Genomic DNA, 133,604 nt, shown 5'->3' on the forward strand with positions numbered 1-133,604 from the left:
AGAGGAAGGATTTCCTAGACACTCTCATAAGCACTTACCAGGCCCAGAGAAGTTAAACCACTTGCCCGAGGGCACACAACAAGTAGGTGATGGGGCAAAGACTTGAATCTCAGCTGCCTGGCTGCAGAGTCCGGGCTTTTAATCACCATGCTACACGGCTGTAGCAGTGTCTAGGGGATAGATCTGCCAATGGACCCCTCCAACCCTCTTGAAACCTCTCCCTCCCCGGGAAAAGCCTCCTGGAGCCGGCCCAGGCCTTCCTGGCTCCATCATCCTGGCTTGGTTGTCACACCTGGTTGGCTGTGGCCTGAACTGCCCACAATCGACCTGGCTTGAACAGGGCTGGGAGACGGCCTTCCACCCCTCATCCTTCTAATGCGCAGGCCCAGTAGCTCCATCTCCAAAATATTTCCAGAATTTCATCCCTCATCCCCGACCCCAGGCCCTCATCCTGGTCCATCCTTCAACTTCTCCCACCTGGACTATGGCAACAGCCTACTCCCTGTTCCTCCCCCCCCCCCCCCTCCAGTCTGCTCCCTGTACGCAGCCACAGGGACCCAGTAATCCTATCCTGTCAGGACCGTCCTCAACTTAGAGGTAGCTGCTTGCTGTACCTCACTCCAGGTAAAAGCCAATGTTCTCAACCACAGCCCACAAGACCCTATGTGAACTTTCCCATCAGCTCTTCAATCTCACCTCCTCTCACTCTCCCCCAACCATACTGGCCTCCTTGCTCTTCCTCACCCCAGGACCTTTGCACTAGCTGTTCCTTCTGCCTGGAATGCTCCTCCCCCAGATGCCTGCTTCTCTCTCTCCTCTCTTTTGGGCTTTTACTTATTGATGCCTTTTCAATGAGACCTTCTCTGCTCTTTTTATCTAAAATTGCATCCTCCTCACCCCCGACACACACACTCACTCCTTCCCTGCTTTAGTTTTCTCCATAGCAACACTGCCCTCCTCCAGCTGACACCTAGATGTTGGGCATTTGCAGGGGCTGTTCTTCTCCCTGGAACATCCAGCCCACGTGCCTTCCAGGGCAGCTCCTTCTCATCATCCAGGTCTCTCCTCCAACATCGTCTCCTTAGAGCATCATCCTCCCAGCACCCCCCCACCCCGCCCCACCCCGTTACATCTTCATTCAGTCTTTAGGGCACTTATCACAATCTCAGATTATCTTGTTTATTAGTTTACTAGTTCATCTTCCACTCAGGCAGAATGCGAGCACCATGAGGGCAAGATTTTGCCAGCTGTGTCCACCGCTGTGTCCCCAGCTTGGCACCAGACCTGGCAAGGGGTAGGAGGGGCTCTTTAGAAGCAGGTCCAACTCTCCCCAACCAACCAACCCTTGTCCTGCTCTGAGGCTGTTTTACTGACGGCAAAGATGCAAGCTGGAGGTGGGAGGGACTTGGTGTCCAAGGGAATTGGGACTGACGGGGGTCTTGGGCCCAGATTGGCCCTAAGGTTCAGGGGGTCCCTAGGTGGGAGTGGTGGGAGTCAGGCCCTGAGGGAGGCGCTGCTGTGCCCCAGGCATGGTGGGGCTGGGCCAAGCCCATGTGTGATATGTCTCTCTTCCTCTGTCTTCTGTCATCTGTCCCGCGACATTATCTGTCTTGGCCCTTATGCACTAGGGGTCTGAGTGTCCCGAAGCTCAGGCATGGCGTCCACTGTGGGAGGTGCAGGGCCTTGGGCGAGGACCACAGCTATGTCAGACCCTCCGCAGATGACGGTGAAGGCTTGGGATTCCTCTGGTCCAGGGAGCTGGGCCGTCCCAGGCAAAGAAGTGGCAGAGATGGAGGACACAGTGGGGAGTGAGAGGAGGGAAGGAAAAAGGGAGCGGGGAGAAATGGTGAGGAACAGGGAGGCCGAGGTGGGAGGGGGTATCAGGAAAGAGAGAGAGATGTGGGCAGAGAAAGATATGGGGAGACAGGGAAGCAGATGTGAGAGCAAGAGAGACATTCACAGGGCAATAAAGAGGTATGGGGAAAGAGGGAGAGAGGTGTGGGGGGAGAGAGACATGGAGAGACAGAGAAGGGGGATAGGAGAAATGCAGGGGCAGAGAGACAAGGCCACAGATAGGGGAGACACAGGAAGATGCAGATGAAGAGAGACATGGGCAAATGGGGAGACAGATGGGAGGACGGAGATGAGGGTCAGAAAGACAAAGACGAATGTGGGGGAGAGAGGAGGAGATTGAGAGACAGGGACCGAATGGGGGTAGGGGAGGCAGAAAGAGACACTGTCAGCCCAGGGGCCCTGGGAGACTCCATAAGAGCCCCAGGCCTGAGACTGAGCTCTGTCCTTGCCCAACTGGATGCCCCTCTTGTGCCCCAGTGTGGTTCAGGCCACGGTCTCACACATAAAGCCTCCAGGGGCAGCTACACTGCAGCTCCAGCTGACTGCTACTCTCTGGGAATATGAACCCATTGCTGCCGGCTCTGCTGATCTGCCTTCAGGAAAGACAGAAATTATTTTAAGACGTTGTTGAGGCCGAAAAAATCTTATCCGTGGGCCATGTCCAACCCACTGGCTGTCAGATTGAGACACTTAGCTACAGAGGGACTCTCGGGGGCTCTTTTCTGTGAAACCCCCTCCCACCTGTCTTGTCCAGGCAAGACGGAGAGCCCCCAGGGACCTCTAGCTTGGCCCTAGGGTTTTAAGCTGGGAAAAGGCCTGGTCAAACTTTGATTTTTAAAGACATGATACCTCTCTCTCTCCAAGAAAATATTCAGCAGTAAAATACAACGGGGCAAAAAGGCCTTGGAAAGGCCCCAGGAGACTCTAGCACAGGGGATTCAAACTCAAGCCCGACAGGGCCAGGCAGGGAGCTCTCCAAAGGACAGCACGGGCCTCCTCTGCTGCCAACCGCCTGCCTGGCTCTGAAGCCCGGCCCTGCAGTACCGGCTGCCTGACTCTGGGCAAGTTACTGGGCCATCCTGTGCCTCAGTGTTTTAATCTGGAAAATGGGGACAACACAGTATCAAGGCCTAGTGAGTTTTCAATAGTTATTAACTGTGTCTAGCAGGAAGTAACCGCTCCTTAAATATTACTATTAATAAATGGAGCGGTCACTAATCAGCTCCGACCAGTAGCTGCTTGGCATCGCCAGATTGACTTTTTCCCAGAAAAGCCGGAAATCTGGAAACATGGGGGACGTGTTCTGCTTTCTCGACACCGGCCCTTAGTTTCAAGGGAGCCCCGCACCGCCGCACTCACCCCGCGCGCCAGACCCCGGCGCGCGCGCGCCACCAGCCTCTCCCCGCGCAGCTGCTGCGCCAGCTGCTCCAGGGCCTGCAGCTGCGCCCGGTGCCGCGCGTGCCGCCGCTGCAACCTCCGCACCCGCCGCTGCAGCGCGCCCAGCGCCGCCCCCAGCCCGGCCCGGGGGTGCTGGGCGGCCACTCCGGTGCGCGGCCCTGCGGGGGCCGGGGCAAGGGCCACAGGGGTCAGGAACATGGTGGCTGCTGCCTCGGGGCCTCCAGATGCCGGTCCTAGCACCACGAGGTGTACAGGGCCAGGGGCCGGGACATCTGGACCAGGGGAGAGGGGCGTGGTCTCCTGCGGAGGCGGAGGCACGCCCCCCTTCTCGGTGCTTCGGGAACTCCGCTGCCTCTGGAAGACAAGGCATGGGGCAGGGGGATGTCAGGGCTGGAGTGATGTCCGTGACTCAGAGGGGAGTTTCCTCAGGAGGGGAGGGCTGAGGGTCAGACTCCAGGAGGGACTTCCCTCAGGAGACGAGGGCTGGGGATCAGACTCCACAGATCATTTCCCAGGTGGGGAAGGCTTGGGGTCAGGCTCCAGCAGTGGGACCTCCCGGCGCTCACCTTGGTGGGCGGCGCCCGGGAGAAGATGGAGGGCACCGCATCCGGCCGCAGGTAACGCACGCCCCAGCGCCACTGGAAGCATGAGGGCGTGAAGTGCTCGCTGCACAAGTGCTGGTGGCAGCTGGGCACCCAGTGCTCACGGCCCATGTGCCGCAGCCAGGCCTGCAGCCGGGGGCCATCCTTCAGTGGGAACCTGTGGGGGTGGTGGGGTTAGCAATATCAGGTCGAACCCCACCTCTCCCTGAGAACACTCACACCTGGAGGTCCCCAGGCTGCAAACTTCTGCCTCCCCTAGGCCAGAAACTGGCCCTGCCTCCCACCCAGGCTCTCTCTACCTCCAACCCACAGCCCATCCTTGGCTCCACCTTTTAAACACCCAGCGTCAGCCACCTTTCCCACGCCCCGCCCCCCCGCCCCGCGCCTCCTCTCCAGGCTGCAGCCTCTCCTGGCTGGGTTTTAGCAGCAGCCCCCTTCCTAGTCTCCTTGCCCAAGGCCACTCTCCCTTTCTCCCCGGTCTGTTCCTCCGTGTGAACTGAGGGAGTAGCTGACAAAATCAGACAAATCTAGGATGTGAGAGATTCCACATTCGTGGGGTGGAGTTATAGGTTAAAGGAGATTTAAGAAACATCACCCCCAAATGCAAACGTGGACCTCACGTGCAACAAACCATTCTGTAAAAAGACATTTTAACAGTTGCGGAAAACTGAACGTGCACTGGCTATTAGATAATTGCAAGAAATTAATTTTGCTAGGTGTGATAACTGTATTGGTTTATGCTTCTAAAATAGTCTTAGAAAAACATTCTGAAATATTTATGGGTAAAAGACTTAATGCCTGGAATTTACCTTAAAATGCTGCATTAAAGGTATATGTGGGAGGAAGTGGAACAAAGATTGGCAAAATGTTGACAACTGGTGAAACTGAGTGATGGGCACATGAAGATTCATCTATACAACTCTATTTTTTTGTGCATGCTTGAAAACACCTGTTAAAAAGTTTTTTAACAACTCAACAGCAACAAAAAAACAGGTAAACTGATTAAAAAATGGGGAAAGGACTTGAATACACATTTCTCCAAAGAAGATACACAAATGGCCAACCAACATATGAAAAGATGCTCAACATCACTAATGATTAGGAAAATGCCAATCAAAACCACATGATATCACCTCATAACCATTAGAATGGGTATTATTAAAAAAAAACAGCAAATAAGTGTTGGTGAGGATGTGCAGAAATTGGAAGCCTGTGCACTGTTGATGGGGGTGTAAAATGGAGCAATGTCTATGGAAAATAGTATGGCGGGTCCTCAAAAAACTAAAATTAAAAATAGAATTACCATGTGATCCAGCAATTCCACTTCTGGATACAGACCCAAAAGAAGTGAAAGCAGAGTCTCAAAGAGATATTTGCACACTCATCTTCATTACAGCATTATTCACAGTAGCCAAAAGGTAGAAGAAACCCAAGTGTCCATCAACAGATGAATGGATAAGCAAAACGTGGTATATACATACGATGGAGTATTTTGTGGTTGTTAGTGCCATCAAGTTGATTCCGACTCCTAGTAACCCTGTGTACGGCACAGTGGAACCTGCCTGGTCTTTTGTACCATCTTCTCACCTTCTGGTGCTACATCAGACAATGCTCCACTGCTATGCACATAGTTTCATGGCCAATTTTTTCGGAAGTGTTATTCAGCCTTAAAAAGGAAGGAAATTATGACAAACGCTCTAATATGGATGAACCTTGGGGACATTATGTAAGTTAAATAAGCCAGTCACAAAAAAACACAAATATTGTGTGCTTCTACTTACATGAGGTATCTAGAGTACAGGAGTCAAATTCATAGAAACAGAAAGTTTCCTGGCTGCCAGGGGCTGGAGGGAGGGGGAAATTGGGAGTGGTTCAATGGGTATATAGTTTCAGGTTTTCAAGATGAAATAGTTCTGGAGATTGGGTGCACAATAGTGTGAATAAACTTACTAGTGAACTGTACACTTAAAAAGCATTAAGATGGTAGATTTTATGTGTATTTTATGACAATTAAAAATAAAAATAAGTTTTTTTTTAAATGAACTATTTGGCTTTCCCAATGGGGATGGGTGGGGATTATCTGATCAGGCACCCTCTCATGGCGCCCCACTACTCACTTGTCCCCAACAGCCGTTTTTGCCCTCTTATATAGCAATACACTCTCTATTTAGACCTGGGCTCAAGACTGTCCACAATAAAGACCTCATTTCCCAAGTTCATTTGCAGCCAAGGGTGGCCGCATGATTAAGTTCTGGCCAGTCTGTCCTGCGGCAGCTGCCAGAAACTGTGAAACATTAAACGTTTATTTGAAGCTGCTAAATTTAGGGATAGTTTGCTATGCAGCATTAGATGAACTAATCCAGTCAGTCATGCACATCCCACCTTCACCATGTCTTCCGTATCTGTGACATTTTTTACTTAATACTTTTCTTAAAATTGAGTAACTTTAAGTAATTCCCAAAGATACCTAAAAGAGAAACTTTACACCACAACTGAAAACAGAAAACCAGTATCGATTCCATAAATAGAAGTTAACCAGAAAAACATCTGGGTACTTTTACCCACTGAGGGTTATGAGGCGTGCTCTCACTTTGCTAAAAAGGAAGAGTAAAGGGTGTTAGAGAGTGGGGGACATTCCCATCTACAGGGGACAGGGTGATCTACTCAGGCACACGCACACAAAAGAACACTACACAGCTCTAAAACAGACTCCGGAGGCCTTCGATAAACTAATGTAGTCAGGCACACGTTAGGTAAATAAAGCAAGGTTCCAAACAGAGTCTATCAGCTTTTAGTTACTGTGGTAGGCTGGATAGCGGCCTCCCAAAGATATCTATGTCCTAATGCCTGGAAGCTTTGAATGTTATATTTCATGACAAAAAGTGTGATTAAGTTAAGGATCTTGAGATGGGGAAATTACCCTAGATCATCCAGGCTGACTCTAAATGCAATCACAAGCGTCCTTATAAGAGGGAGGCAGAGGAAGATACTACCATGGACAGAAGAGGGGAAAGCAATGTGATCATGGAGGCAGAGACTGGAAAGACGTGGCCACAAGCCAAGGGATGCCGGCAGCCACCAGAAACCAGAAAAAGCAAGGAACAGCTTCTCCCCTAGAGTCTCCTAGGGAACGCAGCCCTGTCGAGACCTTGATTTTGGCCCAGTGAAACTGATTTGCACTGTGAGAGAATGATCCCTGTTGTTTTAAGTCACCAAGTTTGTTACAGCAGCCACAAGAAACTAACACAGTAATAAAAGGGGAAATAAGAACATATATTCAGATTTGCATATATTTGCATAAAAGAACACTGGAAAGGACACGTAAGAAACTGAAGAGGCCACCAGTGGGGAGGAGGTGGATGGGATGGACAGAGATGAGGGAGCAAGACCTCTCAGGCAAAAGGCGGACAGAGAGGGAAGAGGGGGCAGCTGGTGAAAGAGCACAGACGGGCTGACTCAGACAAGAGCTGTGGCCCCCTAAGAACAGACCCCAGGGCACTCAGCCAGGACCTCTGGCTGCTGCAGTCCCTTCAGCCTCTGCCTGGCATCCAAATGCTCTCGCCAGCCCCATTCTGCCTGGACACGCAGGAAATCCCTGGCAGCAAGCCCCCCTCCCGGCCCTCCCCAGCAGAGACTGCCAACTGACTACTCCATAGCCACACTCTTCTTCTTCCTCACTAACAAAACTCCCCCTTTATTTCAGGCCTGATGCGCTGTGCTGAAGGACTGTCTCCCAAGTTCCTCTGCAGTAGGTGGGGCCACGTAGCTAAGTTCTGGCCAATGAATACTTTCGTGTTGTGTGACACGTCTGGGATGGTACCTTAAAGGCAAAGGAGTTCTCAAATGGAATCAGGGTAGCTCGAGGGGAAAAGGAGGAAAGTGAGTATCATAAACCACCTCTTCCTCATTTGGTTTTGTTCTTATTTCCTTTTGTTCCTCTGGATGGCAACCTTTATAATGGGCAATATCCCTCTCTAAAAATCTACCTTAAGTGGACAGCCAGTCTTCTTTTTAGAGAATATTTTAGCCTTGCTGGTCATCTTATCTAGCGCATGGAGTGGTATACACTGCTGGAAGTTCTTCTTTTTTCCTTACTAACACAACTCAAACCGTTTTCAGGGCAGTTAAATGACCAGCTATAAGACTACATTTCCCAGCCTCCTCTGGGGTTGGGGGGAGACCACTGATGAAGAACCCACCATTGGGTGGGGTTTCTGGGAAGGCTTTGTAAAGGGAGCCGACTCGGTTTGGAGTTGAGTCCCTTTTGCTCTTCCTCCCTTCCCCTTTCTTCCCACCAGAAATGGTAGGACATAATGGCTCGGGCTCTGGCAGCCATCTTGGATGGAGGCCACATGCTAAAGATGACAGAGCAGAAAGATAGGACCCTCATCCCTGGTGATTGTGAAACTGCCACATGAGTAGGGGTCCACCAACCTCTTACATCCGAGAGAAAAATAAACCCTGTGGTAGACTGTATTACGGTTCAAAACATTTGCTGCCCTTCTTCACATGAAGGTTACACATCTCCGCTCCACTCACCTGCAGCTTGCCATAGACTTGCTTTGGCCAAAGGAGTGAAAGTGACATGGGCCACTCCTAAGTACAAAATTTACCAGGAGCCATTGGGTGATCCTTCCCACTTTCTGTTTCCCCCCCTCACAAGACCAGCAATACTCCACGGAGGGGCAGGTCCCTCGGCCTGAGTCTCCAGTTAAGAGACTGTGGAGTAGGGGCACGAATGGCCTGCGAAGGACATAGTGCGAGCGAGAAATAAACCTTGTAGTAGTAAGCCACTGAGATTTTGTGTTTGTTACTGCAGCATAACTTAACCATGCTGATCCCTATAGACCCCCTACTTTGTTTAAGCCATTGTTATATTGGGATTTTGTTACTGCCAGCCAGATGCAATTCCTGACTGGTAGGCCCTCTGTTAGAGATGACTGTCGTTTGTCCCTGAAAGGGCCTATGACAGAACTAATGAATGTTTCCTCTGGCTGCTGGGTAGACTTTCAAGGGATTTCCCAGCAGCCACTTCCCCAGAACGTCTCACCTCGTTCCTACCTGGCATCCATGCCCTCCCCTGCATCTCCTCTGGAAACTGCTCCTCACTCTACTCTTAGCTAAGTGGCTTCTGCGAGACTGCCTCGGGTGGGCCTTGAGGTGGGAATGGGCTAGCCTATGTGAGGAACAGCCTGGCAGCCACCGGTGGAATTTAACCAACCAGACATGAACTGATTTTTATAAAGTCTGGCTGCTATGCACAGCTGTCACTGTTCTCCTCCTCATTCTTATATGTGAAGCACTCAGAACACTGCCTGGCATACAGTAAGTGCTCTTAAGTAAGTCATTATTGTTGTGAGGGAGGCAAGAGTGGAAGCGGGGAGACAGCAAGCAGCTATCACAGTGTCTCATTAAGAGATGATGGTGGCGTGGACTACACTGTGAAAGCAGAGGTGACGAGAAGCGGTCAGACTGAATTTTTTTCTTTTTCTTATTTCCTAATAGTTTCGCTAGGATTTTTTCCATTTGCATTTATAATTGTATTGCCAAACTATTATGGGTTTTGTTGTGATTGCTGCAGGATGGGGATGTGTTTGGAAGGTAGAGTCAAAGGAAGGGTGAATGGGCCAGACGGGGGTGCAGTGGTGCTAAAGAAAAGAAAGGATCATGGATGGCTCCCAGGCTGTGTATGTAGTTCTTCACTGTGTGACCCCTCACCTATCCACGAGCTCCGTCAGGGCAGGAACAAGAGCTGTCAGGGTCCTTTGTGTCCAGCAGGAGCTTGCTTACTCCAGGAGACACTCAGAGTTGCTGAATTAAAAAATGGTGCTAGAGTGATATAATTTAAAAAGCAAGTCTGGGGGCCTGCCCAGTGGTGTAGTGGTTAAGTTTGCATGCTCCACTTTAGCGGCCTGAGGTTCATGGGTTTGGACCCCGGGCATGGACCTAGCACTGCTCACCAAGCCATGCTTTGGCGGCATCTCACATAAAATAGAGATGGGCACAGATGTTAGCTCAGCAACAATCTTCCTCAAGCAAAAGGAGGAAGATTGGCAACAGATGTTAGCTCAGGGCCAATCTTCCTCACAAAAACAGAAGGCAAGTCTGCACACACTGATTTCGGCTTAAAGACACCTCTGCACTCCTCCTACCCTGCACCAGGGTCCCTCCAGGATAGCTGGGACATGGACTGCCGGGTTTCCTGAGGAGCCCACCTGAAATGCATTCATTGAATTCATCCAACAAATATTTACTGAGTGCCCACTACGTGCCAGACACTGTTCTAGGTGCTGGGGACAAAACACAGAACAGGACAGACAAAAATCCCTGCCTTCATGGAGCTGACATTCTAATTTATTCTAGACAATAAACAAATACATCAAATATGTGACATGGCAGAGAGTGGTAAGTTTAGAGGGAATAATAAAGCAGGAGGCAAATAGGCAGACTCTGTATATATCTGGGAGAGGGTTATCATTTTACACAGAATCGTGGTCATAAAAGGACGAACTTTCCAGGCAGAGGGAACAGCACAGGCAAAGGCCCTGGGGCAACAATGTGCCTGGCATGGCAGAGGAACACTGAGTAGGCCAGTGTCATTGGAGCAGAGTAAGGGGCAGGAGGGAGGAAATGGGGTCATACAGATATCAGGAATCCAGCTCCTGTAGGGCTTTACAGGTCTGCTTTCTGCCTGCTCGAGCCTCACCTTCTTGTCTTTTATAGAGCGAGGTGGGAGTCAGGGGAGGGATCTGAGCAGAGGAGGGCCCTGATCTGACTCAGGGGTTCACAGGTCCCCTGTGACTGCCTGTGGGGAACAGACTGTTGGGAGCATGTTGAGCAATGAAGAAGCTATAAAATATGCAGTTGGGAGGTGATAATGGCCAAGACCAGAGCAGAGGCAGAGAAGGGGGTTAGAAGTGGTCAATTCTGGAAAAAATGTAAAAGGGGAGCCAACAGGATTTGCTGATGGACTGGATGAGCAACGTATCCTGGTCAGTCCAATTAACAAACCTGCAGTCCAACAAAGTCAGGTTTATTTACCATGGCAACAAGGGAGACTGCACAGCAGAGGGACTGGGGCGAGTCTCATAAAACAAAGAAAAAGAGAATAATTATCTGGGTTTCAGGGAAGGCTGAAGTGTAGGTGAAACGTAAACGAAACAGGGTTGGGAGAGGCTCAAAGCAAAGCAGAACTGTGTGTAAAGGGATCAATATCAGGTCTGGATGGTGAAGTGGTCCCAGGATCCTGTCCCCTTGGAAGCTATAAAGTTTTGATAGATGTGGCCTGCTGTCCAGAAACCCCTTACCAGCAGCTCTGCACCTGGATTATAAATCGAGGCTGATTCTCTGTGCCAACGTGACCTAACTCCTCCAGGCGTTGAGATGTTTCATGCTTACTGATACAATTTCAAACAGCAAAGTTTGTGGTAGTATGACTTTAGAGAACAAAGCTTCCTACTGAGTAAGAAAGCAGTAGTCACTCAAAGAGGAGGAGTTGTGTCACTTTACATCTGCAGCATGTCCCTGAGAAAAATATACATTTTTTTTTCTTATTAACGCTTCAGCTGGCTTTTTCCGTGTCGGTTAATCCAGCCAAATCGATGAGAAGGCAGATTTTTTTTTTTCTTACACTTCAAGCTAAGATTTTTACTTTCTCAAGTGTGAGGAAAGAGGAGAGGTAAAGATGACGCTAAGGGTTTCTGGCCTGAACAACAGGAAGGATTGAAAGCTATTAACTAAGTAGGAAAGGTTGTGGGAGAGACAAGATGCAGGAGCTCAGTTTCGGACGTTGAGTTTGAGATGCCTCAAATTCGTGGAGGCGGCGAGTGGGCAGTTGTAGACTCCTACAGAGCCTGGATCAATCTCACTTCCCCCTGCACAGCCCTCCTCTCGTTCCGTTCGTCCTGTTCACTATCTGCAGTTAAATAAGTACCCCTGCTGTCACACAACTGCCCCTTTGCATGGGCGGCATCTGCCGGTGAACGGCTGGGAACACCGTCTCCCCACCTCGCGAACTCTGCTTCTAGACGCCTGCGAGCTGGAGCAGGCGCCCCGCGCAGCTGCGTTTATCTCTGGCCCCGCCCCCACAGGGCCCCGCCTCCCCGCCAGCCCCGCCCCGCGCGGGCGCTCACTTGTAGAAGCTCACGGGGCGGTTGTCCGCGCCCAGTCGGCCCGCAGTGTTGGAGCAGTTCGGAGCCCGGCAGTACTTGGGCATGGCTGTCCACCCCCGCCGAGTGTGGACCGCTCTGCTGCGCACTTTGGTCCTCCCCGGGCGCCGCCGAACCCCGCCCCGCCCACGCACTCGCCGCCCGCCTCACGTGACGGCCCTGGGTGCCTGGTCACGTGCTGGGGAGGGAAGAGAGCGCCTGCGTCCTACGTGCCCGGCCGCGTTACCACAGCTACGCCCTCCTCAGGTGGCCAACGGGGAAGAGCGAATGCGTCTGCGCAAAGCCGGATCTTAGCGACCCGGACCTAATCACGTGTTGGCGGAGATGGGGCGTCACCGCGCTTCTGAGTCTGCGCCAACTTGGCAGTCTCTTTCGCTCCACCCGACGCTTACATCCGGGCGCCTGCCATTGCGAGGATAGTCGCCCTGGGTGGGGGCGGGGGGGGGGGGCAGCAAAAAGCGAGGTGAGGAGGCTTTGGCCTTAGCGTCGTAGAAGTTAAAACCTGTACGTTTCAGTGAATGATGAAAACACAGATTGGATAAAAAAGCCGCCAACTTGTGATCGAGCATCAGGTCGACTAGCTGTGGCTCCACCCTGCCACAGACCCTCCGCTCCGCCTCCTAGCCCTCATTGGTCAAAAGCACCGCCCGGCAACCATGCGATTGGCCAGACCGGCGGCCTGCCGTGTCCAATGAGCGGCGGCGCCGGCTTTCCCGCGGCGGTTCGCTATTCAAGTGGGTTGTGGCGGCGGCGGCGGTTGCGGAGTGTAACGGTCGCCCGGCTCCGGCGCGACGATGGCGGCCATAGGGCCCGGAGGCTTCGCGCGGAACGATGCAGTCGAGAAGCTGCCATCCGTCATGGCGGGAGTTTCGGCGCGGAGGAGCCAGTCCTCTCCGCCCCCTGCTCCACCGGTCTGCCTCCGGCGGCGGACGCGACCCTTGGCGGCACCCGAGGACACGATGCAGAACCGGGTGAGGTGCTGCTTGCCCTGCCCACCCCATTTCCTGGCTCCCTGGGCCTCCCCTAGTCCCGCCCTTAGATCTTTGGCCCCGCCTATCAGCCCCCCGCCTTCCCCTCAGGCTACTCTGTGGCCCCGCCCCATCTCCCAAGCCCCGCCCCTTTAGCCAAGGCTCCTCCCACCTTCCCGTGTTCTCAGCTCTCGGGTACTGCCTGTCATTCCTAGCCCCACCCTTGGCGCATTCCTGGGTTCCTCCCTGGTCCCATCCCTGGGAGTGTATTTTAGGTCTGGTCACCTCCTAGTCCCGCTTTGCTGTGCATCCTTTCAGTCACATTTAGACGTCTCTCTGGGCTCTTCGACTGCTGTTGACCTGGCCCCACGCTGCGTCTCCAGGGTCCCTACCAGGGTTCAGTCCCGAGTCCTACCTGCTTCAACTCTCCCCCAGCTCTACTCCGCCTTCCGTCACCCCCTGCCTTCTCTTTCCTTCTCCATTACCAAGGTGGGATTCTTATTCCATATTGCCACCCTAAATTGTGGAGAGTATGTGAATGATATTTGTAAAATCTCAGCATCGCTGCCTGAAGGGAGGGCGTACAGAACAGTTCCCTAAGTCCTGAGACACAAACAAAGGGGAAGATTTGAGAGTAGGCAGAAGGAATTCGATTAGCACAGCAGCAATTTTTAAAAAATTGTTCTCCAATTCCCTGAGCCACAAAGTCTGCTTTTACAAATTGGAGATAACAATAACTATACCGTGGAGCTGCAGAGAGCTGAAATGAAATTGTGAATAGGGCCCAGAGTCCAGGTAAAGGGTGGATACATGGTAGCTGCTGCTGGATCTTGTTCCTGCCCCTTGGCTTCCTCTCACTCTGATATCATCCACTCCTGGCTGCAAGGCCCTGGGCAAGTGGCCTCTGCCCACCTCTCTGGCTGTACCTTCTTGTCCTCCTGCTCAGCGGGGTTCAGTCACACTGGCCTGTTTTCTGTTTCCCTGAGGCTCCAGGCTCTTGCTGCCTCCTCACCTTTGTGTTTCGTGAGTCCTCTGTCTGGGCTTTTTGCTGCAGTCTACCTGGCTGGCTCCCCGTCTCTCAGGTCTCAGCCTGAATATCCCAACCCAAGAAGCCTTCTCGAACCCCAGCCTAAAGCAGACACCCACTTTAATCTCTCACCCAGCGCCCTGCACTTCATAGCCCTCATCTTGTGTGTTTCTGAAAGTGAATGTACAGAAGAGAGGAATAACGGTAGCAGTTTCAGAGAGGCAGTACAACAAGGTAGTTTAGAGCACCACCTCTGGACCCAGCCTGCCTGGGCTTAAATTCTGTTCTTCCTGCTAGGAACTTTCCTGTGCCTCAATTTCCTCATCCATAACATGACGATAATAGTATGAATATTCCCTTATAGGGTATTTTTGAGGATTAAGTGAGCTCACATATCTTAAGCACTCAGAACAATACCTGGCACATTGCAAGTACTTTGTTAGTGTTAGCTACGACTGTTATTATTGTGTATTTTGGTTAATTGATATCATTTATTTATTTTTCTTGTTTGGCTGCGCAGAGTCCATCTGGCTTGCAAAAGACCTAGTCTAAACATGACCAGTTGTACTAATCCTCAGTAATGCTGATTGACGGATAAAACCCATGTGAATGCCACTGCTTGGGTGCCTGGGTTAGAGTCCTGGCACTGATCCTTCCTGGATGGGTAACCCCTCTGGGCCTCTGTTTCCGCATCTCTGAGATGGAGAGGATGATGCCAGTAGTGACCAAATCACAGGGTTAGTGTGAGCATTAATTAGTCAACACAGTTAGAGGTATTGGAACAGTGCCTGGCTCCTGGTAAATGCGCACTAAACGTTAGCTATTGGTATCTTGTTTGCCTTTCATTTCTGAGGCCAAGGACTTAATGAGAATGTTTTACTTTGTAATAATTGGAAACTCATCTATTCAAAATGTGAAAATGTCACAGTTCTACAAGTCCGTACTCTAAATTGTTTAATCAGCCATGGTGGGGACTGGCCCATTTAGCTTACTTTGCTTAGAGAGTTTTTTTCATTTTAAATGTGATTGTTCACTTGTTTCTTTACTTATCGAACCTCTAGACTGTGAATTTGGTGAGGGACTGGACAGTGTCCACTTTGGCTCACTGCTGTGTCCCCTGCAGGGCCCAAAGTGCTTTTCACAGCCAGACTACCAGGGTTTATAGCCCAAACTTGCCACTCCACAGGGCTGGGACCTTGGGCCTTAGTGTCCTCATCTGTAAAACAGGGCCGATATTGGTGCCTTCTTCCTTGGGTTGATGTGGGGTTCCAGGTCTTTCATCTGTGTAAAATACTTAGAGATTTCCTCAGATGTCACCTCACGGAAGCGTTCTCCCTTCCCCCACGCTCCCAGTTTCCTTCCCTGCATTGTTTTTTTCTGTTGTTCCTGTCATTGCCTGGCGTTTATTTTACATATTTGTTCTGTTCATTTTCCATGTCCTCCATCTCATCACCACCAGAATGTGAGCTCCAACAGGGCATGGAGTTTTGTCTCTCTTCCTCACCATTCTGTGCCCTTCACTGAGCACTGTGTATTTGTCAAAGGAACACTGAGGAGAACGAGTGTGAGCTGCTGGTGCATGACTAGAAGCTCAGTGAGTGTAGTGTATATAACAGGATCTGAATGGGTGGCTGAGGCAGCTGTGCCACTGGGCCCTGCTGGGGCAGGTGCTTCTGACTGGGGCCTTTTCCCTGCAGGTGTCACTCGAGAAGGTGCTCGGCATCACAGCTCAGAACAGCAATGGCCTAACCTGTGACCCCGGCACAGGCCACGTGGCCTACCTGGCAGGGTGAGTGAATGGGTGGGCTTTGGCTTGTCCACCTGCAGAATGCAGATAATGCTGCTGACCTCTCAGGGCTGTGGAGAGGATTCCACGGGCCCATCTGTGTCTAGATTGGTACCTGGTATGAAGTGAGGGCCATGAAGGCCTCATCATGACTGCAGGTGGGGGGTGGCAGCGATCCTGGGGAAGACGGGTGGTTGAGACCCAAGCTGCGATAGCAGGCAACCTGGATTTGTGTCTCAACTCCACCCTATATGCCCCTTTCCGACCATCCCTACCCTGTCCCTGACCAGCTAGGTGGCCCTGGGCAAAGGACTTCTCTCTGGGCTTCAGTTTCCTCGTCTATAAAATGAGACTGACTTCTGACCTCACTTGGCAGTTGTGAGGATTTAAAGAGATTGTGGAAGTAAGGTCTGATTAGCCCAGGGCCTGACAGAATGATTTCCACAGAAGAGGTCTTGGTTTCTGTTTAGTGACAGAATAATAATAATAATAATAATGTGAAGTGCCCTAGAATTCTCAGCATAGACACCTGGAGGAAGAGACCAGAGAATCTTCTGTTCAGAGGGAGCCTTGTTTATATGTGGGCACCTGTGTTGGGAATAGAATTGTCCCTAGGCCCCAGTACTCCCCTGAGTTTGGGCACATGTTCCTCTTTCTTCCCAGCTGTGTGGTGGTGATTTTGAACCCCAAGGAGAACAAGCAGCAGCACATTTTTAATACTGCCAGGTAGGCTGGGGCCTGGGCATGGGGTAGGGGTGGGCCCAGCATCCTGGCACATCCCCCCCACACGTTGCCTGGCAGTGCTTGCGGATGGGAGACTCACGCGTTCACTCACCCATTGGTCTGCTCCGTGCTTGGTACTGTTCCAGGTGCTGGGGACACGGCAGTGAACCAAAGAGATGAGAGCCTCTGCTCTCGTAGAGCTGACAGCTCAGTGGAGGAGACAGACTCAACCAGTCGGCAGATTACTAGCCGACTGTGACCACTGCTGTGGCGGAGATGATGGGATGTGTTAGGGCAGGTTTGCGGGCAGAGAGTAGTGCGGGCAGCCACATCAGAGGGCTCAGAGAAGGCCTCCCTGGGGCTGAGACCTGCAGGAAGTGTGGGGGTGAGCCCTGTGAAGGTGGGAGGAGAGCGTTCCAGGCAGAGGGAACAGCAAGAGCAAAGGCCCTGCAGTAACTGAGAATCTCGGGTTTGAGGAACAGCCAAGGATCCATGTGCCTGAATGGAGGTGTGGATGAGGGGGAGATGAGGCTGGAACAGGCTGAAGCCACGTCACACGTGCCTTGGCAAGGGGGTTGGATACTGTTGCAAAGAGTGCACTGTTGGGCATTCACAGGCTGGGGATCGGCTTTCCTCACTGCAGCCCTCCAGTATGTGCTATCTCCCTTCTCTGTTTTACTTTTCTCCACAAAATGTTCTGCTTTCTGATGTTCTGTCCAATTTCCTCACTGATGACCTCCATAGTCTGCTTTCCACAGTGTGAGCTCTCTGAGGGCAAGGACTTTGTCTTAGTTCAACCTGTGTCCCTCTCCCTTAGAGCAGTGTCTAGCACATGGATGGCACTTATTGTTTCCTGAAGGAATGAATGTGATCTGGGTTGTAGAAGGATCCTCCAGCCGCCAGTTTATTGGAGAAGGCCCTTGTTCTGAGCAGGCCCCAGTTGGTGCCCTGGGGTCTGCTTTGGGACTGATTGATCACTGTGTCGTCCTGGGGCTTTGGTCCCAATTGGGTTGTGACCTTTGGGAGGCACCCCACTGCCATTATTTATTTCATAAATGCTGCAAAAATATCACTCCGTGGTGTAGCTCAAGCTTAGCTCCTTTGGCCTGGTTCTCCAGGTGGACGAAGATGTGAGTTTTCTTCTTCCCTTATGGTCCATAAGGTACAGTCCTTAAGATATGGCAGGTCCCCGTGGCATGACAGATACAGATTCCCTCTTGGAAGGGGCTTCTTGGACCTTGGCTCCTGGCTGTGGGTTCTGTCCCTGGTGGTGAGGGCAGAGGTGGATTCCAGTCCTGGCTCAAGTGTTTGTTCACTACGTCTTCTCAGCTGAGACACTTCTTGGCAACAGTCGCAAACTAGAGGCCCATGGACTTGTCTGACACAGTATGTCTGAAAGATTGGACTAGTTGACAACGTTTAAAGTTTTTTACACAGGAATCCAGATGCCCTCTCATTTTGGAAAAGTGAGGGATTCTGGCCCCTGGGGCCCACATTCCTCCTGTGGCAACGATGGGCTGGAGTCTGGTGGCATTTGTCAGAGCCCCCTGGGCCAGTTCCTCTCATCCTCCCTGTTGCCTCCCTGGTTGCTGTAGACAGTGGAGTAAATAACCTTGATCTGAAGCAGGCGGCATGGAGGTGTCACTCTCAACCACTGGTGGGTCTGTCTTAGGAGGCGGTGTGGCCTGTGTGGAGGTTTTCACCCTGGCTGCGTTTCAGCCCCCTGATCCCTGGGCCTCAGCCCCACAGAAGGCTGAATCAGTTAGTCTAGAGCCAGGCCTGGGCATTGGCAATTTTTGAGCTTTTTATATTTGAAATAATTTCAGACTTAATAGTACAAAGAGCTCTTGTACGCCTTTCATCCATGTTTCCGAAATGTGATCGTTTTACCGCATTTACTTTATCATTCTCTATACACATTACTTTTTTTCTGAACCGTTTGAGAGGAGGTGGCAGACTTGATGTCCCTGTACTTCTAAGTACTCCAGTGTGTATTTGCTGCAAAGAAAAAAGGCAGGATCCTTAAAAACCATAGTACATTCAGCAAAATCAGGACGTTAAAATTGGTACATCACTACCATCTACTCCTCATTCACATTTCACCCTTTGTCCCAAGAACATATAGCAGAAGGATTCTGTTGAGAATCACATATTGCATTTTGTTGTCTCTTCAGTCTTCTCCAGTCTGAAGCCATTCCTCCATCTTTTCTTGACTTTCATGACCTTGACGCTTTTGAGGAGTACAGGCCAGGTATCTTTAGAATGGCCCAACGTTGGGTTTGTCTGATGTTTCCTCATAGATAGATTCAGGTTCTCAGAAGGAGTGCTGCGTTCTTCTCAGGAAGTGCACAGCATTGATCTCTCCCCTGACTGGTGGTGTTTCCTTTGAGCTCTTGGTTAAGATGGTGTCTGCCAGGCTTCTCCCCCGTGAAGCTGCTCTTTTCCCCCTTGTAATCAGTGAGTAGCTTGGGGGAAGCTCCTCTGAAACTGCAAATATTTCCCTGTTCCTCACCAAACTTTCACTCACTCGTCTCAGCACAGCTTTGACGTTTTTCAGAAGCTCCCCAGGGAATTCTAATACGGGCTTAGAGGCCAGGGCTCTGCCCTGTCTGGTGAGGTCAACTTGGCCAGGGCACCTCCCTGTGTTGAGGTCTCCGCACCTCAGAACTGGCTAACGAGAGTCCTGGCTTCACGGAGCATGTGTGAGGAGTCAGTGCAGTGATGCCCTCACGGCATTTGGCAGAGGGCTGGGCACAGGGTCGGGGCGTGCGACAGGTTAGGAGTAGCTGCAGGCTACAGAAACCCCACAAGTGTGGCTTAGAACACAAGGATGTGCTCTTCCTGCACCTAAGGTGGAGGCAGGCACCCAGGGGGCTGGTGTCTCTGCGAGTAACAGGGACCCCACTCCTTTTGTCATTCTGTGCCACGCTTACTGTGAGGCTTCTGTTCTTGAGGTCGCCTCATGGTCCAAGATGGAGTCTGGCTGTCCTGTCTTCATTTCAGAAGGGGAACGAGTGGGGAGCAAGGCAGAACGTTCCCTTTGAGAAACTTTTCTGAGAGTCTCACAGAGCACTTCAGCTTACCTCTCCTTAGCTAGACTCAGCCGCGTAGCTGTGCCTGTGCAGCTGCGAGAGAGGTGAGGAAGTACACTCTAGCTGGGGATGGTGCTATCCCGGTGAAAACTGGGAGTCCGTCAGTGAGGGAGGGGGGGCGAGTGGTGTTGCCTAGGCGGCCCCCTTGTCTGCTACGGTAAGGAGCCTTAGGAAGCCACCAGAGGCCTGAGTTGATGTGATCAGTGTTCTGTGAGATTGTCAGAGATTCACTCAGAAGCATTCACTTAGTTTTCTGCATGCCAGTTTACTCGTGTGAGGGAGGCAATTACTACACTGTTAAAGAACAGAGGTACAAACAGGATTAAAAGAGAAGAAGGAGAGAAAAAAACAACAGTTTTGGAATGGTGAAACTTGCTGCCCAAAAAGCGTGCAAACTAGTCCGGTCATTGAGGCCTTGTGCGGGCTCCCTGGGAGTATCAGAGACATGCTGGTTGTTTACGTGTTTTCCAGAACACCTGAGTGTTTGGCAGTGGCGCACACGCTGCAGGCTGTCTCAGCACGATGTCTGTGGGGTCCTCCCTTCAGCACCACCCCACAGGCCAGATCTGTATATTTCCTACATCTGAATTTCTCAGGGTTAGAGGGTGGATGGGGTCTTAGAGCCCACCCCTGCTGAGGGAGAGGAAGGAGGGCCCCCTACAGTGTCCACCCCATCTGGATTTGGGGCTTCCGGGAGGAAGGGGCCTTGCTTTTACAAAGCACCCATCCCCTGGACTGCACCCACTCCTCCTGGCCACAGGGAATGCAGGGAAGTGCTGTGTGCGGGCAGGCACAGAGGCTGCACGGGCTCTGTGGGAGCAGCTGGCGCTCACCTCTCTGGCCTCTTTGGGAGTGAGAGTGGGCAGAGTGCTGTGAGCGCAGCCAGGCTGGGGTCTGGCTGCCCCCTCAGTGGGACCAGTGGTCAACCCCTTTCCTTGTCCCCAGGAAGTCTCTGAGTGCTCTGGCCTTCTCCCCTGATGGGAAGTACATAGTGACGGGGGAGGTGAGTTGTGACCATGATTGAGTGGGTAGGGAGGGGTCTTGGGGCCATTCCTTCTGTGCCCAGCAGGCCTGCGGAGTCCCTGGAAGAGCTCCTTCCTGGGACAGAAAAGCCCTGTGGCAGATTCGGGGGGAGCTTTTTGGGCCCACCCTGGCGCAATGCCACCGTCAGCCCTGACAGCCCCTCTAGACCTGCCTGGAGCAGAGCCAGCAGCAGTCATGGCCCCACCTTCCCCAGAACGGGCACAGGCCTGCCGTGCGCATCTGGGACGTGGATGAGAAGAGTCAGGTGGCAGAGATGCTGGGCCACAAATACGGCGTGGCCTGTGTGGCCTTCTCCCCCAACATGAAGCACATCGTGTCCATGGGCTACCAGCACGATATGGTGCTCAACGTCTGGGACTGGAAGGTGAGAGCCAGCTCGTGGGCGTCGGGGCGGGCAGCCTGAGTCTCAGGCCTTGGAGAACTAGATGAGATAATCTGGCAAAGTACTCGCTTACCCAGCACATCTTTATTGAGCACCCACCACGTGCTGCTCCCTGTTCTAGGCACTTCTGTAGGGCAAATGACAAACTCCCAACTAGTGGGATTATATAATTATTTTTATGTTGACCAGCCGTGGCCTTGAGCAAGTGACCCACCCTCCCTGAGTCTGTTTCCTCTTCTGTACAATGAATATAGATGTCTCTGCCTCCCTGAATTGTGAGAATTCAATGAGTCAATATGAAGGCTGGACTTTGGAACAGCTCGGGGAAGCCTTGGAATCAGCAGAAGTGGCTGCCAAGTTCTGGCTCTGCTCATAGTCTGCTGTGTGACCTTGAGCACATGACATCCCCACTCTGAGCCTAGCCGAGCTGAGGGAGAAGCACCTCCCTTATAGGGCTGTTGAGGGGATTCCCTGAGTTATCCTGTGAAGGGCTCAGCAGGGCCCAGAGTGAGCCCTGTGTGTGGTAGCCATGGGTTGTGTCATCCTTTCCTCCCAGCTGTGACTGTCCTCGACACCGTGTGTGGGTTGCAGAGCTTGGACTCTTGAGGAGAGCTCTGGAACTTAGTCTCATATGGAAACCTTCCTAGGCTTAGTCTCCTCTGTATTGGGAATGAGGAGAGTGCCACACACAGGTTGCCCCGTAAAGTGGCTCCCAGGAGGGCCCAGGGAAGACGGACTTGGAGCAGGGAGAGTCGGAGAGGCAGGGCTGAGGGCAGAGCCGTGGACAGTCTGGTCAGGTGGCTACTGGCATGAACTTCTCTGTATTGCTTCTTTCAGAAAGGCATTTTGGTGGCTTCCAACAAGGTCTCATGCAGAGTTATCGCCCTCTCCTTCTCCGAGGACAGCAGCTATTTTGTCACCGTTGGGAACCGGCATGTGAGGTTCTGGTTCTTGGAAGTCTCCACTGAGGCAAAGGTGAGTTTCTGTCCCTGCCACCCCAGCCAGGCCCGGGGAGAAACCATCAGGGACAGCATGGACTCCTGTTTCTACCTGAGATTTGGGGGCAGTGGTCTCAGAGGTGTCCGGCCTCTCAGGGGTCCGCTTCTGCCTCCGAGCCTGCTCTCCAGGTGCTGACTGGCAGGCCCTGCTGGGACACTTCCCCCGACGCCCTCCGTGCTCCGACTCCGGGGCCAGACCTTGTTCCTGGACTGCCGCCTTCCAGCCAGTCTGCCTGGAAGTGTGTGTTCTGTTTTTCCCTCCCTTCTCCTCCACTTGGAGGAGTTTCTTGGAGTCCTCTGTTTGGCTGTGTTGTATCTTCTGCTCATGAGAGGCCCAGTGGGACCTTGCTGGGGGCTGGGCCCTGTGGACGGTTTCTCACTGTGCTCTGCTGTGCCTCCAGGTGACGGGCACGGTGCCCCTCGTGGGGCGCTCAGGCATCCTGGGTGAGCTGCACAACAACGTCTTCTGTGGTGTGGCTTGTGGCCGGGGCCGGATGGCAGGCAATGCCTTCTGTGTGTCCTACTCGGGCCTCCTCTGCCAGTTCAACGAGAAGAGGGTACTAGAGAAGTGGATCAACCTAAAGGTACCCCCCTCCCCCTCTGCCTTCAGTGGGGGAAACTTCCCATGACGTGTCTCCAGGGACACTCAGCAGTGTTCCTGCCTGGTAGTTGATCGCACCAGCTCTGGGTTTGTCTTCAGATTCTACTTGTGCAACTCCAGTGAGTGACTTTCCCTTTCTGAGCCTCAGTTTCCTCATCTGTAAGATGGCAATACTGCTGCCTTATCTCACAATTGATAAGGGAGTCACATGAGATAACACATATAAGGGACTTAGCACAGTGCCGGGTACCCTGTAACGGGGATCAAGGTTACGATTACTTCCCCATCACTCTTTGATCCAGTTTACACGTCTTTTCATTGACCACTCTTGGCATGGGAGGTCTACTTTTTTTTTTTTTTTTTTGAGAAAGATTAGCCCTGAGCTAACATCTGCTGCCAATCCTCCTCCTTTTTTTTTTTTTTTTTTTGCTGAGGAAGACTGGCCCTGAGCTAAGATCCATGCCCATCTTCCTCCACTTTATATGTGGGACGCCTGCCACAGCATGGCTTGCCGAGCCGTGCCATGTCCGCACCTGGGATCCGAACCGGCGAACCCCAGGCCGCCAGAGCAGAACATGCGCACTTAACCACTGCACCACCAGGCCAGCCCCATTTTTTTTTTAATCTAAAGGATCATTGATTTAATTTTTCAGTCAGAAAAGGCTATACAAAGTACATAACATTTTAAACTAAAGGATGGTATATCAATAAATTGCAGAACCACTTTTCTTGGAGATCTGAGGGTTTGAGTCCAAGCTGTCTCCCCATTCCAAGATTGGATGCCTGTCTGGCCATCAGCAGGAGCATGGCGGGTCCCTCCTTTTTCTGTTCCTGCTCTTGTGACTCCCCTCCAGAGCTCACCTTTAGGGTTAATGGCGTGGTATCAGGCATGGGGAAGAATTCTGAGTTTTATCTGTCTTTCCTAGGTGGTTAAATATCATTTTTTTTTATTTGAATCCTCTTGCTAGAACTTATGCAACTTTTAAGCAAGGCAGAAGCTTTTGACAGATGGCTGTTTAGTCCCTGAGCATCTAAACAACTCAGAAATTTAGTCCCTCTGGCTTTGGGAAAACTCCCGTAATCTATCTCAGGACGTCTTGCACTTCCTGCCCCTTCTGTCTGCGTGTCTTCCTGTGTACAGAAACGTTTTTCTATGCTGCTATTAAGCGTGATCTATGAAGTTGTTTTTGAGCAGTAGGAAATAAAATTTAAGCTCGATTTCAGCCCTGTTACTGCAAGTGACCTACCTGAAGTCACAACCTGCCAAACAGGTATTTTCCACCCCCAGCTGACTTCCTCTGTAGATAGCAGCGACAGCTCTCTCCCAGGTCGTGCATCTGTCTGCCTGCCGGCATGTTTCCTTCCACACTGTCTGTGTGCTGTATCCTGACTTCACATATCTTAGAATTTGCTAAAATGGGCTTTTCAGACCCAAGAAACTATAAGGTTTCTCAGGAGGCCCAAGGCTGTTCTGTCAGTCCCCATGTCCCTGAACCAGGCCACGCAAAGCACCAAGTCCACTTAGGTCCCCTCTTCCCCCACAGGTCTCCTTGTCTTCCTGCCTCTGTGTCAGCCAGGAGCTCATCTTCTGCGGCTGCACAGATGGGATAGTCCGCATCTTCCAGGCCCACAGCCTGCACTACCTCGCCAACCTGCCCAAGCCACACTACCTCGGGGTGGACGTGGCGCAGGGCCTGGAGCCCAGGTACTACCCCACAAGGGGAGGGAGAGGGGCCCACCCAGAGTCTGTCTGCTGGTGTCCATCCATGCTTCCAGATCAGTCTACCTATCTGGCCAGCCCTGGGCTGGAAGCAGGATACAGCTATAATGAGGCAGCAAAAGCTCTGCCACCATGAAGTCTGCAGTCTAGTGAGGGAGCTCGATGAGAAACAAATACATAAGATCATTTTAGATAGTCATAAACACTTTGGTGAAATAAAGGAGGGACTCAGAAAGGAGAGTGCCTGGGGGTGGGGCTGTGATGATTGGGTGGCCAGGGGAAGCCTCTCTGGTGACAAGGAGCCAGCTGTGTGGAGAGCTGGGTCCTGACAGCATGTGGAAAGGCTTAAGGGGACAGCACGCTGGGCTTGGCATGTTGTGGGAACAGCTAGGGGCCATGTGGCAGAGTCCAGTATGCCAGGGGAGGGTGGTAGGAGACAGGTGTGAGCAGTGACGGAGGCTGCCGGGAGGAGCGTGTAGTCTATTCTGAGGTCCTGGGAGGCCAGTGGGGGTTTCAGGCGTTGGCATTACATGGTCAGGCCTTGAGCATTAGATCCTCTGGCTGCCACGTTGAGAGCGGGTGGAAGCGCTGAGCTGTGGCCTGTCTTCCCCTTTGTTGTGAGTCTGTTTTGTGGGGTAGGGGGCTTCCTAACCAGGAGGTGCTGGATACCTGGGGCCGCCTCTTAGTAGATTGCTGGACATTAGCTCCTGGGTACATTTTCTAAGAGAGAGCCTAGAGGGGGCAACTGGCTGTCCCAAAGGAAAGAGAGAGTGGGTCAGCAACCCACAGACAGTGGTGTGCTATAGTAGCCAGGCTGCCCAGTCTGCCACCTTCTGCCATGTGCCCTCGGGCAGGTCAGTGTATCAACCTGTGCCTCAGTTTCCTCATCTGTAAAATATAGCCCCTGCCTCTCATGGAGGTCGTGGGGATTCATTGCAGCTAAAGCTCTTACTCGGCACACAGGAGGTGCTCAGTACACTGTAGCCATTGTGAGGAGGCCCCACGGAGTTTTGATCGTGTCTTGGTGGGGCTGACAAGAGAGACAGCCTGAGTATATGCCCATTACCCTTCCTTGCTCAGGGAGGACAAAGCTTGGGTTGGGTGAAATGAGGGGAAAGAAGTGTTAACTGGAGTCGAAAATTCAAATGCTCTCAGGGCCAAGCAGAAGCTTCCAGTTTACAATCTCTATTAGAAGCAAAACAAAGGAAGAGGAAAGGGAGAAGTGGAGTTGGAGTGGGAGAGATGGACTACCATGGCATTGCCAGGCATAAAACAGCTGGAGTGTCACAGAGGCAGCTGTTACTACTCACAGTGACATTGATGGTGATTGATGACTCGTGTGGCCTTGTTAGCTTCCTCTTCCACAGGAAGGCAGAAGCAGTCTACCCAGATACAGTGGCGCTGACCTTCGACCCCATCCACCAGTGGCTGTCCTGCGTGTATAAAGACCACAGCATCTACATCTGGGATGTCAAAGACATCAACAAAGTAGGCAAGATGTGGTCGGAGCTCTTCCACAGCTCCTACGTCTGGAATGTGGAGGTGAGCCCCGCTTATCCTCCCCCCGCCCTTGCTCAGCCCCAATTGGGGTTTCCGCAGAGTTTGGGAAACCCATTCAGCTATTCCTTCAAAAGATACTCGTGGACCCCTACTATGTGCCAGGTGCTGGGGACACAACTGGGAAAGAAACTGACAAAAGTCTTGCTCTCGTGGAGTTCGCATTTGGGTGGGAGAGTCAACCCGTAAACATCATCAGTACATAATATGCCAAGTAGCAGTACCTCTCTGAGAAAGCTAAAGCAGCAGAGGGGAAAGGGGAGTGGTGTGTGCTGTTCTGGAGAGGAGCATGATTTAGGAGGCCTCTCTGAGGATGTGACATTCAAGCAGAGACCTCCAGGGAGTTAGGGACTGAGGCTAGTGACCACCAGGGAGAACAGGAAGAGCGAAGGTCCAGGAGCAGGGGCATGTGTGCCTCAGAGAGCTGCACAGGAGGCCATTTGGGGAGTGTAGTGCTTTTTCTTTTTTAAGTGTTGAAGAAGTTTTTATTTTCTGAGAATGACTCCGTGGGCATTCTTTATTCTCTGAAGCTGCTCTAAGTACTCCTTACAGATAAGACAACTGGTAGAGAAAGAATCATATCTACTTTTTTTTTTTTTTTTTTGCTGGAAATTTCTTACTGCTAGGAATGTTTGTCAGTGGCCCAATTCAGGATTGTGAGAAATGACTTCTCTTGAATAAGCTTATTCAGCCCTTTGACTGCTTGAATCCATCTGCCTTTGTGGATCTGATGTTTCTGTTGATAGCACTTTTCTCACTTAACAAGAATGTTTTTAAAATAATTTTTAAAATTTGTATATAAATATATTCTTTAAAAAAGCTGAAATATTACAGATAAAGCTAACATCTATTTTGATCACCTCCCCACCCCTCCCCAATCCTGCTCTCTCTCACTGTCACTCTTGTTTTCAGTTTAGTATTTCAGTTCATTTCTTTGCATCTCCCTATTATATATGTATATCCTCAACAAAAATATCTGTGGATGGATCTTTTTGTCAGTTCTGGAAAATTCTCAGCCAGTACCTATTTAAGAGTTGCCTCTATCCCTTTCTCTCTCTTCTTCTATAACTCTGATGTCCTATCTCTCTCTCTCTTTCATATTTTTTTAAATAAAACAGAACTAGAAAACCGAACACACAAAAATGTACAGTTTATCGATTATTGTTGGCAACTGTTGATGCTTAATGCCTAGATCCATTTATTCATTGGGGCCTGCAATATGGTGCTATTCTAATTCTATCATTTCTTTTTGTTAGTTGGACTACTAATATGAAGAGACACTTCCCCTCATCTACCATTTGGTCACCCAGTGGTATACTTCATATAGGAAAGGCAGGATAGATGCTTGATTCTTTCCCTTTATTTACCAGTTTGCAAGATAATGAATTGGTTCCCTGCCTCTAAAGGTAACTAGTTGTTTTTATTTAATATCATTATAAACTCATATATTTAAATATATTGGATATATTTTAATCCATTGCAATTATTAACATTATTGGAGCTCAAATTGTCCCATCTTTGACCAGTGGGAGCCTCTTCAAGTTGGCTCTTGAGTCCTTTGAACATGACCTGCATAGTCTGATAACTACCTTACTATCTGAGATGAGATGTTCCAGCCTCATCTCGTACATTTCCTGTCCCAGACCCGGAATCAGCCATTTTTTGAGGAAGTCCTAGTTTGTTTTTTTCCAGTTCATATTGGTATTTCACAGTACAGTCTGGGTGCTGGAGATGCTCATAGCCATTGGATTGATCCTTCCAGGATCCTAGTTCTCAAAGACGTAGGGGATGGAGGAATTAGAATATCCACAGTTAGTCATTTACTTGTTCCAGCATTATACAAACAACAGTCTAAGAAGGACAAGTACTCAATTTGGAAAACAATTAAAACAATTTTTTTTGCATATGTTCTCTCCATTCTCCCCCAATCTTAAAAATAATTGAACTGTGTCTATATGATCCGATTGTGTAGTCACTAATACTATATTCTCTCCCTTTTGACTCCATTTGTTTTGGGGGGTATAAGTGTACATATATATTATGGTAAAATATACGTAACATAAAATTTACCAATTAAGTCATTTTAAAATGTACAATTCAGTGGCATTTAGTACATTCACAGTGTTTGCAACCATCACTACTATCTGTTTCTGGAACATTTTCATCACTCCAGGAGGAAACTCTACCCATTAAGCAATCACTCCCCATTCCCATTCCCCCAGCCCCTAGCAACAACTAATGTGCTTTCTGTCGCTATGGATTTGCCTGTTCTGAATATTTCATATAAATTGAATCGTAAAATATGTGAACTGTATGTCTGGCTCCTTTCTCTTAGCGTAATGTTTCCAAGGTTCATCCATGTTGTAGCATCTATCAGTATTTCCTTCTTTTCTAAGGTTGAAGAATATTCCATTGTATGGATAACACCACATTTGGTTATCTCTGCATCAGCTGATGGACACTTGGGTTCTTTCCACCTTTTGGCTATTGTGAATGGTGCTGTGAACATTCCTGTACAAGCTTTTTTAAACATCTGTTTTTAATTCTTTTGAGTGTATACCCAAGTGTGGAATTGCTGGGTCCTATGGTAATTCTGTGTTTAGCTTTTTGAAAAACCGCCTAACGTTTCCACAGCAGCTGCCCCGTTTTACATTCCCACCAGCAATGTATAAGGGTTCCAGTTTCTCCACATCTTTGCCAACGCTGGTTATTTTCCTTTTTTTTTTTAAATTATAGCCATTTTAGTGTTTGTGATTTCTCTTTTGATTTCTGCTTTGACTCATAGGTTGTGTGAGAGTGTGTTGTTTAATATCCATGTACAGTCATGCGTCAGTCAGTCACAAGGATACGTTCTGAGAAATGCGTCGTTATACAATTTCGTCATTGTATGAACACATCACAGAGTGTACTGACACAAACCTAGTCAGTATAGCCTACTACACACCTAGGCTCTATGCTCCTAATCTTATGGGATCTCTGTCGTCTATGTGGTCTGTCACTGACCGAAACATTATTATGCAGTGCGTGGCTGTATTTGTTAATTCTCCAAATTTCCTTCTGTTATTCATTTGTAGTTTCATTCCGTTGTGGTCAGAGAATAGTGTGTGATTAGTTTTTTAAAATTTATTGAGACTTATTTTGTGATGTAATATATGGTCTTTTCTGGGGAATGTTCCATGTCCACTTGAAAAGAATGTGTATTCTGCAGTTATTAGGTGGAATATTCTTTTTTTTCTCAGGCTTGGCACTGAGCTAACATCTGTTGCCAATCTTTTTCCTTCTTCTTCTCCCCAAAGCCCCCCAGTACATAGTTGTATATTCTAGTTGTAGGTCCTTCTGGTTGTGCTGTGTGGAACGCCGCCTCAGCATGGCTTGGTGAGCGGTGCCAAGTCCACGCCCAGGATCCAAACTGGAGAAACCCTGGGCCGCTGAAGTGGAGCACATGAACTTAACCACTTGGCCGCTCTGGCCCCTTTGGTGGAATATTCTTTATATGTCTGTTTACGGAAAGAATATTGAAGTCTCCAACTATTATCGTAGAACTGTATATTTCCCCCTTCAGTTCTGTCAGCTTTTGCTTCATGTATTTGGGTCTTTGTTGTTAGATGAGTCTGTATTTATACTTGTTATATCTTCGTGATGATTGACCCTTTTATCAATGTATAATGTCTTTCTTTGTCACTTGTAACATTTTTGACTTAAGGTCTATTTTGTTTGACACTACTATAGATACCCGAAGCTCCCTTTTAGTTGCCATTTGTGTGGATTATCTTTTTCCATACCTTCGCTTTCAACCTCTATGTGTCTGTGGATATAAAGTGAGTCTCTTATGAACAACGTATAATTGGATCTTTGTTGTAATGCATTCTGCCACTTATTTCCTTTTGGTTGGAGAGTTTAATCTACTTACATTTAAAGTAATTATTCATAAGGCAGGATTCACTCTTGCCATTTTGCTATTTGCTTTCTATCTTATATCTTTTATGTTCCTTAATTCTCCCATCACTACTTTCTTTTGTGTTTAATTTTTTGTAGTGTTCCATTTTTTTTTTTCATTTCCTCTCCTGTATATTTTAAAGTTATTTTTTTACTGGAGGATTATAATTGACATCTTAAATTTTTGACAAACTAGTTTGAAGTAATACTAACCTTTCTTTGGTAGTATGCACATGCTCTGCTCTTATATGGCTCTGTCCCTCCCTTTATGTTGTTATTGTCACAAATTAAATCTTTATACATTGTATACCCATTCACAATGATTTATAATTATTGTCTTATGTCTTTGTCTCTTAAATCATACAGCAAAAGAAGAGTTACAAACAAAAAACACAATAATAGTGGCTTTTATATTTACCTATATAATTACTCTCACCAGTGTTCATTATTTCTTAATATGGCTTCAAGTTCCTGTCTCATGTCCTTTCACTTAACCCTGGAGGACTCCCTTTAGCATTTCTTGTAGGGCAGGTCTCCTAGCGACAAATTCCCACAACTTTTGTCATCTGTGAAGTCTTAATTTCGCCTTCCATTTGAAGGATAGTTTCGTCAGATAGAGAATTCCTGGTTGACAGTTTTTTCTTTTAACTTTAAATGTTGTCCCCCTACCTTCTGGTTTCCATGATTTCTGATGAGAAATCAACTGTTAATTCTATTGAGGATCCTTTGTATAGGATGAGTTGCTTGTCTCTTGTTGCCTTCAAGATTTTCCCTTTGGCTTTGGCTTTCACTAATTTGTGGTGTGTCTTGATGTGGATCTCTTTTAGTTTGTCTTGGAGCTTTTTGAGCTTCTTGAATGTGTTGATTCATGTCTTTTATCAAATTTGAGAAGTTTTGGCCATTCCTCAAATGTTTTTTCTGCCCCTTTCCTTCTCTGCTTTCCTTCTGGGACTCCCGTAGTGTGTATGTTCATATTCTCCATGGTGTTGCGTAGGTAACTTAGGCTCTGTTCGTTTTTGTTTATACATTTTTCTCTCTGATCCTTGGACTACGTAATTTCAATTGATCTTCGGCTTCATTGATTCTTCCTTCTGCTTGTCAAATCCAAATCCACTGTTGAGCCCTAGTGAATTTTTTATTTTAGTCGTTACACTTTTCAGCTCCAGATTTCTATTTGCTTCCCTTTTATTATTTCTATCTCTTTATTACACTTGATCTTAGCCAAAAGGCCGAGAAGCGATCTATCTCTTTGTTGATATTCCCTACTTGATGAGATATTATTCTCCTTATTTCTTGGACACAATTTCCTTGATCTCTTTCAGAATATGCAAGACAATTGATTAAAGGTTTTGTCTAATGAGTCCAATCTCGGCTTCTTCGGTTTCTGTTAGTTAGCAATTTCTGTTAATTTGTTTTTTCCTGTGAATGGACTATTCATTTTTTGCATGCCTGTCTCATATTTTTCGTTAAAAACTGGTATTTTTAATATTATAATGTGATAACTCTGGAAATCATATTCTCCTCCTCCCCAGAGCTTGTTATGGGTTGTAATTGTTTGCTTACTGACTTTTCTAAACTATTTTTGTAAAGATTGTGTTATTGTCATGTGTCACATGTGGGCACTGAAGTCTCTATTCCGTTATCTTAGTGGTCAGCCATGATTTGTCAGCGATTTTCTTAAATGCCAAAATTCAGCAGCTTCTTTCCTCATTAAGCATTCCCCTGGTTATTATAAGTTAGATTCCAGAGTTCTGAAAAAGTTGATTCTGGCAGTTTTGCCAGCTTAAGGTTGTTTTGGTGGAGAGACAGCGTTTTGGAGTTCCCACTTTGCCATTTTTGGTGATGTCCCTTGATCCTCCTTTATTCTTAATTCCACAAGCGACTATATATTTAATCCTCATCTCCTTGTGTCGATGTCTCTCTAGTCATTTTTGTTATCTGAAGCTCATTCTTAGTAGATTTGTCAGGAACAGTTCATGGGGACACTATTTCCTGAGTTTTTGCATTATGATAATCTTTTTTCTGTGCCCTTTATCCTTTTTTTTTTTTAAAGATTGGCACCTGAGCTAACAACTGTTGCCAATCTTTTTTTCTTTTCTCCTGCTTTTTCTCCCCAAATCTCCCCAGTACATAGTTGTACACTTTAGTTGTGGGTCCTTCTAGTTGTGATGTGAGGAATGCTACCTCAGCATGGCTTGATGAGCGGTGCCATGTCCACACCCAGGATCAGAACTGGCTAAACCCTGGGCCACTGAAGCAGAGCATGCAAACTTAACCACTCAGTCACGGGGCTGGCCCTGCCCTTTATACTTGAAAATCACTTTTGCTGGATAAAAAATTGCTTGGCTCACTATTTTTTCGGGGTGGGGGGGAGGTGAGGAAGATTGGTCCTGAGCTAACATCTGTTGCTAATCTTCCTCTTTTTTTTTGATTGAGGAAGATGGTCCCTGAGCTAACATCTGTGCCAGTTTTCCTCTATTTTGTATGTGGGATGCCACCACAACCTGGCTTGATGAGTAGTGTGTAGGTCTGCACCCAGGATCCAAACCCACAAATCCCAGGCTGCTGAAGCTGAGCACATGAACTTAACCACTATGCCACTGGGCCAGCCTATTGGCTCACGTTTTCCTTCCTATCTATCTTAAATATGTTGCTCCATTTTCTTACAGTTATTGAAATGTCTGATGTCTTTCTTCGCCTTGTAAGTCACTGCCTGTTTTTTGCCTGGAAGTCCGAAGGATTTCTTTCATTTTCTTTCAAGCCTAGTAATTTTACTCTAGAGTACATCTTGGTGTTGGTTTTTATAGGTAGACATATTCTTGAATTATAGATTTTTGTGTTTTTTTCTGTGACTTTGATTTGGTTTTCTTCAGGAATTTCTGTTATCTGTAAATTGGATCTTCTTTGCCTAGCTTCAATATGTGTCACTTTCTCTTGAATTCTTTTATCTCTTTCACCGTTTCTTTTTGATTTTTAATAATTTCCTCCTTTTCACCTTTCTTAATACCTTATCTTTTGTGCTTATTCCCTCTTGGCTTCCTTCTAATTTGGCCTTTATTTCTGAAATGATTTCTGCGTTTATTTCTAACTTTCAATTCTATCGCTTTGTCTCTGAGTTTTTGTAGTTATCATTTAGGTTCTTTTTCATATCTTAGATCATTTTCTTAGTATCTTTTAGCTCTTTTTGAAATAGTAAGTTAGAGTTCTGATCTGTTTATAAAAGTGTCTTTATGATGTGCTTACTTTCTTTCCTTTTGTTTTAAAGAGTAACTTTGGGACTTGACCTTGGTTCTTTTTTTGTTGTTGATTTTTATGTGCTAGTTTTTCTGAAGTTTTAGAAGTTGGTGTGGTTCAGGACAGGTTTTCTAACTTCACAAGAAAGAACTCATCGTCTCTTAGTTTGTATTGTTCAAAAATAGGGCAGGTTGCTTTCTGATATTTCCTTATTATGTTCTGATTTATGTTACGTTTCTACTTATATCTGAACCTCCCCTTTCCTTTGTCTCTCCTGTCTCGTCCTGATCAATTCTGTTTCCACTCTCAGCAGTTTCCCCAGGGTGGAGCCTTGTCCTGGAAGGGAGCCCCGGCAGATCGGTTTCCAGAGTTCACAGGGCCTTGGCTGCTCCAGCCCCTTCACACCTTGCTGCCCAGCCCTTGCTCCCAACCTCTGTTGGAGTGGACAAAACCCTCCCAGTTTCAGCTCTATTCTCTCTGGCCCATTGTGCTTTCCACTGAGTATTTGCTGCCTACTTTGCGGTCATCCTGTTCCTGGGTCTGTCAGATGCCTCATTGCTTCTCTCTGCTTTCTCCCCTATACGTGTTGATAACATGTAGGTCTTATGACTGGTGGTACCTTGTCCCTACCTGTTTGTATTTGGGAGTTATGGGACTATCTTGTCACCTAGTTAGTCTGTAAATGTTGTCCATGGATTTTGGTTTTGCTGTCTAGTTACTCTTTTTTTAAAAAAAAAAAAAAAAAAAAAAAGATTGGCACCTGAGCTAACATCTGTTGCCAATTTTATTTTTATTTTTTTTATTCTTCTCCCCAAAGCCCCCCAGTACATAGTTGTATATTCTAGTTGTAGGTCTTTCTGGCTGGACTACATGGAATGCTGCCTCAGCATGGCCTGATGAGCAATGCCAGGTGCCCCCCCAGGATCTGAACCAGTGAAACCCTGGGCCACCAAAGCGGAGCACAGGAACTTAACTACTTGACCACAGGGCTGGCCCCTGCTTACTCTTTTTTGTGTGTGGATTTTGGATTAAAAATCTAAGCTGCTGTTATCATCATCTTCTCAGCACCCAGTCTTCCGTATTTTGAAATGTCTTTATATGTTGTCTCTCTGAGCTGCATTCTGAATGATGTCTTTAATTCTGTCTTTCAATTCACTTAATTTTCTTTTCAACTGTGTCTAATCTTTGGTTTTTAATATGTTTTATTTTTCTTTTCTAGAAGTAGTTCTGTTTTGTTCTTTTTCAGCCCTGCTTAGTTATTCTTTATAGTTTCTGCTTGGCTCCTCATACTTTTAATCTTGTCACAGTTCTTTTGTTTCTTTAAACATATTAAACAGCTATTTTATATTCTGTCTGATAAGCCCAATATTTGAAGCTAGATCTGTTGTTTCTGCTGCTTTTTGCTCGTGGTACCTTGTTGCCTTTTATGCTTAGTGATTTTTGACTGAGTTGCCCGTTTTCCTTGGAAATGTATTTGTGGGGATGTTTGACGGCCTGGGCTGAAGATGGGGCATGGATAGTATATGGCAGCATTTTGTGTCCTTTTTGTCGTGTTTATTTTTAACCTAGAAGGCATTGTGCTATGCCTGTTTATCAGCAGCTCACTTTTTTTCACCAGAATGCAACAGTGTATCATGGTGCTGTCACGGAAGTGGTTGTAATAAGTTGCCCTTTGCCTTGTTCTCTGGGAACTGTAGGTGTATCCTGAGTTTGAAGATCAGAGAGCTTGTCTGCCATCAGGATCTTTTCTGACTTGTTCCTCAGACAACACCATCCGCTTCTGGAACATGGATAGCAGCCCTGACTCTCACTGGCAGAAAAACATCTTCAGTAATGTGAGTGGCTTTGTTGGGAACCATCTTTTCGGAGGAACAGAGACCTGCTTCAAGCTGGGCTGTACGGGCAGGAGGGAGTCTCATGCGACCTTGGCGTTAGGCTTCATTAGGGCGGGATCAGGAACCAAGGCAGCTTACTCTCTGTCTCCCACTCTCCTCTTCCTCGCTCCCCCTTTCTCTCTTTCTGAGGTGGGATAGTCTGTCCTCTCCGCCAATCAGCTCCTGCTCTCCAGGTGTGCGCGGACACAGCCACTCTAGGCAGCCCGACATACTCAATGGGAATGAAATTGCTGCCCAAGTCTCGAGTTGGAACTCCTTGGCAAAACACCTGATGGGCCCAACCAGGCAGGGGCGTCCCCTGTCTAGCTAGCTGCCACGCAGTGGGGCCTTGGATCAGGTGCTAGCAGGATCCCAGAGAGAGCCATGAAGAGAGGTTGGGGAGAAGACACTTTGCTGAAGAAATGAATGGCGTTGCCAGCACAGTGAGGGAGCTGAGGATCTGAGACCTGAATCATGCATTCGCTTATTCTGCAGATGCTTACGAAGGTCTGTGCTGCACGCTGGGGACACGTCAGTGTCTAAGACAGACCCTTCTCCTGTCCTCGCGGCACCACAGTCTAGTGGGGGTGAGGGGGCGGACAGTGAACCATAACTGCACAGATTCTGATGTAATCACAAATGGGATAAGCACCACGAAAGAAAATTGCAAGGTACTAGTAGGACATAAAACAGAGTCATCTGATCTTATCTGTGGCATCAGGGGCACCTTCCTGGAGGAAGAGACAACTGAACTGAGATATGGAGGATTGAGAGGAGTAAAGAGGGGAGGGGAGAGTGTCCTGCACCAAAGGAATAGCCTATGCAAAAGCCCTGAGGTAGGAGAGAGCTTGGTGAGTTGGAAAACCTGAAAGTGTGGCTGGGACGAAAAAGGCCCATAATGCCTGCAGGGTGTGTTTAACAGGGGCTTCTTTACTATGCCCCTCCCAAAACTACCATCTTCTCTGCATCTGTCGTATACATTGGCTCCACACAATAGTGAAACCCAAAATAAGAGGTAAAAGTTTGGTTTTATGACTCATAAATAGTCTGGAGGTAACCATTCTGGGGTGTTTTGCAGCTGCAGGAAGTCCATAGAGACCCAGGAGCCTTCCAGCTCTCCACTCTGCCATTTTGAAGGAGTGGCCCTTGTCCTTGTGATCCAGTGTGGCTGCCGGAGCTCTAGTCATCACATCCAAGTTCCAGGCAGCCAGACAGAGAAAAAGGAGCAGAAGGGTTTGCACTTGCTTTATATCTCATTGACCAGAATTTAATCACACAGCCTCATCTAGCTGCAAAGGAGGTCAGAAACAGTTGTTCTGAGTGGTGAAGCTCCCAGGTCAAAATTGGAGTTCTGTTAATAATAAAGAATGGAGACTGGCTGTCAGGAGACACAATTACAGAGGTGCTTCCGAGTTTCTTGTGGCACTGATGTCAGCCCTGCTTCCTGCAGACCCTGCTGAAGGTAGTGTATGTGGAGAACGACATCCAGCACCTGCAGGACATGTCCCACTTCCCAGACCGAGGGAGCGAGAATGGGACACCTCTGGACGTGAAGGCCGGGGTGCGAGTCATGCAGGTCAGTCCTGACGGCCAGCACTTGGCTTCAGGCGACCGAAGTGGAAATCTGAGGCAAGTGGGCCCTGGCCGGTGTCTAGGGCGCACCTCCCAGCCCGGGCTTGGGGGCTCAGGGCGGTGTCTAGGATGCACCTCCTAGCTCAGGCTCAGACGCTCAGGGTGGTGGGGAGCAGCCTGGCCTGGGCGCCTCCAGTTATGCATTGGGAATGAGGAACTGTGAGTAGCCATCTGGTGACCAGACAGTCTTGGGAGCTTCAGCTGAGAAAGAGCTTCTGGAAGGGCTGAGATCAGGGCAGCTACCAGGTCTCAGCAGCTGGGGCATGCGAACTTTGCCTGCAGGGTGGACAGGCAAACTTGCATGGCTCTGGGGAAGGGTGACACTTTCACCAGCCACGTGGTACCACAGCTGAGCCATCAGAGAGGATGCCAGCCAGGGCTTGGGGTTCCTGGTGACCCAGGGAGAGGGGGCCAGGAGGATGGGCCATTTGAGCGCTAAGGCTGTTTACCCACTCTGCAGAGGTTTTTCAGGGTGTTAACAGCCCAGCAGGTGGTGGCCGAATATGAGCCCTGTCAGAGGGACCAGGTTTAAGCTGTGACCTGGGTGCAGAGGCTGTTGAGGGATGGAAGGGACCAGGGCAACTGTAGACCACGTGCCCGTAAAGGGGCGGCCACCATGCAGCCCAAGCAGCGCAGGTTGTTGTCTCTTCCCGTTGTCCAGGAAGAACAGGAAGTGCAGATGTTTTTTTCTATGAAGTTCTGTGGTTTTTAAATGCTGGCAACTGTTTTGATATCAGTCACTGCATGAGGCAAACTGACTGTATTGGTGGTCTGCTCCCAGTGACAGTGCTCTGCCGTGAATGCAAAAGCGGTGACAGGAGCTAACCTGGGACAGCACTCTTGCCCCAGGCCAGCCACTGGCCTGAGTGCTGTCTCAACTGACTCAGTCCTCCCACTGACCGTCTGATGTCAGTGCTGTTCCTAGCTCCTCAGGTGGGTTAACCAAGGCAAGAGAGGCCGAGTGGCTAGGCTAAGATCACACAGGAAGAGAGTGGAGGAGCTGGGATGCCTGTTCCTTATTTCAGTCCAGGCTGACTTGTTGACTCTTTGATTTCATTTGGAGAGAATGTGAGAAAAGTTTAGATTGGAGACCCTTTAAGAATGAGAGATTCCAATCAAATGTTCCCACCCATAGGTCCTATCCTTGAGTATGACCTCTGGCCCTGCCCCGCCCCCAGGAACCACCTCTGATTCAGCCCTGCCTCTAACCCCTGTTCCCCCAGGGGACTGTTATGGATCTGGCTCATGGAACTGCAAGGGGCTGGGTGCCCACTGAGGTGCTCCTAGGCTTGGCCCTGCTTCCTTCCAGATGGCAGGTTTCTAAATGAGAAGAGCGATTGGGCGTCTCTACACTAGTTGGCCAGGGTAGGGGGTTCTCCATGTTGGCTACCTGGCTGCTCTGACCTTTCCAGCAGTGGCAGAGCGCCTGGGGCTGAGGGGTGGGGGCTCCGGGCAGGGGACAGTAGGCAGTGTGTCTCCCCTAGGATCCACGAGCTGCACTTCATGGACGAGCTGGTCAAGGTGGAGGCCCACGACGCCGAGGTGCTGTGCCTGGAGTACTCCAAGCCCGAGACGGGTGAGCCCACGTGGGGGCCGCAGGGGACTGGCCGCCTGGCAGAGCCCGAGACGAGTCATTGGTGTCTGGTGGGGCTGCGAACGACAGCTGGGAGGCTTGTGTTCAGTAAAGGCCCTGTCACTAGACCCTTGGACCAGGGTGATCGGGACTCCAGAAAGCAAGACACCTGCAGGCAGGGCTCAGCTTGACTTGCTTACCCTGGTCCCCAGCACCCGGAACAGTGCTTAGGCTAAAGAGGTGGATGTTGAATGAGTGAATCTCTCTGCTGGAGAAGATAGATCTTAAATGTAATTATTTTGACAACATTTGATACGTGCAGAAAAATTGCAAGAATATGGTGATGAATATCTGCATCCTCTTCACCCCGAGTCCCCCAGGTTTTTTCTTTTAGTTCCTGTTCGGACAGGAACAGAGTCCTGTGACTGTGTCTGACTTTATCTGCCTCCCCTCTCTCCATCTCTCTCTCTGGGTTTGTACACACACCCCCATGTAATAAAAGAATAGCGCATACCTTATTTTTTTCTTTTGCTAAACTCTTTGAGAGTGAGTTGCAGGCTTGATGCCCTTTCACCCATGAATACCTCTCTGAGCATTCCTAGGGACGAGGACATCCATTTATGTGACCAGAGTACACTGATCAAATACTGTCATCTGTCTTGTGGTCCTTATTCCAGTTTTGCCAGTTGTCGCAGAATTGTCCTTTATAGCACCTTTGTTTTTCCCATCCAGGTTCACACTTTAGTTCTCATGGCTGTTTTGTCACCTTTATTCTGGAACATTTCCACAGCCTTAATTTGTCCCTATGACTTTGGCATCCTGCAGAATATAGACCAGTCATTTTATAGAATTTCCTTCAGTTGGGTTTGTCTGTTTTCCTCACGATTTGCTTCTGACGGTACATTTTTGGCAGGAATAGAACGTAGGTGGAGTTATGTCCTGATATGTTAACGACCTTCTCATGCTCTTCTTTCCTTCTCCCTCCCCCTGCACCTCTGGCCCACCGGCTTTTCTTTAAACCTCTCCTCATTCAGGACACCTTTCCTGAGCTCCCCTTCACCTCAGGTGTTAGGCCTCTGACAGACCAGGTGACCAGGGTAGGCACTGTCACAGGGGCCAGCAGGGAATGCCCAGCACAGAAGGAAGCATGGCAGCAGGTGGTGGATAGGGCCTGGACGAGGCCCGTACAGCCAGAGCTCAGAGAGTGAGGGGGCAGTGTTTTCGGGAAGCCGAGAAGTTGGCAGGGCCATGCGTGGCGTGCCAAGGAGTCGGACTTGGCAGGACGGAGTGCTCGGCTGGGCTAGAATGTCTGCTGTGGGGACGAGTGGAGGAGTGTCCTTGTGTCCATTGAGATTCATCCTCCCTGAACTGGTGACATGGGATGTGAAATGCCAGGGTTTGGGGGCTCTGGGGAAAGACTACACGGAGCAGGGGAGTGGCCCCTCTCTGGGCTGGGGGCAAGTTGGCTGCAGTTAGGGAACCAAAGAGCCCTTCTTCAAGGCGTGGAAAGCTCGGTCACGCTGCTCTTGGGAGGTCTGGGCATCAAGTGGCCTCCGGGGCACCCAGGCCTACCCTCTCTACTCGCAGGGCTGACCTTGCTGGCCTCAGCCAGTCGGGACCGACTGATCCACGTGCTGAACGTGGAGAAGAACTACAACCTGGAGCAGACCCTGGACGACCACTCCTCCTCCATCACAGCCATCAAGTTCGCTGGTGAGCCTTTCCTTCCCGCTGCCTGTGCCTCGTTAGATGGGCTCCTTTGGCTGCGAGTGACAGCAAAAACTCCTTTAAACAAAAAGGAGAAGCAAACTCTGAATGTGGGCACAGCTGGATCCAAAGGTTGATTTTTGAAAATTGTCAGGACTCCCTCCCTCTGCCAGCTGTGCCTTTCTCTGGTGGATACCATCTTGGTTGTCACTCGACCACTGGAAAGAGAGTCCCCCACTTTCTATCAATTTTGACAAAAATTGGGAGCTGACTTTCCTTGTGCTGGCTTGAGGCACCTGCCATTCCCAGAGTGGTTATCGGTTCCAGAACTCTGGGGTGTTGTCTTGGGCCAGGTCTGACTCATGTGCCACCTGCCTCCACCCCTGATCCAGGGGGGACTAGCATTAGGCAAGTGCTGGTCCCCGAAAAGAAACCAGGGTGCCAATCCTGTGAGAAGGCCTGATGGGCGCTGATGACTTTCACAGAAAAATAGGTGACAGCAACGATTGCTGGAGGCTAATTCTGTGCTGGGTGGTGATCTTGCTCCGCCCGGCAGTTATTTCCTTCCCTACCCATTCTGTACCACCTCATAAGCCGATGGGTACGGGCCTTGGGTCTTTCCTGAGGCTGTCCTTCTCCAAAGCCACAGTCAATCAGGAAGGCAGAGGGATTCCTCCGGTTCTGGAAAGATTCGGCATGGAGATCCCTGGCCCTGAGGGATTCCAAGGGGTGGGGAGGCAGGCCCTGTGGAGTTTAACTGATCAGAATCCAAGAACATGTTCAAAACTATACTCAAAAGGACTCTATTCCTAGGGAGAATGCATCCCTGTACTGGGTACTCTATGCAAATTCCTGACTATGAAGAATGAGAATGTATTGCTATCTCTTGGTCTTCTCCACTTTCTGCCTGCCTCTCTCCAGCTAAGGTCGTAGGGAGCTGGGCAAAGACAGGTTCACCATGTTTGATAGGTCCTGATGGAAACCTAACAAAGGCTGATCAGCTCACACTTCTCAGGCATCCTTAAAAGACTGTTCAGACCATCCCACTCCATGGGAGAGAGGTTGTTAGACTAAATCAGTAAATCCAGCAGTCACCTCACCTTTACTGAATGTTGTAGATCCAGGAGAGGTGATGCCTGGCCAAGGGGGTGGCCCGGGAGTCAGTCTTTAAGGCCACCTTCTGAAGGGTGCGGGCCTTCATTAGAGCCCTAGCCAGTCCAAAAGGATGCGGTTTCTGGGGGCCCTGCTCTGGCCAGGCTGGCTCTTTTGGGAGTTATGCTCACAACTTTGATATTCCGTATAACCTGGGCCCCAGCTGGTCAGAACCTGACTGAAGCTGCTAAAGAAGGATTCGGTCTTTTAACAGTTTTCTCTGAAACACATACCGAAACAAGTGAGTACAATATCTCTGTATAGTTTACAGAATGAGACAGTGAACATCCACCTCAAGGTTCAGGGCGGTTGGTATGACCTAGGACAGACGTGCCCACTGTTTATAGCCAGTGGCTGTTTTGATTGCTCGGGGTCCTAACGTTGCGAAATACTTGGACTCACCACCCCAGGTTAAGAAGCATAACGTTACCAGTGACGTGCAGGCCCTCTCAGTCCCTCCCAGGTCACACTCCCCCCACACAGCACTCACTCCCTCCGTGAGCCAGTGCCTCCTGCTTGAGTAACATCTTAACTTGTAGTCAGGCTCAGCCCTCTCAAACGTGCTGTCAGGAAGGAAGAGCATCTTTGGTACCAAGGCTCTCAGTGTTTTCTATTTGTTCTGTCTCCTCATCCTCACCACAACTCTGTGAGGTATTTGTGTTGTTACTATTTTTATTCTATAAAGAAAGAAGGAGAAAAGCAAGGACACTAATAGTGCTTACCAGGTGGCAGCCACTGTTCCAAGGCCTTCACACAACTCCACAGGCAGGGGTTGTTGTAGGCCCATTGTACAGACAGAAAGCTGAAGCTCGAAGAGGAAGTCTGGGCTCAGAGAACAGTGTTTAACCAGAGAATGTCCGGGGTCAATCCTAGCCCTATCCTGACTCTCCGCGTACCCTGGGACAAGGACTGTGTGGCTCTGAGCCCCTGGTTCAGATTTGTACGATGGAGTGGCTAGTGAGCAGTCAGGAAGGAAGGCAGTGTGGCACAGGGCCTGGCCCACAGTATGCGTGGGTGCTGTGATTGTTCTCGATGGCATGAGTCTCCCTGCAGTCTGCCTGTCTCACTTCCTCCCTGCTTCGGTCCTGCCTCCACTCTGCTGGCTGAGTCACTTTTCCAAATCTCAGTTTAGACATGGTGCCCCTTCTGTGTCCCTGGCCTTTGTTTCCCTATCTGCTCTTGGTCTGCAGAGCCTGCCTTGCCCACTGCTCCATCCGCTCCCCCTCACACACACAGTTCACATCTTACAGAGTCCTATCTGCACCCAGCACCCACCTCACCTCCTCCAGGAAGCCCTCCCTTACCTCCAGCAGAGTTCCCTTACAGTGGAGTTCTGTAGCTAGGATCCCTGACCCCAGTCAGGCCCAGCAGTGGCCCTCCTAATGCACCACTCCTCCTCCGCCAGGCACCAGAGACATCCAGATGATCAGCTGTGGGGCTGACAAGAGCATCTACTTTCGCAGTGCCCAGCAGGTAGAGTGGGATGGCTTCTTTGTGGGTTGAGGTGGGGAGCTTGTCAAGGGTGTCCTCTGAAGGACCTGCCTGCCCTGCCAGGCCTCGGATGGACTACACTTTGTCCGTACCCACCACGTAGCAGAGAAGACCACCTTGTATGACATGGACATTGACATCACCCAGAAGTATGTGGCTGTGGCCTGCCAAGACCGCAATGTAAGGTGAGGAGGTGGCCTGGGCTGGTTTCTGTGTGGGGCCTGTATGGGGCCTAGTTGGGTCTGTCTTCTCATGAGCTGTCTGCTTTCTTCCTCCTGCTCATTGTGTCCCTGAGAAGCTGCGTGGGGTAGAGGGACCCAGCCAGTGTTTCTTAGGAGCTGGGTTCACCCAGGCCTAGCCTCCAGGTCAGCAGAGGGTTCCTTCTGGCCCTCCGGGAGCCTGTGCGGGGCAACTGAGAGGGGCCCATGTGGCTCATAAACCCATTATTCACCTGCATTCCCTGAGCCCCTGTTGGATGGATGGTGTGGAAGCCACAGCAGTAAGCAGGGCAGCCCCAGGCCCTGCCTTCCCAGAGCTCACAGTCCAGTGGAGCAGATGGTGAAAGCATGGAGTGGTCAGGGCTGGGATGAGGGGGCTCCGGGGAGATACCCGACCGCACCTGGGGATCAAGCAGGGCTTGATGGAAGGGACATCTGTTCTGAGACTGGGGAGGAGGTGGAGGAATGAGCATGTGCAGTGGTTCCCCAGCTCTTCCATCTGCTCATTCCTGCTGGGAGCCAGGCACTCGGCCTGCTGTGTGATGGGAGAGACAGACGTTAGCTCAGTGGACACCCCAATACGTAACCTCCACAACCTCAGCCTAAGGTGGGGGTCTCATTCCCTGATTTGGGGTTTCAGTCCAGGCATTGGATGGGGGACAACAGGTGGCAGGGGGCTTCCAGGGGAGAAGAGGGTGGCAGGTAAGGCTGGAACCAGAGAACAAGGGGGTGGGGGAGGGAGTGGGCAGGGTCATGTTGGCCATGAGCTGTCCCCGCCTCCCCAGAGTCTACAACACGGTGAACGGGAAGCAGAAGAAGTGCTATAAGGGCTCCCAGGGTGACGAGGGCTCCCTGCTGAAGGTAAGGAGCTGGGCCCCAGGGTGAAAACCACACACACCCCCACGAGCCCCCTGTCTGCTGCCCTGATGGGCCACCTGAGACCTGTGTCCTCCTTGGCACCCGATCAAAGGGTCACATGCTGGCCGGCACCCACTGAGGCCTGGCTGACCAAGGACGCTTGGGAGCGGGGGGTGGCCCCGACTGCTCCACCTCCATCTACTGAGCCCTTCCCCAAGTGGGGACATATAAGTGGTTTCCAGTTCGAGTGACAAGAGAGTGTGGTAGGAAGAATCAGAGAGGCCTGGGCTCCCTCACTAGGCTTTCCCCTGCCTGTGTTATCCAGGACGGGTGGAGACCTTCTCAGAGCCTCTGGCCTGTGGGAGTTATGAGTTCAGGCTCCACGGTCAGGCCCCCTCACAGCTCTGCCTCAGGCTGACTGTGACCTTGGGCAAGTGTCATCTCCTCAAGCCTGTTCATCATCTGTAAAATGCAAATAAAAAGAACCTCCATCATAAGGTTGTTCTGTGGAGGCAGTAAGTTCACACACGTACAGTACTTAGCCCAGGGCCTGGCTGCCGCCGGCACCAATCTTGTGCTTGTTAACTTCTTCTCCTGCTAAGTGGGAGCAGGAGTTCCCACCCTACCAGGTTGTGTGTCAGGAGGGCTGCCTGGCACAAGTCCATGTGTCAGGGGCCAGCACGAGAGGGGTCCTTAGTCGTTGGTGGCTGTGAGATTTGACCCATGCCTCCCAATAGGGAAGAAGCAGGCAGCCCAAGTGTCACGTGGGTCCTCTTCTCGGCAGGTCCACGTGGACCCCTCAGGCACCTTCCTGGCCACAAGCTGCTCTGACAAAAGCATCTCCGTGATCGACTTTTACTCGGGCGAGTGCATTGCCAAGATGTTTGGCCATTCAGGTGGGTGTGCCTCCCTGCTCAGGACACCACCCCACCCGCTCCCACCCAGCCTCTGACTCAGAAGGCCAGCGTAGCTTCTCTGCCCTACTTGCAGAAATCGTCACCAGCATGAAGTTCACCTATGACTGTCGTCACTTGATCACAGTGTCTGGAGACAGGTAGGAAAGGTCTGGAGGCTGACCCGGGCTGCCTGCCTCAGCGAGTGGGTGGGACATATTCTATGTGGGACTCCAACACGTGAACACCTTGCTCACAGCCCCCCTGTGCAGAGAGCTCTTCTGAGCTTTCAGCTTACTCTCTCCTTGGACAGTGTGCACATTAGTGTCATACCCACCTCTCAGTTCAAATTCCAGATCTGCCAGTTATTAACTTGTGACCTTGAGCAGGTCATTTCCCCTCTCTGAGCCCCAGTCAGTTTGCTCCTCTGTAAAAGAGAGATGGCACCATCTACCTTGAAAAAATGTATGGTGAAAATCAAATGAGATGACATATATAAAGTCCTTAGCCTGTGATTGGTGCCTCAGGAAGCCCCTTTAGCCGCTCCCTTTGATTTACCACAATCCTTCCTCACAGTCCCCTTCCGTGGGTCTTGAGGCCTTCAGAGCAGGCCCTGGTTTGCTGGGATGCCCTGGACCCCACCCAGGGTGTAAACCTGACATGGTCCAGAGCCCTGGCACTAAGCTAATGGGGTGTGTTTTCAGGGAGGGGCCAAAGAATGGGGTCTTGGCCTTGGTGACCCGGGTGGCTCCAGGCTCCGACGGCTCCCGTATTCACTGTTCCTCCCCTTCTGCACCTCTCCTTGGCCTCTGCAGCTGCGTGTTCATCTGGCACCTGGGCCCGGAGCTCACCAACTGCATGAAGCAGCACTTGCTGGAGATCGACCGCCGGGAGCAGCAGCGGCAGGAAACGAAGGACGGGATGTGGAGCAGCCAGCCCAGGTCCTGGCAGCCACCTGTCCATCCCCCAGAGGAAGGTCTTCCTGCCCTGGGCCTCGGGAGGAGTGACGCTGGGGAGGTAGCCATGGCCAAGACAGCCCGGGCCTGCCCCTCGTGCACTGGTGTGGGAGACGGCCTTTGAGTACAAGGTTACGAGAATACTCCCGAGAAGGGTTTGAAGCGGAGATGCTCAGAGAACCTGTGAGGGCTAGCCCATGCCCTGTGGGGACCAGAGGAGCCCTGACCCAGCCCGCGGGGGCCGGAGGGGGTGGGGGAGGCTCCAGTGGAGCTGATATGTCTCTATCAAAGTTGCTGCTTCCCTTATTGCTTTATGTCTTCCGAACATCCTTCTCGAAAGTCCTCATGCTACAAGACCAGTTTTCCTTGGAGTGAATTCACGTTCTAGGTTTTGATTTGGGATTTGGGTTTGGAGGTCTCAGTTTGAGCAGGAGGTTTGGGATTTTTTCCTCTTCTGCCCCTGGAGCTGTCCCTGTCTGTCTGTCTGTCTGGAGGCGTTGCTGTTGCTTCCCTGCAGGGAACAGGCCTTGAACGGGCCACTGGTCCTGCGCTGGTAGTGGAGGTAGTGTGAATCTAGGCACCAGGGCAGCAGGTAGCCCCCTGTGGCTCTCAGTTTTGAGGTCACATCCCACCCTGGGGCTACAGTGGGGTGCTGGCTCCTGTGCCCACCTTGTATCAAGCATCTTTTAGTCTCTTGTATTCCAAAGGAGCTAAAATCTCGCTGCTACCCCCCGCTCCCCAGTACAGACTCCAGCAGCTCAGGACTCCAGCCTTACCTGCACTGCCTTCTGTCCCATTGCTGTGGCTCTTGGAGAGTTCGTCTTACTTTTTGAGTGCAGCCTTTATTATATCTCGTTCATTGTGGTGATATGTTTCTAGTGAAGTGAGTATAGCAGGCGAGACCTCCCAGCACCATCTTGACTAGAAGCCAAGAATATGTTCATATGGAACCTCGCACACCCCAAGGCCTGGCCAGGCAGCTCACGCCCACCCCACCCCATGTACCTATTTCTCTCCTTACCCTCCTCATTTCTGGCTTCAGGCAGGAGACATATGTATCCATGCCCAGCGAGACATGCTCCCTAAGCCCTGGAGAACAGACGGAGGATGAGCTGGAAGACGAGTGTGAACCTGAAGAGTTGCTGAAGACACCGTCCAAGGAGAGCTTGGATCCAGGTGGGGAAGGGGCCCTATTTGGAACTCTGTCAGTGCGGGCCTCGCTTCCGGGTTTTGCCCACTCCTTTGTCTCCAGGGCCGGGCACGTAGTGAAGCTCAACAGTCATGTCAGTCGGGACTCTCAGTGTAAGAGCAGCCAGACTCTCGTTGGCTTGAGCTGGAGAGAGGATCTTTTGGTTCCTGTAACTGAAAACTTGAGATTATTGGCTTTAGGCATAGCTGGATCTGGGTAGTCAGGTGATGTTAAAGAAATCGATTTTTCTCCATCTCTTGGCTCTGCTTTTCTCCATGTTGGCTTTGCTCTCAGGCAGACTCTCCCTTTACTGCGGGCAAAGATTCCCGCAGCAGCTGTAGACTATAAGTCTATAGAGAAGAGAGCACCTCTTTCACAGTAGCTCAAGCAAAGTCCTGGGGTTTTGACCTTTGTTCCTGCCATGAGTCATGTGCCCATTTCTGAGCCAGTCGCTGTGTTTGGCCAGGCCTGAGTCATTTGGTCATCCCTGTGGGCAGCGGCTACAGTCAGCTCCACTCAAACCACCTGACCAAAGGAGCAGGGGGTGTGAGGGAGTATCCCAGGGAAAAACAGGGTGCTGTGAACCAGAAGACAGAACCGATTCTGTCATTCAGGCAAAAGGGAGAGCAGTAGCTCAATGACTATAAAAGGCCAGGCCCTCTGTAAATTTCTTTGCATATCACCTGGCCCTCGTAGTTGCAAGATGGCTGCTGAAGTTCCAGGCATCAGAGACATGGTTGAAGAGGACGTTCTCTCCTGGAATCTCCTTTAGAGAGGAAACTTTCCCAGAAGCCCCTGGCAGGCTTCTCTCAGGTCCACTGGCCATAATTGCTCCAGCCATGAGGAAGGCTAGGAACAGTGACTAGCATGGGTGCCTTTAGTGGGAGTGGTGGGCTCTGCCGACAAGGGGAACAGGCAGGGCTGGCTGGATGGCTGATTGCGAGGCAACAGCAATATGGGAATTCAGCCTTGGAAAAAAATTAGACAGAGAGTAAGCTAGTTTTCTTTCTCGCCATCCTTACACCTGACCCAGGGTCCTCTCCAGGGTGGCACTTTTGTCAGTTCAGTGTGAATCCTTATAGGCCTTTTCCTGGACATTCACGTCCATATGTACGTATCCTCAGAAACGTCAGATTTATATCCGTCAAGTGTATTATCCTGCGGATCCTGTTCTGCGTCTCTTTCCTCTCACAAGTATCTTATCGCCCAGTATGTTGGTGGATGCGAAGCCGAGGCCGCCCTCTCTCAACCTGCAGCGTAGTAGAGTTCTTTAAGTCCAGTCGCCCCAGGTGGGCGTTTAGATTTTTTCTAACTTTACACCACTGGGAATGAGGCTGTGCTGACCTCGGAGACCTCCCCTCGGGCGCGCGGGAGAGTGTTCCTCCAGGACGGAGGCCAAGGAGTGGCCCTGCTGGGGCCTGGGGTTAGTACACTTGTTATTTTAAAAGAGAACCCCAAGGGCTCTCCAAATCCAGTTTCTGCCCCACCCGCAGTGGGGTAAGTAAGCCCTCCACTCCCCCACACTTTTGCCAACATTTGATTATATGAAGCATTTCAATTTGGGTCGGTCTTGGGGTAAAATATTGTATCCCACTGTGTAGATTCGCGTTTCCCTGACAGTTACTGAGGTCGAGCATCTTTGGGATGTCCGGTAGTTCCTGAATCACCTCTTTGGAGAACTGCCTGTTTATGTATGGTGCCCATAGGTCTGTTGGGTTGTTTATTCTCTTTCCGTGGATTCCGTGTCTCTCTCCAGATCCTCAGTGCCTGCTGACCAACGGCAAGCTGCCACTCTGGGCAAAGCGGCTGGTGAGTCTGCCCAGAGAGCAGGACTCCTGGGGCTGGCATGTAGGGGACCCAACTCCATCGTCTTGTTTCTTCTGGGAATTCTTCACCCCCTCCACGGCCCTCCTTTCCCTGGAGAACCCTGTCACCCTTCCAGTCTCAGCTTAGACAGCCTTTCATTAGTGCCACATGTATTCACAGAACGCCTATCCTGTGCTAGGCCTTGTTTTGGCCATTAGACATGGCAATGAGCAAAGCAGACAAAATTTTTGCCTTCGCGGGCTCCTTTCCTAGGGTGGGAGATGGACACAATCCACATTAAACAGGTAGATTGCACAGTATTTGGGGAGCTGATGAGTGCGCTGGAGGAAAAAAGTAGTGGACAAGGAAAATAAGTGGTGTCAGGGGAGGGGTGACAGTGTCGGGGTAGGCAGAAAGGGCTCACTGGGAAGACGATGTCTAAGCAGAGTTGAAGCAAGTGAGAAATGCAGATACTGGGAGAGAATGTTCCAGGCAGAGAGACGGGTCTGCAAGGGCACAGGCCCTGAGGCAGGACTGTGCTTGGCATGTTCAGGGAGGTGCAGGGAGGCCCAGGTGCCTGGGTTGAGGGTGAATGAGAGGCAGAGTGGGAGGAAGGGGCTCAGAGGCAGCGGGGGCCGGGTGGTGTGGGGCCGTGCGGGCTGTGCTGTGTCCCTCGACACTCCTTGGTGTCCTCCCCACCTAGCTCTTCCACCGAGTGAAAGGGAGACAGGGGGCGCTCTGAGCCCAGGAAGGCCGTGGTCCAATTCAGGTGTTAACCCACTGGCTGCCTGTGGGCAACCAACTCCAAGGAGTGCGCAGGGGGACTGGGGAAGAGACTGCCGTGTCCTCCTGGCAGGAGAGGTTGGAGGCTGGACCCGGGGGAGGAAATGGTTGGGTTCTGCGTGGATTTTGAAGAGGGAGCCAAACAATTGGATGTGAGGGAAGGAGAGGGACCGAGGTGAAGTTAAGATTGAATGATTGTTAACTTGGGAGAGGGGCAGGCTAGGAGGTGGCAGGTTCAAAGCTGGCAGCAGAATCCTAAACTCTAGGTTAGAGAGTTTATTTCTAGAACAACGTCAGACCTCAGATCAAAGCTTAGATATCAGCAACTCAGGGAAGTCCTCCCCGCCGTGCCCTCCCCTGCAGACCAGGCCGGGGCATCTGGCTGCACTCTCTCAGCCCCCGCCCCCTTATCTGTGCAGGTTACAGTTGGGATCCCCCTCAGCAGACAGTCACAGCGCAGTTACTCTGTGCAGGCTCCAAGTCTTTTATATGTATCGTCTCATTTAATCCTCATTGAGGTAGGGGCTTCTCCTGTCTCCATTTCGCAGACAGAGAAACTAAGGCCCAGAGAAGTTGAGTGACTTGTCCAGGGTCACACAGCTAGGAATCAGAGGACATGGGATCGACCCTGGGCAGGCTGGCTCCAGCCTGAGTTCTCAAATGCCCACCCTCCAGTGTCCGTCAAGCAGCGGTCTTGGTAGGAGGCAAGGTGGGAAGGCAGGGCAGGAGAGTGGCCGTATCTTAGATGTGCTTGGATGGCAGAGCTGACAGGACTTGCTGGAGAAGTCCAGTGTGGAGTGTGAGGGAGAGTCAGAGAGAGAGGAAGGTGACTCCAGGGTTCGGGGCCCGAGCGCCTGGAGAGAATACCCGAGACAGGGAAGGCCTTAGGAGGAGCCGGCTGGGGAGGGTCAGGAGTTGTTTCAACATGTTCACTTTGAAATGTCACTGAACTTCCGTGTGGGGAGGTCAAGCAGTTGCATGTGCGCTTCTGAAGTTTAAGAGCGAGATTCAGGCTGGGGAGCTACATCTGGACGGTGTTCCTGAGTGGTGTTTACAGAGCCAAGAGCCTGGATGAGGTCCATGCAGTGTCCCTGGCCCCCATCGGAGGGGGTGAGCACTCAGCTGGCGGCCTGATCGTCCCCTGTCACCCTCAGCTAGGAGATGACGATGATGTGGTGGATGGCTCAGCCTTCCATGCCAGGCGCAGCTACCAGCCGCATGGCCGCTGGGCAGAGCGGGCTGACCAGGAGCCCCTCAAGACCATCCTGGATGCCCGGGACCTGGATTGCTACTTTACCCCCATGAAGCCCGAGAGCCTGGAGGACTCCCTTCTGGATACAGTGGAGCCACAGAGCCCGGCGGGCCTGCTGAGCGAGGTACACATTGTCTGTCCCAGCCTGGCCTGTAGCCCCTGCACCACGATGCTCACCCAGGCCTTGGGGCCTCAGAGCTCTTGTTTTGAAAATAAGCCGAGTGTCCCACTGCTGGGTGCAGGAGGATTACATGATATAATGGAGGGTAGGAAGGCACACCCTGGGCCTCATGCAGACCAGGAGCCTGGGAGGCGGCCACCTGGTTAACAGCTTGGACCTGAGAGCGGGCCTGTGCCTGAGTGAGGGGCATTTGAACAGCTGGAGCCCTGGCCCCACATCTTCCCGACTGTAACTCGAAGCAAGGCTTACCTCTCTGGGCTTCAGTTTTCCAGAAAATGTTCTTTAAAAAAGATAACCAGGGGCCGGCTCAGTGGCGTAGTGGTTAGGTTCATGCACTCTGCTTCGGCAGCCTTTGGTTCACAGGTTCAGATCCCAGGCACAGACCTAGCACCGCTTGTCAAGCCATGCTGTGGTGACATCCCACATAAAGTGGAGGAACATTGGCACAGATGTTAGCTCAGCGACAGTCTTCCTAAAGAAGAAAGAGGAAGTTTGGCAACAGATGTTAGCTCAGGGCCAATCTTCTTCAAAAACAAAAAGATAACCAAGAAGAAAAGATTTCTATAAAACTGGTCATAAAAAGAAAGTCCTAAGAGGGCTTTTACAGGAATTCAGGGCCAAGAGCAGAGCCTGAGGCCTTAGAGGTGCTGAAATAACTTTGGTTCTTATTCTATTATTTTCCAAACAAAATTCCTTTTTCTTCTATTGTGTAAGTCTTCTTTGTATTGTGGCATAATGTACATACAGTTACGTGCACATGTCTTAGGTACGCAGCTTAACGAGTTATTACTGACGTACACTCCTGTGCACCACCAGCCAGGTCTAGGTGTAGAGCATTGTCTGCCTCCTGGAAGACCCCTGTGTGCCCCTCCCCATCAGCCCGCCACCGAGGTAACCAGCATCCTGGCCTCTCTCCCCGTGCATTGGTTGGCCTGGTCTTAGCTTGATATAATTGAATCTTAGAGGATAGGAGCCATCCATGTTCCTTGTCTGTCAAGGGGCGAGTGACTGAGCAGGGGGATCACGCAGTGAGCTCATGATGCGCAAAGCTCTCAGCCCGGCCCCGGCGCACAGGAGCGTCTACAGTGGGGCCACCATCCCCACCGACATCCTCACCGCTACTGTCGCTACTGTTGGTGTTGGCAGAACACCTGGCAGCTTGCGAGGGCCCTGGTTGCCACAGCTGCCCCAGATGGCCGTGCTCTCCTCACCCCACAGCCCGAGAGTCCCCGGGACGATGGCTGTGGGCATCCCTCCTTCCTGCCCCTACAGAGGGAGTCCTCTGAGGCCAGCGAGCTCATCATCTACTCCCCAGAGGCGGAGGTGACGGTCACAGGGACAGACAGGTGGGTGTCCTGTGCACTAAGGGGAGCCTTAGTTGGAGAGTGGAAGCCTCCGCTGGTAGGCACGCCCTGGAAGAGCTGTTCTCCGCCCTCCCAGGGGGCCTCTCGGAGTAGGGCAGAGGGAGCGAGGCCCTCAAGGCGCAGGAGCCCAGCCCTGCGGCCTCAGCTCAGCCTCAGGTTCCCTGGGTCCCCGGGGAGGTGTAGGGAGCCTCTGGAAGAGGCAGGAGAGGCGAGGCAGTACTCCCAGTCAGAGTAGGGTGCTGGTACTGATGGGTTCTGGCTGGGGGCCAGTTGTTTAGTGACTGGTGTGTTCTCATTCCCTCGCCCACCCCCACGGGCACTGCAGCGAGGACTGTGCGAAGGAGGGGATGAGGGAGCCCGGAGACCAGCAAGGCGACTGCTACCTCCAGGTCCCCTCCATCGGCTTGAAGCATCAGAGCCCACCTGAGGGTGAGTGAGGGGTAGGCAGGGACCCTGTGGTTGTCTGTTTGTCCAGCCAGGCCCCTTTCTGGGCGCTGATGGTGAGCTTCCTGAAGCTCATTCTGTCACAGAGGTAGACAGGCTCCCTGCTATTACCGGAGGATCCTGGAGCCCAGCTGCCCACTGGCGGGAGCCCAGCTCAGCCACTTCCTCCAAATGTAACCTTGCTGGTCCGGAAAAATGGGAGGCGGGTATGATCATCCCTGTTCTCCAGATGGGGAAACTGAAGCCCGGAGAGCCTGAGCCTCTTCCTGACTCACCCAGGAAGGGCCCAGCCTGGGGCTCCTGACCCCCCGCTCTGCTCCTCCAGACTCAGGGGAGTCAGAGGCCAACTTGGAGTGCAGCTTCGCCACCATCCACTCCTCCCCTCCACAGCCGGACCCAGACCCTCGATTTGACGTGCCAATGCCCCCAACACCAGGCAAGCAGGGGCCTGGCTAGGGGGTGGGCATGATACAGAACCACAGGCCCCACATCAGCCCTGCACGTTGTGCCCACCAAGCCTCAAGTGGCCTAGAAGACAGAGCCATTAGCTTTCCCTTCTCGGCCTGGTGGCAACAGGGTGTGTGACTGGTGCGTCCAGCTTCCTCCAGTGTTAAGTGTCTGGCATCTCAGTCAGGGCGTCTGCCATGACTCATGGTGTTGAAGGTTCTCTCTTGCCCGCCCCGCCCTCCCCCCCAACCTCTCCCCAGGATGCCCAGGTACCGCAGAAGAGTTGTCCCAGCCCGAAGTGCCAAGCATTTCCAACGGCTCCCTGCCCCAGACCCCTGAGCAGGAGAAATTCCTCCGCCACCACTTCGAGACACTTACTGACGCCCCCCCTGAGGGTAGGGCCCTGCCCCTCTCTGAGCCACGCCTGGGCGGGCCATCAGAGCTGGGCACAGTGTGGGCGTCTCTGGGCAGGGCTTCCCTGGCCGGGCTGGTGAGCGTGGTGGGAGGGGACCCGTGTTCTCTAAGGACTGAGCGGCAGTTTCCTCTCCCTGCGCCGTTTGCTCCTGAGGTGTGTGTGGTGTCTGGCGATGGGCTTTCTGAGGAGCTCCCTGCCCGGGCCCAGGGCTGGCTGGCTGGAGGGATTCTGAGGGCTCCCTCGGCATCTGCCCCTAGAGCTCTTCCACGGATCCCTGAGGGACGTGCAGGCCTCTGAGGCTGAGGACTACTTCAATCCCCGGCTGAGCATCTCGGCCCAGTTCCTCTCCCGCCTCCAGAACACATCCAGGTAGGAGCTGGTGACCCAGTGAACCCCCACCTTCCTTCCAGCATCTGCGTCCCCCTGGGCGGGGCTGGGTCCCCTCAGACACCCCCAGGGCAGCCACAACCACTGGTCTCCCCACAGGTTCAGCCACACCTGCCCTCCCCAGCTGCCCCTGCACCTTGGGAAGCCCCCAGAGGTCAAACGGTCAGACTTCAGAGGGAGCCAGCCCAGAGCAGAGCCCCCAAGAGTGGATGCTGGTTGCACCTCCCCGGGCAGGACCAGTGTGAGTACTGGGGCCGCCTCCCTTGGGGCACGGGGCTGGGAGGCCATGTCCTCACCGCAGGACTGTGCTTGCAGGTTCTCTCTGTGGGGATGGCTGAGGAGCCCCTCGAGCCCCTGGAGGCCTGGTGCCCACTGAGTGAGTGTCCCCGCTCCCTCAGGAACAGCCCTGGGCTTGTCAGCAGATGGCCCTGGGGGCCCAGCTGAACTATGGGTGGGGATCGGCAGGGGCCACTCAGACCCTGCAGCCACCCTGGGGTGAGGCCCTGCCCATCGGCTCTGTGGCTGGTGTGAGAGTGAGCCAGCTGCTTCCTTTACAGCCCCCTGCCTCACAGGCCTGCCACCATGTGTCCCCTCCTCCTCAGTGCTGCCCACAGACGGGAAGCCTCTGACGCCCACAGCCCTACCCACTCCAGGCCTGGCTCAGGAGGTCTGCACCCCCTCCACCCGCTCCTACCTGCAGACCACTGCCAGCTCCCGTGCCAAGATGTCACGTAGCATCTCTGTCGAGGACAGGGAGAGCCCTGTCCTGGCTGAGCTGCCAAGACCCCTCCGCAGACCCTCGTCCATGGGGGAGCTGGCCTCCCTGGGCCAGGATCTCCAGGCTGTCAGCACAGCAGCACCCAGTTCTGACAGCGAGGCCCAAGAGCCTGCCCTGCCCTCCTGGGGCAACCATGAGGCCCGAGCCAGCCTGAAACTGACCCTGTCGAACATATGTGATGGGCTCTTGCTGCCCCCACCCCTGCTGGAGCCTCCTACCACGTGCGTCTGGTCCCAGGAACCTGTAGCCACCCAGCCTGATGTCATGGCCGCAACAGCCAGCTTCCTGGCCCATAGCCCCATGGATGGGAGCACCCTGAGGCTCCACAACTCCGCCTTTCTCCCAAGGCTTCCAGCCCCTGAGCCCCTCAACACCCCTGCCCACCCCAACAAGCCCCCGCTTCCAGAGGCCAGTCCTGGGGCCCCTGGCAGCATCACCTCCCTCCTGGAGCCCACTCCTGGTGAGTACCACCCTCAGGATAAGGGATTGTCCCCTTAGCTCACCCCCTGTAACAGCTGACTCAGCTCCAAAAGCAGGCACTTGACCTGGCCACAGGGGCTGCTCCATCTATTCGTTCATTTACTGAAATATTCAGTGACCACTGTGTACGTGTTGGCCTTTGTTCTAGGCCCTGGGGGCATGGGACATGGTGGTCAACAAGACTACAGAGAATTGACACCTTAACTGGGGGAGATGCCCAGACTAAATCTATAAGGAAAGTGCTAAGTATGTCACCCACTGACAAGCGCTCAGGAGAGAAATGCAAGAGCTGGTTTAGGGAGTGAGGGGTGGGGGCAGTGGTTACAGTTTAGACAGGATGATGAGAAAAGGCTTTGGGGAGAAGACGGCATCGAGCAGAGGCCTGCAGGAGGGGCGGCAAGGGAGCCTTGGGGACTGGGGAGTGTTTGAGGCAGAGTGACAACACTCAGGATCCGCCCAGCTAGCCTGGCCTCTCTCAAACCAGCTGGGAAGTAGCGGTGTCTTTCTTGTTCCCTCCCTCTGCTCCCAGATGCGCCCAGTCTACTGCAGGGCAGCCCCAGACGGTGGGGGGAGCCTGGGATGCCGGCTCCCCTTGAGCTGAGCAGTGTGGAGACCATTGTGCACAGACTGCAGACTACCTTCCAGGAAGCTCTGGACCTTTACCACCTGGTGAGCCAAGCCCCAGAGTCCAGGGAAAGGGCCGAGGGGGCTCCCTGGGACTGCCTGGCCTGGGTGGCCCCAACAAGGTTGGCACCTCTTGCAGGTGGTCTCCAGTGACCAGGTGAGCGCTGAGCAGCGGCAGGCCCGGACTGAGCTGGCCTCCACCTTCCACTGGATCCACTGCCAGTTAGAGGCCAATGACTGGCTGCTTGGAACTGATGTGGCCCCAGACCAGGCCCTGCCTAGCCCAGGGCCCCCTTCCCCCCCTACATTGTGCCCCCTTGCCAGCCCCGATTTGCACGCCCTGCTGGAACACTACTCGGAGCTGCTGGTGCAGGCTGTGCGGAGGAAGGCCCGGGGGGACTGAGGGCCAGCAGCCCCCTCCACCGCAGCCCTGCTGCTTCTGAAGAGAGAGGTATTTTAATCCAATAAACTGACAGCTTGAAGGAGTGGTTCCTGCTCCTTTTCCTGGCGCATCCACAGAGCCCCCTTCAGGTGTAGTCGGGGAGGGAGGGTGGAGAGCAATGCTCTGGTGGACCAGCCTGGGGAACTCACAGATGCCTGATGCCAGTCCCTGCTCCAGGACGCCGTCAATGGGCCAGCATTCCCAAGAAATCTGGGAACTGCAGTAATGATGATCCCAGTGCCTGGCTGCCACATTGCCTATCCCCAGCCCAGTGAGCTGCTGTGGGGTCACGGGTGGTCCATGCCTGGTGGGGCCCATGTGGATCCTATGAGGTCCAGGTTTTTGTCACCATCTGCAGCAGGGGAAATTGAGAAGAGACAAACAGGTCACCCACTGGACAATCTGGGCAGCCTGCCCAGGCCACCCAGCAGCTGGAATCCGTAATTCCTTCCCCAGCAGGAGGATTGTGTTCAGCTTCAGCATCCCATGAGCTCCCAGCACTGGTACCAGCTTCCCCAGGCAGCAGGCATCTAGCCATATGGCGTGTCTGCTAAGAAGGCCACTCTTGTGACCACCAAAGCCCCCACTGTCCCAAGTCTCTATAAAACGGAAGCCAGCAGGGGCAGGGCTATCTCCTAAAGCACAGTCCCACCATGTAGCCTGTTGTGGCCTGAACCCACACTTGCCTGTGAGTTCCTCTCTGCTCTGTTTGTGATCATGGCCCACCAGAAAGAGGCTCAGAGAAATCCACTGTGTTGCCCAGAGTCCCATAGAGCTGAGACTTAAACCTAGGCTTTCTTGGTGACATGAGGACATGGATCTGCTGCCTCTGGAAACATTGACACACACCAGAACCAATCATGCAGTTGTTCAGAAATCCTGCCAGCCCACGGGTGCCTGTCACTGTCCTCCCCTCTAGAGGTGGGGTGAGAAAGAGCACAGGCAAGGCGTCTTCCCCCGTGGCATTCACCTCCTAGAGAGCAGTACACCCAGGAATGAAAACAGTTACTAACAGCTGTAGGTGAGCTGAGGAAAGTCACTGTGTGGCCGAAGGGTCAGAGAAGGCCTTTCTGAGATGACATTTGAGCCGAGGCTTGATAGAGGGCACAGGCCATGTGGACATCTTGGGGACATATCCAGGCAGACAGAACAGCCCGTGCAAAGACCCCATGGGGATCACAGGTATGGGTAAAGAATAGCAACAAAGCCGGGATGGCTGGAATGGGGTGAGCTGGGGGAAGAGGAGAGGAGAGCAGGTGGGAGGGGCCCTGTTCCTTCATGACATTTAAGTCTAAGAAACATTCACAACATGATTTTTTTCCCTAAATAAAATCCCTGATTTGGGGGTTTGGGGAGCTCCAGTATCGTTTATTTCTTAAGACTCCCTTTCTCTGCTCAGGGAGCCCAGGTGGTCCAGGACTCATAGGTGGGCTGCACCTCTGCGAGGAGGCTCCCTGCCCAGGCCCACGGGTCACCCCGCAAGACTAGAGACCCACTCTCCCTGCCCTTGCCTAGCTTGGTTGTAGTCGCCTAGGATCCCTGAGGCAAGATTTGGTGTCCAGGCTCCTGGACACCCAGGGGACCATCCTGGACCTCTGTCCCTCATGGAATTAACCCGTCCTCCCACTCTGTATCATAGTTAAGCCTGCAACTCCAAGTAGCAAACACCTGGCTTATGGGGGCCCAAGCTGTAGGGATAATTGTTGTCTTGATTATGTTCCTGCTCTGTCACTCTGTGAGTCTGACTTTCACATTCCACCTTAGGCCCTCACAGTTGCAACATGGCTGCCATAGCACCCAGCAATACATCCTCACCCAACTAGGAGCAAAGGCACAAAGCTGGGCAGCTGCCAGGGAAGTGGGAAAAAGCTGCAAGCCTTCCCAAGTGCCTCCCCTTTCCGATCAGTGGCAGGCCACAGGAATGGTGATGGCTTTGGTTTGCTTGAAACTGCCCTCTTGTCCTGGGCATGTTGCTGCTCAAACAAAATAGGGTTCTCAGCACAAAAGGTGGCTGGTAGTTAGGACCCAGTGTGTCTGCCACTCTCCACTTCCTAGTGCCAAGCTCTTCATCCATGGAAGCACCAGACTTCTCTCCTCGGACAAACCAGCTGGTTAAGAAACCACTGCTGATGAATGTGTGTGCGGGCCATCCATCGACAGGGGCCCGGCAGGAAGAGGACAGCATGCTCAAGTGGGACAGTTGACAGAGAGTTTAGGGAAGGGAGCATTTGCAGAGGAAAAGATAGGGAATAGGGTACCCACAGGCAGGTACCGAACCCGGACTAGTACCGGAGGAAAGCTGTCACCTCCAGGCCTCAAGGCACGAGGGTGCATAGTGGAATCCCAAAGAGCAAATCCTGGAGAGTGGGCTGCCCTGAGGGGAGCTGTGCTCCTGCCAAGCCCATGGGGAGGGAGTTGGGGGATCCCCTCCCCCATCTTCTGTGGGGTTCCCCATTGTCCAAACCCTGCTGGAAGCCAGAGGACGTGGGAGCCCAGATGATGCTGTCCACCCAGGTCAGCCTCCCAGGACACGGAGCAGGGCAGAATGGGACAGAAAGGGTGGCTGGGGGCAAATGAAGATCTCCAGCCCTAGATTTTTCCCTAATGCGTTTTCAGCTACAACACAGGAACAAGTTGCTCAAGAGACATGGTGTCGGGAGTATGGAGAACTGGGCACCTGAGAAGAAACAGAAAATGGCTCCCCCTAACCTATTTGCCAGCTCATTCTATGCAACTGAAGGAGGCCCCCTGCACTCCACGTCTGACAGCTCCTGGATACTGGGCTGCCAGACCTGTGCCGGGCCCTCCAGTCATGGCTGCATGCAATCCAACAGCTGTGAGATGGAGACACCTCAAACCGCACTTTACAGATGCCTGCCTGGCCACCCTGCCTCTCAAGAGTTCCAAACAACCCCCTGGCCGCATGCTGGACCCCATGCTAAGCATTCTCCTGACATTATCTACATAGATCTTCAACACAAACCAGCACTAGGGGGACTCATCGGTCCCATTGTCCAGATGAAGAAACTTAGGCTCAGTAAGAAGTGACTTGCCCGGGTCCTGCAGAGGTGAAGCGGCAAAGCCCTGGGCTGGCAGACTCTCAGCACTGGCCCCCTTGCCTCCTCAAGGGAGTCAGCAGGACTGAGTCTCAGGGAGTGCGAATAAATGAAGAAATATTGCTTCTCTCAGCACCAAGCCTTCGTATAGACTGTCCCCTCTGCCAGGAACACCCTCCCCTTCCACCTGAAACCTCCTCTTCCTTCAGGGCTCATACCCCGGAAGTCATCCCTGAACCCTCAGGCTGGATCGGGAGCCTCTTCCAGGCCCCCCGAGCACCCTGGGTTTTCCCCATCGCTGCTTGGCTCTCTGCCTGTGCTTCCCCCATCCTAGCCTTGGTCATCCGGGCTATCAGTGTGAGTCTCCCATGGACTAAGTTGTGTGTTCATTTTCAGTGCCGAGCCAGGCCTGGTCTGTAGCTGGAGCTCAGAAAATTATTGGGGGAATAAATGAAAGTAACTGCATGAGGAGTATTCAAAATCCTTGACCCCTGGTTAAGAGGTCAGACAATGACCAATCTAGAACACAGCCTGGCCAGCGTGCTAGGGTAGGGTCTGAGGAGCCCTGGCTGGGTCAGGTGACACTGTTTAGTTCCTGGACTGTGGGAGAGTGGGGGAGTGGTGTCCCAGGCAGTCACTACGAGCTGAACTATTAACAAACCAGGATTCTAATGCCCAGTACACCTGAACAGTGCTTCTGGCTGAAGTCAGCCCTGGGCATCTGAGGATCAGAGAGATGGATGCACAGCCTGGATCCTCACTTTGCTCTTACCTATAGGACCCTGCTGTCCCTCCGTGCTCTGGAGCAAGGCAATCACAGTTGCCCCCTCCCCTGCTTCCTCAGACAGCTGCTGTGATTTGAATACCCAAGCAGCTGTTGGACATCCGGTGGTGACTGATTTGCCTGGCAAACAGACTCTCAGGCCTTTGGCCCTGCTGGTACCATGGGGAGACACTCAGTCCCCCTGGGCTCTTTGTTTCCTGTCTTCACCCCCTAAAGCCCCCTAGGCTCCTGTTTCACCCTTTCTTGATCTCCTTGGGGGTCCTAGCACTTGTGTGCCCCTGGAGGCTGGAGAGTGCCCTCAGAAACGCAGCGTTGGACAAGAGGGAGGAACAGCGGACCCGGAGGCAGAGGTAACTGGAGCCAGCCAAGTCTGCTCCCTGGCCTGTCAGGAAATTTGCATGGAGAGAAGGAGGCTCCTCCATGGCTTCCCCTCCCTTCCCACCTGGGATAGTCAGACCCGGGCTGAGGCCCGACAGCAGGCAGAGGAGCAGCCCGTGTGAGTGTGTGGAGCCATCTCCCCATTCCCGGAGGTGATGCCTCGTGCTTTCCTGGTCAGGAGCCGGCGTCCACAGCCACCCAACTGGGGCCACCTGCCTGACCAGCTCCGGGGAGACGCCTATGTCCCAGGTAGGCCCCTCCCTGCGCCTGGAGGTGAGGGGCGGGGAGACACAAAGCCTCACTGTCTGGCTTCTCTCCTCAGACTGCAGCAGCCTGGGGGGGCCACCGGCACCCCAGCCTTCCAGCCACGGGGACCCCTGGGTGGCGGTGAGTGTGCTGCTGGCCCACAAGACCCCGCTCAGTTTCACCCCTGCCCGCTGTCAGCCTCTACAGAACCTGAGTGCCCCCTATTCCCCTCACCCTCCAGCCCCTCCAGCTTTGGGACCTTTCCACCCATGGTTCTCTCTGCTGGGAATGCCTTGACTTTCTCAGTAGTGAGCTCCCTGTTAGGCCTCATCCCAAGCTCCATGTCCCCAGGGTAGGCAGCCACAGCCCCTGCCCTCAGGGATCTCTCTGTCCAGTGGGGCAGACCAAGACTTAAACCAAGTGGAGGTTGGTTTGCTTTATGTCAGAGGATCAGACAAGGTGACAGGAGCGGGATGGGGGAGGAGATTGGGGCCTCCCGGAGGGGCTATTCAGCTAGGCATGCACTGGAAGAAGGAAAGCATGGGTGGAATGTAAATATGCCAAGATTAACTCAGTATTTGAGCGCCAGGAACTGTTCCAGGCAACTAGTGTTTTGAAAGAGTAAGACAGAAATTAGCACAAGTAGCAGTCTCTGGCCTTCCCAGACCTCCTGGGTTCCCCAGTCTAGGCACTCCGTTTGTTCCAGCCAGGGGTCTAACTCCCACATCCCTCCCACAGCCCACACAGGGCACTCTGGCCGCCACTGCCAGGGGCCCTGGGACACTTGGCTGCCCGCTCTGCCCCAAGGCTTTCCCGTTGCGACGCATGCTGACGCGGCACCTCAAGTGCCACAGCCCCGCGCGCCGCCACGTGTGCCGCTGTTGTGGCAAGGGCTTTCACGACGCCTTTGACCTCAAGCGCCACATGAGGACTCACACCGGTGAGCAGTGGTAGGAACAGGGAGGAGCTGCTGGGCCCCAGACGGGGACGGAACGAAATGGAGGGAGGCGCCAGAAGGCACCAGGGATGTGGAGTTTCCTGTTTGTGGGGCAGAGACTTAGCCGTCTGCAGGCTCGAACACCGTGTACCTTAGATCCCAGCAGGTGGGCAGGTGGGTGTAAGGTGGCACTAGGGTGGGGCCTGGCAAGGGGTGTAGATTGAAGACGAATACTGGTGAAGGGATGCAGGTCCCAGATGGAAGGGTGCGGAGGAAGGAACCTCCTGGTGAAGAGGGTAGGGATACAGGTGTCTGGCCCATGTTTGTGCCGGGAGGAGGTGGCAGATGGTGGGACCTGACGGAGGAGTCTGGCGAACGGCGGCGTGCTCACGTAGGGCAAGATGGCTTTGGTCCGGAGGCCACTACCCTGTCTGTCCTCTCCCCTTCGGACCCACCTGCGCAGGGATCCGGCCATTCCGCTGCGGAGCTTGCGGCAAAGCATTTACGCAGCGCTGCTCGCTGGAAGCGCATCTCGCCAAGGTGCACGGGCAGCCGGCCAGCTACGCCTACCGCGAGCGCCGCGAGAAACTGCACGTGTGCGAGGACTGCGGCTTCACCAGCTCGCGGCCCGACGCCTACGCGCAGCACCGCGCCCTGCACCGCGCCTGACACTGTGCACCCGTGTCCACCCACGAGAGGCAAATAAACACAGGAAACGCACACCCAACACAGCGTTTATTGCACAGGGGAGGGGGGTTCACTCGGTCCAGCGGTGGCCGCAGTGTGGGGCCGTGCACACGTAGTACAAGCGCATGGCGTCCTGGAAGAAAGGACGCACGGTTAGGGAAGGCTGGACCCACGGGAGAGTCCAACATGGAACCTCCATCCAGCAGAGCCTCACCCGAAGGAACAGACAGGGGGCTTTCCCCCTTGGTAAGAGACCAGTTCAGGACGCCAGGAAGGGCAGGGTCCCGCCAGTACTGGTATCCCCGCCCCCGGGGAGGACTAAACCCGGGAAACCCAGAAAGCCTTCCTCGTGCCACTCACCTCGGCCCTGGCGCTGTGCGACTGGAAGAACACTGCCTCCTTGTGGCCGCACCTGAGGGGACAGTCAGCCACTCAGTCGGCCATACCCTTCCCTCCTCTCTTCTCTGCCTGGAGAGGACAAGCCCCTCTCCCTCCCCAGTACCAGCTGCGCGCTCACTTTTGGCACGGGTGGTCTTCGGTCCGCGGCAACGTGGGGTCCTGGGACACGTCAGCGATGATCTGGGTCAGTTCGCTGAGGGAAGAGAGAGTGAATAATTATGCTCAAACCCGGCCTCCCAGGCCAACGACCTCGTCCCAAAGTTCCGGTCCGGCCACTCACTCCACTTCGTGCGTGATTTTGTTGACGTAGATGCAGCTGTTGTCGGCTTCTTGCTGGTAATCACAATTCCGGCACTGCGAGAGAGCGAGCGTGGCGGGGAGGTCACGGAGCGATCCCCGATGGGGTCAGGAGGGAGGGCAGGGCCTTCCCCAAAGGGGATAATTAGGGGATGGAGTCTCGAGGTTGGGATAATGGGCAAGACAGGAGAGTCGGGTTCACTCGGGAGGTGGTGAGGAGGCGAGACCAGGGCGCGTCGGGAGAAAAACAGGGAGTAGGGGTCACGTGGAGTAGGGCGGGGCCACTTGGGAACGGGTGGACCTGTCGGGGAAGCCCGGGGCAACCCGCGGGCTCCGCTCACCGCGTAGAGCAGAATGCGGTTCTCCTTGTCCTCCTTGGGGTAGAGCATGTTGTTACTGTGGGGAGGGGGAGGTCAGAGGTCAGCCCTGGGGCCATTATTTGCTCCCCTTCCATACTTGCTGCCCCAGCCTCACCATTCCTGGCAGAATCGAATACCCACGAAGCCAGGCTCGTAGGTCCCATCCGGCTCCATAGCCACGCACGACCCGCCGAGCCTTCTGCGCTTGCTCCGCCGCGCGCAACAGGTCGCGGGAAGGGTCAGGCCTCGCTGCTTCGCCAAAAGAGGGGCGGAGCTGCGCGCACGCAGCGGCTCGCAGCGGCTTTGTGCCGGGCTCTCTGCGCTGAAGTTTGATTAATTGCTTGCTTCGATCTTTTGCTATTCTACAGTAATTGCTTCTGACTTCTGGGCCCCGCTTCCCCATTTATAGAATAGCGTGGTACGAGAGCCGGGAATACGAGCGTCCCGTAACCCGCAAAGCGCTTGGTATAAATGAAGACGCCATTGCTCGTCGCTGGCTGAGAGTCCGTGCACATGCGCGAGTTTACCCTCGCGGCCCAAGTAACTCTTGTCAGGCCTTCCTCTCGGCTTCGGCCTTCGCCGCCCGGCCGTTTCCCGTGCGGCTATTGGAAGAACTGGGCACCATGGAACACTTCTCGGGATTGGCTGGGCCCACCCAAGACTACGGGGAGCCCTCTTCCTGGGGGCGGAGAGACGGCGGCGATTGGCCGGCCCTCCTGGCGGGAGAGCGCGGATTGGCCGGGTCGCGAGCAGGGGGCGGGGCTGATAGCCCAGAAGCGGCGGCGGCTGCGGAGCCGGTGTGAGGCGGCGGACTGGGCTGCGGGCCCCGGCAGGGCGCGGCGACATGGAGGTGACGGGGCTGTCGGCGCCCACAGTGACCGTTTTCATCAGCAGCTCTCTGAACAGCTTCCGCTCCCAGAAGCGATACAGTCGCAGCCTCACCATAGCTGAGTTCAAGGTGTGGCCGTGGGGGCGGGGCCCGGAGGGCGGGGCGCAGGGTTTGAGGGGGCGGGGCAAAGAAGAAATGGAGGGGCTTCCCAAACGCAGGGTGGGGCCAGGGATAAGCTGAGGTTGCAGAGATTGGGGGCGAGGCAGGGGAAAACTAGAGGTTCCAGACGGCGGGAACAAGAACCGAGGGAGGCGGCCAGGGGTAACCAGGTGGATCCTAATGGTGGGTCTCGGAGGAGTAAGGATGGGGTGATGGTTATTGATAGAAGGGGCGGAGCCTCAGGTGGAGGGTGGGGCCACTGACAGCTTCCACCTCTCCTGCCCCCCACAGTGTAAACTAGAGCTGGTGGTGGGCAGCCCTGCTTCTTGCATGGAACTGGAGCTGTATGGAGCTGACGACAAGTTCTACGGCAAGCTGGATCAGGAGGATGCCCTGCTGGGCTCGTACCCCGTAGACGATGGCTGCCGCATTCACGTGAGGCCTCCCCATCTGTGATCCCTCCCCTCCGTTCATTTATTTATTTGACAGATGCTTGCAATACTTTACCCTGTGTGATGACTAAGATAGGCCCTACTGTCATGGATCCCCTGGTCCAGTATGGAGAGACAGACCCATCACCCGACAGTGACAGCCAGAGTGGTCTGGACTGGGCTGGGGAAAGCCCAGGGAACTGGGAGTGCCCAGAGAGGTACCCACCTCCACCTGGGAGGATCAGAAGGGGCTTCCTAAAGGAAGGGATGCCTGAGATGAGACCTGAGGATGAGGAAAGAGCGACCTAGAAGAAATGGGAAGGGCATGCCAGGTGGAGGGAAGAGTGTATGGAGGCCTATACAGTGTGAGTGGGTCAGGGTGAGCGTTGCCATGTTAGCTCAGGGGCTCAGGCCTAACATCTCAGGGTGTTCCTGACCCCTCTCTTTCCCTCACATCCACATCCAGTCTCTCCGCAAACCCTGTGGGCTCCACCCACAGCATCTATCCAGGATCTAAACTCTTCTCCCCACTGCCCCACCCTGGCCCGGCCTCCATCCTCTGCCTCCTGGACCATCACAGCAGCCCCCGCCCTGTCTCCCTGCTCCGTCCCCGCCCCCTGCAGTCTGCTCCCCACGGCAGCCAGGCAGCCAGGAGCCGCCTGCGAACCTGAGTCAGGTCAGGGCCCTCCCGGCTCAGAGCCTCCCCTGGCTGCACCTCATCCTGGGTAAAAGCCAAAGCCTACAGTGATCTGTTGCATCTCCTACTCTCCCCCGGCTCACTCTACTCCAGCCACGCTGGCCTCCCCGCTGTTCCCCAGAAGAGCTGAGGCCGTTTCTGCATCCAGGACTTTGTGCCTCTGGTTCCGTCTCATCCTTCAGGCCTTGTCTCAGACATCCCTCCTCTCAGAAGCCCTCTCTAACCACCCTGCTATCCTCTTTAAGGCCATCTGTGGTATGTTTCTACGTAGACCCTTGTCATGACCTGGCTGTAACACACGTACCTGTGCACACGTTTGTGGTTGGTCTCCCAGCAGAACAAACCCTCCTTAAAGGCAGGGCTGTCTCTCTTTTTGCACCGTGTCCCTAGTCGCCAGCACAGGGCCAACTGGGCGCCTTGGAGGAACTCAGCAAGGGCTGAGTGAGTGAATATTGGAGGTGGTACAGGAAGGGATGTTCCAGGGTCTGAAGGTTGAGACCAGCTTAGGAGGATCCCAGAGGCCAGAGAGGATAGACAAGCCACCTAGAGGGCTTGTGGCCAGGCCCGAGCTCTGCCCTTCAGCTCCAGTGACTTGGGGACCATCGGTGATGGGCATGTCAGCACGCAGGGGTCGTTTGGGGGCAGACGCAGCCTCCAGGGGCTTGGATGAGGTGCAGAAGGGGAGATGGACAGTGTAGACGCCTGCTCTCATCCCTTCAGCTGGGCTCTGGAAAGGAGAGAAGGCTGGGGAAATGTGAAGGTAGAGGGATGTGGGTTTTCCTGACAGAAAAGACTTAACATCTGTGGAACATTCCAGTGTGCAACCCACACACCCGCATCCCAGGGCTCCCTGGCTGGACCTTGATCCCCACCGACCGACCTCCCCTCATGACAGGTCATTGACCACAGTGGTGCCCGCCTTGGGGAGTTTGAGGACGTGTCCAAGGTGAAGAAATACTCGATCCCAGAAGAAGCCTACGACCAGAGGCAAGGTACGGGCACCCAGGGATGGATGGGGCGTGTGCGGGCCGGAGGAAGTGTGTGCAGGTGGGCGGAGGTCGGGGCAGATGGATAGATGGGGACGTGGAGGGGAGATCAGTGGTGTGGGCAGTGGGGCAGACAGCACAGGAAAATGGAGGGGGTGAGTTGAGGTTGGTGTGGGGACATATGGGGACACGAGAGAGCAGTTGGGGGTGGACAGGGCATGGGTGTGAAGAGGGGCTGGAAGGTGTGAGGGGGTGTGGGCAGGCAGACAGGGACATAGGAAATAGGCATGAAAGGGAGCTGGGGGTTCAGGTGTGGGGGGAGCAGTCAGGGTCATGTGGGGCCATGGTGGGACAGATGGGCTGTTGGGGGCAGGGCATGATAAGATATGTGGAGTGGACAGGGCAGTGTGGTGATCAGTGCAGGCATGTGGGGACAGATCAGACTGTGGTGGGGAAGACATGGAGGGCCTCGGGGCCTGGATGGAGCTCATGTGATCCTGAGGGGACGTGGGAGGATGGGGTAATGGGAAACACTGGAGGCAGCCGTCCTCCCCTTATTTCTGGATTGTGGGGAGGCCCAGGGGTCCTGGGAGAGGCCAGGGCAGTGGTGGGAGACTTGCGGGGCTTGGGCAATAGCCCTTTGACATCCAAAACAGAAGAGTTTCTCTGTGAATGTTGGCCCTGTGTGGGCAGTAGGTCATCCTGTTAGCAGAGGCCCCGCCCGGGGGGACCATGTCTGACCCCCTGTCCCCCACCCCACCCACAGACTCAGTCCGCTCCTTTCTGAAGCGCAGCAAGCTAGGCCGATACAGTGAAGAGGAGCAGGCGCAGCAGAGGGCTGAGAACTCCCAGCGCCTCACCGAGGAGAAGGCCCAGGCCAGTGCCATCCCCGTGGGCAGCCGCTGTGAAGTGCGGGCGCCTGGGCAGCCCCCTCGCCGGGGCACCGTCATGTATGTAGGTACGTGGCCCACTGAGACCTTATGCCCGGCCCTGAGGTGGGCAGTGCTAGGCACCAGCACTCGTGGAGATCTCAGTCCAGTAGGGGAGACAGACCCCACGCTGACGGTGACAGCCCAGAGTGTGCACAGCTGGGAAGTGGGAAGCAGAGGCAGGATGACGTGATGGGTTGTGATCAAGGAAGCAGAGGCTAGAGGGAGCAGTTCTGAGCTGAAAGCACAGGGCACAGTGGTCAGAGCTGAGACGGGGGAAACCCAGGCTGAAGCGATCCAGGCAGGGAAGAGGGAAGCTGAGGGGGCTGTGTGAGCTGAGAGGAGGTACCAGACCTGTCCTTGAGAGCAATCCAGGAGGGCTTCCTGGGGGAAGGATTATCTGAAGGAAAGGGAGAAGTGAACAAGATGAAAAGCAGGGAAGAGTGTTCTAGCCAGAGGGAACAGTGAGTGTAAAGGGCAGAAACAAGCTTGGTTTATTTGAGGCAGAGAAAGGAAGACAGCCTGGCTAGTGGGGAGTAAGTGAGGGGAGAGGTAAGGAGTGAAGTCCGGGGTGTGGGCAGGGCTAGAGCATGCGGGACCTTAGAGACTGGAGACAGTGTGAGTCTTTTTTCTTTATAACAGCTTTATTGAAGTACAATTTATATACCATAAAGTTCACCCATTTAAAGTGTACAATTCATTGGTTTTTAATATGTTCACAGATTGTGCAACTATCGCCACAATTAATTTTATAACATTTTCATCACCCCAAAAAGAAACCTCATAACCATTAGCAACCACTCTCTATTTCTGAAACCCCACTCAGTCCACATAAGTGGTCACTAATCTACCTTCCGTCTTTATAGATTTGTCTATTCTGGACGTTTCATATAAATGGAATCATACAGTCTGTGGTCTTCTCTGACTGGCTTCTTTCACTTAGCGTAACATTTTCAAGGTTCATCCATGTTGTAGCACGTAGCAGTATTTCACTTCTTTTTATTACCAAATAATATTCCATTGTATAGATATACCACATTTTATTTATTCATGCATTTGCTGATGGACATTTGGGTCCTTTTCACTTTTTGGCTATCACAAACAGTGCTGCTGTAAACATTCTTGTGTAAGTTTTTGTGTGGACGTGTACTTTCATTTCTCTATACCTAGGAGTGGAATTGCTGGGTCACATGGTAGCTCTGTGTTTAACCTTTTGAGGACCTGCCACACTGTTTTCCACAGTGGCTGCACCATTTTACATTGCCGCCAGCAATGTCTGAGGGTTCCAGCTTCTCCACATCCTCACCAACACTTAGTATTATCTGTCTTTTTGATTACAGCCATTCTAATGGGAGTGAAGTGGTACAGCGTATGGTTTTGATTTGTATTTCTTTGATGGCTAAAGATGTTGAGCATCTTTTCATGTGCTTGTATATCTTCTTTGGAGAAATGTCTGTTCAGATGTTTTTGCCCATTTTTTTAATTGGGTGGTTTGTCTTTTTGTTGTTGAGTTGTGTATTAGTTTGCTTGGGCTGCCATCACAAAGTACCACACAGCAGGTGGCTTAAACACCAGAAATTGACTTCTCACAGTTCTGGAAGCTGGAAGTCCAAGATCAAGGCCTTGGCAGGTTTGCTTTCTTCTGAGGCCTCTCTCCTTGGCTTGCAGAAGGCCACCTCCTCTCTCTGTCCTCACGTGGTCTTTCCGCCGTGTGCAGGCACATCCCTGGCGTCTCTTTGTCCAGATTTCCTCTTGTTGGGATACCAGTCAGCTTGGATTAGATCTCACCCTAATAGCCTCATTTTAATTTAATTATCTCTCCAAAGGCCCTGTCTCCAAATACAGTCACCTTCTGAGCTACTGAGCATCAGCCTGTGAATTCAGCCCATAACAAGTTGTAAGAGTTCTTTACATACTCTATATAAAATTTTCTTATCAAATGTATCATTTGCAAATATTTTCTCCCATTCTGTGAGTTGGTTGTCTTTTTACTCTCTTGATAGTGTCCTTTGAAGCACAAAAGTTTTTAATTTTTATGAGGTCCTATTTATCTATTTTTTCTTTTGTTGCACAAGTAGTACTTTGGTATTATATCTAAGAAACCAGCCTAATAAGGTCCCAAAGATTTATGCCTATATTTTCTTCTAAGAGTTTTACAGTGTTACATCTTGCATTTAAGACTTGGCCCGTTTTGGGTTAATTTTGTGCGTGGTGTGAGGTAGGGGTCCAGCTTCATTCTCTTGCATGTGGGTATCTAGTTGTCCCAACACAATTTGTTGAAAAGACTATTTTTTCCTCATTGAATTGTCTTGGCATCCTTATGGTCCAAAATCATTTGACCATAAGCAGTGTGGATTTTATGCTGAGTGAGATGGGAAGCCCTGAGGAGTTTGGGGCAAGGCAGCGGTATTATTTCCCTTCACTTCTTACAAAGACCCCTTTGGCCAGGGGTGTTGAGTGAATAGGGGGTCTAGTGTAGGAGCAGGGAGACAGTGAAGGGGGTGACCATATTAGTCTGGGCAGGAGATGGCGGTGGTCCTGGGTGTTAGTGAGGAGGGGTTTTCACCAGGACAGGCTTTCCACTCAGTGGGCAGGCACATATCTGGGGGGAGCTTCATATGAAGGTGTCATTGGGATTTCTCCCCTGGGCAGGACTCACAGATTTCAAGCCTGGCTACTGGATTGGTGTCCGCTATGACGAGCCACTAGGGAAAAACGATGGCAGGTAATAAGTATTCCTACTCAGGCGGCTGTGTGTGTGTCCATGCCTGTGTCTGTGCCTGCAGATGTGTTCATGTATGTGTAAGTGCATGCATGTACTACTGGGTGAGCCTGCCCATCCTAGCATCTGGGGTGGGAGCCATGTTGGGGGCCCTCTGACCACTGCCTCCCCATTATGCCCTACAGCGTGAACGGGAAACGTTACTTTGAATGCCAGGCCAAGTACGGCGCCTTCGTCAAGCCATCAGTTGTGACAGTGGGGGACTTCCCTGAGGAAGACTATGGGTTGGATGAGATGTGATGCCCAAGCAAGGGCATCCCCCTGTTCCAGCTAACTCGCCTACTTATTGCCCCTCCCTGTGTATGCCCATGGCCCTCTTCCCCAACCCCATTTTTATTTTACTCACTTTGCCTTTGCCATTGTCTTTTGAGACTCATGTATTAAATTTGCCGGAAACATGGGAAATGTTTGCAGGACTTGATGATTATAGGAGGGGCTGGGGGCAGCTGGGTAGGTGAGGGTGAAATGGGGGGGCTGGGCACAGCAAAGTTTAGGCTGGGTGAGGCTTTATCCTTTAGCTGGAGGCCCATGAGACTGTTCTTTGTACTTTATTGGTTAATGTAGTGTTCTGCTGCTATGACAAAGAGGCCTAAAGTAATAATGGCCTTCACAAATGAAAGTTTCTTTCCTTCTCATGTAAAGTCTCACGTACTCACCCAGAGCTAATGTGGTGACGCCTCCATGTCAGAGGCCAGTCTCCATCTCCATACATCTTGTTGCTCTCCCATCTCCTCCTCATGATTCCCACCTCATCTGCTCCAGGCACCAGGAAGAGGGGAACAAGAAGGGGATACTCCTTGTCTTTAAGGAATATGTATAACTCAAAACTCGTTCCTATTTCATTGGCCAGAATTTTGTCTCATGGCCACTTGTTGCAAAGGAGGCTGGGAAATGTAGTTTTTATTCTGGGCAGCCATGTTCTTAGCCAAATATCAGAAGTTCCTGTACTACAGCAGCCGGGGAGAAGGGATATTGGGGGTCAACAAGTAGTTCTACCATAGTCCCTGTGGGTGGGGGATCTTACCTGTTCACTTAAGAATAGTTGAAAGAAGTGAGAAGTCTAAATTCTTCAGCAGTAGCATGAAGGCCCTCAGCATTGCAGAGCTGGGCAGAGAACACTGCCCTCGGGTTCGCACCGATTGGAGGGGTTCCTGATCTGCTCACTGTGTGGGGGATGCTCCTTAATTGCTGTGATCACTTAATTATAACTTCCAGAGAAGAGCTTGGCAGCAGGGAGCAAGCACAGTACGCAGAGTGAAGTTGAACCGCCTGCGAGCTGAAGGGATCCTCAGGGGAAGCTGCTCACATCCACAGCCAGCCCTGTGGGCCCGTACTCTGATGCCCACCCTACTGTGCATGGACAAACTCAGACACACAGGCCACTCGCTCACTGGGCTCACACTCAGACACTGGAGACACCCAAAACACAGACATGACAGGTCACGTGCAGAAACGGTGCCCACAGATTCTCTCATATGCACACGTGGGGGAGCCACACATACACACAGGCTACACTCACATTCACACAAACACCCACCAGGGATGGATACACACCTCCACAAAAATGCACATCAGTTAAGTTGCCAATCTACAAACAACAAAACAAAACAGTCCTGGTTATTTTAGAAAAGGACCCGACGGCTTAGGCCCCTTCCATGTCAGGGAGTTGTCAGAGGGGGGAGCATTAGCAGGGGCGTCACACCAGCACCTGCCAGCCTGCAGTGGAAGATCTAAACACAAATTTCCAGGAGGTGCTTTATGCCTGCCAGCTGTTAACGTGGAGAAGCTGTCCCCAAAAGAACATGGGGAAACATTGACATTTTTTTTTTTTAAAGATTTTATTTTTTCCTTTTTCTCCCCAAAGCCCCCCCGGTACATAGTTGTATATATTCTTCATTGTGGGTCCTTCTAGTTGTGGCATGTGGGACGCTGCCTCAGCGTGGTTTGATGAGCAGTGCCATGTCCGTGCCCAGGATTTGAACCAACGAAACACTGGGCCACCTGCAGCGGAGCGCATGAACTTAACCACTGGGCCACGGGGCCAGCCCCAACATTGAAATTTTTGATGACAGTGGAAGGTCATTTATAGAATGATCTGGTGCTTAAGCTTTCATGTTATCAGGGGCCCCAGAGAGGAAGGGGACGTGGTCAGTGTGTTCACGTAATACCAGCTGCTGTAACAAGTACCCCCGCCCCCACCACAGTCAGGATGCAGGTTTGCTTGATTGGCAGCACCTCACTGTGGTGACTCACACACCCAGACTCCATCCTGTGGCTCCATCATTTCCATGTGCTCGGGATTATCTGCTTCCAGCTGGCAAATAGGAGACTGTCTGGAAGTTTCACCATATTCTTTAATATCCTGTGGTACACATTTCACTTCTGCTCATGTTGTATTCATGAGAACTCATCAGTCATGTAGCCACCCTGGAGGCAGAGTGGGCCTTGGAACGCACTTCTGGGCTGAGCAGCTCCCTGCTAGCGACTACTATGAAAAAGGACCATGGGTTTTGGTGGCCCCAGCACTGCCCACCCTCTACCAGTCACCAGATCCACAACCTCAGGGGAAGCAGCAGGAAGGGGCTGTGGGATCTCCTTCCTCCACACCCATTAAATCCTTCTACCCCCCGACAATGGCCCACGCCCGCCCTGCACCATCCACCACCCTCCCTTGATCCCCCAGTCCGTACAGGTGGAAGACAGTGACTGCCCAACACTCTTTCCCCACGTTTTTTGAGCGCCCCCCCCCCCATATGACCTGACGCTAGGAACACACTCATGAATTGGACAGTCCTTGCTTGGGAGTTGAAGGCGACAAATAAACAGGTAATTACCAAACATTGCCGCTTTTTTTTTGACTGATATTTCATTATGAATAAGGTTGCTGGCAGTGGGGAGAACAAAATCACGAAATTCCCAAGGGGCTGCTGGTGTGAGGGAAGGGATGGGAGTGGGAGATATTAGAATAGGAATCATGGGAACAAAAGGGGACAGGGCTTTGTAAGCCTGAAGGAATCCATTTGGTGATTCATGCAGATCAGAAACTTGATCCCTGTGCGAAACACAAACTTAGGCTGAATGCAGCTTTTGTCCGAGAGTTGGGCTAAATCACTAACTCAGCATGCTCAGAGCCCACTTGGGTTGAATCGTGTAACAGTTACAAACTTGGTTAAGAGGTGCTGTAACCTTAGTGAGGAGGAGCACAGACTCTGAAGCCGGGACCCCCAGCTCTGTCACTCGCCAGCCCGGGGACAGTATTTCTTCCCTCTGGGTTTCAGCCCAAACAACTGTTGGGAGCATTAAATGAGCTAATACATGGAAGGCGCTCAAATTCCGAGCCAGGCACATAGGTAAGTGCTTACTCAGTGAGTATTAGCTGTAGGTCTAAAAACGACTACGTATAGTCAACAGTTGCTATGCTGGCTTCCTTTAATCCTCACAGCGGACCCTGCCCCCAATTTCTTCACCGTTTCCCCTCCCCATCCTAACCTTCCTGACCCATGTCTGGAGTCATCCTCTCCGAAAGGGATTGCCAGAGTTTCCCTGGATGGCTCTAACCTCCCAAGTCCCCGCAACCTCAGCGTCCCGGCCTTGGCAATAACCCAGTCGCGAGCAATAACCGCGCAGCCGCCACGTGAGGGCAGCAACGCACTGCTCAGCACACCGCGCGCGGCGCATTGTGGGGCGCGTAGTCTCTCTGGCTTTGGGCAACGGCTCCAGCCTAGCAGGCGAACTGCATTTCCCAGAAGACCATGCGACACCCTCAGCCTCGCCCGCTATCGCCTGGAACTGGAGCTCCGCTCCCTCCCTGCGGCGCGGGGAATTGTAGGGTGAAGGGAATCCGCTCCCCGGCGGAGGGCGGTGCTGCGCAGGCGCGGCGGCCTGCCGAACGGCCCAGCGTGTCATCCGAGAGAGGGAACCGGCTTCCTGGCGGGGGCGCCAGAGCTGACTTTCTGGCCCCGGTAGATGAACCCGCGTGACCCGTCTCCGTAGTGGAGCCGGCTGGCCCGCTTCCCTCCCTCCTGCTTTCCTGCGTCTGAATTAGTCACTCTCCCGGGCTCCTGGTCAGCTCTCAAACCGGCTGAAGCCGAGCCCATCTTAAAGGAAAAAATATCCCTTTTCCCCTTTCTTTTCGCTCTTCTTCTTCACAAACTGTTTTTTAAAAAAATATATTAAGGGAATTTAAAATTGGGTTAGTGTAAGGATCGCCCAAGTACCCCATCACCCAGCTTCAGTAATTGTCTACATCTGGCCAACCGAGTTCAATTTTTCTGGCCCTCCCCTCCTCCATTATTTTAAAGTCAATCTCAAGCAACGTTATCATCTTACCCAGAAATGTTTCCATATGTATCTCTAAAAGAGATAAGGGGTCGGTATCACACCTAAGAAAAATTGCAATAATTCTTTGATACTATCTAGCTCAGAGTCCGTATTCAGAAGCCCCGATTTTTTCATGAATGTCTTCCTGCTGCTGGCTTGTTCAAATCAGAATCCAAACAGTGTTTCTGCCCTCCATTTGGCTATTTAAGTCTTTTATTCCACAACACTTCCCCTCCCTCTCGTCTTCCTGTGGGATTTCCCACAGTCTGATTTGGCTGGTTGAGCCTCCTGGTCTCCTTTAGTATGTTCTTCCATCCTTGTATGTTCTACACACTGGTAAATCCAAAAGCTGGGTCAGGTTCAGGTTCAATTTTAGGGTAAATATACTTTATGGGTGGTCTTGAGTTCTTCGATCAGGAGCCACTTACCATCTGGTTGTCTCCTGTTTTGTGATGAGATCCCATCTTGGATTCTTGTGTTGCCAGCCTGATCCATCCGTAATAAACCACAGCCAACCTTCAGGAAAGAGAGGTCGATAAGGTCTTGCCTTCATCCCTCTCCCTCTGCTCCACAAAAACTAAACACTCTTTTTATTGCTAACGCCCTTCCTTGTTGCTGAACTCGAGGTAATTCTTCACCTCATCTTACTGGTCCTGACGTTTAGACCAGTGGTTCTCAAACTTTTGTGTCTCAGCACCTCTTTGCATTCTTGAAAATTATTGAGGACCTCAAAAAGCTTTTGTTTATGAGGGTTATATCTGTAGGTATTTACCACATTAGAAATTAAAAATTTTAAACGTTTATTTAAAAAAGTAATAAACCACTGCATGTTAACATTATTAACTTTTTTATAAAGAATAACTGTTTTGTGAGCACGCTGTAGTGTATACAGAAGTCAGATTATAATGTCGTACACATGAAACATATAATGTTATAAACCAATGTTAGCTCAGTTTTAAAAAAGAACAACTTGAAAAAATTAGTGAGAAGAGTGGCATTGTTTTACACTTTGAAAATCTTTTTATGTCTGGCTTAAGAAAAGGCAGCTGGGGGCCAGCCCCAGGGCCTAGTGGTTAAATTCAGTGCGCTCTGCTTCAATGGACCAGGTTCAGTTCCTGTGTGGACCTACACCACTTGTCTGTGAGTGGTCATGCTGTGGCAGTGGGGCACATACTAAAAGAGGAAGATTGACAGCAAATGTTAGCTCAGGGCGAATCTTCCTCAGCAAAAAAAAGAAAAGAAAAGATAGCTGGATTCTCATACCTGCTTCTGCATGCAAACTGTTGAGTATTATTATGTAGCCTCTGGAAAACTTCTCTGTATACTCATGAAAGAATGATAGTGGAAAAGGAAAAAAAGTATTATTATGAATAATTGTTTTTTTGTGGGTTTTTTGGTGAGGAAGATTGGCCCAGAGCTAACGTCCATTGCCAATCTCCCTCTTTTTGCTTGAGGAAAATTGTCGCTGAGCTAACATCTGTGCCAGTCTTCCTCTATTTTGTATGTGGGACACCATCACAGCATGGCTTGGTGAGCAGTGTGTAGGTCCGCACCCAGGATCCGAAACCACAAACCCTGTGCCACCACAGTGGAGCACCCGAACTTAACCACTACACCACCTATGCCACGGGGCTGGCCCTGAAAATAGTTTTAACTTCAAAGTCCCCCTTAAAGGATCTCAAGGGCTCCAGGTGTCTCCAGTGTTTAAAATATCCAAACATTTCCCATGACAGTCCTGATTTCTGACCTCTGCCATATCGGGATAGCTGAGAACACGGAGCCTGCTTCTCTACCTGGACCCAGTGGGCTGGATCCGCTGTACCTGTCAGGACCTAACTGGGTTATAGAAGCCACTCAGATGTGAAAAGAGAGGGACATCAACACCCAGAGGTGGTTATGCAGCAGATGGAGGAGCTGAGGGACCAAAAAGGAGCCAGTGATGCTATCGGAAATCAGAGCAGTGAGAAGCCATTGCCGCTCCAGGCTGGAGGAACGAAGGGAGGAGGTGGTGTCACCAGAGCCCAGAGATGGGGTCACCTAGTAGAAGCTGGAAACACAGTAGGATTGTGTGGGTAGGAGGAGCTGGAGCTGTGGAGGAGGCACGACCACAGGGAGAGGGGAGAATTGCCCTGGCCCCTTCCTCCTGCTCTCCAATCTCCTGCTCACGTTTCCCATTGGCTGAACCCCAGTGAATCCAGGTGAAGGGGGAGACTGGGAACCGTGGCCTGGGGTGCAGGCAGAAAGGGGAGGGGGGCAAATACAGCCCAGAGCAGCACAGCCTGGTCCCTGGTGCGCAGGGTTCCCCACGCCCTGCTGCTCTGCACCAGGCTCCACTCACTGACTTACGTCACCTGGCTGACTGCTGTAGGCTGAGTTAGGGTTGAGTTTGGGACCCTCTTGTGGTGGGTTTAAAATGTGTCCACAAATTCCTGGACACTTCTCTCTTGAGAGCCCTCCCCCTGGGTGTGGGCTTGACTTAGTCCTGCTTCTAAGGAATGCAATGTGGCGGAAGTAATGGTGTGGAACTCCTAAGACCAGGCCATAAAAGATGCTGTAGGGGCTTGCCCCGTGGTGCAGCGGTTATGTTCACAGGTTCTGCTTGGGCAGCCGGGGTTCGCCGGTTCGGATCCTGGGGGCAGACGTGGCACCACTTGGCACGCCATGCCTGTGGTAGGCGTCCCACATATAAAATAGAGGAAGATGGGCGTGGATGTTAGCTCAGGGCCAGCCTTCCTCAGCAAAAAGAGGAGGATCGGCAGGAGTTAGCTCAGGGCTAATCTTCCTCAAAAAAAAAAAAAGGCACTGTGGCTTGGTCCTTGCTCTCGGGCCACTTGCTCTGAGAGAAGCCAGCTGCCCATATTGTGACGACACAGAAGCAGCCCTCTGGAGAGGTCTCTGTGGTCAGAAACTGAGACTTGCCAGGAACTGAGGCCAAGAGCCCTGGGAGTGGGCCACCTTGGAAACTGGTCCTCCAACCCTTGTCAAGCCACGACATAGCCGTGGGCCTAGCAACAACCTGACCGCATCCTCATGAGAGGGCCTGAGCCAGAACCAGCCAACTACGCCACTCCTGGACTCCTGACCCATAGGAAATGTGAGATGATGAATTCTGTTTTAAGCTGTTAAATTTTGGTTTTAGGGGCCGGCCCTGTGGCCCAGTGGTTAAGTTCGTGCACTCTGCTTTGGCGGCCCAGGGTTTCACTGGTTCGGATTCTGGGCGCGGACATGGCACCGCTCCTCAGGCCACATTGAGGCGGCGTCCCACATGCCACAACTAGAAGGACCCACAACTAAAATGTACAACTATGTACCGGGGGGCTTTGGGGAGAAAAAAGCAGAAAACAAAAAAATTTTGGTTTTAATTTGTTAGCAGCAATACGTACCTAATGCACCTGTGTTCCAGTGACCTATTGAGGCCGTAAATATATGGAAACCTCACCAAGTTCCAGCAGCCATTTTATTTTTCCTGCATTTCTGGAGATGTGGAATTGGGGAAGGGCTTGGCTTGGTGAGTCTCATATGTTTGAGTCAGAAGTTGGCTGGGCCTGGAGCCATCTCAAGGCTTGACTAGGCTGGGTGTCCACAGTGACTCAGCAGCTTGGCTGCACTGATGCTGGCTGTTGGCTGGGTGCTCCGCGGCGACTATAGAGCGCCTCGGCGTGGCCTTCCCAGCGTGGGAGTCTCGGGGTGGTTGGGCTTTTTACTGACAGCCGGCTTTCTCCAAACTGAGTCTTCTAGGAGATCCAGGCAAAAGCTTCATGGCCTTTTCTGACCAGCCTCCAAAGTCACATAGTATCACTTCTGCGGCTGTTGATCAAAGTGATCACAAACCCACCAGATTCAAGAGGAGCCCACATCGCTCCCCAGTCTTCATGTGAGGAATGCCAGAGCCTTGTCAAGGTTTGAAAAGAGTCCCTTCTTGCTATAAAGAACATTCTGTAAGGCACCAGCTCGGGTCCTTTTCTCTCCTCATTCTACACATTCTCTTCTGATCAGGTCTTGGGACTTTAATCACCATCTGCGTGTGATGCACAGCTCCATCTCCAGCCCAGCCCCTTTCCTGATGGACACATTGCTTGCCAACTGCGCAGCTCCCTGCTCCTGTCTTAGATGTTGCTTAGATACCCCTAAGACCAGGCTGTGCCTGTTTATATTCCTGAGCCGCACAGTGATGAAAAATCATAAAAATTATTGTTGCTTTAAGCTACTAATTTTGCTGTGGTTTGCTATGCAGCAAAAGCTAACTGATACAGGATTAAGGAGATGTTTTCTGGCTCCCTATGGGCCTTGCAGAGGAAGGGATTACATGTTTTCACAATATAAACAATCACAATGTCAGCACAGGGCCTGGGATATTGTGTCCATTCACCCACCCACCCATCCATCCATTCATTCATTCATTCATTCATTCATTCTACAGATGTTTATTGACATCCTGCCATGTGCCGACACTTTTCTGGGTACTGTGGCCACAGCAGTGAGCAAAACAGACACAATATGTTTTCATGGAGCTTACGTAATTCAAGGTGTGGTGTTATTGTAAGAACAATCTACTGGAGAATGTAACAGAATGGTTGGCCAGACTAGAGAATGTAAGAATTTATAATAGGATAGAAGCATTGCATCACACCTGGTCAGCCTGGATTTGTTTTCACGGAGGAGCTAGGATCCAGAGAGAGAGAGAGAAGATTATAAGGCCTCTTGAGGCCTAGGCTGCGAAGGATTGCACTGTCCTTCCACCTCATTCTATTGGTTAATGACAAGGCTGGTCTAGCTTCAAGCGGTTGGGAAATGGACTCCACCCCTTGATGTGAGAAATTGCAAAGTCAGATTGTGCAGGACAAGGATACAGGGAGGAGTGGGAAATAGGGCTATTTTTGCAATCAGTCTACCACAGAGCGCTTTTTCATGGAGTGTATTAGTTACAGTAAATAATGCCAGCTGCTGTCACCTGAAGAACCTTAAAACTCAGAGGCTTAATAAATCTATTTTCTAATTCACACTACAGTTCAATGCAAGTCACTGGGGTCCCTCTGCTCCACAGTCTTTCAGAGACCAGGGTCCCTTCCATCTTGTGGCTTTGCCCGTCTCTAGGCCCTCAGAGTCCCTCTGTTGAGCCAGTGGGGGTTGAAAAAAAGAGAAGACCACGTGTGGGAGGTTTTTAAAGTCAGGCCTGGAGATCGGAGACAACATATCTGCTCACATGCCATTGGCTACAAGTCAGTTACACGTCCATACAAAATTGAAAGGAACGACGAGAAATGTAGTTCAGCTGCATGTGGACGAACAAAGGGAAACAGTTTTGGTGAGCAATTAGGCAATTTCTGCCACACATTTTGGGACGTGCTATGTCTGAAAATAGAGAAGGGTTGTGTTGTCTGTTTCCTGTTTATTGCTTGACATAAGCTCCATGAGCTTTGTTCACCACTGCATCCTCATCACCCATCCAGGGGCCTGGATATATATCATTCAATAAATAAGTGTTGAACAAATGAATGAAAAAAGTTCTAGTAACTTTCAGATCATGGAATATTATGAACACAGTAAAAATGATATTTTTTAGAGGCATGGACAATTCCTCAGGGTGTGTATAATAGACACAGGGGGTCAGATAGGATTTAATATAAATCCCGTAACAGAACTCAATATGGCAGTGGCTTCAATAAAATAGAACTTTCTTTCTTTCTCCTGTAGGAACCTGAGTGTAAGGTGTCTGGGGCTGGTAACGAGGCTTTTTAGTATCAGGGACCCAGACTGCTTCTAGCTATGGCCTTGCCATCCCTATGGCCTGCCCTGGCCTGTGTGGTCCACAGTGGCTCCCGGTACATCCCTGTTCCAGGCAGTGAGAAGGAGAAAGAGGGAATGGAGACTCTCTCAGCTGCCCCTTCAGAGCACAGCTGACCCGAGAAATAAAATCTTAGCTGTAGTGTCTGATTTGTTCTACCCTGCGGAGTGTGAAGGTCATCTCTCTGCTGACTTTTCAGGGCAAAGAGCTGATGCATGACAGCGAGGTCAGGTCACAGGTGTGCAGTCAAAGGCAGTGTAGCTGCTCCTTCTGGTTAATACAAGTTGTTTGCAAAAATGGGCAGGATGAAAATTTGCATGTGCAGTACAGTCAGGAATTATAAAATATTCCCAGGAAAAAGTCAGAAGGGAAATATGACTAAATAGAGGTTGTCTCTGAAAGTGGGTGAATTTTTCCTTTTAAAATGTATTTTGCCCTATTTATATATACATTTTCTACAATAAGCAAGTATTACTGATGAGGATTTTAGGCTGGTTAATTTTAAAACTGCAGATGAGAAGCAGGCTCCGAGGAGTGGAATTTGCTTGCCCTTTGATGAGAGACATTTGCATTTGTGAAGGAAGTCTCTATGCCTCCCTCTCTGCGCCAGGAGGAAGGGAGGATTGCCTTATCTCTGGAAATTCTTAATGGGGAAGGCAAGAACTTAAGTTGTTTACTGTCTGGCAACCTCATGTAACTGACCGCCCCCCCCCCAACATCCTCCTTTGTCTTTAGCTGAAGATAATATTTAAGCGGTGACTTCTGCCATTCATTTAATCCGATTTGACCCTTATCTAAAAGTTATAGGACCACCCAATAGCCAGACACCACCTGCACTGATACCATTTTAACTTTTTTACATATTCTTTCCTTTGTCTTGTAAAGAGATAACTCGCATACCTATGCCTTAAATTTAGCCTTACTCTCCACCCATGTTTGCGGCAGCAGCAGCTCCCCATGCCAGCAGCACCTCCTCCTGCCTGTGGGCCCTGCCCCACGCAGCAGCTCTGACTGCCCATGGGTCCTGTCCCCATGCTATTCCACACTATTCTCTAAATAAAAGAGCACTACTGCCAGATCTTGAGAGTCCAAGAAATCTTTCTTTCAACTCCTCAGCTCACCGACCCTGCATCATTACCAGATATTTAAAATATCTGTAGTTATGAAATATAGCATACCCATAGAAAGAGAAAAAATATAAATGCACAGTACACTGAATCATTATAAAGTGAGCACTCAGATACCAGAGTGATCAGGCTGGGACGAGGTAACCCGGAAGGCTGTGGGATGCCTGAGGAGGTACCTGATTTAGCTGGAGGCAAGGAGGCAAGGAGGGAATTATCAAGGAGGCGTATGGCGGGGAGCCATCTGAACCAGGGTCGGGGAGGATGAAGAAGGTATGCTGTGGAACCGTGAAAGCACATTCTACTGACTTCAGAGTCCTCATTCGGATGAGGAACTCTGAGTTGTACAAATAATCCCCAAAGAAGGAAGATGATGATGAGGAAGATGATGAAGATGATGATGATGATGAGTTATTGACCAAGTGTTCCAGGCCTAGCTCTGGGTTGGGTGATGCTGAGGACACAGTGGTCCCTAAGATAGCCCTTCTCCCCATCAGAGGGCCCCCAATCAGTCCAGGAGACAGACATTATCAAACACTACAGATCATAATTTGCTATGCGTGTCCTGGGGAAGAAGTTCCGGGAGTCCTGGGAGCATGTCACAGGGCAACCTGCTCGAGTCTGTGGTGGGTGAGGTCAGGAAAGCTTTCCTTGAAGAGGTGACTGCAAAGCAGACAGGGTAGGAGGGGTGTTCCTGCAGAGGCACAGCCGGTGCAAGAGCCTGCAGCAGGGAGCCTGGGGAGGGGACCGGGAAGAGTGACGGCTCATTCGTGTGGCAGCTTCACTGAGCTACAAGGTGCCCAGACACTTGTTTGGCTAAACCTTATTTCTGGGCGGGTCTGTGAGGGCGTTCCCGGGTGAGATTAGCATTTGAACGTTAGACTGAGTAAAGCAGATGGCCCTCCCCGATGTGGGAGAATCATCCAGTCCTTTGGGGGCCTGAGTGGAACAAAAAGACGGAGGAGGGAACACTTCACGCTCTGCCCAGCTACTGAGCTGAAACGTCGGGCTTCTCCTGTGCACGGACTGGGACGTACACTGTTCACTCCCCTGCTCCTCGGGCCTTCAGATTTGGACCAGGACGTAAACCATTGGCTTTCCTGCACCTACGGCTTGCAGCCCGCAGGTTGTGTGACTTCTCAGCCTCCATAATCCTGTGAGCCAATTCCTTACAAGAAATCTCTTTCTTTCTCTCCCTTTCTCTAGGTCCTGTTGGTCCTGCTTCTCTGGAGAACCCTGACTAATACACGTCGAAGGGAGGGCAGTGGAGGAACAGTAATCCGGATTAGTCAGCACAGAACTATTTGGCATTAACCACACTTGGGTTTGGACCTGGCTCTGCCTCCTCCTCGGGCAAATAATGCCACCTCTCTGAACCTCCACTTCCTCTCACATTAGCTGGTTCCTTCCCAGAGGGTTGTGAGAGGCTTTGCAGGACAGGCCTGTAGCAATCACCCCAGCCTGGTCCCATCAAGCCCTCAGGCGGCGTTGGCTGGGGTAGTTAGGACTCTTGCAAGTTTATTAATTGGTGGCTTTGTAAAATTAACTTTTTTTTTTTTTTTGAGGAAGATTAGCCCTGAGCTAACATCTGTTGCCAATCCTCCTCTTTTTGCCGAGGAAGACTGGCCCTGAGCTATCCTTGCCCATCTTCCTCTACTTTATATGTGGGACGCCCACCACAGCATCGCTTGACAGGTGGTGAGTAGGTCCACACCTGGGACGTGAACCAGCGAACCCCGGGCCGCTGAAGCGGAACGTGCGAACCTAACCATTGTGTCACTGGGCAGGCCCCTAAAATTAACATCGTTGAGGAAGCAAATTGGAAGGGTTCAAAGTGAGCTACAAAGCCAGCCTTCCTGGTTCAAATCTTGACTCCGACACTTACGAGCTGTGTGACCTTGGACAAGTAATCCCACCTCTCTGGTTTCCTCATGGGCATGATAACAGTTTCTCCCTGCATCAGTCAGAATATACTAGGTTATGCTGTGGTAATAAATGAGCTCTAGACCTTAGTGGACTAACAATCAAAACTTATTTCTCGCTCATAGAAATAGGCGATGTCCTCCATGCCACGGCTCAGTGATCCAGCCAGCCTCCTTCACGAGGCACGTCTGTGCCGCCATGGCTCCCATGGCTACCTGGGCAGCGGACCAGAGCATGGAGCATCATGCACTGGCTTTTAAATACTGCTACCGGGAAGTGACACAGCCAACACTTCCACTCACGTTTTATTGGCCAAAGCAAGTCATATAACCATACCCGAGTCCAAGGCGTCTGGAAGATGGTGGGAGACTTTAGTCATGCTTACTGTCCTCTCCTTGATGGTGCTGAAAATTCAATGAGAGAGCCCACACAAAACATTTCATTCATTCAATGAATATTTGAGGACCTCAGAAGTGCTGGCACTGTTCTAGGAAGTGGCTGCATAGCAGTGAACAAGGCAGACAGAAATCTTTGCCTTCAAGGAGCTCACATTCTAGTGGGGGAGGCGGACAAGAAACCGAATAAAGAAGCAAACCATGCAGTATGTCAGCAGGTGATAACGGTAATGTTACCGAACCTAAGTGGGTCCCCTTGTTGGTGAGTTGAAATCAGCGCCTTCACCAGAAGTAGTTGTCACACAAAGTAAAGTTTATTTGCAGCAAATAGAAACCATGGGGAATTGTTCCCCAAAGTCATGGCTCCCCAAGCACAGGACAACAGGAGACTTTTTTTTTTTGAGGAAAATTAGCCCTGAGCTAACTGCTGCCAATCCTCCTCTTTTTGCTGAGGAAGACTAGCCCTGAGCTAACATCCGCACCCATCTTCCTCTACTTTATACGTGGGACACCTGCCACAGCATGGCTTTTGCCAAGTAGTGCCATGTCTGCACCCGGAATCCAAACCGGCGAACCCAGGGCGGCCGAGAAGCAGAACGTGCGCACTTAACCGCTGCGCCACCAGCCGGCTCCAACAGGGGCCTTTTATTGCAGATGGGGAATGAATATTCAAAAGGGAGAGGTGCGCATTCGCTTGCTCAAGCTCAGTTCAAAAAACATGCTTCCGCATACATCACATGTTGTGGTAATAAGGTTTTGGCTCCTCCTGGGGCGGAGATCTTAGCATTAAAATTAGGCAAAGGTCATCTCTGGGGCACTTTTCAGCCCATCTGCACAGGTGTCACTCTCGCTGTGGGGTTTGGACCCCTTCAGGGTGGTTGGTGATTGCATCTCTTAACATAAAAAAAAGGAAAAACAATTTGGAGAAAAAGTTAAATGCTTCTGAAAGCTCCCTTGAGTTCCTGGGGGCAATTAGTTGGTGACAGTAAGAGCCGCAGGTGAGATGGAGATCTGAGAGGACCTCCCTGAGATCAGGAGATGTGGAGACTTGAGGCACAAAGGCGGGGCCCGGGAGGCACTTGGGAAAGGAGTGGCAGCCTCGAGAGTGCCGGCAGAGGGGCTGCTGGCTGTTGCCAGGCTTGTGCAGCCTCCTCATCCATCTGTGTCTGGTCTGTGATGAGCTGGGAACATGCATCCAGATCAAATTGCTAGTAGGGCTTCTCCTTTCTTAAGGGGGAGGAGATGAGGGCAGAGAGGTGACAGGACAGAGCACTAGGGACTTGGTCATGGTGAGGACTTTGAGTCTTATCTTCGGTAAAGTGTAGCCAGGAGAGGGCTCAAGCAGGAGGGTTGTGAATAGACTCAGGCATTCACAGGCTCCCTCTGGCTGCATTTGGGGAAAAGACTGAGAGCAGGCGCGGGAGCGGGGAGACTGCTGTAATGGGCCAGGCAGGAGAGGACGGAGGCCAGGCCAGCTTGTGGCAGTGGAGGGGGAGGAGGGTTTAGTTTCTGTAGGCAGAGTCGACAAGGTTTGTCACTGGAAGGACGGAGGTGCCATTAATGCAGACAGGGAAGTCAGAGGGAGCAGGTTTGGGAGGAAGGTCAGGAGCTCAGTTTAGGAGGAGTGAAGCTTGAGACACAGCTAAGACCGCCATGGAGATGGAGAGTAAGATGCAGAATGTTGGAGTCTGGAGACAGAAATTTCTGGGCTGAAGATAGAAATTTGGTTGTTGATAGCCTGGAGATGGAATTTAAGCCGTGTGTTTTGGGGGGAGATCCCCTATAGCATGAGTGGGACAGAGAGGAGGACCCAGGAGCTGGCCAGAGTCGAGTCAGGCGGACAGACCTAGATGACAAAATGACTGCTTTTTCTTCTTCTCCCCAAAGCCGCCCGGTACATAGTTGTCTATTCTAGTTGTAGGTCCTTCTGGTTGTGCTGTGTGGGATGCCGCCTCAGCATGGCTTGATGAGCAGGGCCATGTCTGCGCCCAGGATCTGAACCAGCGAAACTCTAGGCTGCTGAAGCAGAGCGCGCGAACTTAACCGCTCAGTCGGGGGGCCGGTCCTACAATGTGATTGTAATTGGCAGTGGGTGCTCTGAGAAAGAGCAGGTCATGGGTCACAAGAGATTTTCACATATTGAGGTATATGGGGTAACTATTTGAGTCCAAAACTGATTCAGCTTGATCTAAAAAGCCTGATTTATGGCCTATCAAACATACATTGTACATCTGCTTAACCATCAAAGCAAAGATTGCCCTCTCAAGATAAGAAGCATACTGCCCCTCCAGCGCCCTATTGGTAACGCCCGGATTACTCCCTTTCCTGACACCAGGGTCATGTCAACCTGGTAATTTGCCACTTCATACTTCTGAAATTTTGATGAAAACGTATCCTGGGTGTGTTTAATGCGTGTTCTTTGTTCTGAAAAGATCTGAGTCTGTGCTGAAACCCATGCTTCTCCGGAATGCCTTCTAAGGCCTTCCTGGGTTATAATCCTCACTCTGGCTCATAATAAACTCACCCTCATTTTGATTTTTAGGTTGGTTATGGATTATTTGCGTCAACACAAGCATGTGACAAACGGCAAGCAGTAGGACATGCTGGAGTATATGAGGGAGCCATTTGGTGTAAACCTAATTCGGCCTGAACTTGTTTTTCCAAAAGGGCCTGACGTGGCCGTTGAGCACGCATTGTACCTCTGCTCTAGGCATTTGCTGTGTCCCAAAGACAAGAACAAATGGCCTTAACATAAAGAAGCAACATCCCCCCCGTTGGCATTTCCTTAAGGATAAGCATCTCTCCCTAGGCTAGGAATTGGCTGCTATGCTCACCTGTGACCACCCAGCTCTAGACAACAGACCTGCCACCTGCTGTGTCCATCAATCACAGTGCAGGGCAATCTTGTGACTATTGTAAAAGGGACATTTCGATCATATGTGATACATGCTCTTTGACAGTATATAACCCCTCTGCACACCCCACTTCCTCAGTGCCCTTCCCTCCTCAGGGAAAGAAAGCCCAGGCTAAGCTAGTCCTCAGATCTGGCTCATAATAAACTCATGCCAATTTTCATTTATAGATTTATTATGGATTATTTTCATTGACACATGCAGCCGCAAGCCTCATCTAGTTTCAGGAGGAGACAGGGAGGGCTTCCTAGAGGAAGTGACTCCTGAGCTGACACCCAAAGCCCGAGTAGCTACAAAACCAGACGGAAAAAAGTAGAAAGAATGTTCTAGGTAGAGGGCACAGCCCATGCAAAAGCCTGGCAGCCAGCGAGCCCCGGTGAGGGCAGAGCACAGAGGTGCTCAGTCTGGCAGGGTGGGGTGTGGGGAGAAGGGAATCGGATTAGTAATCACCAAAAATATTGACATCAGCCAAGTCCAGGTTCAGACCTGGTCCTGCCACCCTCTGTGACCTCAGGCAAGTCACCCTGCCTTCAGAGCCTCCATTTTCTCTTCTGTTAGTTCCTGCCTCACAGACAAGATTTGTGTGGCAGTTCCATGGCCAGGCCCCAAACTCTCAACAAGCGTAGCTGCGATTCTGATTTTTGTCTGTTGTGATCCTGTTATTTGAGCTATTATAATATCAAATATTTCTATTATTTGAGGAGAATATGCATGAGGAGTCAATGCCTCAAGGTACAGGCTAGGGAGTTAAACCTCCGAGTCAGTTTACTTCTTTGTAAAATGGAGATAATATATAGCATCCATCCTATAGGACTGTTATGAGGACATATGAGCTGGTACATGTGACGAGGAAAATAATCCATAAGCAATCTATAAACGAAAATATGGTTGAGTTTATTCTGAGCTAAAATGTGAGAACCATGGCCTGGGGCCTATACCCCCAAAGAGGATGTTTCACATAGGATTGAAATGTCCCTTTTACAATAGTTGCGAGACTGCTCTGTGGCACAGCGATTGATGGGGTTTGCTGTCTTGGCAGGCACAGCAGGAGGCAAGTCTGTTGTCCTCGAGCTAGCTGATCACAAGTGAGCTGGGTGGTCAAAGGTGAGTTCAGCAATCAGTTCCTAGTCTAAAGAAAGATGTGTATCCCTAAGGAAATGCCAGTGTGGGGGGAAGTTGCATCTTTATCTTAAGGCCATTTGTTCTTGCCATAGGAAATGTTTAAAGCAGATATTCAATGCATGCTCAATGGCCATGTCAGGCCCTTTTGGAAAAACAAAGTCAGGCTGAATTAGGTTTACACCAAACGGCTTCCTCATATACTCCAATAGATCCTCTTGCTTGCCATTTCTATTTGTCACATGTAAAGTCTTAGCAGAGTGCTTGGCAGTTATTCTAATCAGTATTATCTAAAGATGAGCAAGAGTCAACCGCTTGAGGAACCCAGGTGGGTTCCAAGAGGATGAACAGCCTGGGTAATAGCTATTATTTACTAAGTGTTTTTGCCTAATTCTGGTATGGGCGGACCCAGCGGGGTGTGGGAACCCTTGTTCCCATTTTACAGATTAGAAAATCATTACCGCAAATCACTGTTTTGGGATTCCACACTTGCTAAGGGGCAGAGCGAGGATTTAAACTCAAGCTTAGCCAGCCTCCAGGGAAGAGGCCCAGGGCCAGACCGCCAGGGAGCCAGTTTAGCCCTGCGAAGTTGGGGGTCGCGTGCAAGTTGGAGGCTGGAACCCAAGAGCAAGAGAAAGGCCTCCAAAGGCGACTCAGTCGCCATTTCCCCCCGTTTCTGCATTCCCCACCCGACCCACCCCCTGACCTCAGGGACATCCAGCCTCAGAAATCAGGTCGTGGCCAGTGGACTCTTCCTGAGTGCCGGCCCCTCTTTAGAGACTGGAAGACTGAGGCGACACTTGGGTCGGCCTAGGAAAAACGATTCTGGTGACGCTAACTCCGGGTCAAGGCGCGCGCGGGTGGAGGAGGCACTAGGTGGCCTCGTGGGCGGCGAAGTCCTGCCCTGAGTTGGACCGCCACCCGGGCTGCCGCAGGGTCCCGGGAATCTAGCCTGAGTCCCTGCCACAGACCAGGCTCCAGATGCTGTTTGTCGCGACAAGGTTAGGAGAGGGCCCGTGCGCCGAGTCCCCAGTCCCTTTTCAAGCGGACCGAAAACCGCATCGGTGGCCGGGTGGAAGCTGGCTTCGGGGCGAAAAGTCACACCATAACCCTCCGGGGCCACCTCGGAGCTCTCCTGCCCGGGCGCCCCCGCCCGGCCGGGAGAGGCACAGCGGACCTCAGCCCCACTAAGTCGGCCCGGGGCTGGAACCCGGAGTGCCGGAAACACTCAGCGCGGCGCGGCGGCTGCTGTATCCCGTTACGCAGGCTGGGTCGGCGCGCGCAGGCGCAGTTCCGATGCCGGCTCTAGGACCGCGCGGACGCCCCCGGGACCCCGCAGTGCCGGATCCGGCCTTGGCAGCCTGAGTCACGGGTCCCGCCCTGCCGAGCCGGACGCAGCTGGAAGCCCGGGAGCGGCGCAGGCGAGCGGACCAGCGGACTGTGAGCGAGGCGGTGAGCGCCCGGTGCAGACTGCCCCTGCACTCCGTAAGCCCGGCCCTGGCGGCCCCCCGCCCCGACGAGATCCTCAAGTCCCGGTCTCAGGGGTCCCCCAGACCATGATCTCAGATTCGAACGCCCAGACCTGTCCAGCCCTAGTGATCCCGCCCCGGGGATTCCTCCACCCTCCGGCTCAGGATCTAAAATACGAGGTGGATTTGAGAGGTACCTCGTAAAATCTGCCCTGGGTGGGGCCTCCAGAACCACGATCCTAGCTAGATCCGTGCTCCCGGTTGTAATGGGACTCCGTTATCCTGGGCCCCGGGGTTCACACCCACAACCTTAGACCTGACCCCATAAACCCAGTGGAACACCGTAATCCTGCTGCTGGGAGGATCTAAACCCTCAATTCCATTCTGGATTTTCTAAACCCTGCCCCAGGGGCCTCCTGGTGGAGAATCTCTGATCCGCGCCCCTGACCCGCCCAACACCCAAGTCCAGTTTTGGGGCTCTGGATCTCAGACTCGAGCGCCCAAACACGTCAAGGATGCCTTCCACCAACTTGGGGCCCCCATCTTGAGAACCCGCCCGGACCTGGACGGTATCTGGTGCTTAAAATGATGCCTATGCGTGGACTCCATCTAGGGGCCCTCAAACCAGACGGGCACCCTTTGGACTGGAGGGGGTTTCAAACCTTACCCTCCGTCCCTATCCCACCCACCCGAGAACCGTCCTCCCCGTGAAGCCCAGACACTATCCCGAATGGACCTTCAAGCCCCAGCCCGAGGCCGGGTCCCCGCCCAGAGGCCTCATATTACTCTCCCACGTCCAGCTGCCAGAAATGCGTGTTTTTGTGGGGAGGGGGCGGGCTCAGGGGCGAGGCGGCCACCTGACCCCTTTTTCCCCCTCAGGGATATTGAGTCGCAGCCATGTTCCTGGTTAACTCGTTCCTGAAGGGCGGCGGCGGCGGCGGGGGAGGCGGGGGCCTGGGCGGGGGCCTGGGGAATGTGCTCGGAGGCCTGATCAGCGGCGGCGGCGGAGGCGGTGGCGGTGGCGGTGGTGGTGGCGGCGGCGGCGGTGGCGGCGGAACTGCCATGCGCATCCTGGGCGGGGTCATTAGCGCCATCAGGTAAGGCGGGGCCTGAGGAGGGGCGGGGCCTGGCGGAGGAGGCATGTCCAGCGAGCATAGAGTGGGGTAACCTGGAGGCTGACCTGGAGCCCTCCTTAGGCTGGGCGGGCCTGGGCTGGGAGACGGCCTTGAGGGGCGGGCCGTACTGAGGCTGATGGCAGCTCCCAGGGGCGGGGCCTGACCTGGGCGCAGTCAGACCGTTGAGGGGACCCGGGAGGTGGGGCTTCCTCGGGCTGGGCGCGGCCTGCTTTCAGTACCTGGAGACGAACGTTAGGGGGGCCGTGCCAACGAGACTGGGTGTCCCTTCCCGGGGGCGAGGCTTGTTTTGTGGGCGCGGCCTGGCGGTCCTAGGTGGGTCCATGAGGAGGTGGGCCCACAAGAGGTCGAAGCCTAGTGGGATGAGGGACATGGCCTTGGGCTGGGCCTGGCCAGGAACTGGCTAGATAGAAAGATGCCGTGGTGGAGGTAGGACAGCTTGTCGGTAGGGGCCTGGTTAGCCTTGGCCTCTGAGCAGTGATCCCTCGACGGGGCGAGAACTCATGGAGCTGGGCTGGACTCTTTGAAGACACAGGCTTTCCGTTCAGGAAGCTGTGGTGATGGAGCAGGTTCCTAGACAGGTGGGACCTGAAGAGGGTGGGGCCCTGGGGGGCTGGGTCTGTTGAGGAATCTGCCATGGGGGGTATGCCCTGGCAGGAGAGGGACCTCCCGTGGGGGCGGGCCTGTGGGTTTCCTCGCTGCGCAACCAGGGTGGCAAGGATAGGGACAGGTGAGGACAAGGACAGGTGAGGCAGGCGGAGGGAGCAGGTCGGCAGAGTGGCGGGTTGGGGCGTTGGGGCTGTCACCGCCTGTCGTTGGCCCTGCCCCCTGGCGCTGACTCCCCTCTGTTTCCCTTCAGCGAGGCGGCTGCGCAGTACAACCCAGAGCCCCCGGTAAGCCGCCCTCCACAACCGGAGACCTTTCTTCTCACTCCAAGGCCCCTTCCAGCATCCTTGCCCCTTTGGAGAAGCCCCACCTCCTCCCTCTTTCGCTTTTATTAAGTCTCTCCCTTGTCATACCTCAGACTTAGCTATGCCCACTCCCTGTTCACTGACCACCTCTCCTCTTTGATCACTCAGGCCCCAGCCCACTCTGACTTTCCCACCCAGGTCCCAGGTCCCCCTCCCCCTACCTGCTATGAGATCTCCTCCCTCTGCAGCCCCCACGCACCCATTACTCCAACATCGAGGCCAATGAGAGCGAGGAGGTCCGCCAGTTCCGGAGGCTCTTTGCCCAGCTGGCTGGAGATGTAAGTAACCCGGGCCCCCAGGCCTGTGCTGACCCTTCCCTGCCTTCCCCTGGGCTGCCCTCACACTCACTCGACCATGGCAATCCCAAAGTTCCCATCCTCCTTCATGACACGCCCGGATGCATCCCTTACTTCTCCCCACAGGACATGGAGGTCAGTCCCACAGAACTCATGAACATTCTCAACAAGATCGTGACCCGACGTGAGTGATTGGCATCAACACAAAGGGACGGTTTAGAGTTATGGTGGCCGGGGTGGCTGTGACCTCTGGCCTCTGACCTTCAACCTGTTCCCCACAGACCCTGATCTGAAGACTGATGGCTTTGGCATTGACACGTGCCGCAGCATGGTGGCCGTGATGGATGTATCCTTGGGGGCAGTCTGGCAGTGGGCCTTGGGGGAAGAGGGAATTTTCTGAGAGCGTGACTGGGACAGCCGGGATGTAGCTTCCATACCTACCGGGGTGGACATGCATACCTAAGAACACACGCCCGCCTATGGACATGTGGCAATAAGTAGTAACATCAGCTGTCAGCGCTGGCACTTCGCTTCCCTCTACTTCACAGCCACCCTGTTAGGCACAAGTGTTGTACTCCAGTTAAAGGTGAAAAAAAGACTCACAGAGAGGCAAACATTTGTCTGAAGTTAGAAATAAAGAATGAGTGGCAGGATAGGAATTTGGACTCGGGTCTTTTGGGCTTGTGAACCCAAGCTTATAACTGCCGTAGGTATGCGATGCACGTTTCCACGGGCACACCCATATACATACAGATGTGCAGACACGTGCTCAGGGACATACATGTATATTTGCACATGGGCCAGTCATTAGCTGATCTTGGGGACGTGCACACTCCGCACAGAGGGCAGTGCAGACACATGCATATGTATGTGTCATGTGATCACATACGTGTGGTGCATAGGGTTAAACAATTCCAGCTCTGGCCCTTAACAAGGTTACCGAGCCTCTCTGTGCCTCAGTTTGCCTGTCTGTAAGATGGGGTGAATGATGATGATACTAAATTGGAGCTACATGCAAAAGTTTTAGCACGGTGCCTACGAGTACACAGGAAGTGGTCTGTATGCGTTAGCTGTTACTGTGATCTTACTCCGTAGATCTTTCAGCTCTGAATCTGTTTCTTTCTCTGTCACTGGGGAATAATAGTGGTGGGGCTGGTGTTTGAGGATTTAGGGAGAAAAGTTAGGGAGAAAAGTTCTTGAGGAGCTTAGCACCATCTCGCATGTCCCAGGTAACTTGATAAGTCTTGGCTATTGTTGCTGTTTATTGAGAATTTATCAGATGCCAGCCCCTGACCTACAGGCTTTGTACCAGTGTCTCATTCAGTTTCTACCACACCCAGCAGGTATTTACTCTCATCACCTTATTTCCTTAGATTTCTAAGAGACCCTCCTTTTTTACATGTCCTAACATTTATGAAATTGAGGAATTAGCAACTATTTTCAGGTGAGGAATTTGTAGTTTGGAGAAGTTCAATATAATTCCCCATGGTTATGTTTAAAGAGTCTTTTTTTTAGAAATATAAACTATGGATAAAAACAAAAATAGGGTCTGGCCCAGTGGCGCAGCGGTTAAGTTCGCACCTTCTGTTTTGGTGGCCCGGGGTTCGCTGGTTCGGATCCCAGGTGCTGACCTATGCACCACTTGTCAAGCCATGCTGTGGCAGGTGTCCCACATATAAAGTAGAGGAAGATGGGCACAGATGTCACCTCAGGGCCAGTCTTCCTCAGCAAAAAGAGGATTGGTGGCAGATGTTAGCTCAGGGTTAATCTTCCTCAGAAAAAAAGATAAAAAAATAAAGGCGTACCTAAGGTGACATGACTAGGGTGGGACGGGAGATGAGGTTGTAGCCCAGGTTCCCCCGCTGGGCCGTGATCATCGTCAGCTACACAGTGTGCACAGTGCACGCGTCCGGGCACAGCCGTTACGCTGGTCTTAACCACCCTCCCACCAGAGCGACACGACAGGCAAGCTGGGCTTCGAGGAATTCAAGTACTTGTGGAACAACATCAAAAAGTGGCAGGTGCGTGGCGACCTCAAACTCCAAGCACAAAGACACCTAAGCCATGGAGATGCCATGCCCCACGGCTCTCAGTTGAACCCTGACCTCCCTGTCCCCACAGGCCATCTACAAACAGTTTGACATGGACCGTTCGGGGACCATCGGCAGCAGTGAACTCCCAGGGGCCTTTCAGGCAGCAGGTATGGCTGGCAGGGCCTTGGTGGGGCTGGGGTGGGACTCACAAGGCAGCCGCCGCTGAGCTGGTCTGAGCCTGAATCCTGGGAGCGGGGCTGAGAGTGGGTCGGGCCATGTGGCTCCCACACCTGAGAGACGGAACCATTCTCAGGGTTCCACCTGAACGAGCATCTCTACAACATGATCATCCGACGCTACTCGGATGAAGGAGGGAACATGGATTTTGACAACTTCATCAGCTGCCTGGTCAGGATGGACGCCATGTTCCGTGAGTGATACCCCAGCTCTCTTCTGGGCGGGATTGCTTCAAGCTCCATCGGCCAAGGTCTCCTCTGAGCCTGGCCCTGAGGTGGGCCATGCTAGGGGCACGGCAGGGACCAAAACCGCCCAGTTCCTGCCCTCATATTGCTCACAGTCCAGTGGAGGAGAGGCAACTCACGAGACGGGGACAGCTCAGAATGGTTATGCTGGGACTGGGGATGCCTGGGCAGAGCGATGGGGCCGTGGGGGGAAGCTCAGGGCACAGTGGGCTTCGTGTGACTGGGGAAGCTCCAATGGCTATTCCAACTTTACGAGGCACCTGATGTGGCCTGCGGGCTTCCTGGAGGAGGGCACCTGTGAGTTGAGACCTGAGGGATGAGGAGTGAGCCCAGTGAGAGGCTGGGGATGGGTGTTGCGGTGGGAACAGCCTGTGCGAAGCCTAGAAAGGAAAGAGAGGATGGTGCTTTGGGTGTTTTCAGTTGGACTCAGTTCAGAGTGCCGAAGAGGGGGGAGGATGGGGAGACAAGGCTAGGAGGGGTCCGTAGGGGCTGGCTTGTGAGGGCCCTTAGGAACATTAATGCACTGAAGTCTAAGACCGCCCTGAGAGGTGGGAATTCTTGCCCCCATTTTATGGAGGAGAAACCGAGAGTTCAAGGAGGCGAAATGGCTTGCTCACAGTCGCTCAGCTGGGAAGTTGCAAAGCCAGAGTTTGGATTCCGATCTGAGAGAGCTGAGTGAAACGAGACCAGGAGCAATGGGCATGGTCAGGCTAAGCAGGGCTGTGAATGCCAAGTTCAGGCTGTTCAGACACTACTGGGGCAATGGAGAGCCACAGCAGGTTCTAGTCAGGGGAGGGACAGGGTCAGGTTTGGCTTTAGGAAGACCCTGGCCTCCTGAGAGCCCAGGGAGGACAGTGCATTAAGAGCACGGGTAGAGGAAAAGGGGCAGGTATGTCAGAGACGGGAAGGGAAGGTGGGAGTGGACAACAGGGCAGATGATGCCAAGTCACGTATGAGAAGAGAAGGCCCAAGAAATGGCCATTGGATTTCCCAGCAAGAGGGCCAGTGGTCACTGTAGCACGTGCAGGGTCCGGGCCTCGTGTGTGTGGACCCATGAGGGTGGGAACTGAGTGCTGAGAGAGGAAGCGGACCTTGGGCCCCTGTTTGCCTCAGTCTGCCTGTGGGTGGGGCACCTGGAGTCGCCTTTCAGAGCAGGCAGGGGGCCCGCAGAGCCTCCCTGCAGGAGCCTGGCTAGGCTGGGACTGGAGGGCCCAGGGGAGTGGGAGGCAGGCCATGAGCAGAGGGTGACCAGGGCGCAGGTCGGTATTCGGAGGCCGTCGTTGAGGTGGGGACAGCCTGGCTTTCAGTCCCGGTCCTCTCCTTTCTCGCTGTGTGACCCGGGGCACATCACTTCACTTCTAAAATGACAGATCTCACAGAACAGCATTAAATGAGTTCGCATGTGGCAAGCACTTTACACAGTGCTGGGCACAGAGCAGGTACTCAGTAAAGGACTAGCTGTTGGTACTGCCGTTCTATATGTTAGTATATTTTTATCCTAAAAGCCAAATCCCCCCAACCCTCCCCTTTTCCTCTAGGTGCCTTCAAATCTCTTGACAAAGATGGCAGTGGACAAATCCAGGTGAACATCCAGGAGGTAAGAACCCCCATCCTGGCATGTGGGTGCCTAGCAGGGGAGCCGCCCCTCAGCCCTGTGTACCTGCCCTGAGCTTGGGCTCCCTCCCCCATCTTCCCAGCAGCCCCCAGGGGAGGGCCGAAAGGGCACCTGCTCTCCTCAGTTCCCCACTCCTCACTCTCTGCCTTCCTGTCCCCAGTGGCTGCAGCTGACTATGTATTCCTGAAGGGGAACCCCGGACCTGCCCCCCGTCGCCTCGCTGGAGGAGTCGCCTTGGACTCTGCAGTCTCTCCCAGGGCTCATCCTGTCTGCGGTCTTGTCTTCATAGGTCCTGCGCACCCACAGGCCTTTCCCTTCTCCCAGCCCTTGGCACCTGGCTTCTCCGTCAAGAGCCAGGGTCCAACCTGCGCCAACCTGCCCTGCCCCAAGTTACCCCTGGCTCTGAGACACCTAACACGCCCTGCCCCGAGAGTCACCCTACCCCAGCACACCCATCTCACACCCGCTCCATCAGCCCTCTCAGGCACGTGTGTCAAGCCAGCACTTGTGTTGCTTCCATGCCCCAAGGACCCTTCTCTCAGTCCTGAGACTGTCACTCCAGTCCCTACATGCCCTGGCACACCCATTCATGGTTACCACCCAGGCAGCCAACTCCAGGCCGTAACAGGCCCGCACACCCCAGTGCCTTTGTATTCTGCTCCAGCCTGCCAGGCCCAGGAGGAAATAAATGCACCCCAGTTGCTGCTGTCTCAGATCTGCTTCCTGTTCTGAGAGTTGAGGGGTGGCTCAGGCTCTGTCTGGGGCAGAGGGAGTCAGGGTCCTGGGGGGTGGAGGGGTGGGGGCGCTTTTATCAGTCTCCACAACTACCCCCAGGGCTGGATCTGCATGTCTCCTAGTCCTTTTCTTGTCTTTTCTTCTCATACTGGATCCCAGTTGAGCTGTAGCCTGGTTCTCGCTGAGACCCCTCACAGATCCTGTGGAGGGTGACTGGGACCCAGAAGCCCAGGCGATCTCTGCTTCTGCTGCAGGACCCAGGCTGGTGGAAGGTCTCAGTGCCACCCCTGGCTCTGTTCCCCAAGGCCATGTTTGCCCCCCTCTTGGCTTGTGGGCTCCAGTGAGTCTGTCCTCCTGTGCCTCTCAGCATCTTCCTTCCCACCCTCGGGCCTCTGCAAGGAGAGGGGCTGCCATCCTATGCTATGGAGCCCCTGTCCCATTCAAAGTTACCGCCCGGGGGGGCCATTTGGGGCTCCCCAACCCCTCTTGGAGGGCTGAGAAGCAGTGACATAGGAATAGCCCTGGCCTAGCATGTGGGACTCAGGGCCTGGGGTGATGGGCTGTCCATGGGGCAGAGATCCCTTGTTAATAGGAAGACAGGCTGGGGGGTGGGCATGGACACACACAGGTGCACACACACAGAGGTCAGAGCTGGGCCGGGTTCCCCAAGAAGCAACACGTTTATTGATACTGTTTCAGGTCCTGTAGGCTTCTTGGTCTCACTTCTTGTGGGGGAAGGAGGCCCAGCCAAGGCAGTACAGGCTGTAGGCGGTGCCTAGGAGGGAGAGTGGGGGATACAGAATGACACTAGCCTCCCTGAACCCCATCTGGGGCTTTTAAACCCCTCTGCGGACTCCCCGGTCACCAGCCTGGATCCCAGCCCCAGTTCAGGCTCCAGCTCCTTCCCCAAACTGCACTTCAGGTGAGGGGAGATCTCCAGGCCTTGATCCAGACCAGGCTTCCAGCTTTCTCCCCACCTCCCGCCTGGGTCCCAGATCCCATCCTGGGACGGGGGGGCCTAGGCCCTAGGGTGCTCCCTCCCTATATGCCTGCCCGGACTCCAGTACCATCCCCAAACCTGGCCCCTCAGAACCCAAGCCCCTCCCTAAGCGCCAGCCCAGATGCCGGGCAGGCCTCTCTCCAAACCGCAGCCCGGAACCGCCCCTGCACTCCAGCTCGACCCGCCCGCCTCGGGCTCAGGCCGCGCCGGTCCCGCACTCACCGCCCAGACACAGCCCCATGGTCACTCGGTACAGGATGTTATCGGTTGCCCCGCCCTTCAAGTGCACCGGGAGGTCATTGTCCGCCTGCAGTTGGGGTCGTCGGATGAGAAGCGGGCGCCGGCTGCTCCGTAGACTGCCCCCGCCTCCCCCGCCTCCCCCGCCTCGGCCCGGGTCTTCCCCTCGCCCCGCCCCGCCCCGCCCACCTGGAAGAGTTTCTGTTTCTCGGCCACTCGGTTCTCGAAGCGGTTCCGGGCGGTTGAGCTGAAGGAGCGGACCAGCGCCGGGGAGACCTGGAGGGAGCGGGTCGGGGGGATTGGAGGCAGCCAGAGAGGCGTCCCGAAGTGGGTCCTGCTGGGGGCGGGGGGCAGGGGGCGGGCTCTCTGGGTCCCGGACGTGGGGACGGTCCTATTCCCGGGCAGTGAGTGTCTCAAAGCCAAGATCCGAACTGCCAGCACGAGTGGGGGAGGGGATCCTGTCAAGAAAGGCCCAGAAGAAGGGGACTCGCGCCTAGAGGGTCTAGCATGGAGGTTGCCAGGCAGTTTAGAGGGTCCTGGAAGGGGAGCGGAGCCAGAAGGGAGATTCATGATCTGCGGGTCCAAGTCCCGAGATGCTTTTGCGGGGAGGGTTTCCTGGATTAATGGGAGAAGCTCAGGTCCCAGTCAAGTCGGGACTGGACCCGGGGTACCTAATGGGGTTTACGGGCTGCCAAAGAAGTCCGGGGGACGGGAAGGGGTGTAAAGTTGCCAGTTCCTAGGTCCCAAGGTGTTAAGGGAGCCCAGGATGAAGGGAAGAAGTTCAAACCCGGGGCTTTGGGCCATGTTAGGTGTCCCCGGCGGTCTCAGAAACTATTGCATTGGGAGGTGAGGGTTCGGGGTCCCAGGCCGTTTGACAGGGAGTCCCGAATCCTTCAGGGGGCTCGCGTTCCAAGGCCCCAGATTCCGAGACGTTTAGGGAGTCTCGTATTGCGGCGAGGGCTTCCAAATTGGGGGCCCCGGCCCGACCCATGGGGACCCTCACCCGCAGGGCCCTCATTCTGCGTCCTCCTCTTCGGCCGGAGTCACCTCCCCTCTCCACCCAAGGACATACAGTGTCCTCCCCTCCCGGGGACTCCCAGGCCACGCCCCCGGCGCGCCGCACCGCAGCCCTGTCCCCGGCCCGGGGTGGGAAGCCGGACAAATCCGGCGACCAGATTCGGATTCGTCCAATAGGCTCCCGGAGAAGATGCTCCGACCCCTCCCCCGCGCCAAACGGTTGGAGCACCCATGTGCTAATCCTCGGAATTTCTCTTGGTCCGAGTGGAGAGGAAAGCGGTACCAGGGGATACATTTTTGGTTTGTTTCTGCGGAGATAGCCTCGTGGGACAAGTGCAACTCCTCCCCCACCACGGTGCCCCGTACCTGTCCCTACCCGCGTGGGTATTGGAGAACGCGAGAGAGCTCAGACAAACGGGGGTTCGAACTCCTTGTTCTATCTACATCGACTGATTGCACCTCTGAGCCTTAGTTCCCGTATCTGTAACCTGGGGGTAAGTGAGGATCTTCCTCAAAGGTTTGCTGAGAGCATTTAATGAGCTCATCTGAGAACATAACTGAGGTAATAACTATGCACGGTTATTGCATATAACTGCTGTACAGTTATTGCATAACCGTGCCAATAACTATTGCACAGAAACAAATAAGAGCCGTTATTTTTACTATTTTCTAGCGGTAAGATTCATATATCAAATATTTTTATATTGTCGATGCAAATAAGCCCTAATCAATCTATAAATCAAAATTGGGGTGAGTTTATTATAAGCCAAGTTTGAAGACTATAGCGTGGGGCCTTCCTTCCATGAAGACTCAGTCATGGGGACGGCCCCAAATTCTGTCTGATTCTAATGTGCAGCCAGGGTTGAGCACAGTTGCCCTGATGGTTTTAGCCACTGGTGATGATCCTAGTCTTAAAGGTTTTAGAACAGTTTTTTTTTCTTTTCTTCTTCTCCCCAGAGCCCCCCAGTACATAGTTGTGTATTCTAGTTGTAGGTCCTTCCACTTCTACCGTGTGGGACCCCGGCTCAGCATGGCTTGATGAGTGGTGCTAGGGCTGCACCCAGGACCCAAACCAGGTCCTGGCGAAACCCTGGGCCACAGAAGCAGAGCACGCAAACTTAACCACTTGGCCACGGGGCAGCCCCTAAAAGGTTTTAACAATCTCCTTTAAAAGGGGCTCTTATAACAATTAAATTCCCTTAATAGTTTCAAACTATGCTTGTAAATTTCATATGTTAGATTTTTCCGTTTAAGAGCCACAGTAGGCTAAGTTAACAGAGACATCTTTCCTCAGTACTTGACATAAGTTTTATGAATCTGTTAACCTGAAAATAAGGAGCCAAAATGACAGGCAGAGAGGCATTTCGGATCAAAGAATTGCAACTGGGGAGCCCAGATCCAGGTAGCAACCCAAATAGTGTCCCACTAGGGAGCAAAAGTCAGGGGCTTTTATAGACAAAGAAGAGAGGCTTGCGTTATGGAGAATGTTCATTGGGGTTAGCTCAGAAAGCTAATTTTGGCTAAACGTAACTGCTTGCTCTGGCTGCTAGAGGAAGGCAAACGCCTGTCACTGTGAGAAGCTGCAGGATTCTTGCAGCATTACTCAGTTCAAAAGGTCATGTTCTCCTGGATGAGGACGTGCATGAGACCCATTTTCTTAATGGCTTCCTGGCTCCCCCCCTTTTTTTTTTGGGTGAGGAAGACTGTAGCTAACATCTGTGCCAACCTTCCTCTATATTTTATGTGGGGCCCTGCCACAGCATGGCTTGATGACCGGTGCTAGGTCCACACCCAGGATCCAAACCGGTGAACCCCAGGCTGCTAAGCAAAGTGCTCAAACTTAACCACTACACCACCTGGCCAGCCCTCTGGCTCCATTTTAATGCCCTTAGACATAAATGACTTCATTTTGTTTCACATTTCACATATCTAAAATTACAAATTTATAAGTGTGGCAAAACTTATATTTGATTAATTGTTCCAATAGTGTACATAAACAGTAATATTTCAGCTAAAAGTAAGTCTTAGTCATTAACTGAATTCCACATTTTAAATCAAAATTACAAGATTGACCTGTTATTTGAACAGGCCAATTTATCTTAGATATTATGAATATTTAAAATATTAAATATTCAGATTCCCCAATACAAAAAAAGTTAATACCATGGTTTTGACCATCTGAAGTATTTCTTTACTTAATTTTACTTAATATTTCTATACTTAAATTTTATTAATCAATTCAAAAATTTCCCAAGTTGAGACAATGCTTACCCACATTTTAAGATGATCAATACCATACTAGCAATTGTCATCAGAGAAATGCAAATTAAAACCACAATGAAACATCACTACATGCCTAATAGATGGCCAAAATTAAAAAGACTGACCATACCAAATGCTGGTGAGGATGTGGGACAATTGTAACTCTCATACATTGCTGGTGAAAACGCAGAATGGTACACCCGCTGTGGCAGTCTGGGACCAATCAGGAAATAGAAATCCCTCACTAGGTTAAACAGGGAAGTTCAATATAAAGAATGATTAACTGTGATAAAGGAGTAACTCTATATGGTACCTTACGTTGAAAGAAGGTACCCAAGGAAGGAGAAATGTGCAGGAGTTTAGACCTTGTTGGAGAAGATGTGGTTTTGTCACTGACAAATTGCCCAGAGAAACTCAAGAGAAGTTTTGGAAGCATTTAGCTGTTTTTCCAAATTGTTTTTTCTTTTTTGTTATGTTAAGAGATGCAATTACCAACCACCCTGAACGTGTCCAAACCCCAGGGCAAGAGCAACACCGTGCACAGATGGGCCGAAAAGTGCCTAAGAGTAAACCTTATTACCGTAACACGTCATGTACGTGGAAGCATGTTTTCCGACTGAGCCTGTGCAAAGGAATGCCCACCTCTCCCTTTTGAATAGTCATTCCCCATCCGAAATAAATGCCCCCGCTGTCCCGTGCTCAGGGAGCCATGGCTTTGGGAAATAATTTCCCTGTGGGCTCGTTATTTACAGCAAATAAACTTTACTTTGTGTGACAAGTCCTTCTGGTGGAGGCTCTGATTTTCAGGTCACCAAGAGGCGGACCCACTTTGGTTTTGTAACAGTTTGGTCACTGGGTAGCAGTGAAGTTCGCTGGTTTAGCCAGGCTGGATGTGGCCTGGAGTTGCTGGACGGATAGGCAAGCTCCTGGAGAGCAGGCAGGGGAGCAGCAATCGGCAGCCAGGGGAGTGGGTCTGCGGTGGGAGTCCGGTGCTGGCAGGGACAGAGGCCTGCAGGGCACGACGGTCATGGGGGTGGGGCACCATCTGCAGGAGGAATGACTGCATGGTGTATGACCCTCTGGACCACAGGAGGCTAGGGGCAGGCCACAGAGGGCTTGCCAAGGGAATTCAGCAGGTGGCTGCATGCAGGATGTGAGGGGGCTTCTGAGGGAGTCTGGGTAGGCAGCTGTGGGAAGATGATTGCCAGGCTGAGGTTGGGGCAGGTTCTGTGGGAAGTCCTCACACCCATGCCACCGACCAACCCGGACTGTGCCCCTGCCTGCGCTGGAAATTGCCGGAAGCCTCTGCGTCCTGCAGTGTCCCTCCAGTACCCTCTACTGAGAAAGCTTGACAGTGTGCTGTCTTTAGAGGAGAAAAGCTTGGGAATTCTGTGGTTTATCACAGAGCATGTATTGAAGGGTGCGTTCAGAGCTGAGAGGTAGCAGATAGCTGACACCGTCTACCTCTTTGGCTACTCAGCTTTCATACGCACCCGTCTACACACGCTTGAACTCCCTAACAACAATGAAACAACTCTGTATGTTTCCCTATCCTTCTTACCCGTGAAGAAGTTTTACTGTGCCCCAGAGAAGACCCACGGTCCCAGCAGTCACACCCCACCACAGGCTGTATTAATGACGCCTCAGATTCAGTCACAGTCTCACTGACTATTCTGTACCTACAGACTGCATTGTAAAGTTAGCCTCTGATAACAACTCCTGTGTAAAATTGAAAAAAAAAGAGGAGAAAGAAGAGAATGGTTAGTTTATACATAGAAACACCTGCATGTAACAAGTAGAGGAAATAAGTCCCCCTTTCTGTAATTGGTCAGGAGGTCATAAGTGATGTCTGCTGCTTCCTTTTTTTTTTTTTTAATACTTTGTCTTTTATTTTATTTCTTTTTGTTTGTTGAGGAAGATTAGTCCTGAGCTAACATCTATGGCCAATCCTCCTCTTTTTGCTGAAGAAGGCTGGCCCTGAGCCGACATCCATGCCCATCTTCCTCTACTTTATATGTGGGATGCCTACTACAGCATGGCTTTTGCCAAGCAGTGCCATGGCTGCACCCAGGATCCGAACTGGCAAACCCCGGGCCGCTGAAGCAGAACGTGCATACTTAACCGATGCGCCACCGGGCTGGCGCCAACTGCTGCTTCCTTCTTTAATTACCCCTTCCATAGTTCCAGTGGCCTCAGCCACAACCTCAACTGCTCTGGGTTCTTTACCTGGTAGAGTTGACCCAAACCTTCATTCCCAAAGGATTCGAGCCCTCAAGCATCCTGCTTTTTTTCAATTGTAGTTTTACACTAACCTTTACTATTGGGCATGGAAGTACCCAGAGAGTCCTCTGGGTTCCAAAGTCTTCCTTGCCTTCGTCGTGTAGAAGTAACCCAATTTCTCCTGGGTAATTTGGATCAGTTGCTTCAGCCAATAGATTAGCCCGCCCCCCTTTTTGCTTGTTGGTTCAGTGGAATAAGGTCCTAAAATGTCCGGATGGGAGTCTTATCTCTCAACTCAGGGGATCCGTTGTCCCCCTCAGTGGAAGCATTCCTCCCCATGGGGACTAAGATCTCTACAGCCTCCAACCTCAAAGTTGTCGAGGAGAGAAGCAAGCATTCTTCAAGTGAGTTATTGGGTATAATAGTGAGGGAGCCATTCCCACTCTTCCTCCTTTATTCCCAGACCTGTAAATTCTGGCTCTGGGGGAAACAGTACCATACGGTGGTCTCTGGTTCAAAGCATAGAGCGCATCCTGTAAGACAGAATCCCATCCTTTCCGGGGGTCGTTTCCCAGTTGGCGCTGTAACTGAGTGATTAGGAAGGCATTCTGCCTTTCACTTAGGCCCGTTGCTTCTGGGCGATGGGCTATATGGTAAGACCAGTTTATTCCATGGGCGTGAGCCTATTGCTACACTTCCTTCACTTTGAAATGAGTTTGTTGATCTGACACAATGCCGTGTGGAATACCTTGATCACGGGCCAGCATTCTTTGAGTCCATAGATAGTGATGATAACAAAGCATTAGAGGCAGGGAAGCAAGTCCGTATCCGGAATATCTGATTCCAGTGAGGACAAATCTTTGTCCCCTTCATGATGGAAGAGGTCCAATGGTACTGACTTGCCACCACGTAGCAGGCTGATTCTCCAGGAAATGGTCCCATTTGGGACTCAACATTGGTCTCTACTGCTGGCAGATTAGGCACTCAACAGTGGTAGTGACAAAAATTCTCTTCTTGACCAAACTTTAGTCAGGCTCCTCTGAGCCTTCTGCTTGACCAGGCCTGACCTTGGACTTCTGTCTATGTCCTGATAGAGTCTAGTTTCAGTGAGAATCTGCTAAGTCACTTCAGCCAGAATGTCCCACCCTCGATATCTAGTCACCCTCAACATCTGACCAAATTTCTCATCCTCCCACAATCCTCCAGGTAATATCTGAGATCACGCTGGCCTGCCTTCAGGAAGACTCCTTTTAGGTCAGTTTAGCAAAGAATTACCCTACCCTCTTAGTAATTTTCCATCCAACGAACATCCCCCCTGCTCCTTGGCTCTGTATCCCAGAATAATTTTTTCTTTAACAGTAGCCAGGTCAGCCTTGGTAAAGGGAATGTCCACATTGTTGAGCCGATGCACTGCTTCCATCCCTGCCACCATGGTCACTTTGTTTGGGGACCCACTGAGCAAGTACTGGGGTAGCTGGGGCAAGAGGCTGAATGACATCCCCAGAAATGTCATTTTGTCTACTTGATTATTAAGAACCAGTGGCTGCCCTTTGGGGGGAATTCACATGGGACACAAATATCTTCACAGTCTATGCATATTCTGAGAAGTCCATCCACATGCTTACTCCCCAAACTTCCTTGTCACTAATCTTTCAACCTTGTTCCTTCCAAGTCCTTCACCATCCACCCAAACCATTAGTTACTGCCCATAAATTTGTATAGATCCATGGCCACCTCTCACTCCACACAGAGTGGAAAACTAAATGTACTGCTTGAAGTTTTGACCACTGTCCTTCAGGTTCACCCCTGAGCGAGGCTGTAAAGCTGTCGCTGTCCACTTTTGGGTGGGACCAGCATATTGTGCAGAGTCTGTAAACCAGGCTCAAGTTTGCTCTTCCTCAGTTGGTTGGTCATAAGGAACACACTGGAGGACAACAGGCTTGGATTCAGAGAGGCGGCAATGCAACAGGAGTTAGTGTAGGAGTCTGACCTAGGTAGGACAGCTTGTGCTACAGCCTGAGCTTACTGTATAGCTTCGTATTGTTCTGGTCCTCACTCAAAGAGGGCAGCCCTGTGGTGACTCTGAAGATGGGTCAAAGTAGCACGCTCAAATAGGGTATATGTTGCCTCCAAAATCCAAAAACCCCCACCAAGCGTGGTGCTTCTTTCTTTGTGGGAGGTGGTGTGGGTCGCAGTAATTTGTCTTTCACCTTAAAAAGGTTGGCTTTACATGCTCCAGACCACTGAACCCCCAAGGCTTCACTGAAGCTGGGGGAGGGGGGGTCCTTGAATTCTGATGGTTTTTCTCCCATCCTCTCGTTCATATATGCCTTACGAAAGCATTTAAAGTACTTGCTACTTTCAGGAGCAATCAGCATAATGTCATTCTTATAGTGGACCAGTCTGATGGTTGGTGGAATGTCAAGATGATCAAGATTTTTTTTTTTATTGTGAGGAAGATTGTTGCTGAGCCAACATCTGTGCCAGTCTTCCTCTACTTTATGTGGATGCTGCCACAGCGTGGCTTGACAAGCGGTGCTAGGTCCGTGCCCAGGATCTGAACCTGCAAACCCTGGGTAACCGAAGCAGAGTGCACAAACTTAACCACTATGCCACCGGGCTGGCCCCAAGATGATCAAGATCTTGGTGCAGCATTACGGCAAAGAGCAGGCGAATTCACGTGGCCTCAAGGCACCACTGAAAGGTATACTGCTGGGGCTGGCAGTTAAAAGCAAACTTCTTATGATAGTCCTTGAAAACTGGTGTGGAGAGAAAGGCATTGACCAGGTCAATAGCTGCATCTCAAGTACCAGAGCCTGTTGATTTGTTCCAGCAAAGATATTACATCTGGGACAGCAGCTTCAGTTGGAGGAACCACCCAATTAAGTTTACAATAGCCCACAGTCATTCTCCAGGATATTATTTTTTACACATTTTAAAGTAAATTGCAGATATAAGTATACTTCCGCTAAATAGTTTATTAACTAGACTACATCGTTAATTTAACTGCCTGGCTATTTGAAGGTACGGAAATGAGTGTTATTCTACATGGCTGGGAGGAGTGTAAATTAGAACCAACCTTTCTAGCAGCCTGTTGGCCACATATCAAATAGCTATATAAAAATAATAAACCCTGGACCTGCATTCCTACAGGGCAACAATCAGCTGAGGCTTCAGAGCAACCGCCCTTTTAAATGAGGGGTGGCACATTGGAAAGCTGGCCCCTGTGCCTCTTTGCAATATGATTCTTCAGCTCATTCCAATTTGCCGCTCCTTCAGTCTGAGCTTGGCCACATGACTTGCTTTGGCCAAGAGCAACAGCACATTAGCCGTTTTCACACTAACAGGTTAGCCTGCTGGGTGACGAGAGGCATTGGGCTGAGCACTCCCCATTGCTCCAGCTGAGACCACTAGACTTGAGTGAGGGCATCCTAGACCACCCAGCCGAGTCAGATCAGAACTGCCCAGCCAACCCACAGAATCATAAGGAACAAGAGATACTGATTATTTGAAGCCATTAAGTTTTGGGCAGTTTGTTATACAGCAAAAGCTAATTGACATAAGGACATGCATTTCACTTCACCAAAGTCCCCATCAACCCCTAATGTCTGACACCTATTTCACTTAATCATATTCCTTGCCTGGTCCTTGTAGGCATTTAAATTTGCCACTCATGCAACAGAGCTTGGCATGGCAACTGCTTCCAACTTCAGCATTGTTCCCTACTCCCCATTCCTAATTCCCGAGAGGGAATCCTGGATCTCTCAGTTCCATCGACCCCTCCTCCCCGCCAGCACCTTCTCCCCCATCCAGGCCGCCATGTCTTCTCCCTCCTGGCTCATGTACTAGTCTCTTTTCTGGTCTCCCTGCATAGATCTGTAGCATTATCTGGTTGATTGCTCTGACACAAGAGGGTAATAAAACTTCTCTTATCTCAACAAGAGGGCCATGGTTACAGCCTGGACAAGGTCCCTGGATTAAGCCCTAAGGTGCCAGGAAGTCTGGAACAATATCTACCTGTTAAAAGCAATGAAGTCCCAGACCTTGGAGGCATCTCTAGGTCATAAAAGCTAAGAAGCCTCAGGCCATTTGGCTCCTGAAGAGATTTTATTGATACATCAAAGGGCTGGAGTAAGGAGATATAAGTATACTTATATTCGGGAGGGAGGGGGACAGCTGCCTCCTCCTCCTTTATAAGCGGAGAAAAATGGCCTTTCTTCCTACCTTGCCTGTGGGGTGTCCAGCTAAACACACAGGACAATTGACCTGGCTCTCATCACATTGTCCTAAGAGTAAGGACTCAGGCAAAGGGGAACTGATGCACTTATTATCTACTTCGAGGTACTTAATAAGAAACCCGTCTCTGATCCATTATAACTCACATGCACATTCACAATTAAAAAAGATGACTAATAAAAACCCAACAATGTGATTCAGCCACATTCCACACTGTCTGCTTCTTTCTATCCTGAAACCAATAAATTCTGCTTATTCATAATTTCTTCTCCTCTACAACACTGGCTTGCAATTATGTCTTTAGTGACCCTTATGGCATGATCTTTAAATTTTAGATGATCACAGATTACTTACCAACCCTCTCGATAGTTTTTGTTCAAAATGCTAAGAGAGAGAAAGAGAACCTGATTGGTTCAGCCCATCTTTCTGGGCTAGGCCATGTCCTTGGTCTCTGGCAGCCTATGCCTGAGTGGCCAAGAGGATGTCAGGACTGCAGGGCAGCAGGAACAGTGGGAGTGGGTGTGGCCGAGCGAGGACTGATTGGCTCCTTCAGGACAGTGGGGTCTCCTCCTGGGGTTAAGCTCCAGAGTCAGTTGCTGAGGCGAAAATAGTGTACAGTTAAAACTTTCTTTGAAAATACCTTTAGATGACACCATATTGGAAAGTAAAATGCCGTCTTTCATTGTGTCGCGTACAATCCTTTGTCCTCCGGTGATGAAACAGATTGCTGTGGCTTTGGCTAAACGTCAGTGTTAGGTTTGGGTTTAGGGGCCGGGTTGTATGAAAATACACTCAACTCACACTTATCCAAGGTGAGACATGGGAACCCAGGGAGTAATGGATTTCACTCCATCTCATACTCACTTGGGGGCATATGCCGCTTAATTATTGAGTGGAATGGAGGGCAGGGTAATTTTCCTTGTTTAAATATTTTTCACAATCTCTTTCGGTTTATTGTGAATCCATACAGTTGTTACCGCGCCGGGTTCGTTTTCGCCTGCCAACCGGAAAGCCAAACATCAGGACAACGAGATGGCAGCAGGGAGTTTACTCACAAGGCAGCCGCGCGAGGAAGCGAGAGCATGAGCCTCAAATTCGCTTCCCCGAAAACAGGGATTCAGGGATATTTATGGGATGAGGCAAGGTGGTCTGAAATGTGGAGAGGTGATTGGAGGTGAGGAGGGGTGAGTGAATTGATGGTCTGCGCAAGCGTAGTCAGACTCCATGCCTCTTCACAGGACGCATGTTCACAAAATGGCGGCCTCAGCATGATCTGAGGGTGGAGTTTTTAACCTCTTGACGTCGTGGCTTATCTGACATCTGCGCATGCCCAGTTGATGAGTTGGTGGTCTCAACCAGCCTGAAGCGGACAAGGAGTTCTAATTCCTGAAAAGCAGCTCACACACCGATTACCATGGTGACCCAGGCTCCAGGGAGATGTTCTCTGTAGGAGCCGAGTGGGAGTCAGCGTATTACCTAAGCAGCACAGATAACAGTGGGTGAGTTAAACAGCTAAAAGCCGTAATCAGTAATTGCAAAAAGGAAAAAAAACCTTTAGTTCCTAGCTACTTAATCATCAACGGCTAACTCTGCCGGTTTCACGTTTGACTCTATAAGTTAAACGTGGATACAAAATGACTCCGCTGCCCAGCTACTGCCTTGCTTCCTCGGATCTCACCCCCACCTCTGCGCTCCGGTCTTCACCCCGGAAACGGTGCACCTGCTCTGTTTATCTGTCTGTCGACTTCAGACTCCATTGCATCCCCAGCACCTGGCACACGTGTGGACTTCGTTGTTGAAGAAAATATAATGTAATCCAAATGTGCTCTCACTTGGTCACTCCCACCCACTTAATAAAGTAGGACCTCAGTGCTTCTCCCAGCTTCTAGCCGTCTCTGGATATTTCTGGGCATCCCCAGGGAGTGGCCGCACATAGACCTGCTCACCCAGCTGTCGCCTGTTATCTACATCTGTAGCATCCATGTTCAGGGAAGAACATAGAAATTGATAGAGGGATTGGATCCCAGAGAGGCTGCACAGTGGCCTCTCGGCAGGACTGCTGCCTCATTTATGGGGCCCTGTGCAAAATGAAAATGTGGGACCCCTTGTTCAAACAGCAGGAGAAAGTGCCATTAACAGTACTAAATTGTGAAGCTTTTTTCTTTCTTCCATGATTGCTCTCAACCTGCCATGGGTGTTTTTAATTTGCTATTTAACGCTGTGCTCTCTAGAGCAAGAGATACTCCTGGGGTGAGTACAAACACAGTCACCTGGGGCCCACACATGCAGCCCTTTGACTACTGGGCTCCCCTCCTCTCCCCACCAGCCACTGGACAACTTGTGCCCTGGCCGGAGGTGAAGTCGAACCAGGCATCTCTACTTCCCACAGGCTTGCTTCCCCGTGGGTAATGCAACTTCCCTGCCAGGAAGACCTAGGGACCCAGATCAAAGGTGAGCGTGACGCTCCCCCCTGTGGGGTCACATGCCGAATGTGCTATGGCATGCCAACTGCAGAGTGGGGAGCTGCCACCTATCCTGCCCTCAGAGACCGTGGGGGAATGTGTGTTGGACCTGGTTCTTCCCTATGCCGGTGCCTTGGCCCCCTGGAGGCAGAAGGACAAGCAGCCAAGACTCTGTCTCAGGGTGGTGGAGAGTGTGGGAGGAGAGAACGCCCGTGAGTCAGGCTCCAAGCCCCTGTGCATGCTCCATTGTCCCACCAGAGTTCTCTTACTGAACACACACCCGAAGAGAACAGTATTAAGAATTTCAGGAAGGCAACTGCAGAGCGTTAAACCCAAGCCGGCGGCCCTCCTGACCGTGGGCCTGTGTCAGTGCACGGGACACACGTCTCACTTCTAGGCTAGTCCTCCAGGAGCGACTCTCAGAACGTCTGAAAACTAGGAGAGCTGCTGCTCTGAAGCTGCTCCTGCAGGGCTGACGTTGAGGACACACTCCTGTAGCCCTGACCTCGGGTCGCAAAGGTGGAATCAAGAAGCCACTGCTGCCATCGCTCAGGTCTCCGTTAGGAATGGTTTGTCAACTTGCAGGACAGAAGGGCTCACACTCAGGATAAAGAGCCAGCTGGGCGTGGAAGCCACGCTGCCCTGTCTTAGCTGCATGAAGACTCATCGCTGTAGCAAAAAGGCACCAAAATACTGTGCTTTAAAGGACACAGAACTTATATAGCAACCAATCCAATATGGGGACCTGGTTTGAATCTTGACATGAACAAATGGCAAAGAAAAATGATGACATTTTTGAGACAATTGAAAATTTGAACAAGGTTGACTTTTCCCTCAATATTTCATCTTGAAAAGTTTCAAAGATACAGAAACGGTGAAGGAGTCTTATGATGAACACTCATACACCCACTACCTAGATTCTGTAATAAACATTTTGCTGCATTTGCTTTATCACATAACTAGCCATTTCTGTCTCTATTGATCCATCAATCCACATCATTTATGATCCATTTCAAAGTAACTTGCAGATATCAGTATTCTTCCCCCAAATACTTCAGCATGTGTTATTAACTAGACTTCTTGGATATTTGATTATATTAAATAATTAAACATTTTTATATGTGATATTGCTATTGTGGTTGTGTTTTTAAAAAAAGAATATATTTTAGAAATACATACTCAAGTATTTTTTGGTGGAATGGTATGATGCCTAGTGTATTAGTTATCTACTGCCATGTAACAAATTACCCTAAACTATAGCAGCTTAAAAGAAAAATAAACATTATTTATTATTAATCTCACACAGTGCCTGTGGGTCAGGAATCTGGGGATGGTTTAGCCCACCCAGTCACGCAGCTTAGGGTAGAGGCGACAGGCACCCACCAGGATTTTCCTGTCGTAGGTGGGGAGGGAGGCTGACATCAGGCATCCTTCCAGGGGCCAGAACCAAGTTTTATGTCACTCTGCTGCCACCTTGCGGCAGGCTCGGAACAATGGCCCCTCCCACTTGGACCTTCCCACACTCTAGTCCTGTTTATGATGTTTTAGGACTTCCTTTTTAAAACTTTTAACTTTTATTCACCCAGTTGCTGAATAAATCATAAATTCACGTGGTTTAAAATTCATAAGGGTGAACAGGGAGAAAAGTCTTCTTCCCCCTTGGGACCTTCTGAGTTCCTCTCCAGGGGAACCATTCTATGTTATCTGTTTCTTCTGTATCCCTCCAGAGAAATTTTGTGCATGTACAAAAACAGAAAACAAGACCCCAAATACAACAGCATCAACAAAACCCCAAAAATATACTCACCTTCCCCAGTCATAAAAGGATGCTTTGTTCCTGAAATCAGCAAATTCATTCAAAAATGTTTGTTAATCCTGATTTGAACAAACAGTATGTATATGTTTTGAATAAACAAAAAATATAAAAATATGTGTGACCCAATGGGGAAATGTGAACACTGACTGGATATTTTACTGTATTAAGAAATTAATGTTAATTGTTTAGGTGTGATATGGAGTTCTCTCTTAAAATGAAATTTGAAGTATTTATGGTTGAAATGACACAATGTCTTTCTTTGATTTAAAATCCATTGAGCAAAAAACCTGGTTAAAAAAATGGGCCAAGTGTCTGAATAGATATTTTTCCAAAGAAGACATATAGATGGCCAATGGGCACAGGAAAAGATGTTCAACATCATTCTTTATCAGGGAAATGCAAATCAAAACCATAAGATATCACCTCACACCTGTTAGATTGCCTGTTATTTAAAAAATCCCAAAACAAGAAATAACAAGTATTGGAGAGGATGTAGAGAAAAGGGAACCCTTGTACACTGTTTGTGGGAATATAAATTGATGCAGCCACTATGGAAAACAATATGGAAGTTCCTCAAGAAATTAAAAATAAAACTACTATATGGTCCAGATATTCTATCTCTGGGTATTTATTCAAAGAATGTGAAAACACTAATTTGAAAAGATATCTGCACCCCTATGTTCATCGCAGCATTGTTTACAATAGCCAAGATATGGAAACAACCTAAGTGTCCATCAATCGATGAACAGATAAAGAAGATGTGGTATATATACATATAATGGAATACTATGCAGCCATAAAAAGGGAAATCTTCCTATTTGTGACAACATGGATGGACCTTGAGGATATTATGCTAGTGAAATAAGTCACACAGAGAAAGACAAATACTGCGTGATCTCACTTATATGTGGAATCTAAAAAACAAAACAAACAAACAAAACAAAAACAAACTCATGGATACAGAGAACAGATTGGTACTTACCAGAGGGGAAGGGGGTGGGGAGAGGGCAAAACGGGTGAGGGGGATCAAGTGTATGGTGATGAATGGTAACCAGACTTATGGTGGTGATCACTTTGAAGTGTATGCAAATATCAAATTATAATATTGTGTACCTGAAACTTATATAATGTTATACACCAATTTTATCTAAAAAATAATCCATTGAGGGGGGAAAAAGAGAGTGAGAGTGTAGACGAAGCAAGTTTACTGAGGCTGGGTGATTGAAATGAGGTGGGGGTTCATTATCCTATTTGCTCTACTTTTGTGTGTGTTTGACATTTTCCATGATTAAAAATTAAAATATATTTCCTGAGTACCTACCGTATGCCAGGCACTGTTCTAGACACTGGGGATCAGCAGTGAACAAAACAGACAAGCTCCATACATTCATGTAGCTTATGTTCTGGTGGGATAATAACAGCTAACATTGACTGCGGGCTTACCAAACGCTAAGTATTATTGTAAACTTATTGGAATTTTTTATATCAGTACATAAATAGCTTCACCACTCTTTATTTTTTATTTTTTATCTTTTAAGGAAGATTAGCCCTGAGCTAACTACTGCCAGTCCTCCTCTTTTTGCTGAGGAAGACTGGCCCTGAGCTAACATCCGTGCCCATCTTCCTCTACTTTATATGTGGGACGCCTACCACAGCATGGCTTGCCAAGCGGTGCCATGTCCGCACCCGGATCTGAACCGGTGAACCCCGGGCCACCGAGAAGCCGAACGTGTAAATTTAACTGCTGCACCACTGGGCCGGCCCCTTCATCACTCTTCATATTTATTTTCTAGGTACATAGTATTCCAGTATATGGACTTTCCAGAATTCATTTAGCCAGTAAGTTTGTTAGGTTAAATGGACTATTTAAGTAGTTTTTGTTTAAGCAGTATTTATAAATTTTGTTTTTAAAATCTCATTGCCTATTTTTTGTCTTTTAATTTGGCTATTTATATTTAACATGGTCATTATATAATAGGTTTTAAATTTATCTCCTTACAGTTTTTTTTTTTATTTTTCACCTGTCCTCTTTTCCTTCTACTCTCGTTTCTTGTCTTATTTTGTATTCACAAACAGTATTGATTATTCCATTTCCTGCTCTTAGCTATTTATAAATTATTTTTCTCATTTTAAAGGTTGCCTTAGATATTATGTGATTCATCCTTTAATTCTTTTTGTTGTTGAAAAGAGATTTTTATTACTAAAACAAAATCACTGAGGTGCTGTCTCACTCATTTTTACTTGTTAAAGAGAGGATTTATACAATTGGATTTTTTTATGTTGGTCATAGATTTACACAATCTCTCTCTTTTTTTTTTTTTTTGAGGAAGATTAGCCCTGAGCTAACTGCCGCCAATCCTCCTCTTTTTGCTGAGGAAGACTGGCCCTGAGTTAACATCCATGCCCATCCTCCTCCACTTTATACGTGGGACTCCTACCACAGCATGGAGTGCCAAGCGTTGCCCTGTCCACACCGGGATCGGAACCAGTGAAGCCCTGGCCGCCGAGAAGCAGAATGGGTACACTTAACCACTGCGCCACCAGGCTGGCCCCTATACCCAACTGTTTTCTGATAGAGATAAGAATTAGAAGTACTCAGTGATGATTTTTTTTTCTGAGGAATATTTGTCCTGAGCTGACATCCATGGCCAATCCTCCTCTTTTTGCTTGAGGAAGATTCAGCCTGAGCTAACATCTGCCACAAATCTTCCTCTATTTCGTATGTGTGCTGCCACCACACAATGGCCACTGACCAGCAGTGTAGGTCTGCGCCTGGGAACTGAACCCGGGCTGCCAAGGTGGAGCACGCCCAACTTAACCACTAGATCACCCAGGCTACCCTCAGTGATGCATTCTTGTTAGATTTGCTGTCTACAAGTCCGGAAGACAGGTCTCAGCAAAAACAACCCAGCCAGCACCTTAATCTTGGACTCAGCTTCCAGAACTGTGAGAAAATAAATTTCTCTTGTTTAAGCCCCTCAGTCTACGGTATTTTGTTACAGCAGCCTGAGCAGACTAATGCAGACTTTGGTACCAAGAACAGAGCGCTGATGTAACAAATACCTAAAAATGTGGACAAGGCCTTGGAACTGGGTGATGTACAGTGGCCAGGAGAGTTTTGAGGTGCATGCTAGAAACAGCCTAGTTTGCCTTGAAGGGACCATTGGTAGAAATATAGATGTTAAGGGTGATTCTGGTTTAAGGCTCAAGTGGAAAAGAGAAGAGCTGTAGAGAATGCTTCTATCATCTCAGAGAATAAATCTATCATCGTGAGCAAAATGCTGGTAGGAATTTTGTCACAGACTAACTGTACCTCAGGAGTGGGGCCTGCACAGAGCTGAAGGGGTGGGGCTGCAGCCTGGGACTGTGGGGGCTGAACTGCTGGGCCTAGCAGGCAGAGCATCCAGCTCAAGAGGATTGTTCTTTAGCCTTAAGATTTGATGAAACTTGCTTTGCTAGGTTTTGGCCTTTCTTGGGACCCCTCATTCCTTCCTTCGTTCTGATTTCTCCCTTTTGGAATGGGAATGGTCGTCCTATGCCTGACCCACCGTGGTATTTTGGAAGCACAGAGCTTGTCTGGTCTCACAGATTCTCAGATAGAGAGGAATTTTGCCTCAGGATAAATGGTAACTCAGTCTCACCCATATCTGATTTAGATGATATTTAGACAAGACTTTGGATTTTAGGTTATAGAGTTGATGCTGGAATGGATTAAGATTCTTGGATCTGATGGGATGGGGCGAATGTATTTTGTGTGTGAAAAGGACATGAATTTTGGGGGGCCAGAAGGCAGAATGTTATGGGCTGGATTGTGTCTTCCTCAAACTCATGTTGAAACCCTTCTATCCAATGTGACTGATTTGGAGACAGGGCCTTTAGGGAGGTAACTAAGGTTAAACGAGGTCATAAGTGTAGGGCCCTAATCTAGTAGGACTGGTACCCTAACAAGAAGAGGAAGAGACACCAGCACATTGACTGGGCCCACACAGATGTCAGATAAGTGACCTTTTCATGTCAAGAGTCTAAAAACTCCACCCTCAGATCATGTATCTATGGCTATTATTCTTTAATATTACTCACAATGATGACACTTTATGCCTTTCAATCATTCTTCAATACCAATGAATCATTCTTCAATACAAACTAAACTAGCTATAATATTCCCTTCTTCTTTTGGTTGCAAGTTTAACACAATTATTGAATAAAGGCTTTGAAAAACAAAAGAATCTTCTATCTAAACATTTTTCTTTAATGTTTAAAACTCTCTTCTGAAAAGTAATGATTAACGTTTGAAACAGAGAAATAAGATGTAACAAACAGGATTTGAAACAATATTTGCTACTTTATTTCATTCAAACCATCTTAACATTGTTCTTTTCCATATATTGCAATATGTTGGTGATTACTTTTAAGTTTTGCTTGTCATAACAATTTCCTTTGGAGTCTTTGTGTGTTTTTTTAGGAAGATTAGCCCTGAGCTAACATCTGCCAACTCTCCTCTTTTTTGCTGAGGAAGACTGGCCCTGAGCTAACATCTGTGTCCCTTTTCCTCTACTTTTTATATGTGGGACGCCTACCACAGCATGGCTTGACAGGTGGTGCCATGTCTGCACCAGGTATCCGAACTGGTGAACCCTGGGCTGCCAAAGCAGAATGTGCAAACTTAACCGCTGTGCCACCGGACTGGCCCTTCCTTTGGAGTCTTTGAATATGTTTCACATGTTGAAACATATAATTTTCCCCTGTGCTTTCAATGTAATCCGTTAAGAATGCCAAGAATAACAGTTAAACATGCCAATTTTGTTTGTCAAATAATAGCTTTGAAAATACTTGCCAAATGCAGTTACTTTTCAAGTAGAAAAATGTGTATCTTATTACTGAGTTCAGTTAAGCTACTTAGTATTGTCCTTCATGACAATCAACAAATTTCACTATGATAGGTCCAATCTTTGAACAAAATGTATTATTTAAAAAATTCAGCTCTTTGATGAGCTTCCTTTTAATAATTCTTGCTGCATTTTCAAATGTATCTAATGAGATTCAGAAGAATCTCTCTGGGTGCCAAAGCTTTGTTATATAAAGAATTGTTCCTACACTTCTTCCAAGAATTTAATAGTGCCACTACGTTTTCTGGTCATATTTGTAGCTCCAGCATTTGTAACTCATTTACAACTTTTCCAGTTTAATGTATACTGATTAACAGTGATTTTCTAATAACAGGATTTTCTAATCCTGTTAGTGTATTCAATCCTGTAAATATAAAGTTAAATTTAAATACAACTAAACCTCCATAAAATTATCTTGCCTGATATGTAACATAAATGAAAAGTATTGTGCAGTTTAAAGTATTGGTGCTGTAGGGAAATAGACACCAAATCTACACCAGACTTAATGGTCTAAAAATAATCGCTTCTTGATATTCTACGGCAGTGTAGATTTGATGAGATATAGTCTTATCACTGAGAGGGAGAGTTTCTACTTTATCAGCTGATTTGAAATATTGTACACACCATATCGATATACCAAAATAGAATAAAAATTTTGACTATCTTGCCACACCAAATGTGAATAAATATTATTGTATTGTATTGTAATGACTTTTTCATTAATAGCCATAGCACAATAAAATATTGAGCTGAACGCTCTAACCTTTTTCTTTCTCTGAAAATATCAGAAGGACTGATCGCAGCTCAAGCTCTACAGGAAGCAGACTGTGAGAGATCTGCATGCAGGAAGTCCGTCACCCCATGGGGAGCTGCGGCACTGGGGTGGGATGGCCCTAAGGAGCTGCCCAATTTGGACAATAGGGTTGAGCCTTTACTCCCACCCCCCAGCCTGCATGGGGTGAGGGCCATTATTGTAGGAGGGGCTAAATGGAAGTCCCTGGAACTTCCTTTCCCTTCAAGGATAATACTGTCATGCATGGCTTAACCATGGGGACACATTCTGAGAAATATGTCATTAGGCAATTTTGTTGTTGTGCGAACATCATAGAATGTACTTACACAAACCTAGATGGTATAGCCTAGTACACACCTAGGCTATAAGGTGCTAATCTTATGGGACCACTGTCATATACATGGTATGTTATTGACCGAAACGTCGTTATGTGGCATGCACGTGCTGTGAACACAAGCAACACTGCATCCTTGCAGGAATTTTAGAAAGTCATGCTACAATGAAAGACTTGAAAGAAGATCATCTTCATTTAATTCACCAGTTTGGCTGGACTATTGCAAACTTAACCAGATGGTGGCTCCAGTTGCAGCTACTGTCCCTCATGCAGGACTTTTACTAGAAAAAAATCAACATATTCCCAGGCATTTGGGACACAGCTACTGACCTGGCTAATCCCTTTTTCTCTATACCAGTTTGGAAGAACTACCAGAAGCAATTTTGTTTCACCTGTATACCTTCATGGTGTTACCTGTGGGCTATGTTGACTCTCCTGTTCTTTGACACAAAATCGTCTGCAGAGACTGATACCAACCCTGATATCAGTTTCCCCACATTAAACCCAGCATATACACATTCCCTGCTTACTCTCTGGCTTCCTGGCTCCAGAATCCGCTATCCTCATGGAGACAGACACTGTCGAGGACAAGCACCTGGACCATCTCCTCCCTACAAGGAGATACGGGCTGGTGGGAAAGCTGCTGACCAGCAAGGTCGTGAGCTCCCTCCTCTCTGCAAGTGGCTCAAAGCCAAAGACAGGCTGGTGGGAAAGCTCCGACCAGCAAGGCCGTATGCTCCCCCTCCCCTACCTAAAGCCCCAAATAAAAACGCTTCCTTTTAGCTTTTCGGGGAGTTTGGGATTTGAGCCTTAGCTGCCCTCGCTCCTTGCTCAGCCCTGTGCAAAAGTAAAATTCCTAGTTTCTTCCACCACACCCAGTGTCAGAGATTGGCTTGCTGTGCAATGGATGAGCGAACTTACTTCAGGTTCCGTAACAAGACCTTGATCATCTTGACATTCCACAAAAGATCACACTGGTGCATTGCATTGGTGACATTATGTCATCTGGATCTGAGAAGTAGGAGAGGCTCTACGTGCCTTAGTAAATCATAATGGGAAGGTGAAAGATAAACCCCATGAGATTCGGGGACCATGACTTCAGTGAAATTTCTTGAGTTCAGAGGTCTGCAGGACGTTGACATATCTGCTCCAAAGTGCCCACTGAACAAAGAGGCACAAAGCTTGGCAGGCCTCCTGGAGTTTGGAGGCAACATATTTGACATCTGAGCGTGCTACTTTAGCCTATCTACAGAGTCACTCTCAAGGCTGCAAGTTTCGAGAGGTGATCAGAACAAGAGAAGGCTCTGTAAGTTCAGGCTGAGGTAGAAGTCATTCTACCACTTGGCCTTTATGATCCAGCAGATCCAGAAGTGCTTGAAGTGTCTGTAGCAAATAGGGATGCTGTACAGAGGCTCTGGTAAGCACCAAGAAGAGAATCACAAAGCTGCCGTCTAGAATTTTGGAGCAAATGTATGTTCTCTTCTGTAGATAATCATGCTCCTTTTGAGAAACTGCTTTTGTCTTGCTACTGGGCCTTGGTAGAGATTGAAACTCTGACTTTGGAACATTAGGTGACCATTCATCTTGAGCTTCGTAAGCTGTGTGTTGTATGACCCATCTAGCCATAAGTTTGGGTATTAGCAACAGCAATCTATCATCAATAAAAATGATACGTAAGAGACCGAACTTCAGCAGGTCCAAAAGGTGCAAGTAAGTTGCACAAACAGGTGGCTCAGACTCATATGATGCCATCTCCTATGGCATTGACTACTCTCCCTCAGTCCATGCCTGTGGTCAGCTGGAATGTTCCTTACAAGTGGTTGACTGAGGAAGGAAAAACTTGAGCCTGGTTCACAGACGGGTCTGCATGGTATGCTGTACTGCCTGAAAGTTGATAGCTGCAGCATTATGACTTTACTCAGAGGTGACTCTGAGGACAGTGGTGAAGACCAGTCCTTTCAGTGGGCATGATTTTGAGCAATATATTTGGCTTTTCTCATTAGTCTGGTATGAGAGATGGCCAGAAGTATGGATCTGCATGGATTCATGGACAGTTACTAGTGTTGGTCAGGGACTTGAAAGAAATAATATTGGAAAATTGGTGACAGGGAATTCTGAGGAAGAGATATATGTATTGACCTCTCTGATGAGCACAGGCTTTCAAGTATGTATGTTCCATATAAATGCCCACAAAAGAGCATCCACTGCAGAGGAGATTCTTAATAATCAAGTAAACAAAGCGATGTGTTCTGTGGATGTTATTCAGCCTCTTACTTCAGCCATCCATTTGTTAATGGGCCTGTGAACAAGGTGGTCATGGTGGCATGAATGGAGGTTATGCATGGGCTCAACAATGTGGACTTCCTCTTACCAAGGCTCACCTGGTTAACAGCATTGCCAAGTGCCTAATCTGCCAACAGTAGAGAACGGATGAGGCGCTTTCCCTGTGGGGAAGCACCAACCGCTCGATGGCAGATTGGTTACGTTAGACTACTTCCAACACGCAGGGGCTGAGATTCGTTCTCATGGGAATAGACACATACCCGGAAAAGGATTTGCCTTTCCTGCCCTTAATGCTTGTGCCAGCACCGTTAGGTATGGACTCACAGAATGCCTTACTCACTGTCATGGCATTCTTTACAGCATTGTGTCTGGTCAAGGAAGCCATTTCACAAGAATGGAGGTGCAGTAATGGGCTCATGTCCATGGAATGAACTGGTCTAACCCGATATCCTATCATCGAGTAGCAGCTAGCTCAGTTGAAAGGTGGAATGGCTTACTGAAGACTCACTTATGGTGCTAGTTGGGAGTCAACAACCTGAAAAGATGGAGTTCTGTATTTATGGGATTCAGTATATGCTTTGACTCAGAGACCACCATATGGTGCTGTCTCCCCTAGAATACATTGGTCTGGGAATCAAGGAGTGGAAGTGGGAGCGGCTCCTCTCACTGTTATACCCAATAACTCACCTGCAGAATTTTTTCCTACTGTCCTGGAAATTTTGAGCCCTGCTGATTTGAAGGTCTTTGTCCCCAGGGAGAATGCATCCACTGGGGACACAATAATGGAGCCGCTGAATTGGAAGATAAGATTACCACCTGAACGTTTTAGGTCCCTTATACCACTGAGCCAATAGGCAAAAAACAAAAAGGAAGGGAATAATCTACTGCTGGAGTCGTGGATTCCAAGTCCCAAAATGAAGTTGGGTTGCTTCTGGAGGCAAGAAGACTATGTATGGATCCAGGGAATTCTCTGGGAGCATTTCTTGGTACTTCCATGCCCAATAGTAATGATTAATGGAAAACTACAGCAACTCAAAAGGGCAGCATGATTGAGACTCAGACCTTTTGGGAATGAAAGTTCAGATCATGTGTTCTAAGGCCTAAAACGTCATGTGCTGTTGCCATGACATACTTGGGCCCCACAGGGCCCAAAGGCCTAACTGTGAGTTCCTTGCTTTTGCCAGATATGAGTCCCCACCAGTGGAAAAGGCTCCCCACCTAGTTTGTTCCCCTATCAGCCAGACCAGATACACCACCCAGTCCTCAAACTAGCAAGTTTTACCTCTCTGCCAGTCCGTGAAATTATTTAAACAAGCCAATGACGTCCTCCCCTGGGAACCAGGGGTCACCCCGCCCCCTGGCTACTATAAAACCTGCTTCCCACAGCTATCGCTCATTCCCTTTATTTCTGAGTGCAACGCCATTGGGCCCTGCATGGCATTCCGTGTCCTCCTCTGGGGCTATGAGTATGTTTGATTAATAAACTTCTGTTTATTTCAGCTGGTCAGTGTTGGGTGTCATGTGTTTGGCCATCTTGTACTGTTGGGGGGTGAGCCCTCCCTTACCAGTGGAGTGAATAGGAGGTCATCAAAACAGATCACCCCACCAGGTAAGGAACCTAGAGAAGCTGAGGTTCCGGCTGAGGATGGCAGAAATACAGAACGGGCTGTGGAAGAAGGAAGTCATAGAAATCAGCTATGACCAATTACAAAAATGAAGACTGTAGTGGCTTTGCATATTTCTATTTGCTTATTATATGTATGTGTTTATTTGTATATGTTCTTTTCTTTTCTTTCCTTTGTCCATTTTTAGTTTATATGTAAGTTGTTGGAAGTTAATTTATAATTTGGCCTTTACTAGTAGAGTATTCCATCCGACTGTGACTGAATTTAAGAAGTAATTAGCATATCTATTAAGGGATACAATGATTCCTGGGTCTGTGAATCTCCTCATTTAGGGGAATCTCTCATTTGTGAGAACTTCTTCATTTGTAAAAAAGATAGCCATATCTTGTTAGTACAAAGATAAAGTGTTTTTTGATATTGCTGTTGTACAGGAGTTCAAATTTATGTAGAGGGTGCATATGGATGCTGACTAGTCAAAGAGTTAGATTGTGCTGATTATTGATTGATTGTCTGTTAGCTCTAAATTTACTTTTTGTGTGCTCTGTAAAAATGGATCTGGTCTCATTTAAAAAAATATTTTGGGGGCCAGCCCGGTGGCATAGTGGTTAAGTTAGTGCTCTCCGCTTTGGCAGCCCGGGGTTTGCAGGTTCGGATCCCAGATGCTGACCCAGCACCGCTTGTCAAGCTGCCCTGTGGCAGCATCCCACATAAAACAGAGGAAGATTGGCACAGAAGTTAGCTCAGCAACAATCTTCCTCAAGCAAAAATAGGCAGATTGGTAACAGATGTTAGCTCAGGGCCAATCTTCCTCAAAAAAACCACTTATATATATATAATTATTTATATATGTTACTTACATATTTATATATTATTTATATATAAATATTTATTATATATGTTATATATATATATATATATATATATTTTTTTTTTCCTTTGTCAGCTGGCATGATGCTAAACTCCCTCAATAGAGGTTGATGGAGAGACACTGTAGAATGAAAAAGGGTTCTGCTTCCTGGCTCTGGGGTGCCAGATTACCAGGCTCCTACAGCATCTTTGACTTCCCCAGTGCCCAGCTCCTGCAGTTTCCCTAGCCCTCGGTTCCTATATCATTCTCAGCTTTTCCAGAACCAGGGGCCTGCAATGCACGGCAGCCAGCAACACCTAGTGGCCAGCAGCTTCCCCCAGTGCCTCTTTTGGGTGGTTTTGTAGCAGAGTGCCTCATTGAGACACTTCCTCTTGAACAGTTTTCCCTGGCACATTAGAGGTGGATTTCTAAAGGGTAAGATTCCAAAGGGCAGATTTCCAGTAAGATCCACCAGCACAGCACCACAGCGACTTCTCTGCCATTCAGTGAGCTATAGCCATGCCTTCTCCAACAAGGTCTGGATCTCAGCCCTGGGAGGGCCTCTTCCTTGGGTGCTCTACGTCAGCCCTAGAGGAGCCATGGAGCCTTGGGTGGCTCCAAAGAGTTGCCCAAATTGGGACAATGGGGCTGGAATCGCCAGCATCAACCGGTCATTGGATATAAGCAGTCTCTGGAAAGGGGATATTATATTAAAACCTTTCTTTAGCCAAGAGCGCTCACTGGGAAGAACTCAGCTGAAGGGAATCACCAGCCAAGGCTCCAAGCAGATGAAGCACTGAATGCCTTGGTCCTGAAGCAGCAGTGATCTGGGTGACGCTATCCTTATGGTCACAGCGTCCTATAGACATATCAACAGGTGGATGTGCTGTATGTTCACGTATCTTTAATTAAAATATTTTTCCAAGAATTACAGAGAATATATTGCAGCATGTCATTTTCATTGAGTTTTATACATTTGATAAAACCACATTTTAAATAATCTTAATTATAAAGTCTTATGTTTATTTCCTTTTATAGTGCAGCTCAAAAAAGTCTACTGAGTTAATATTTTCCTCAATATTTCCATTATTTATGCTTCCAGATCCAGCAGTGGAACTTGAACACATCTCTTCATTTCATCATTCTTTTTCCTTCTCATAATAAAATCATCTATTGTAAGGACAACTACAACTAATACTAATATTAGTGCAAATCAGATGTACAGTTGGAGTTTTTAAAAGTCTTATTTGATAATGCCCTTTCCAAAAAATGCACTGAAAGTCTCTAACTGAAACTCAGTTGAAAATTTATTATGCCAACAGCAGATAAAATTCTCTTGCATTTCAAAACAGAACAAAATCATTCCATTTGCAATAACATGGATGGACCTTGAGGGAATTATGTTAAGTGAAATAAGCCAGCTAGAGAAGGATAATCTGTGTATGACTCCACTCATATGAGGAATTTAAAAATGTGGACAAAGAGAACAGATTAGTGGCTACCAGGGGAAAGGTGGGGTGCGGGGTGGGCACAAAGGGTGAAGGGGTACACCTACAACACGAATGACAAACATTAATGTACAGCTGAAATTTCACAAGATTGTAACCTATCATTAACTCAATAAAAAAAAAATTCTCTTGCATTTCACTTCATGACCAGGTAGAAGCGCCAATATGAAATTAAACTGAGAACTTTGACTAAAGGGGTCAACTTTTCCACAAATTTCCAAAAACCATATTAATAGTCACCATTTCTTCCTTCCTTTCCTGCTCATACCCAGGGATAGTTGTAAACCTTGTGGTCAAAAGTAAGATGATAGATAAGAGTAAAATGCAGTGCCAAGAGCATTCAGTGGGGGAAAGAGCAGTCTTTTTTTTAAGATTGGCCCTGAGCTAACATCCATTGCCAATCTTCCTCTTTTTTGTCCCTTCTTCCAAGAGCCCCCCCAGTACATAGTTGCATATTCTAGTTGTAGGTCCTTCCAGTTGAGCTATGTGGGACACTGCCTCAGCGTGGCATGATGACTGGTACTAGGTCCACACCCGGGATTGGTGAAAGCAGAGCCTGCAAACTTAACCATTCAGCCATGGGGCTGGCCCCAAGAGCAGTCTTTTAAACAAACGGTGCTCGGACAACTGGATATCCACATGCAAAAGAATTACGTTGGACCTTACCGCACATATACACCAAAATTAACTCAAAATGGATCCAAGAGCTAAAACTATGAAACTGGAAGAAAACATGGGCGTAAATCTTCATGATCTTGGATTAGGCTATGGTTTATTAGATATGACACCAAAAGCACAAGCAACAAGAACAAAATGGATAAACTGACTTCACCAAAATAAAAACTTTTGTATGTCAAAGGACACTATCAAGAGAGTGAAAAGACAACCCATAGAATAGGAGAAAATATTTTCAAATCATATTTTGGATAAGGGCCTAGTATACATAATATATAAAGAACTCTCAAAACAAAGTAAAAGACAAACCAATTAAAAAATGGGCAAATAATATAGACATTTCTCCAAAAGTTAAAAAGCATTTAATTGAAAATTAAATCTCAAAACATATTACTTATAAAAATCTAGTTCTGATTAATACCAACTTAATTTCCATATACAAAAACTTTGCTCCTATATAGCTTTACCTCCTTATGCTGTTATTGTCACAAACTACATCTTTATACACTCTGTGCCCATCAACATAGATATATAATTGTTGCTTTATGCAGTTGTCTTTTAAATCAGAGAGGAGTTACAAATAAAAAATACACTAATGCTTGTCTTTTGTATTTATCTTTGTCGTTATCTTTACCAGTGTTCTTTACTTCTTCATGTGGGTTTCAGTTACTGTCTACTGTTTTTTCATCTCAGCCTGAAGCATTACTTTTGCATTTCTTGTAGGGCAGGTCTGCTAACAATGATCTCTCAGTTTTTGTTTATCTAGGAATGTCTTAATTTCACCTCCAGTTTTGAAGATAGTTTTGCCAGATATGGAATTCTTGGTTGAGTTATTTTTCTCTCAGCTCTTTTATTTTTTTTTGAGGAAGATTAGCCCTGAGCTAACTACTGCCAATCCTCCTCTTTTTGCTGAAGAGGACTGACCCTGAGCTAACATCTGTGCCCACCTTCCTCTACTTTATATCTGGGATGCCTACCATAGCATGGCATGCCAAGCGGTGCCATGTCCGCACCTGGAATATGAATTGGTGAACTCCGGGACGCTGAAGTGGAACGTGAGCACTTAACCAATGTGCCACCAGGCTGGTGAGTCCCAAAGGGCCTCAGCACTTTGAATATATCATCCCCCTGCCTTCTGACCTTCACGGTTTCTGATGAGAAATCAGCTGTTAATCTTATTGAGGCTTCCTTGTTCATGATGAGACGCTTCTCTCTTGCTTCCAAGATTCTCCCTTTGTCTTTGGTGATATATACCAAAGACCTGTCTGTCTGGCAATTTTTTAACAGCTACTGTTCCAAAAGCCTGGCAGGATTTTGTAAATTGGGTTTATATTTCTGTTAATGTGTGCTTTTAAACATTTCTGATGCTTTTCTAAGAGAATGTGACTATTTCCTAAAGGCAGGATTTCAATTTTCACTTACGTATTTTGAAAAGAGAGTACAAATTTGATTTCTTTCAGCTTTTTGCTTGTTTCCTTATTCTGCATTTTGAAAATATGTGGAATGTATTTAATTTTGCAGTACCATTTGCAAGCATATAAGTAGGACTTGCAATGTATTTTTCATGTTTGATTCCCAAGGCTATTTCAAAAGTAATATATCATTTTATCTCTTAATAACATAATTATAATTATTATATAAATATCATAAAATATACTTATAATTATATATTTTAAATTTATATATTTATTTTTAATATATTATAATAAAATATATATTATTATAGTATAATAACATAGTTATATAATTATTTATTAAGGAATAACTTCCTGAAAATTTGTCCAAATACCCTTCACCCTTGGCTATTGTATCAGTTTTCTATCTCTGTTGTTACAAATAACCACCATAGTGGCTTGAAACAATGCAAATTTGTTCTCTTACAGTTCTGGAGATAAAAATCCAAAATCAGTTTCACTAGGCTAAAGTCAAGACATTGGCAGGGCTAGTTCCTTCTGGAGGCTCCAGGGAAGAACCCATTTCCTTGTTTTTTCCAGCTTCTAGAGGCCTTCCGCATTCCTTGGCTTGTGACCCCTTCCTTGAATCACTCCAACCTCTTGCTTCCATTGGCACACCTCTTAATACTCACTCTGATCTTCTGCCTCTTTCTGATAAGAACCCTTATGATTATACTGGGCCCACCTGGATCATCCAGGATAGCGTCTCCATCTCAAGACCCTTAACTCATTCAAAGTCCACTTTGCCATATAAGATTCTAGGGATTAAGATGAGGTCATCTTAAGTCAAAGGGAGAAAGTCAAATACCATATGATCGCACTCATAAGTAGACGATAAAAATGACGACAAACAAACACATAGCAACAGAGATTGGATTGGTGGTTACCAGAGGGGAAGGGGGGAGGGGGCGGGGGGAGGGCAACAGGGGGGATTAGGCACACGTGTGGGGATGGACTATAATTAGTTTTTGAGTGGCGAACATGATGTAAACTACACAGAATTTGAAATATATTACGATGTACACCTGAAAGCTATATAATGTTATAATCCAATGTTACTGCAATAAAAAATAAAAATTAAAAAAAATTTTTAAAAGATTACGTCATCTTTGGGAGGCCATTATTCGGTCTACCACAGCCAGTTCCTTTGGTATGGTACCATTTGGAACCCTGTCATTGAGCGTGACTGAAAACAGAGGCCCGCCACAGGGCCTAGAAGAGTGCCTGGCATACCGTAGGTGCTCAATAAATAGTGTTGAACTGAGTTGAAATAAAAGTAAATGCACTCGACCCTTACTATGTTCCAGGCATGTTCTAAGCATATATTATTTATAGCCTCACAGCAAAGCTACCGCCTAGATACAAAGTACGAAACTAGTTCAAGGTCACACAGCCAGCAAAGTGACTCACTTGGATTTGAACTCAGGAACTCTGGCTGCAGGGCCTACTACTCTAAAGCACCTCTCTTACGGTACTCAGGAAAGCGGTGTGTGTTCCAGAGATGTCTTAGTGCTAGAAGTAAATTAGACTTCAAAGTTATCAGGGATAGGAGGCCAAAGATAGTCCCAAGGACGTTTGGTTGGAGAACTGGGTGTGCAATGGGCCATGGTCGAGAGAGGAGACAGTTAGAGGAACTTATTAATGGGACTAGGAATGACTCAATTTAGGGTTGCCTGCAATTATTTAAGTAACTTTGAATTGTGGTGTAATAGCAAACTTTCCTTTCTGAGTTTAGTCTTATGATGTGCTGGAAACTCTACTCGTCTAGGCACTTCACATTCAAGTTGTCACAATAACTGCATGAGGTGCTACTACGAGCCCCAAACTGAAGCTTAGGAGGCTAAGTTGTTATCGTCTGGCTAGTGATAGAGTGCAGACCTCATTCTAAAGCTAATGTTTTAAATGTGGACAATAAGATACCAGAAATCTTAGCTGATAGCCTGCTTCTGATTTGCGAGACCAGGCAGACTGTGACATCATTAAACAAGGTATATTAGAAATAAGGGAGGAAAAGAGGATTTTGGAGCTACAAGGAAGGGGGAGCGGAATTTAAAATCTGGTTTTAGACATTACACTTGAGATGCCTGAGAGATTTCTAGGCAGAGTAGTACAGGAAGCTATTGCATCATTAATGCTGCTTATGGAGCTAATTAAAATGAAACATCAAACTTTATTTCCAAAATTAAAATACGCGAATTCTCGGGAATGACTCGTGAAATTCTTCTTCAGCCAGAGTTTTCAGAGCACCCAAAAACTTTTCGTTTTTGAAAAGAGAGAGCTTTGGGAAAGAATGTTCTTCTTAGGAAAACCTTTTCCTAAAGTCCTAATTCTCCTAATACATATGAAACAACTTTCTCTGCAGTCACAACGAGAATCACGATATCAGCTTAAACCAGATTTTGGTAAAAAATTTTATTGTCCTCCCTACTAAAGGCTCAGGATTATAGATTCTTACTGATTTTTTTTAAAGTCTCTACCTTTTAGAGATAATTACTGAAATATTTACAGATGTCTTTATATGACATCTGAGTTCTGTTTTCAAAAGCCTCCAGTGAAAGAGGAAGTGGGCATGAGTACAGACAAAACCAAATCAGCCATGGGGTGATGGTTTTTATAGCAGGATGATAATATGAAGGTTTACTTCAGCGTACTTTCTACTTTTGTGTATGTTTGAAGTTTCCCATAATAAAGTATTACTTTTTAAAAACTTAGAAGCTAGAAGGAAATACAGAAAACCAGAAACATTTGTTTGAGTGAAGGTACTAAAAATGTTTTTCCTTTACATTTTTCTATATTCTCTGTATTTCTTTTTGGTGAGGAAGATTGGTCCTGTGCTAAATTGGTTGCCAATCTTCCTCTTTTAGCTTGAGGAAGATTGGCCCTGAGCTAACATCTGTGTCGATCTTCCTTTATTTTGTATGTGGGACGCTGCCACAGCATGGCTTGATGAGTGGTGCCATGTCCACACCTAGGATCCAAACCGGTGAAACCCTGGGCCGATGAGGCAGGGCATGCTAACTCAACCCCTCGGCCACGGGGCTGGCCCCTGAATTGACTGCATTTTATAGATTATCTGAAAAAATACTGATTTTTCCTTCTCACAATCACACATTCTGCAAGCTCTCCCCAACATGAATACATGAAACTCTCCCCTATCTGCCCATGCCCTTGAAATTAGGATTCTCCACTTATGAGCCATTGGACAAGCTACTCAATATCTTTGACTCTCAATTTCTTTATCTCTTAAAGTAGAAAAAAGTCATAAATGACAATGTATTCAAATAAGGCAGGGATTTAACACTTGGTGAGTTTCAGGCATTGTGCTACAAACTTTACACACATTTATTCCCCTCAAAAATAGCTCTTTTAAGTAAGAAAAATATGACTACCCTAACATTAAATGAACAAAGGCTATGAACATACAATTAATTTATTGAATTGACAAATATTTATTGAGCACCTACTATATTTTAGGCACCATGCTAAAGGCAATACCAATGGTCAACAATTACGGGAACAAATGGTCATCTACATTAATCATAACCAAAGGAATTCAGGTGAAAACAAAAGTGACTTTTCCATTTTTCACTCATCAAAATGGTCTATCTTCAAAACAAATGTTTTTCCCAGGATTAGATGAACGTGGTGCTTCAGGATCTCTTCTGTTGTGGGTAGAGGCACAGATGCATAATCTTCCTGAAGGCACTTGAACAATGTATATAAAACAGCTTAAAATGTATATGTATCTAAGAAATACCCAACCAGGAGAATGAAGCACTTCTAGCAACCCAGCTGTGGTTTCCAAATACCAAAAGGAGAGAGGACTCCTCGGAAAAAGGCTACTTCAAGATGGGAGGTAGGAAACGGACAAGATGAACCTGGAACATCTTGTGGCAGACAGCAAGCGAATGATCAAAGACTACTGGGGTCATATCAGGATACAGGAGCCCACCACCCAACATGGAAGGATTTGAGCATCAATGAGGGTACAACGTAAATGGATCTCAACACATTAATATTAAATATACTTCACACTCACACCCCCCTAACTCATTGGTTACCATGGCAGAAGGCTAGGGAACTGACTCATTATTTTGAAAATCAATAAAGAGAAGGCAAGAAAGTAGCATTTATCCTGTCTTTCCTCACTGTAACATGGGTAACCAAATAGCAGATGAAGGGAAGTTTTTCTTCATAAAAAGATTCTAGCTAATAAAGGAAGAGGGAATAATAGTATATCATCATTTTATAATCCGTAATGAATTGATAGACTTAAATATTGAGCATCAATGGCTACTAAATCATAAAAAGACACCTAAATATATACATATTTTTTTGGTGAGGAAGATTGGCCCTGAGCTAACATCTGTTGCCAATCTTCTCTTTTTGCTTGAGGAAGATTGTCCCTGAGCTAACACCCGTGCCAATCTTCCTCTACTTTTTGTATGTGGGACGCCACCACAGCATGGCCTGACAAGTGTAGGTCCATGCCTGGGATCTGAATCCTCAAACCCCAAGCTGCTGAAGCGGAGTGCGTGAACTTAACCACTACACCACAGGGCCAGCCCCAAGACACTTAAATATTATGTTTCCTAGTATTAACCACCTATAAGTAGTCTTAACAAAAAAACTGACCCTCAATCTGATCAAGCCTCTAGATACCAACGACTAATTTACAGGAAATATCAAGGAGAGAGGAGCATGTTAAACTACACTATGGGGATGCAGCCAACAAAAACCAGGCTCTGAGAAACTCTACAGGGTAAACAACCTAGTTTCTTCAAAAAATAAAATTCAACAAGAAAAGGATGAGAGAGAATGCATAGATTGAGACTTAAGAGACATAAGACTCCACTGCAATGTGTGGACATTATTTGGATCCTGATAACTTTTTAAAAAAATTGACATTTATGAAACAGAAATTGGAACACTGACTATCAGATATGTAATGGTATTAAGGCAGTATTTCCATTTTTTTAAGGAGTGCAAATCTTTTCTAAACTTGGGATATACTTTAGAAATGCATATGAAATATTTATGGATGAAATGATATAGCTAGGATTTACTTAAAAAGTAACATGGAGTGGGGGAAATGGGTGGGAATACAGATACAACAAGACTGGCCATGAGCTAATAATTCTTGAAGTTGGTAATGGGGGCACTGGGGTACACTATAATATTCAGTGTATTTCTGTGTATGTTCAAGTTTTTCATAATAAAAAGTTAAAAATATACATATACATTTTGATCTCACATTTCTACTTCTAGAGATTTATCTTAAAGATGTACCACACATATACAAAATAATTTATATGCCAGAATATTTATTATAGGATTGTTTGGAAGAGCAAAAAATAATGGAAAAAACTAAACTGATAAGACTGAATAAATTACGAAACACACACATGATGGAACAGTATGCAGTTGTTAAAAAAGAATAAGGCAGCTATATATGTATTGATATGGTCCAATCTTCAAGGTATAAGGATAAGCAAAAATAGCAATGTATAGAAATTTGCTACCATTTGTGTAAAAAATTTTTACAAAGAGTCTGTTATGTGTATATCTACACTTAAGCAAACATGAAAACCAGGAAGTTTATCAAGAACTTGACAGCAGTGAGCAGTGGGCAGAGATAATGTGGAGACTTGCGTCTGTATACCTAATTGTAACTTTAAAATTTTTATCCTGTGCATGTGTTTTAACTATTCAAAATGACAATTTTTAATGTTATAGCTTTGATCCTCTCCAACTGTACATCCTAATCATTAAACCACATGAGGAAAAATGACATACAGAACACTGCTTTCCAATCCTTTGTAGGTGGCGGCACATGCAGACAATGCAGATGTTTTTGCAGAACCCTCAGGATGTCTGAGTAGATGGATGGCATTGGGGTGCAACGGGCACTCTGCCCCCGACACTGCCTGGCAACCCCAAAGGCTCAGGGGACCCATTTCTTGACACTTTTCAGATTCATTCACAAGCCCTGATCCAGACGTCACTAGGGTTGAGTCAAGGCTCTTTTCCCCATCACTGTCAATCTCCTGTAGTTACAATAAAAATTCTGAAAACAGGTGCCGGCTCCGTGGCCGAGTGGTTAAGTTTGCGCGCTCCGCTGCAGTGGCCCAGGGTTTGGATCCTGGGCACGGACACGGCACCGCTCGTCAGGCCATGTTGAGGCGGCGTCCCACATCCCACAACTAGAAGGACCTGGAACTAAGATATACAACTATGTACGGGGCGGGGGTTTGGAAATAAAGCAGAAAAAAAAAAAAAAAGATTGGCAACAGTTGTTAGCCCAGGTGCCAATCCTTAAAAAAAAAAAAGGAAGATTGGCAACAGTTGTTAGCCCAGGTGCCAATCTTTAAAAAAAAAAAATTCTGAAAACATAATTAATCCAGGACAGGTGAAACTCCAGACATTCCTTTTAAATGTAGCTTCTTAACTTTAATAGACTGATTTAAATTAGCAGGAGTTTTACTTATATTTATCTTCACAAATGATAATCACCTACAATTTGTCTTGGGAGATAAGCTTGTTGAGTTTATCCTCATTTTATTGAGCCTTGAAAATGAACTGGCAAACTTCTCTCACGGATTATCTGTTCCTTGAAGTTTTTGTAGGTTAAAGTTTCTTTAAAGGGACAGAGCTTTGATGACTACGATATTGTGATTTATAAGAAACACATTTCTCGGGGGCTGGCCCCGTGGCCAAGTGGTTAAGTTCCGTGCGCTCCGCTTCGGCGGCCCAGGGTTTTGCCAGTTTGGATCCTGGGCATGGACGTGGCACTGCTCGTCAAGCCATGCTGAGGTGGCGTCCCACATGTGACAACCAAAAATATACAACTATGTACCAGGGGGCTTTGGGGAGAAAAAGGAAAAATAAATCTTAAAAAAAATATATATATTTCTCAGACATATTTGGTCTTCATCCATAGTTTCCGGCTCACAGTTCTCATAACCTTTGGAATTTCCTGAACTCACAAGAGCAATGGGAGGATTTTTTGTTAAAATATTTGGCCTGCTGTCCTCAGCTCCTGAAAACCCTTCAGGGCCATAAAGGTGAAATGGGTGTCTTATTTATGTTAATGAAGGTGACTTTTTCCTTTTTTTGAGGAAGATTAGCCCTGAGCTAACTGCTGCCAATCCTCCTCTTTTTGCTGAGGAAGACTGGCCCTGAGCTAACATCCATGCCCATCTTCCTCCACTTTATATGTGGGACACCTACCACAGCATGGCTTGACAAGCGGTGCCATGTCTGTACCCGGGATCTGAACCAGCGAACCCAGGCCGCCAAAGTGGAACATGCGAACTTAACCACTGTGCCACCAGGCCAGCTCCTGCAGGTGACTTTTGAACCCCACCCTTGGGGTCCTGGTTGCCAGGAGAATCAACCATGTGATGAGAGGACTGAAACTTTCAGTCACACTCCCTGATTCCCAGGGAAGGAGACCTGAGATTCAACCAACTGCCAATGGCCAACGACTTGGTGAATCAGGACTATATCAAGAAGCTTTCATAAAAACCCAAACTGACAACTCATTGGCCTTTTTCAGAGCTTCCATGTTGGGGAACCAGAATGCTTCCACGTGTCATTGTGCTGGGCCCCAAGCTCCACTAGGACAGAAGTTCCTTTGTTTGGG

The 133,604-nt window shown here is 49.9% G+C and overlaps 7 protein-coding genes and 2 long non-coding RNA genes across 55 annotated transcripts; 6 read left to right on the forward strand and 3 right to left on the reverse strand.

The window, feature by feature from the left end:
• Positions 1–1,165: 1,165 nt before the first annotated feature.
• THAP8 (THAP domain containing 8) lies at positions 1,166–12,173 on the reverse strand. 6 transcript variants are annotated; one of them, XM_070224127.1, is made up of 6 exons: positions 11,987–12,118; positions 5,636–5,698; positions 5,442–5,520; positions 3,819–4,011; positions 3,214–3,606; positions 1,166–1,758 (listed from the first exon to the last, which is right to left on the reverse strand). In XM_070224127.1, exons 4-6 carry the CDS (start codon positions 3,963–3,965, stop codon positions 1,618–1,620), a joined length of 681 nt encoding a protein of 226 aa, XP_070080228.1. In that variant the 5' UTR covers positions 3,966–4,011; positions 5,442–5,520; positions 5,636–5,698; positions 11,987–12,118; the 3' UTR covers positions 1,166–1,617. The 6 variants fall into 6 exon arrangements, with proteins under 6 accessions (XP_070080228.1, XP_023505378.1, XP_023505379.1 ...); XM_023649610.2 differs by lacking the exon at positions 5,636–5,698 and having other exon boundaries at positions 5,336–5,520; positions 11,987–12,150; XM_023649611.2 differs by lacking the exon at positions 5,636–5,698 and having other exon boundaries at positions 11,987–12,131.
• A 26-nt stretch (positions 12,174–12,199) lies between these two features.
• Positions 12,200–59,557, forward strand: WDR62 (WD repeat domain 62). Of its 29 annotated transcripts, XM_070224102.1 has the most exons (34): positions 12,679–12,993; positions 15,477–15,611; positions 15,715–15,806; positions 16,467–16,529; positions 20,564–20,621; positions 20,856–21,026; positions 21,882–22,019; positions 22,444–22,626; positions 24,188–24,348; positions 25,716–25,905; positions 34,788–34,925; positions 36,415–36,593; positions 38,081–38,172; positions 39,757–39,882; positions 42,434–42,501; positions 42,583–42,704; positions 43,523–43,598; positions 44,380–44,491; positions 44,586–44,649; positions 45,304–45,429; positions 46,487–46,620; positions 48,390–48,442; positions 50,377–50,598; positions 51,874–52,001; positions 52,345–52,448; positions 52,789–52,899; positions 53,171–53,305; positions 53,583–53,694; positions 53,812–53,953; positions 54,028–54,088; positions 54,270–54,950; positions 55,500–55,639; positions 55,734–56,045; positions 58,653–58,781. In XM_070224102.1, exons 1-33 carry the CDS (start codon positions 12,817–12,819, stop codon positions 55,995–55,997), a joined length of 4,758 nt encoding a protein of 1,585 aa, XP_070080203.1. In that variant the 5' UTR covers positions 12,679–12,816; the 3' UTR covers positions 55,998–56,045; positions 58,653–58,781. The 29 variants fall into 29 exon arrangements, with proteins under 29 accessions (XP_070080202.1, XP_005596241.1, XP_023505371.1 ...); XM_070224101.1 differs by lacking the exon at positions 58,653–58,781 and having other exon boundaries at positions 12,200–12,993; positions 55,734–56,076; XM_023649603.2 differs by lacking the exon at positions 15,477–15,611 and having other exon boundaries at positions 12,225–12,993; positions 58,653–59,557.
• A 747-nt stretch (positions 59,558–60,304) lies between these two features.
• OVOL3 (ovo like zinc finger 3) lies at positions 60,305–62,157 on the forward strand. The gene is made up of 4 exons (XM_070224344.1): positions 60,305–60,503; positions 60,577–60,641; positions 61,239–61,440; positions 61,901–62,157. Exons 1-4 carry the CDS (start codon positions 60,410–60,412, stop codon positions 62,104–62,106), a joined length of 567 nt encoding a protein of 188 aa, XP_070080445.1. The 5' UTR covers positions 60,305–60,409; the 3' UTR covers positions 62,107–62,157.
• POLR2I (RNA polymerase II subunit I) lies at positions 62,156–63,429 on the reverse strand. The gene is made up of 6 exons (XM_005596187.3): positions 63,295–63,429; positions 63,162–63,216; positions 62,804–62,877; positions 62,642–62,716; positions 62,485–62,536; positions 62,156–62,257 (listed from the first exon to the last, which is right to left on the reverse strand). The coding sequence occupies exons 1-6, from the start codon at positions 63,351–63,353 to the stop codon at positions 62,195–62,197; spliced, it is 378 nt and encodes a 125-aa protein (XP_005596244.1). The 5' UTR covers positions 63,354–63,429; the 3' UTR covers positions 62,156–62,194.
• A 159-nt stretch (positions 63,430–63,588) lies between these two features.
• On the forward strand, positions 63,589–70,397 carry TBCB (tubulin folding cofactor B). Of its 2 annotated transcripts, none has more exons than XM_001493824.7 (6): positions 63,589–64,137; positions 64,459–64,602; positions 66,191–66,287; positions 67,048–67,239; positions 69,863–69,935; positions 70,118–70,397. In XM_001493824.7, the coding sequence occupies exons 1-6, from the start codon at positions 64,024–64,026 to the stop codon at positions 70,230–70,232; spliced, it is 735 nt and encodes a 244-aa protein (XP_001493874.2). In that variant the 5' UTR covers positions 63,589–64,023; the 3' UTR covers positions 70,233–70,397. The 2 variants fall into 2 exon arrangements, with proteins under 2 accessions (XP_001493874.2, XP_070080444.1); XM_070224343.1 differs by lacking the exon at positions 63,589–64,137 and adding an exon at positions 64,175–64,350.
• A 7,617-nt stretch (positions 70,398–78,014) lies between these two features.
• Positions 78,015–83,233, forward strand: LOC138915904 (uncharacterized). The gene is made up of 2 exons (XR_011422348.1): positions 78,015–78,212; positions 82,428–83,233. It is a non-coding gene; the product is annotated as an uncharacterized lncRNA (long non-coding RNA).
• A 5,223-nt stretch (positions 83,234–88,456) lies between these two features.
• Positions 88,457–96,282, forward strand: CAPNS1 (calpain small subunit 1). 13 transcript variants are annotated; one of them, XM_023649615.2, is made up of 12 exons: positions 88,457–89,022; positions 89,449–89,608; positions 89,919–90,136; positions 91,032–91,065; positions 91,332–91,421; positions 91,566–91,623; positions 91,721–91,785; positions 93,392–93,460; positions 93,561–93,639; positions 93,786–93,902; positions 95,493–95,551; positions 95,730–96,282. In XM_023649615.2, exons 3-12 carry the CDS (start codon positions 89,937–89,939, stop codon positions 95,754–95,756), a joined length of 798 nt encoding a protein of 265 aa, XP_023505383.2. In that variant the 5' UTR covers positions 88,457–89,022; positions 89,449–89,608; positions 89,919–89,936; the 3' UTR covers positions 95,757–96,282. The 13 variants fall into 13 exon arrangements, with proteins under 13 accessions (XP_023505383.2, XP_070080437.1, XP_023505384.1 ...); XM_070224337.1 differs by having other exon boundaries at positions 88,932–89,055; positions 89,449–89,615; XM_070224335.1 differs by having other exon boundaries at positions 88,932–89,055.
• A 683-nt stretch (positions 96,283–96,965) lies between these two features.
• Positions 96,966–98,926, reverse strand: COX7A1 (cytochrome c oxidase subunit 7A1). Its single transcript, XM_014733609.3, has 4 exons — positions 98,545–98,926; positions 97,731–97,817; positions 97,527–97,611; positions 96,966–97,079 (listed from the first exon to the last, which is right to left on the reverse strand). Exons 1-4 carry the CDS (start codon positions 98,851–98,853, stop codon positions 97,024–97,026), a joined length of 537 nt encoding a protein of 178 aa, XP_014589095.3. The 5' UTR covers positions 98,854–98,926; the 3' UTR covers positions 96,966–97,023.
• LOC138915897 (uncharacterized) lies at positions 98,792–110,863 on the forward strand. Its single transcript, XR_011422339.1, has 2 exons — positions 98,792–99,052; positions 108,247–110,863. It is a non-coding gene; the product is annotated as an uncharacterized lncRNA (long non-coding RNA).
• The last annotated feature ends 22,741 nt before the right edge of the window (positions 110,864–133,604 follow it).

This window comes from Equus caballus, chromosome 10, assembly GCF_041296265.1.
Source record: "Equus caballus isolate H_3958 breed thoroughbred chromosome 10, TB-T2T, whole genome shotgun sequence".
NCBI classification, from domain to species: domain Eukaryota; kingdom Metazoa; phylum Chordata; class Mammalia; order Perissodactyla; family Equidae; genus Equus; species Equus caballus.

Bases quoted from the DNA above. Each gene is read 5' to 3' on its own strand.
- THAP8 (XM_023649608.2), bottom strand. From the start codon at position 12,069: ATGCCCAAGTACTGCCGGGCTCCGAACTGCTCCAACACTGCGGGCCGA. The intron at 4,012-11,986 runs GTGAGCGCCCGC...CCACCCCCACAG, and splicing joins CGCCCCGTGAGCTTCTACAA to GTTCCCACTGAAGGATGGCC. The intron at 3,607-3,818 runs GTGAGCGCCGGG...CTTGTCTTCCAG, and splicing joins CCCGGGCGCCGCCCACCAAG to AGGCAGCGGAGTTCCCGAAG.
- WDR62 (XM_070224101.1), top strand. From the start codon at position 12,817: ATGGCGGCCATAGGGCCCGGAGGCTTCGCGCGGAACGATGCAGTCGAG. The intron at 53,954-54,027 runs GTGAGTACTGGG...CTGTGCTTGCAG, and splicing joins CCTCCCCGGGCAGGACCAGT to GTTCTCTCTGTGGGGATGGC. The intron at 54,089-54,269 runs GTGAGTGTCCCC...CTTCCTTTACAG, and splicing joins GGAGGCCTGGTGCCCACTGA to CCCCCTGCCTCACAGGCCTG.
- OVOL3 (XM_070224344.1), top strand. From the start codon at position 60,410: ATGCCTCGTGCTTTCCTGGTCAGGAGCCGGCGTCCACAGCCACCCAAC. The intron at 60,504-60,576 runs GTAGGCCCCTCC...TTCTCTCCTCAG, and splicing joins GGGAGACGCCTATGTCCCAG to ACTGCAGCAGCCTGGGGGGG. The intron at 61,441-61,900 runs GTGAGCAGTGGT...CCACCTGCGCAG, and splicing joins CCACATGAGGACTCACACCG to GGATCCGGCCATTCCGCTGC.
- POLR2I (XM_005596187.3), bottom strand. From the start codon at position 63,353: ATGGAGCCGGATGGGACCTACGAGCCTGGCTTCGTGGGTATTCGATTC. The intron at 63,217-63,294 runs GTGAGGCTGGGG...CCCTCCCCACAG, and splicing joins ATTCGATTCTGCCAGGAATG to TAACAACATGCTCTACCCCA. The intron at 62,258-62,484 runs GTGAGTGGCACG...CCTTTCTTCCAG, and splicing joins CGCACAGCGCCAGGGCCGAG to GACGCCATGCGCTTGTACTA.
- TBCB (XM_001493824.7), top strand. From the start codon at position 64,024: ATGGAGGTGACGGGGCTGTCGGCGCCCACAGTGACCGTTTTCATCAGC. The intron at 64,138-64,458 runs GTGTGGCCGTGG...TGCCCCCCACAG, and splicing joins TCACCATAGCTGAGTTCAAG to TGTAAACTAGAGCTGGTGGT. The intron at 67,240-69,862 runs GTACGTGGCCCA...TCCCCTGGGCAG, and splicing joins GGGCACCGTCATGTATGTAG to GACTCACAGATTTCAAGCCT.
- CAPNS1 (XM_023649616.2), top strand. From the start codon at position 89,937: ATGTTCCTGGTTAACTCGTTCCTGAAGGGCGGCGGCGGCGGCGGGGGA. The intron at 90,137-91,031 runs GTAAGGCGGGGC...GTTTCCCTTCAG, and splicing joins GGGGTCATTAGCGCCATCAG to CGAGGCGGCTGCGCAGTACA. The intron at 91,422-91,565 runs GTAAGTAACCCG...TTCTCCCCACAG, and splicing joins TTGCCCAGCTGGCTGGAGAT to GACATGGAGGTCAGTCCCAC.
- COX7A1 (XM_014733609.3), bottom strand. From the start codon at position 98,853: ATGTATCCCCTGGTACCGCTTTCCTCTCCACTCGGACCAAGAGAAATT. The intron at 97,612-97,730 runs GTGGGCGGGGCG...CCCCAACTGCAG, and splicing joins AGAAACAGAAACTCTTCCAG to GCGGACAATGACCTCCCGGT. The intron at 97,080-97,526 runs GTGAGTGCGGGA...TCTCCCTCCTAG, and splicing joins CATGGGGCTGTGTCTGGGCG to GCACCGCCTACAGCCTGTAC.